Below are 115,229 nucleotides of genomic sequence, written 5' to 3'. Positions count from 1 at the left end.
CCAGGCTTACTTCTGCTGGTTTCCTTTTGAGATTCTTCTGTTTGGAAGTTGGTCTTGTCCAAGCAGAGGTTTCTGGTAATGACTAACCAGTTTTTTATTGCTATTTTACTTGGTCTTGGGGAAAGAATGTTTCACATTTTATTTGGCTGACCCTTTCAGAAATCATGGTTCCTTTGCTGCTCAAAACCCTGTGCTGATCTCATCTCCTTGTCTACCCCGCTCTCAGGGGAAGCACGTGTGCTGATCAGACCGAAAAGCAAAAGGAAGTAGCTGCCCCAAATACAACACAGGCACATTGGAAGTGTAGTGTCTTATTAATGAACTAATTTTTTACTGACTTGGAGGGTGGCTAGTCACCCACCTTCTCTGCTGCAGGAGAGGCCAAGCAAGGGGTAATGCCACCATCCCTGCCACAAGGCATGTGTTTCAAGCATAAGGGATTTTAAGAGGCACCATGGTGCAATATAGCCAGCCAGGACAGCACAGAGAAGGGAAAGTGTAAGAGCAGGTTTTTGTGCATTTGCATACCAAAGAACCAGCAGCAAGCAGCTGGGTGCAGCTACAGCACACCAGGAACCTGAGAACTACGGTTAAAGGGAACAAAAAGAAATGAATCTGTGGCTTATCCTCCTTTCCCATCCTGGCCCTTTGGTTGTGCAGGCTGAAAAGAGAGTAGCTCTAACCTCAAAACACAGATTAGCTTCCAAGGTTTCTGCTGGGGCACAGCCTGAACAATGACATTTAGAGCTGCTGTTCAAATTAAAGCAACTTCAGCTTGGCATGCTTGCTGTGAGTTCAGGGTGTTCCCCTCAAGAGCAGGAAGCAAGCCCTAAATTACAAATTCTCTGGAGAGGCTCCCAAAATGTGGGAATGGGAGGAAGGGCAGGAGCAATGGAAGGCAATTCTCCTTCACAGCATGGAGCAGGACCCCCAACAAAGTCAGCTCATTACAGCTGGTCCTCTGCAACAAGCAAACCCAAAGCACCAGCCCCAGCTGCAGCCAGGCTCTGGCATGGAAACCAGACAGGCCCAAGCAGCAAGCAAACAATGCTGAGAGAGCTGGGGAAGCCAACACTGATGCAGCGGCCACTCACTGCTGCGAGCCTCCCAATACCAAGCATGCTCAAGGCAATGAGCCTCCTTTGCCACAGCAAATATCCCGGGGATCCCTGGAAGACAGGGCACCCTCCCAATTGCACTGTGTATGTGCAGCTACAAGCCTGTTGGGTCTTCCTAACAAGAAGATGATTTCCTGAAGACCTGGAAGTGAACAGCATGTCATAAAGCAACCCGAGACACCACTGAAAAGGCAAAAATACCAGTCTGCATGCTTAGGGAATTACTTCCTCTTGTAAACTATAAAGAAAACATTTAAATATGTTTTTACATGAGATCTGACATTTTAATTGTTGGCTTTTAATTAATGTTGTGACACTGACAGCTTCAATGAGGACATTAATACTCTCTTCTACGCCTTCTTTCCTCTGAGGATTTACAGCAATGGATTAAACCTCATGAAACCTCTCTGTGAGGTAGGAAAGGGATCATTTAGCCTCCCCTGTTCTGCAGCCACTTTTTTGATTGAACACAGAGGTACTTAGCATTGCACATCAACTCTAGCAAGCAGATCAGAACAGAAATACTAATTAAGGTTTCAGGGAGCACTGAGGCAGGCAGAACAAACCATTAGTGTCAGGTCTGGGGTTAACATGTGGCTGCTTCACTCTGTTCACCCTGTACAAAGGCTGGGATTGCTGATCTCCGTGGAGGCAGTGCCTGACAGGTATACATGTGTGTGTATACACACACACAGACACAGACACACAGAGACACACACACTCAGAGACACACACACACACAGACGTGCGCACACACGTGCACACAGACGCGCGCGCACGCACACACATGCACGCACATAGACACACAGACACAGACACAGACACACCCCACACCCACACCCACACCCACCCCCACCCCCACACACCCCCCCCTCTCTCTCTGCTCCCATTGTGTGCCTTCCCATTCAATCCCTTCTGCTCTTCAAAAAAGTAAGGAGCTCACTGAGACCTCTTCCCAAGTTATCTAGCTGACTAGGACTGTAACCACCCATTCAGGAACGCAGTGACTATTTGGCTGGCACTGTGCTCCTTCACCAGCACAGCCGGTCCCACCTCTACTGTGCAGATTCAGCTGCCTGAAGTGTGTGCACACACTGTGTCCCAACAGCGCCAGGCAGCGCCTGCAGCCAAGCCAGGCAGCTGGGGAAGGCGGATGGCAGAGCCGGGCTGGGCAGGGGAAGGGATGCCCAGCCGGAGGGGCAGCACCCAGTCCTGCCCTGACCCGGAGCCAGCCATCAGTGCAGCCCCTGCAAAACAAGGCTTGGATCCACCTGCCAGCATAGCCTAGACAAAACTGATTTTTCACCTGCTAGTATGTGTTAACACTGGCAATGCTAAATAGTTAAACGTGTTCCCCGCTCAGACCCCTTTCACTCACCAAAGTGTGCTTTAGTGTTTAAAGACAAAGCTTTCAAGAGTGGTTGAGCTCTCCTCAGCTGTTCATTTCATAGTGCACAGACGTTTTGCTGACAGGTCTGTCAGGGCTGGCTGTGGTGCAGCGGCTGCCGGGTGCCACAGTGGCATGGATGCACCGTTCACCCCGGAGCAGCAGGACTCCATGCTGCCCTGCTCAGGGTGTCCTCAGGGCTGTGCGTACATGGGGTCTTTGGGAAATGGCACGGGAACAAGTCAGCAAAGCTGTAGTACATCTGGAAAAAGAAAACCACAAACCGCTCAGGAAAGTTTTGAATGCATCTTCATAAAGACACACACACTCACTTATCAGTGGGAAAGTAATAGAAAGTGACAGCATGGGAGTTTACAATAGCCCAGCAAGGCAGCATAGAGCCAGCCCTTCACATTGTACACAGGGCCATACTGAGACACTTTCCAAAATGTTCAATTTGGCAGCAACAAAAATGCCCCTGAGAAAGGCTGTGAGATCAGCCAGAAGGAACAATGAGCGAGGAGAAGTGGGACACCAGGTCAGCCACAGCTGCCTCATTCTGTGCAATCAACTCCACAGGCAGCAAAGTGCTCTGCTAGGGGAAAAACAAGCTGGCATGGCAGGCCCTGGGGTTCGGAGGTGAGCACTGTGCATCCCTCCCACTGAGACCCACTGCCAGGCGTTCAGATTGACAGACCCAAGGGGACGCAGCAGACCAGCTGCATGTGGCAGGAACAGCCAACTGGTGACAGGTGCCGAGAGACAAGTGCCCAGGCCCCATGTGCATGCCATGCCGGTGTGAGCGCTGGCCACCACTGGGACACTGTGTCACATGGTGCCATGGACATGCTGGCACAGGGACAGTACATAGAGGTGATAGCATGTTCAGGCAGGTGGTGGTTTCTCTCTCCAGCTGCCTGGCATGCCCAGGCCGTCTGCCTGTGCCCAGAGGGACCAGCCCAGGGACAGTGAAGGGGACCGCTGTAGCTGGGAGTGAAGAGTGTTAAGAAGGAACAGGCTGAAGCACAGCTGTGGCAAGCGGAGCAGGGGACTCATCATGGTGTGGCAAGGGAACCATGCCCCACAAGGAGCAGAACATTCAAAACTATTGAGTCATATTTTTCAGCTCTGTCACACAGTTAAACAGTGGAACTCAACACCACAGAAAATTATGAGTAACACCTGTGCAAGAAACCAGATTACCTCACGTCTGCCCTGTAGGATTTCTTTATTTGTTCACATTTCAAGAACCCGGAATAATGTGATCTTGAGAAAGATTGGCTCTGGCAGCAGTTACTGCACAGGGGGTAACTAGCCTACTAATTTCATGCAACTAGTCTAAGGTCAGAGGCCTTTGACTTCCATGCAGGTGGAAAACTGCTTTTCACCCTCGCATACAGCAGTGTCACAAAGTGTAATTTAGCTACAGGGTCGCAATCAAGGTTTGGTTGGGCTGTTGGCACTGTTTTGTTGTTCCAACTGAAATAAGACTTGATTTAGTCATAATACAAGAAGAAGAGAGCCAAGTGCTTCAGTGACAGGGGGCATGTACTCATACATCTTGAAGTGATGATACTTTTATTCAGTGGAGGGTAGTCTTGAATTAATCCCCAGAGGTGTCTGGGTTGAGGTTCCCAAACAGTCTGGAAAAGGGAGTCACAAGTCACAGGGTTGCTGATGACACTAAGCTATGCAGGTAGTAAAAATGAAAAATTATTGCAAAGCACTGCAAAAGGACATTGCAGTGCTGAAAAAGGTGAAAAAATGGCAGAGGACAGTCAATGCAGAAAAATGTGACATGATTCAGAAGCGAACAAACAGGACTAAGTTTACATACCAAATGACAGACCCCAAACCAGCCATTGCTAATCAGGAAAGAAGACTCAGAGTGGCAATTGCTAGTACTATCGAGTTGTCAAAAAAAGCAAATGGATTATTAAGACAAGCATATGAAACCAAATAGTTAACCTAGCTATACCAATAAATAAATCCATGAATACCTGCGTAGGGAACACCTTATGCAGCTTGAATTCCCCACTAGCATCTCAAAAGACAGAGCAGACCTGGGATAGGCACATGGATGGACAGATACTAGAAGGACTTGTGCATGGGAGCTGCTGAAACAGGATACGGCTCATTAGTCTGAGTAAAGGATGGCCCCAAGCAGGTGTGCAAGAGGTTACTAAAGCCACTGTGATGATGAGTAGGCAATGACTGCTCCCTGGATAAGAAATGGGGGCATCCACATGGGATGCAGAGTTCAGAAGTGCTTCTTCATCAAACATGCACTTAAGGGGAACGCTCTGCAGATGTTAACAGATCCTAAAAGTTTACAGATCAAAAAGTAGTTAGACAAATTAATGGAAGAAAGACCTACTCAGGGTGCTTTAAAGACAGAATCAGCTTCTCTAGCTTGGAAACTCCCTGTTCTTACAGCCTCTTCCAGGCACCCAGTGGTTTTGACTTTGTCAGAGACAAGGCTTGAGCTAGACAGACCCTTGGTCTGATCTGAGCAGGCTGGCTTTAGATTCTTATCCAAGTTGCAGCTTTTTCTTGCAAGCTGAGGTCTTCAAGTCATCTTCGCATCATGACTTCCTCTGCAGCCCTGATGGCCCTGACCCAATGGGCAGGAGATGCCTGTCCCTGCACTCCTGGGCTGTCTCTCCTCTCTCTACCCCACAGCCATGCTCGTGCTGCAATGCCAGACCCTCACCCAGTCCCATTTGTGCCTCTCCCATGTGGTATGGGTTCTCAGCATGACAGCCACTCTTTCAGCCTAGCAGGCCACAGGGGTGTCTGCAGCCCCAATCCCTCATGCCCCCCTCACCTGGATAACAGTACACATGGGGGCAATGCAATTTGCTGTACTTCTAAACTCAGCTAGAAATATGTCTAATTAAATGAATGCATTTGTGTTGTCCAGTGCATGGCTTCTTTAACAACTCCCATGTATATCTGCCTCCTGTGTGCATAATGCCCACGCCTGCCTGATGTCCCTTGGTACCTGCCTCCATGGTACCTCTGGTATTCATGGGGCTGGTCCTGACTTGCTCAGGGAGGTATTTGGCCTAGTCTCGGCCAGCCAGCCTTCTTGCAGAGTACACACAGCAAAAGTTTAATCTGGCTGACCACAGTCACTGCATTTTTAGACTTCTCTGGTCTTTTTTATTTCTGGAGGATATTTATGGATGCACAACTTGACCTGCCAAAGGACCAAATGTTCTCAGTTCTTAACCTCTGTGTATCTGTGGGGAATTCAGTACGGCAGGGCTATTTAGTTTTAAAAGGACTTTTATATAACTCTGACCTTTCCGTTCTGTTAATATTACCTTTAGCATACACACACAGCTGCCAGGCCAATAATGGGACACAGAAACACCTACTTTATTTTAAAACCTTTCTCAAATATTAGGGCAGTTCAGGAGTCAATTCTTTGTATTTGAATTTCAGATTATTAATAAAAGGTTATCTGTCTAGGCTCCTGGAAGGACAAAGGAGTAGTAACAGAGAGAAAAGGGAAATAAGTACAGAACATGGCAAACATAGAAGACACAAGCGTACCTGACCTACATCCCTGGCCTTTGCATACAAACTGGGTTCTGTAGCCAGAGGTGGATGCAGAAAGTACATGAAAGAAGGAGCACTTCTTGTCTCTTCCCCAAGCACTTTTTCCCTTTGGAAAAAAATTGTATTTTCTCCTCAACAGTGAATGTACAGAAAAAGATGGTTCTAATGGTATTTCTTTCATAGCTGGAAAAAAGACACCTTTCCTCCCTGGGAGCCAAATGGTCCATCTGAGGGCATCACAGTGAGCCACCTTGCTGTGTGGCTCAGTGGTAATGCCAAGGAGACGACCCTGTGGGCTACCAACATGACAGGGTGACTTTGTCCTCAGAGGACAGCCCTGCACTGCATAAGATGCCAGCTGTGGCAAGCCCTCCAGCAAGCTACACAGGGACTGAATGCAGACCTTGAAATGCCACTGTGCAATGTCCTAGCCAGCACTTTGCCTGGGATGCCTGCACCTCTGCGGCTTGTCAACCCACCAGAAGGACACCAGGCAGGCTGCAGCGTGCCTGGCAGTGCACTGCCTGGCAGGGGCTCAGGCAATGCCCACCCCAGTGCAGGGGACTGCCACTGAGCAGAGTGGCCCTGGCCTCAATACAGGTGGCTGCAACCTGCCTGTCAGTGCAGTCCTTGGGGTCATCAATGAGACTGAACCCTGGCATATCTAGACATGCACAGAGATCCCCATCTCCACTGAAAGTATCATCCAGGAAGACTGATGCCAGTCAGGAGTGAGAGCAGAGTGGCGTACTGAAGCACCTTGCTCTCCTCCACTGCTGTAGGGTGTTTTGAAAAGACCTGGTAAAGCAAGGCATTGGAGATGACTCAGATTCATCTGGAAAATGAACTGGAGGCACTACAGTTTTCCTCTCTGACCCCCAGGTTTCTACTCAGAAGGAAAAGATGTATTTGAAGCAGTAATGTGACTATTAGCAAAATAATCTTAGCATTGTATCCTTCACAGATATGTCCTCTAATGCAATTTGGCAGGAGCCTTTATGCAGTTCATTTATTTTATATTCTCAAATTCTCCTATTTTGTATTCAATGATTCTAATATGATGTTGGGGATATGGATGCACTGTATTTTAAGTATTGGTCTCTCTGAGTCCGTCCACCACTTGGCTAACACTGCCATAGCTCTCTGTGCCACATTAATGTTGAAGGTCAAGTACAACAATATTTCCTGGTTTAAGTGACTGTCACTTTCTCAGTTAAAATGCAGAGCAGTCCCTGGTGAATGCAATCAGGCTGTAATTGGAGGAGCTACTGTCTCCAAATATGACTTGGTCATTACATTTACATACTGTTGCTGTTAGCAAAATGAGCAGAGACCTTTATATGCAGAGAACCATCTCATCATCAAGCAGCACTAGCATTGCTCTGGATGGTTTACCTTACTGAGATGTTTCTCACACCCACTCATGATGGGCTCCGCTCATGTAATGCCCAGCACTTTCCAAACACTCATGAAAGTCAAGGCACAAGCACCCAATAGCACAGCATATTGCCAGAGCCCAAATTCGTCTCCACTGAACTCAGTGACCAGGGGCCAGGCTGTCTTATATGGTGCTATGACTGATACCTTCAAGTGCCATCACATATATAATTTCTTTTTTGTTTTCCTAAGCAGTGTTTCAGCCTCAGTTCTTCAGTACAGGTTAAGCAAATAGTTAACAAATATCATTTCCAGCCAGCTCAGCTGCTGATGTAACAATGCTCATCTCCCCAGGTAATACAGTTACAGATAGAGAAGAGATCACAGAAAAATCATAAATAGTGCAATACACTGAGGTAACAAGAAATTAAGAGCTGCAGATAAACTTTGGGGGGGGGGAAATCAGAACCATTTAGGAATTAAAATGTGTTGGGAAGACACAGAAGCGACATGACCTTTCCTCCACAGAGAAATTACTGTTAGCCTCTACGCTTTCCAGCACTATACAGATGTGGCACTCTTACAGATGTGGCACTCAACAGAGTCATACCTCAATCTGGAAACACACAGAGGTTTTTAAGGTGTTCCTGTGCTCCCTCATCATCTTCACCCCTGCTTTCCCATGTTCACTTCACCTGAGTTAAGGCTGAGGGAGGTGGCTTTATGAGAGCTCACAGACCCTTCCAGAGGCAGTTTCACTTAGGCCAGAACATTTTTATAAAGATGTTCAATTCAGCTGTGCTAAAAGTGAACTGACAACAGGCCAAGAAGGCAGCAGCAGAGCTCTTGATTTAACCACAGATCAAGTCTGTCTCTTTGCAACCATACGGAGTTACCTCTGGGCTCTGGGGGAGATGACAGCAAATACTGCACAGCACCAGGTCCCTGTTACAAAGAAGACACCAGCACATCAATGCCTGTGTGCGTAGCCAACAGAAACATTAACCTTTATTGTTAATGCTTACTACAAACCCCCAAGACAGTCTATTTTCCTGCTTCACAGGAGATTCGTCAGGTATTACTATGACTATTGTGATTAATTAAAAAGTGGTAATCTGAGCATGCACTCAAATAAATGGCAGGTGTTTCATTCAGCGTTGCTCTGCAGAGTCCCTTCTCATGCCAGGTGTGGCAGCAGGGACTCTCTGGAGCAGTATCTTCGCAAATGCTCTGGGAGATGTGGTCATGTCTTGCCATGGCCTGCAGCCTTGGGGACAGGGCAGAGGTGGCTTGAGGCTGTCTGGCAGCACCATCGGAGCTCGGCATGCCCTTCCTGTCTGAGCCACAGGGCAGGTGAGCTGCCGTGGGAAAGGTGGGAGCTGGAGGGGCACAGAGGAGGGCACTGGCACACCAGCTGCTGCTGCTGGAAGAGGTGGGGAGCAAAGAGTACTGCCAAAAACTACTACTGTCCCCAAAGTATCTGCCCTCGTGCCCACCCCTGCTGCTGCCTGGGCAGCAGTCTGTGGGCACTGGGAGGCAAAGCAGAGGCAAGGTTGGTGGCAGGGACATTTGGATCCCACTGCAGCAGTTGGTGCCCTTGACCTTTGCGAAGTCAATGCTGACAGGAGGGCATCAACCACTTGCAGGGCAAGACAAAGCAGCAAAGGGTCTAAACCCCAAATGCAGCCAGCACCAGAGCCCAGGGGTAGCACCGTGCTGTAGCAGGAAGTGAAGAGGCAGAAGGGTGCAGCAGTGCCTTCAGGTCAGCCCCTGCATGGTGCTGTGGCTGTCCTAAACTTGCCCCAGTGCTGTGGGTCTGTTCAGATGGCTTAAGGAGAAGGAGATGGGTTGTTCCCCACTTTCAAAGGAGAGCAGATCCACAGAATGATGACAAATCATGGACTTGAAAGATACAAATGAGGCAACTTTAGGATGAACTGTGTCAGGTATTTCCAACAGAGGCTGGTTTTGCTGTGATCATAAGCCCATCAGCCACAACACAAATGCTCTGCATCACACAGAAAAAGCGAGTAGTGCACAAGGGAATCTGCACGCAGCTCCCGTAACACACCTTCCACCTTAAAGAGGACTGTATTGGAGCAACACTGGAGCCTGGAAGCTGATGAAAGACCTGCTCTTGACTTAGCATCAGGACCCCCTATAAATACCATACTGTGTAACTTGACTGAGAGGTGGCAGGACGGTGGAGTTGGACGTTTGGCAGTTACAGCTCAGGTACCACGCCATGCCTGCTGGAAGTCTATGTCTCTCCACCAGCCTCTGGACTATGAGGCTGTGCTGCTGGGTATGTGGGGCCACATGCTGCGGGGGACAGCTGAAGGGACAGACAGGTTTTGCATAAGTGTTCTGCAGGAAACCTACCAGCACAGACAACGGTATTGCCACTGGGGCATTGCTTCTGTACTGTCTCTTGACGTAATGCAGCTTTGAGAATCTGATTATGCCCCAACACTGTGTCTGTGGGCTAATACAAGGCATGACAAGAGGAAAGAACAAAATAAGTGACAATTAAGCCAGTCACTAGAGCTGAGAACCTTTGGGAAGGAGGCTGGGTAAAACCCTTCTGAGGCTGGTGAACTTTATGGACACTCCCCATCACGGAGAACGCAGAAAGCATTTCAGAGCATTTCAGATTCAAGCTAAGCTGGTTTTAGGCAAAAGCTTTAGCAGTTTTTACAGAAAAAAGAAACAAAAAATCCCATAAGCCATGTTCAGTGTTCTCCCCCAGCCAAAAGCAAAACCTAACACATTACACACATTTTTAGTTCACCGAGAGATTGCTCTTGAATAAGGATTAAATATTTCCTTTTGTTAGAATTTTTTTAAAACCTTTTTACGTTCCCCTCATTTACTTTTGGGCACTTTTAAAAATCAAACATTTTTTTCACTTAGAAAAGCCCAAACATTTTTTTCAAGTTGTTTCTGATTTTTTTTTCTATTCCTTGGGGGAAGGGGAAGGAAAAAAAACATTATTTGCTAAATTCAATTGAATGTTCAGATAATTTGATCCCTCCCTCCTCTTACCCTTTTCTCCCCCCAAAAAAAGAAATTATTTTCACAGGTAAACTACTCCCTAAAACAAACCTACTTATCTGTAATCAAATTAGCTATCCAGATACTGGGTTGCAGAGCAGACTAAAAATATTGACTCATACACTCAGAAATACAACCCTCCAAAATGACGTTCTGGTTGAAAACTGTGCCTATGAATAGATCCTTGCCAGCTACCAAGACAGATAATAAGATTCATGAGAGAAGTTACACAAGACACGCATGCTTTAAAGCAGTGGGCTTCAAAATGGGGTGTGCACATGCATGGGGTGCAGGAAGAAAGTGTTTTTTGTATCATTAAAAAATAAAATGAAATTAAATGAAATATTTTTAAAACTAATGTTTATTTCACATCTGTCTTTTTTCTTTGGTGCATATTTTATAATGTGCATAATATATTAGCACAGTAGTACATTTATGTAATTTATAAATATACAGATATTGGGGGTGCATGGTCAAAAAATTTGTACTGATAGAGGTGTGTGATCAGAAATGTTTGGAGAACACTGCTGTAAAGAAACATGTCTCCTGGCACTATAACATGAGACAAAAACCCTTTTATTGTGGACAATGGCAAGCCTGTTTTTGCAGAAAATACTTCTAGGTTAGGGACTGCCACTAGCGATGCAGAGGGGACACCAGGAGCCCTTTCCATTGGCAGCCTCAGTAACCACAGCAAGGCAGAAGCTGCACTGAGGGAAAAACCCATCACACCCCAAGGACAAGCACCAGATCCCACTTTGGGAATCACCCTCAGAAGGCATTAAGTATTTGCACTGCTCTCAGCATACTCTGGATAAGGAAATGGTGCTTTTGAGACTGCTCAGAGAACACAGAGACCCCCTCCTTGGCTGCAGACAGAGCAGATGTAGGCAGCAGCTCCTTCCTCAGCCACCCCTCCAGGGGAAGGTGCCATCTGCCATAACCTGCCCCAAAGGGGAGAGGAGTTCTGAAATGCTATTTCCAAAGGAATCCTTGCTGAGATGTTTTAAATTATAAACTCTTGCTGTCCAGCTAACACCCTTAAAGCAAAGAAAGGCATTTTATTGAGATAAAAGCAGGTACATTTGAATGAAATACTTAACCAAAATAAAGACACAATGGCAAAATAAGAATCCTGGTTGGAGGCATGCACTGAAAGCAATAGATAAATTAAAGCCTCCACGAAGCCCCAGGGAAATGTCTGTGCTTGGATTTTCAGTGACTGAAAGAAAAGCCTCTCAGAAGAGTGAGACTTAAGCCACAAAGGCCCACTAATAACCCCGAACATGAAGGCCTGCATTTCCGCAGTGACAAGTTGATCTGCAGGTCTTGTCTGTTGGGTGCCCAATTTTAAGGAACCTTAATGGGATTTCAAAGGCCACGCATGCAGTATTGGCTAAGACTACTTGGTGTGTGGTCTAACAGGAGTAGCTGAAACTACTTCCAAAGCCCACTTTTAAGAGCAAAGGTGTGTACTTGGGTTCATATTCCACTGTACTGTTTTTCACCCACCAAAAAAGCAACCCTTCAGCAGATCAGTGGATATTGTGTGTGTGAAAATGAATGAGACTGAAGTGCTGAAAATAAAGCAGCCAGATGTAAACCACACAAGGAGGAAAGAGGTAACTGAGATTCCCTGCTGGCTGCTGCAGGAGAGCTGTTAGCATTCCTGTCTTTGTCAGAAAGGTGATTTCATGCAGAAGGAGGCACCTGAGTCAAGGTTACATTCCCTCAGCTTTGTGGCTCAGAAAATGGTATGATGTTCAGAGATTTATTTTTCTGAGAAACTGAAGAGACAGGGTGAAAATGTGGAGGAACAAGATCTGAAGACAGGGACACCTGGTCATCCAGTTCCTCTGGCAACAAACTAAAAGTAACGGGAGGAAGTATTGGGATCATGATCCTGCTTACGGACACAGTAAAAGAAAATCAAACTGAGGCCAGCCAAGAAGTATTGTCTACTGTGTGCACATGTGCCATTGTTGCTTCCAAAGCAATGGGTTCAAAGGAGATCTGTTTAGCGACTACCCAAGTTGCCTGTTGACATCCATACTTCACTCTTTCCTCTGAAATACATCCCTTCTCTGACACATCTTTTCCCTTTCAATGCTATTTCTTGGCAGACACAGCAGAAGCTTCTTTCAGAGCAAAGGAGGCTGCTTTCCACTTAGTTGCACTCAGATGCAATTACTTATACGGGCGGCTTAGTGCTCCAAGTATTAGAAGAATACAGAAGAGAGCGTGGTATTGGTGTAAGTGGCATCCCGTTGCTTCTGGACAGCACTGTGCATTACTGGCTGCTCTAACATCCTGTTGAGCAACAGGAACAGGAAGCAGAATAGTTCCAAATGTATTTGGAAAAAAAAGACTGCACACTGGGGAAGTCAGTTATTGCATGTCTTCTGTGCTTTACTCTGAGTGGCTCCAAATGGACTTCTATAGCTTTCTCTGTTAACCTACATTTTTCAGCTCAGGTGCAAGGTGTTAGTTATTTGCCCATGACCAATCTCTTTGAAAACAAAGAGCTGTAATTCAAATATTATACAGACAGGTAGCACTAACGCCTGGATGTTTGCAAAGGTCTGGCAAATCAGCCAGAATGTCAAGAGCTACATTTTTCTGTGTACTAAAAAATTAGCATAATTTTCTAGCTGCAGAGCTCCAAAAGATTTACTGTACAAATATTGAAGTCAAACATCCCAAGTATGGGAAGATTTCAAAATACATGTACCCTTTAATAATCTAAATCATCCAGATGGTAAAATACCAAAAGCCACCAACAGAAGTGTGGGTGACTCCTAGCATCTGTGGAAAAGAAAGAAAAGCACATTCCTAATATGTTTCCCTTGACTCACCAAGAAAAATGGACTAGTAAAAGTGTTTTCTGGACTTTGGAACTCTAATCAATAGCAAACTGACAGGCAAAGATACTACTGTCTCAGAATTAACTGTGCATTTGTGCCTTGGATGAAATGTGTCACATCTCTGTGAACAAAAAACTAAGCAACTTCAATCCTGCCGAGTCTCCACCCAAAGTTGCTTTCTTGCTTTTCTAAATTCTGCATACATTACCTTTGCTTTCTCCCTCCACTTGTTACAAAACTAGATTCCATCATCCGAACTTCCACCTTTAATCCTCTTCATCAGGAATGACTGCAAGAAACTGTTCTAACACTGCCCAGTCTTTGTCATTTAGTTTCTCTTAGATACTGCCATCTCCCTGACAGATGGCTTGTCTTTCAGCTCCAAAAGTAATGTATTCCTTCCTTCACAACAGGCAAAAATAATTTTCTGCCTGTTTTGTGAATTAAAGCACTACCTACAAATAATACTCAGAGACCATTCTTCTATCACAGCCACTTGCCTTCATTCTGTGTATTGCAGCACTGCAATTCTAGTCCAGGATGCGACGGCATCCATTTATTTTCAGCCATTTGCTTTCTGACTTCTTAACTACAGTGAGACTGTACACAGCTGTGTTTGCAGGAAGATGTAGAAGAGCACTAGCATCCTTAGTCTTCCTGGCTCCTTTCCATCAATAAAATCCTGCAACAGCCTCAAAATCCTCATGATTTATTCTGGGTTGCAGCAGCCACAAGAGAGCACAGCAAGGCATCAGCTAGCCCAAAGGCTTATCAGCTGTACTTTCTTGTACCTGTCCAGTCCATTTTTCATACTGTAGTAGCAATATTTGAGGATTGCAGTGTTTACAGTGGCTGAGCTAGGCCACAATCAGGTATCACAGTACTGCACTGTTCAGCTGTTGAACCAGGAAAACCAGTCTGAAACAGTTTCTTGGAAGAGATGTTAACCCAAACTGCTTCAAACATTACAACCAGCATAAAATAACCTTGCAAACAAGGTTATAAATTTGCTTAGAAGACCTGGACAACAGAAAAGTGTCAAATATTTACTGCTGAACGTAAACATATAATTAAAAATGAAGTAAGGTTTAAATCTATTCCACTTCAATAGGAATTTGGGTATGGCACACAACAGTTTGGAACAAAAGCTGGTTTGTTGTGAGGGTTTTTTATATTAAGGCAAATATAATATTCTGCATTAATATGATTAATTCTTTTAATAACCAAAGTGAAACGTACATCTATAACCACAAGAAATAACATAAAGGTTTCATTTCAATGGCAAAGTAAATTTAACAGATTTAATTGTCAGATTGTTTATGATTGCTTATGAGTTACTGGTCTAAACTCAGTTCTGCTACCCTAGGATAAATTAGTGGCATATTCAATGAGGTTTTTAGATTTGTTCCAGGTACTATTACTTCTGGTGTAAATGAGAGTTTGGCCTCTTTGCCTTGAAATGCACAGTTTTATGGAAGCCAAATGCAATCAGACAATGGGTGGCTTATGTGTTACATATTTTAATTAGTTTTGTGGTCATCATTTCCTAGTTGTATAACTATCAGACATGTGGGAAATGCATTAATGGTACCAGTCAGCCATTGAAAAGCAGGATTTAGCTAGCACTGAAAAGGTTTACAAGCTCATGAACAGGCATGGATTCTCAATCATCATCACAGTATATATCTAACAACAATACAGATGCAACTGGCACTTTATTCTTCATGAAGAGACTCCTTTGAATCAGAAGAACTTGTGAGACACCGAGTTCTTTTAAGAGAATCCGCAATTAGCTGTTCTTAGAGGAGCAAATGAAAAATAAAAGACCTGAATGACTACTTACAGTAACAGCTCTCACATATGTGTCATGGGCAGAAGGTAACTAACAGGTACTTGGACTTTTCCTACAGCTCCACTGAACTATTACCTTTACCATTCCTTTTCCGTCTTCTATGGACACCTTCGTACACTCTGCAAAAGGACTCAATATGTCATAGTGTTACAGATTTGCTAATGGTTAGAATTAATTAACTTTATTTGATTTTATAAAATAATTTTAATAGAAATATAGAGGAATAAGAAATGTATTTTAATGAAACTAGTAGTTGCACAACAGAAGTTGCTATGAAATCCTCTGTACAGCCCTGTACCAAAGCCAAGAACTGAGAGCAACCGAATGAAACAACTTGTAGTTACCTGCCAAGAAATCGTGAACTTTAATAAGTGATATAAAGAAATTGTATGGAATAAGGACAATAAGTTAAGTGTAAATATATTTACTCAAAGAATGTAGGTATAGTAATTAGGTCATGTAACCATAGTTTGAAAGAAATAATTAATGAAATAACTAATGAAAGAAGGAGTCTGTTTCTCTAACTTTCTCTAACAAGGGGCCTGTTTATAAGTTATCTAGAGGGAGCGACTAAAAGAAACAAGAAGAAACAGATGGTCGACAAGGACATAAATCAGCTCAGACCGATAAGAACACTGCAAACTTGCAAGACCATCACATACCAGGCAAAAGGTGAAAAGTACACCGTGAGGAAGACCTACGGCCTTCCTCCCAAAGACCCCTGCCCACAATTCTTGGAAGAATTTGCGCAGGCACGAAGGACTGATAAGCTGATTAACATATAAAGCGAGAGTATGTTAATGATTTTCGGGAAATACTATGTTTATGCATGAATACTTAATGAATATGTATGAATAAGTTCTATATGAGGTGTATGATTTTGAAGCTTGGTGTGCGTTGATCGTAAGAGGACTCATTCACGCACCCGGCCGTCAATAAAGAACTGTCTGCTTATCTACATAATATTGGTGTTGATGAGTTTTTCATTCCAATATTTTGGTAACAATAGAAGCTACACGAAAAACAATATGTGGCTCCAGATTTTGTGGCTAACAAGTCACCCCAAAGAGATTGTGATTTGTTAGTCTCCCTTATAGTGCCTGTACTTTCTGATCATTTTGTCCCAATCACCATTTTAATCTTTGTCATTTTTTAAAGAAAATGGTAAGCAGATTTATCCACAAGAGAGAAAACTTCTGTTTGGTTTTTTTATTCTAAGTAACACTGTATGAAAAAAATCTAGTCCAGGGCAATTGCAGAAAACCTTTTGCTGGGCAAGAATCTATCAAACATTTCAGTGGTCAGATCCCACTCTTAAAGAATAGATAACTTTGTTCACCACCTTTTTAATTAAAATCTTAATTACACAAAGAAAATTCAGAAATCTTCTAGCCACCTTTGAGTTTGCTCTTGTGTATTTTCCTTCTCCACTTAGTAATTACTTCTGAATATTACATCTACTCAAAGAAGGATAATGACAAGTCATATCATGTATTTTGTTGTGGCTCCAGGGACGTGTATCATCCATGTTGTGTGGTAATGCTGAGGTTCCTAGTTTGAAAGGACAGCTGACTCAGGCTAAGCAGATGAGGCAGCCAGGTAATGCTATCTACAGAACCATCAGGACAAGTGCGCTTTGGCTTGCAGCATGCTGGCAAAGTTTGGGCAGACGAAAATCACCTGGGTGATTGACATAGGACTGTTGGGTGCAGCTGCTATGATCCACTGCTGCCAAGGGCTCTTGCTGACCACTGTCCCCATGACCCACAACCAGTGCCTTGTCCAGGCTGCTTTTGAGTATCTCCAAGGAGACTCCACAGACTCCTCAGGAACCTGTTCCAGTGTTTGACCACCCCTACAGTAAGAAAGGTTTTCCTTATGTTTAAATGGAATTTGCTGTGTTTCAGTTTGTGCCTATTACCTCCCACTTCGTCACTGGGTACCAGCAAGAAGAGTTTGGCTCTTTGTTTACTCTGTCCCATCAGGTATCTGTATACACTGCTAAGATCCCACTGGAGCCTGAGGATGAACAACCTCAGCCCTCTCAGCCTCTCCTCTTCAGATTTCCTCATATAATCTATAATGGGCACCCTGGGGACATGGTTAACACAGAACATCAACTTCAGTATCATTTTATCTTTTGAGTATTTAAAGGATATCATAGAAAACTAACCTTAAATCATGTAAACTTAGAGGAACTCCTGTGTAGTAAGTAAAGGAATACTGGTGTCACTGAAAGAATAAACAGGTGAGATGATCTTATCGAGGTAATGCCTAGCTAGCATCCTTGGAGCTTTTTTTCCAGTGTCCATTTGCTGTTTCTGTCCACGATGCCATTACACATTCCTCTGTGATCTAATGCCAGTTCTGCCATTGTTAGTCACTCTTTTCCAAGCATTTGCTAACAGAAAGTCTGGAGCAATTACTGGCAAACTGAGTAAACAACTTTCCAATGCTCCTTCAGACAAACTATTTGCTTCCATTTACCTTGGCAGCACTTCCTTGCATTCTTCTTCCACTGTCATTCACAGTCTTCATGAGCTAATTCTGAACTTGGTGAAAACCTCACTTAGTTTGGTTTACGTAATTCCCAGCGAATCACCAAGCTCTGTGCAATGACCCGCACTGATGTGGTGGGTTGCTGCTTCAGGCTTAGGCCATCACTGAAATGCAGAACTGGAAGAGCCTTCCAGAATTGCCTGGTCAGCCCTTCTGCATGGGAAGCGGTTAACTCCCACGGACATCGGTCTGTCTGTGGCAAGGAACTGCCTTTGGGAGATCATGCAGTTTAACAATGCTCTCCTCTCCGCGATCCCCATCTTTTTAATCTGCAAATGCTTTTACATGGATTCGTTGACAATCCAGTTCAGTGTGGAGTCACACAGTTTTGACGACTGCGATGCCTCTCGCGGCCAGCGAGGCGGGCCACTGTCCCCTGTTCCCGGGGCTTCCTACGCGGCCGGGCGCTCCGCACCGCCCCGCGCGGCCACGCCCGCACCCCTCGGCCACCGCCTCAGTGCGCGCCGCCTGCCCGCCAATGGACTGTGCACACGCAGCGCAGCCGCGCGGAGCGCCCCGGCAGCCGCCTGGTGCGGGAGGGTACCGCCGCCGCGGGCCGTTGCCGCCGCGGGCCGTTGCCGCCGCCCGGCTGCGCCACAGAGGCGTTCGGCTCCTTCCGCCGCCTCACCCCCGCCAGGTCTCACCGTCCGCCGAGAGGTCCCTCGGGCCGCCAACCGCCAGGCACCCCGGGGCCGGAGGCCGGAGGCCGGGGACGGGGGGCCTCGGCGCCAGGGGCCGCCGCCGCGGTGCGTGTCGGGAAGCGTAGTTCCGGTGGCGGCCGCGGCCGCGAGCGCGGTCGGGGCAGGGGCGGAGGGAGACTACGACTTCCTGTGCGCCGAGCGCGCGCCCGCGCCGCCTTGGCCCGCGCCGCCCGTAGCTGCGGCCAGCGGCCCCGCCGGGCTCCGGGCTGCCAGCGCGCCCCTGCGGAGGAGGGCCCGGGAGGGCGCCGCTAGCGTCCCGCGGCCAGCGTCCCGCCGCCGGCCGGGAGCGGCCCCGCCGGGGCCCCACCATGGACCTCTTCGGGGACCTGCGGCGCATGAACAAGCGGCAGGTACCGGCCGGGCTGCTCCGGACCCGGGGCAGGGCCGGGCCGTGGAGGCCGCTCGGCGGTTCCAGGGGTCGGAGTCGGCGCAGGCTGGGGCGGGCCGGGGCCGTGCGGCCCAGCGGGGTGGCTGTCCGCGGCCGTTCCGCTAGTGCTGTCGACTGGAGGCCCGTGGGGCCGGGCCAGGGCCGGGCTCCTGTCTGGACCTGCCCTGCGCCCCGCGGCGGGGTCCCGGTCTTTGGCGGCAGCCACCGGGGCCGGGGGGGTGCGGCTGCCCGGGGGGGCGCTTCCAGGCCTTGGGCTTGCAGCTGAGAAACCGCATTTTCACGTTCCTGTCAGTACTCGGCTTCATTTTGGAGACACGGCATGTGGAAGCGCATGGGTGTGTTTGCACTGCCGGAGTTCCAGATGGGTGGCTTTGTTTTATCTTTACTGTGTGATTACGCAGGTACCTCCCTGGAAGGGTCAATGTGACAAATCAACCTTCTGACTTTTAGGCTGTGAAAGCTACGTGGTTTGTTTTTCTTTAGTAATCTCTCAATCATTTTACAAACCAGCAATTTCAGAGCAGATTTTGAAGCTTGACCAATGCTAAGTTAAGGGGGTCACATACCTGAAAATCCCAGCATGTGTATTTTCAAACTAGGACGATGGTCTGGGAATTTCTGGTTCCGTATTTTACATCAGCAAGCCGCATGGTAAGTGGGGACAGACAGGGTCGTTTTCTGCCGGTATCTTCATGTGTTACCAAGAAGAAAAAAAAAAAAAAAAGGGAAGTAGTGCGGAGAAAGTGTAACCACTGCTGTAATGCCTGTCAAAGCGGTAGAATTTGGGACAGGTGGAAAATCTTCTATTGAGTTGATTACGTAAGAAATTTCTGTCTGACAATAGCAGGGAATGATCCCTTGTCATCTCTCTTCTGCTCCCACAACTTTTCTTTTTAACAAAAATAACTGTTCACACTACAAAGGCAGCAATTACTGATTTTACAGTATTTCTTACGTGTGTTTTGAATACTTAAGAGCTTGGGTAGGAGTCAGGGATGTATGATCAAAATAGATTTGATCATTTGCCTTTTAGCTTCCTGTATTTTATAAGTCTTTGCTAGTGAGTTCACAAGCTCCTAGCACTAACAAATGGGAATGGGAATAATGCACAGGCAGAATAAGCCAAGATTGAGGTGCACAATGTTTTAAATCTTTATGCTGCAGTACAGTTGGATTGCCAATACAGCAATCTGTTCCATGAGGCTTCTTTTGGAATGTGATTTTAGTATAAAAGTCCACGTGCCTGTATTGTGATTCACTGGTGCTTATGGGTTGAAATTCTATATTGTGCTTCTAAATACAATACAGTAAATTCTAAAAAACTCTTTTTCTTGTTCCATATAGCTGTATTACCAAGTCTTAAATTTTGCTATGATAGTGTCTTCTGCCCTTATGATATGGAAAGGTCTGATCGTCATTACTGGAAGCGAAAGCCCTATTGTTGTGGTGCTCAGGTAAGTCAACGTAAAGGCTTTTTTGTCAAAGTCTGAATATTGTTTGTTCTTTGTCTCCTGCCCTTCCCTCTTGGATAGATTTAGAGTTTGAAATCTCACCTACTTAAAGAAGTATTCAAACAGTTATTTTTCTTCTAACTCTGTTTTTGGACACTTAGCAAAGGCTGCTTTTGTAATTGCAGTCTAGTTGTCATTGAAGTTTGCAGAAGTGGTAGGCATGTGAAACCTTTGAAAACCTAGGCTCGTTCACTTATTTAGTAGATAAACTAGTCAAGACTACATATATATATGTTGCTACCTAGGGATAGTAATCCCTGGGTAGGTGTTAGGATTCCAAAAAATTAATACTGTTTTAATAGAAATACATGTAATCCTATGAAGCTTCTGTTGTCTTCTGAAGAAAATGCATAAATGTGTTGCACTTCTTGAAGCCATTGAACACTTTATGGTCTATTTGTTAATTTATTTGGGTTTTTTTACCATGTGTATATTTATTTTAAAATTATATTACAGTAAAACTTTTGTGAGCTTGACATGGAGTTAAACGCATGTTCATGGAAGATTCAGCCTTACAGAAATTGAATGTGTGTCAGCAAAGAATGCAGTAAATAACAGTATTTTAATAGGAATTGCCTGTTCATGTTATTAGTTATGATACTAATAGTAAAGATACTATGTCTGGCTTTGAAAGAAGGCATGAATTTTCTCATCATTAATGGTAATCACTGATGTAAGCATAACTCTTGCTCATGTTGATTAAACTTTCCACATACTTTGTGTTGTACTGGAAAACATTTTTTGGCTTTTCACTAATAGATAGTTAACCAGAGTGGCTCATTTTGTTCCTTCTTCATAGCTACAATACTGTTACTTTCCAATGCAGCTTATCTCTTTCTTTCACTGAGGCAGTAAGGAGGTCTTCTACAGGTTGTCTCAGCCTGGGCCTTACTGAGGTTTGCGTTGTGTTAAACGCCTGTGTAGTGTTACTGAATTCGTGAAGCTACAGATTTCCGTTAAAACTGTGAGTTTATCTGCAAGAATGAAATGTTCTTTGTTTTCATGGTTCTTCTTTCATTTACCATAATGTTAATAAACACTCTTTTCTTTCTGTTTGTAGTGGCAGCATGGAACCAGCATTTCACAGGGGAGACCTGTTGTTCTTAACAAATTTCCATGATGACCCAATCAGAGCTGGTGAAATAGTTGTTTTTAAAGTTGAAGGCAGAGACATTCCAATAGTTCACAGAGTAATCAAAGTACATGAAAAGTAATGCAGCTTGGTGTTTTCCTTGTTTCTAAATAGTTTCCTTCACCATGTATTTCAATTACATTTTAATTTGGTAGTATTTTATGAAAAAGGCTAGTGAGGATATGCTGTGAGATAAAATCATCTCTAGGATGTGATCCACTTTTGTCCCCAGTTCAGTGAGGGACAGGAGTCAGGGTCTCACAGAAGTTGCTCAGGTTCAAAGTAGGTAGACCTATGCCAAAGAGGAGTCCAATAATGCAAACTGTACATGTTATTTTTGCAAAGTACTAGCAGTATGTATGGGAGTAGAGTCCACTTCTGTACTGACTGTTCCAGAATTGGGATTTTGGTTATGAAAAATAACTACTTCTAAAAGCAGATCTCTGAAAGAAGGTGAAGATTCAGAATCAGAGCTGTAGATGAAGTCTGACAAGTATGTGATCTTTGTTAATTGAAGTTTTCCAGAAACAAGATTTGACTCACAATGAGAGAAGATATTCTTACTCTTTTTGTGTCTGGTAGTCACAATACCAACAAAAATTCATGCTGAAAAGCAACAGGTAGATTACTTGGGTTTACTGTTATTGCATATGACTGATATGATAAACAGTTCCTTCTCAAACAAGAGAGAGGCAACAGTGAAAAGCTAACCTGGAGGTGGCAAGCATTGACATATTTTCTCCTCAGAAGTCCTGGCCGTGAACTGAAGGGGTTTTTTTTTTTCAGTAATACCTGTTCTTCAGTGGTTTTTTTGAAACAAATATGTATATCTAAGAATTACCTCTTTTTTTTTTTTTTTTTCCTCTAATACCTAATTTGTCTTCATAACAACTCCTTGTTTCTTGGTATCATTACTTCCAATTAGCAGCTTCTTGAGCAAAATCATTCTGAAGGCTGTAAACTTAATGACTTTATTTAAATGGGAGTGTTGAACTGCTTGCATTCATCAGCTGCACATAATGCCTAATGCTTGAAAGGGAGCAGAACACGGCAGGTTTTCTAATGGATGTTCAAAACACAGTGTAAGACATCTTGTTCATTTGAAACAGTAGGGAGAGGTTATGATTTGGGCGTGTTCAGGGTTTTAAAGCTCTGTTCCTACAAAAAGGACTGAGCCTCCTCAATGATCGGAAAAGGTCAGGACATCAGCTCTGGCTCCAAGGGAGCAGCCTAGCTCCCCAAGCTCTGCAAGCATTCTTCTGTGGTGGGGAGACTGCTGTCTACAGCAGTGTTTCTGTCACCTGGGTTTCTCCATGCAGTCCCCTAAAAACCCCACATAAAGTTTTGTCTGCATTATATTATTTGTGTGGGTTTTTTATTTGCCACAATAATAAAAACCAAACATAAGGGAACTTTTGCCTGGAACTCACTATGTTGTTTAACAATTAATGGTTAAGCTAAAACTGTATTGCAGTGTTAGTGACAAAATACTGAATTTGATGCAGATTTGCAGCTACTTTAGAGGGTCTTCAATATTTATTTCTATAAAAAGAAGGACAAAGCTTGATTTGGATGTAAATATCATTACTAAAAGTTAAAGAAGTATATAGAACTTAGAGGAAAATTGCCTAAAGCATGTAGTATTATACTGCTTTCCTTCCTAAGGGAAGATTATTTTTTTTAGGGTCATCTACCTCATCTGAAATTCATGATTTAAATTCAGTTAAATTCATTTTCTAATGTGTGGTGACTTCACAGGGTCTTACTCCACAATGCGGGGGCATGTGACCAAACAAAAAGAGGATAAGTAGAGCAGTATTCAGTATTTCAGAGTTAAATTTCTATTCTGTTGAAAATGCAGAGGGTAGAGTGGTGGGGTTTTTTTCCCCAGATAAGCACATACTGCTTTTGTTGAGGATGTTTAGTGCCTGCTTTGGATGGACAATGTCCCTTTCTTGTCCATTGTGTAATTGCTTGCATCAAATTACAATCTAGGAGGTTTTAAAAAACACTCATTGTTAAAATCTATTGACTCTGTCAGTAAAATCTGTAACGTTAATGATTTAATGGTGTCTGTTAAATAAGCAGGACAAGCAGGACTGGAAGCAAACATTGTTATCTAATCTTGTAGCACTTTTCATCTTCATTGTGCTTTGTAGATGTTAATTGAAGTTTTTAAATTAAGTGGTATTTAGTTTATCACCTCATTGCCTTCTAGAGAAAATGGGAACATCAAATTTCTGACTAAAGGTGATAACAATGAAGTTGATGATAGAGGCTTGTACAAAGAAGGACAGAATTGGTTAGAGAAGAAAGATGTTGTTGGAAGAGCAAGAGGGTAAGTGATGCAAAATATCTGTGTTCTTTGTAATTAAACAGAAAATGTATAACTTAAATCAGTTTGCTGTTGGTACAGGCTAGGTCTGGTGTGGTATTTTTTAAATTTCTTAAATATAGTGGTAATTAAAAGAACTTCACCTGGAAAAGTTGCTTTCTGTAGTCAGCTCTAATGTGGAGAGTGGAATTATTTTTTTTAAAAAATGGCACATTTAACATATAATTCACCAGTAAATACAGAAGTAACTAGAAATTACTAGAAAATTATTTCCACATTTCACAGGAACTTTATGCAGGGTTTGACTTTTGACTTTGTCCCCTTCCCCACTTGAAATGAAATCTGTTAAGATTTTCTCAAGTAAGTTGCTTAGATTTTTATCTGAGGAAGAAAAAAATAATCCCATTCAGATATACTTTAGTGACAGGCATAAGTGATTGGTTTATGTTAAAATATTTAAGATTGAGTAACATTGAAACATTTCCATGTAATATTTGAGGGTTAACTTTACATTAATCTGTTTTGTCAATTTTAGATTTTTGCCTTATGTTGGTATGGTAACTATAATAATGAATGACTATCCAAAATTTAAGGTATGTATACAGACATTTTAAATGCTTGACTTTAAAACTATAAAATAGCAAGTAAAGATAGTAAGCGTCTTGCAAATGAAAATACATGTTAATAAATTTGTTTCTGTGGTTTGTTAGCTAACATAAAGTGATTTGTGTTTTCTTGCTTATTTTAGCTGGTCTGTTATCCAGTAGAACTTAGCATTTGTAATAATTGGAAAACATTTAATTTATAGGAATTTCATAAGTATACAGTTTGTGATGCCTATTTATGATTAATATGATCAAGTTAAAATATTCCTGTAATTGTATAGGAACACAACTCTAATTGTGTACTCATCTAGAAGGTGTAATGTTGGAGAGAGCATACTTTGAACAATTTGTAATTTGAGAGCTGCTGTGAAGGGAAATTATAATCAGTCTTTATTTTCTTTTGCAGTATGCTCTTCTGGCAGTAATGGGAGCATATGTACTGCTGAAACGTGAATCCTAAAAAAAAAAAAAAAGAAAAAAAGTCATTTTTCCGAGAGAATAGTACGAAGTTAAATATACGGGAGGGAAAAAACGTAATATATTTCAGATGTTTTCATTTCTGTACACAGTTATAAAACCGAACAAGCTTTTGTCTGTCTAAATAAACTGCACAACTAATGACTGAAGCTTTTGGCTGTTACTTAATTGTGAAGTGTCATATTTTCTATTCTATCTTAGATCCATGCTGCTTTCAGTTAGCCTTTTGCTTGCATGGAAGATGCTGACTGTCACGTGCTAAAGCAGCTTATGGCACTCCTTGATATGCTGTGTTGTTTTTCTTAAGTGGTACTGCGTCTGAACCCACTCCCTCTCTCCTGTTTATATTTTTTTTCTTGATCATTTTTAATCTCTGTCAGCACCCTCTCTTTTCATGACCATACGAACTGGTTTTGTCAGTACTTCTAAGGACACAGCATATGGATTGGAACAGGTAGTGAGTTGTAAGAGTTTAGTCAGACTTCCATCTAAAGAATGTTGTCTAGATACGGCTGACAAAAATAGGCAAGAAAGGGTCTTCCATTCTGATTTAAGAATGAAGAAATGGAACTTGGGGCTTTTTCCCTGAATTTGTGTTTTGCCAGTTGACAGGGTCAATGGATAGCACACACACACCAATACAGAAAATAAGCTTGTTTCAATTAAATAAATTGTTTGTTTCAAATAAATACAGAAAATAAAGCAATATGCACATATCATACAATTACCCTATGATACCCTGATTCAAGCAGTAGACCAGATAAGTAAGGCGATGCACCTAATCATTACTACTCCAGGTTAGCTATGGTGATTAAGAAAGATTGATATTCCAGTTGTCCTAATACATCACCATCCTCCAGATGCGCAGGTGCTGGGGAGCACCTCTTACGGCAAGGATTTGGAGAGCCTCTCCCGGCAATGGGTAAGTGCTATGCAGGGTGTCCCCTCATAGCTGAGGTTTCCAAAGTTGCTGCAAGAGGGTCCAGCTTTTGTGCTATGGAATAAACAAGGTCACCTAATCGCAAATGTGGAAACATCTGGTTTCACTTGCCTCTCAGATCCCACCAAAGCCTGGCCAGGGCTCAGGGAGGACCTGAGGGAGTTTCCTTTATCTACTGCATTTTGACCACCTGGTTCCAAACAGGACCAAACAACTGGATCCACAGCCTCGGCCACCTGCCTCTAAGCAAGGAAAGTTGTGCTGTCTCTTCACTACTGATTATATTTTATCTAAGCTACATCTTTTGCTAAGGATCATACATAGTTCAATAACGATCATGTCCATTTTGCTAATGATGATATATATATATGTATTTGTAAATATATATAACGTTTGGCTGGTGGGTTCATCTAGAGGCCAGCTTTGGCTCAAGGCCTGTTGCTCAGGCCTCAGCACTTAGATTTGAAACTTGCACCTTTGTGGTCTAGGGACAAAAACCCCTGACGGCCTGATTTTTTGAGGCCTGATTTTTAGGGACTGTTCATGTTTCTAGAACTGAGGTTGTTAAATGTTCTGCCTTTGTGTTTCTAACTATAAAACAAACCTAGCAAAAAGATTTTATGGGGCTTTTATCAACATTTGTAAATTACTGAATGAATAGCACAGCAGTATACTTAAGTAATATTACCAATAAGGGTCAGACATAACTCATATTCTGGTTTTGAGAATGCATTGTTCTCTCCTATCATATGACATCTGAATGGTGTTAAACATAAAATTGATTTTTTCACTTGAAAATTTACTTGATAACTGTCTTACATGAAATTCTGGATTTTTCTCTTCTTGGATTCAAATGTCAGTGTTATACCTTCAACAAAACAGAACTTGTTTTCCTCACTTGCTTTGGGGTTTTGTAGCTTTGATAAGGAACAGCATGATGCTTTTTTCCTGTGGAGTTTTGTTTCTTCTTTAATCCCCCACCTCTACAAAAATATACTATTATACAATAATGGCACCTGTTCTGTTGTAACAACCAGTGCTGAAAGGCAGACAACTGCTGAATTTTCCCGAGTAATATTACTTCTTTTGTGTCCTGCTAAGCAGTCTTCATGACAAACTGCATTATAAAAATCAGTTATTTTGTGTCAAATTGTGTAGAAGTAAGTATAATAAATGGCATGTCAGAATAATTTAGGTATCTTTAATGCAGTCTCCCTGGAAGTGTTACTATCACTCTTCAGGAAAAAAAAACTTAATTTTTGGAGACAGTGTATGTGTAGTAAGAAATTTTTTTTATATACTACCTCTTTACCCCACCGCCCCCCTCCCATATTGCTGAAATCAGAATCATTTCTATCCACCTAACCCAATGCAATCACAGTCAGCTCTAACTTTGAAAGTGGGGTTTTGGACATAACCCAAACGACAAATTTGACACATTATTGTGGGAATTTATTCTTGTGCTGAGGAAACACGGATTAGTAAAAAAGATGCAAGGATAACATCTAAATATGTGGGTTCATGCTCAGAAAAAGAAACTGTATTTCTTGGGTATGATATCCTGTGTCTTGTTTGAATTTCTCTTGATAAATCTTAACCTGCAGGATTGACTTGCACAGTGGCGCGACGTGGTTGTCAGTGTTGCCATATCTACACTTTTAGTGGAATGCTGGATGACAGTGCGGGCCCAGTTTATCTTCCTGGCTTTAGCTGGATGCCTGAAGATCTGCTGACTGCATCCACCAAAGCCACTTTGGTCAGCACATACAATAACCTGTTCAATCATACAGGCAATCTGCTTTCTCTTTTGTGAGAAACAGTATTTCTTTTTTCTCAGCTAGTAGAACCAGATGCTGTAATGATAAATCTCATATAAATATGAAAACTTCTTGCTTGCATGGGAAGGGTATAAAGAAGATGGAGCTAGACTTCTCGGTGCCTGGTGACGAGGCAAGAAGCAAATTCATCTGAACATTAAAAATGTTTACTCTGCAGGTGGTTGGCTAAAAACTAAAACAGGCTAAAAAACATGGTGAAACCACTAAAACATGGTACAGCTATTCTTTTATGTGGGATAAAAGATTTTTATTTTGTTTCCAAATTTAGGAATCTCAGGGTCATTTCTAAAAATTCTCACAGTATTTCTGTTGATCACTTGAAGAAATCTGTGAAGAAATATGTTGTTTGCTGGCTGGTGGCTGCTTTGTTCATGCTGGTTTGGTTGGGCGTCTGTGAATGCTTAGAGATTACTCCTGACCAACTGGATTGGGTTGCTCTTGATTCTGTTCTTTACTTTCATTCCTGTAATTGTCTGAGCTACTTTTAACAAACTATTTTCATTTCTGATGATATTAGATAGTGCTGCTTATTCATTTCTGTAGAGTAGAAGTCAGAGGGGAAGGAGCGCCAAAAGTTTTGCCCAGAACCTAGATTTCTGGTATAAACCCTTTCTTTCTGTTAGATAACAGTACAGAATCTTTTAGTTCTTAAGCTGATAAGCAATGATAAATGAGGTTCTATGGTAAAATGCATCTCAGGAGGATGTTTTCTTTCTACTGTGAGTAAATTGCTCTCTGTGATGCTTGAATGATTTAATGTCTGCTAAATATTAATAGCATTTGCAGCAGAGAGAATGCAGTTTCCTCTTTGATCTCTTTTATAGTTGAATGTTACCAGCTTTTCCTGCTAGTCTTGCTGAGAACAAGTTTGAAGGTGTCTTTACATATTGCAGCTGAACTTACCAATAAGCTCCGGTTGCTGAGATCAGATGATTCTCCTGCTGCAGACAGCATGGTCATATATCTTTTTGTGTAAGCTTCTTGTTCAGTGGGGACAATGCAACTTCTAAACCTAGGAAGAACTTGGTAGTTCTCTGCTGGGTTTATGAGTTGAGCAGGCTCAGCAAAGCACATGGAAAGAAAAAAAAAAAAGAGCATGATAGAGGCAAAGGGGGAGGAACAGATTTAGCCTTTGGGAGCAGTGAGCTGTTAGATTTTTAGTGTTTAAAATCTAAGAAGGGTGTTCAGGTACTTGGATGCCTCCAGAGAAGGGCAAAGCTGGTGAAGGGCTGGAAGGCATTTGTTGCGAGGAGCAGCTGAGGACTCTGGGCTTGTCTGGTTTGGAGAGAGAGGGAGGCTGAGGGGCAACCTCGTTGCTCTCTGCAGCTTCCCAAGGAGGGGACGTGGAGAGGGAGGTGCTGAGCTCTTCTCCCTGGGATCCAGGGACAGGGTGCCTGGGAACGGCTCAAAGCTGCGCATGGGGAGGTTCAGACTGGACGTGAAGAAGCATTTCTTTACCAAGAGGGTGCTTGAACCCTGGGACAGGCTTCCTGGAGAGGTGGTCGATGCCCCACGCCTGTCAGCGTTTAAGAGGCATTTGGACAATGCCCTTGACAACATGCTATAACTTTTGGTCAGCCCTGGAGGGGCCAGGCAGTTGGGCTAGATGACCATTTAAGGTCCCTTCCAGCTGAACTTTGCTATTCTATTCTAATCCTATTCATCTGTTTGTCACCTCTAGAGTAACTTACAGCAAGGGCACAGACCAGCCCCAAATTAAATTTATGTATTTTGCTGCTCTTTGTGCTTCAAGCAGAATTTTACATACACTCTTCAGACTAAGGGACAGACTGTTTGTGCAGGTGTTTTGGCAGCTTATAGATGGGGCTGACTGATACGAAGAAGTGGGTTAAGGGCCTATGTATTTGATGCATCAAGGTGCTTTCCCTTTTCTACAGATACAACTTCTTTTTTCAGTTGCCCACTCTGCTTCTAATCTGCAGATTCCCTTTGAAGTCAGGACAGATCAAGATATAATTGGTGGATCTACTGACTTATTAACTGGAGGCAGAGTGCTCTGTTGATCCTTGAAGCTGTGGTAACTGGTTCACCTCAGCTCACGTGCTGCTTTGATATTAATACCCTCTGGGAAGGAGGGCTAGCTTGACTATTGGTGTGAAATACAGTGCATTTGTGACACTGGAGAAAAGAAAAGAGCATTTTAAAGCAAAATGCCTCCATACTAGTAATGGATGATTCTTTCTGTGGGGTTTTGGGGGTTTGTTTGTGAGTTTTTTTGAGGAAGATGAAGAAGCTACAGGCACAAGTACTATGTTTTTAACTGAGGAGTGGGGAGCAGGAGAAATTCAGACGTTGGTTTGAAGCCGTTTGTTTTTTCTTTCTAGGTAGCTGCATTTTCACAGCTCGGCTAAAACCTGCACCCAGAGCTGTGCAGGCTGCAGTGTGTATGGCTGGGGGCTGTGGGCATCATGGGATGCCCTAGGCTGGGGCCATGAAAGAGGGGTGGGCACTAGCGCAGACCCTTGGGGTGATGACTGGTCCCCGTGGCTATGAACAGTGTTGTGCTCGTGAGAAACGGCCAAGCGGGAGGTTGGGCTGTGTTTGGTCTCCTCCACTTCACTTCAGTGTTCAACGACGGGGTCGCGAAAGCTGAGGCTGTGAGGGGCAGCCCTGGCGCTGCTGGCTGTATGCCCAGCTGCTCCTCACAGCCCTTCTGGGAGGGCAGTGCTGGAGGCATCAGAGTCCTGGCTGCCAGTCATCCAGGCTGCACTGCTGCCTGTGTTGGTAGGGGTAAAATGGGAACATGGAGTAACTGGAGAGAGAACTCCAGCTGAAGCCTTGTTTAGCAAGTAATTTCTCTGTTTAATCAAGATGGTGAGCAGCAGTGATGAAAATGACATTTTGCTCTGCATGCATGGACATCTTGGGGGGCCAAAAGCAAACAAACTGTAAGCTGCCTACATGGCACAAATTCAGTATCTTTCTCTGCTACACAGCTTGGCTTAAATAAGTGTATTCCATCTCTTCTGTCATCATGTATGCCCCAGTGTACTGCTTTTGTATATAGAATCAACTCTGCTTCTCCAGCATTTCTGTGTGAACATGCTATCAGCAGAAACTATATATACTATATATATAATTACATATATATACACACATTATATGTAGTCTGTGTCCGTATGTTGGTATAAGGAAATCTGACATGGACATGACCATCACCTGAATTTTGAAGCTGTTTGAAATATGAACCACTTGTCTGCATTTGAGTTTTACAAATAAAGCAGCTGTGGACAAAGCTTCGCTTCTGTTGCAATGCAGTGCCAAGTGGCAATGACCACGTTTGCTAGAACTAGAACAAAAGGTAGATGTGAAACATCTGACTGCAGGAAGGCCTGGGGAGCAGGGTGCTGGTGCACCAGCCCTCTGAAAGCCCATGGGACCTGGGGGCTGCGTTTCTGCTGCGTGCTGGAGTGCAAGCAAGGAGGAGAGGCCTGGAGTTTTTGTTCTCTGGGAAGGATCACTGTGCATCTCTGCCCCAGGGATGCCTGAAGCCTTGGCTGTCCTTCCCAGCCAGCTCAGTGCTCCAGCAATCGCAGCACAGCCAGGGCTGTGTTGGGCACCTGGCTGTGTCGCAGGGGCTCGGGGCTGGCCTGGGCACCTCGCAGCTTCCAAGGGACAGTGGCTGTGGATGCCTCATCACTGGCTGTGCCCAAGGCCGGGTTGTATGGGGCTTGGAGCAACCTGGTCTAGTGGAAGGTGTCCTGGCCCACTGCAGGGAGTTGCACTGGATGACCTTTGAAGGTCCCTTCCAACCCAAATTGTTCCATGAATCCATGGCTCTCTGAAGACGACCTCTCCCACCCCTGCTGCTCCCTGCCTGGAGTTTGCACCCCCACCACTCTGTGCTCCCCAGGACCACAGTCACAGCAGCGTCGCTTGAAGCATTTTGTATTCTCCAGGAAGGCTCATCTGGGACTGCCTCTGTCCAGCCAGCAATAGTTCCTGAGAATTCAGAGACATAAATGCTTCCCATTTAAATTCTCAAAATATTGGACCCTTCCACCACAAAAATTACAAAACAAAAAAAATGTGTTGCCTAACGCAGCATACTAACATACACTAAATGCACAATAAACGATAGGTTAAGCTTTAACTGTTTAGGTCTAGGACTTCCTAAAATGCAGTGCAAACAGTATTAAATATCTTAAACTGTGCCTTATTAAATGTTTATTTTTTCATATTGTTCAGCCTCTGTAAAGTTGTGGAGCTCTTTTTCTGAAAAATGTCTTCAGTTCTTCAGGGAACTGTTACGGCAGAGAGTCAATTTTCAGGTTATTTGCAGAACGCCTGCCCCGACTACAGGTTTGGAGCGCTGCAGATCAGTCTGTTCAGCATCTTCAACATTTACAAAGTTTTCCTCAGTGATGGTGCCTTGTTATTACATTGCTGATAACGCTTAAACCATTGTTTGTTCTGTACATATATTATAGCTGTCTCTAATGTCAGGGTCACTACATTACAAAGAAAATGATGAAAGGCACACAGTTTTTCTTTTATCCCTTTTTATTTACATAAAATCTGCCTCGATAGAACAATCATAGCTGTCTAAAATGTAAAGGAAGCAAATTAAAGTGTTATTGTGGTAATTGCATTGAAAAAAACATTAATGTTTTCCTTACTGTTGCAGTGCAACAACAGTTCACTTTGCCACAGGATATATGAAAATTAGAAAGGTATTTTAAAATGAAGAGAACTGTTTCTTGATGTTCAAAAACAGATTTGTTACTGGATTTCATCTTCAAGAAAGAAAGACTGTCTCGAATGAGTGAGTCAGTCACAGCTGATAACTTGCATTTATTGCCCTTGAATTCTTTTCTGTTGGGGGGGGGTACAGTATGTTATTTCTGTACATTATCAAATTATTATTTTTCTGAAAACATTAATAAAACTAAGAACTAGAATAAATCCATATTACCTTTTTTATCCTTATGAACAGGTAAATAAAGAAATGCTAACAATGCACAAATGTATTCAAAGAGTGGGCTGGATCCACAGTGGGGCAGAGGAAGAGGTCATGAGGCCAAAGAGACAGGATGGGTCTTTGTGCCTATCCCTGCCTGTTCACACCTGCCTGCCCAGTGCCCACATAACGTCCTGAGCACAGACCAAGCGTCCATCAGCCTATGTGTGGTCTGAGTCCTGGGAGCCTTGATAGCCTCTGCTGTGCCCATGCTGACCTTAGTACCGCCAGCTCCCTGGCGGCGACTGGGACCCCTCCGTGTAGCGCAGCCCAGCTGCTGCCTTAGCAGAGGTTTTCCTGCATGAGCCTCCTCATCGAAGAGAGCACTGCTGACGGAGGCGCACAAGACCATGCATCAATCTGCCTGCTTTGTTTGCTCTTTGTTCCCAGGGAAGGGACAGGGTATGGGATGCTGTTGCTCATGCCCTCTGCCCTGCCTGGTGCATGCCGCACTTGTGGCTGCACTGCAAGTAAGGCTGGGCTCGGGTCCTGTGCACCCAGCATTGCAGGTGGCACGTCTCCACTCTGTTCTGGCTGGAGGTTTGTTGCAGCTGCTGTTTTCCCTGGTTTCTCATTGCTGTGTCGGTAGGGCTGTCAGCTACCACTGTGTTAGATTTACTGCTCTTGATACTTTCTGCATATACATACTGGAATGTTTCAGCACCTTTGCAGTGGTTTGGCTTAGTTTTAAGTAGATGTCTTGGTTTTATTTATTAGGGATAAGGTTGTGCTGCTTCAGTGCCACATTTGTGTTCCAGTCAGTTTTCCCTTTACTGAACTGTTTGCAGCCCATGCTCTAGCTGTGATCCCACAAGAGAGATGCCAGGGTACATAATGCACAAGTTCCTGCCATGTTGGCCCAAATGTGCTAGCACTTAGGGAAAGGCACGCAATACAAGAGCGACTGCCAGCCTGGGCCAAGCAAATCCCTGGAGCTGGAGGGGACATGAGCCATGCTGTGCGGATGATAATCCTGCCTATGAAGTCATCAAGCCCTCCAATTCCCAGTGATCATGGCATAATAAATATGTCAAGGAGCAGCTTCTTCCTTCACAGCTCAACCTGCTCCCAAGGTCCATTGGCCACAGCAAGCAGGGGACACCTGTGGGCAGGCAGTGAGGTCGGGACAGTACCAGATGGCCCCAGGGGTTTCACTGGGGGAGCTGTGGGCAAAGACCTGGTTCCATCACCCTCATCACAGGCCAAGGAGTGTGGCTGTACTACTGCCCATTAAAAAAGCAAATTACACGTTTTGTCCTGCTCAACAAAAGCCACCAAGGGCCTAAAGGGGGAGCAGGGGCAGTCCCAAGCCACAAGGGTATTTGTTGAAGAGATTCAGTTATTTCATAAAATTAACATAGCTACCCGGTTTCCGTAAGGCCATGAGTGAGAAGCATTGCTCAAGCACATATTCCACCACAATTAAGGCACTCTTCTCTCAGCAATGAAGCTGATGGCACTCAGCATCATGCACAGGACCAAGCGCACGCTGCAGGCACGGTCCCCCTCTGCAAACAGTGGCAGGCAGTCTGCGATAGCTAGTGATGACTGTCGCAGCGTCCTGGTGGCAGGCTGGGCCGATGCCCCTGCCTCTCCCTGCCTCAGCACATCCAGCCTCAAGACTCTGCATTGCGGTTTGGGTACAACCACTCCAGCACCACCTTTCCTTCAGCCTGCTGCGCACAATCTGCCACCATGGGATGTGGAAGAGTGGGTCAGTTCAGCGCAGCCCCCTGGACACATTAATTTTGATTGCACAACTGATTTCCAGTCATTCTGACAGAGGATGAGGAACGTCCTAAGAATGTCCTGAGAGACATTTTGATCCTAAAACCCACACAAGTATTTCACCAGGCAGAAGAAAGCCCCAGCTGTATCTCACAGATAAGTGAAGCAGAGTGTGTGATGGGTCCAGCACACATTACAGCAAAATACAGCAAAGTATTTTGGGGAAAGTGTTAAGTTGTACAGCTGAGGCTGCTGTGGAAAAATACAAGCTCACCTCTAACACTCCCTACAGACATGTTTTGGAGCCTGCTGAGGGCTCAGTATTTCAGGTCCATTATTGCAGGTGTCAGTTCTGTGTATGCATGACTCAAGACACACGTGCAAATTATGGGATTAAAGATCTTACTAGGGTCTGTTTCTTTTGAAAATGGTAAGAATAAACTTCCATGGGAAACACTCAATGAAGAGAGAAGGCTCTCACGATGGCTGTCAATCTGAGAGCAAAGGTAAAACTAAAAGAGACAAACAGGCCTGTAGGGTTGCTTTAATTTGGGGAAATTTTTTTTTCTTTTCTAGAAAAACAGAAAATCCCCAGACTGAGTTTTTGTTGGTGGTTTGCTTCAAATAACCCAGTTTTATTGTTTGGAGAAGTTAAACAGATTATTATGTTTGTCTTATGACAAAACCCTGAAAATGTGATTTTCCTGGCAAAAAAATCCTCCACCTAAAAACCTAATCTTAATTATAAAAAAAAATTTAAACTCAGATTTGATCAACTCTCTAAATCAGTATTTTTCTCTGTAACTTTAAGCATCAAAAGGGCAAACTGACTTAAACTTTCATTAAGTCCATAATACAAGGTAAAAAATGGGAGTGTATAAGGAACAATCTCAAATTAAAGCAGCTCAAGACAGTGTAAAATGAGACTTAGTGTGAAGGCATAGCCTTTAACACATGAAGTGTAGAAAAACATAGTATATACACAAAACATGAGAAGGGTTTATTTGTTTGCATTGCATTTGTGGTAAAAGAGACTTAGGACTAATGGGCAATGAGGAACTGAGTAAGAATTCATGGTTTGGCACCACTAGCCAAAGCTTACTAACAGCACAGGTGTTACATGCAGCTATATACAACTTACTGACCAGAATTTGACTTTATGTTGTTAATCCTCACTGAGCCCTATGTAAAGCAACAAAGGCAAAACCACTGGCAACAGCTGAAAGCAACAAAAGTACTGTGCTGAGCCTAGTACCAGGAAACAACCAACTTCCTAAGTTAATTTGTGCAAACATGGTAGTTCTGGGGAGACCTGAGCCATCAGGCTTCCCCTTGGCTCAGCGGGCTGGTTGAGTGGGGTCTGAGGGAACCATGTCGGTGGCTTATGGAGCGACCGACCAGGGCTGAAACAAGGGGTACCAGGAACCACGCTGTGCAGAGGGCATGCTGCGCTGGGCACCATGGTCCCAGGGGCCACAGCAGGGCTGGTGGCTGCAGCCCAGGGCTGAGGCCCCAGCGCCAAGGTGAGTCAGGTCCAGCACAACAGCCTGGGGAGGCCAGGACAGTCAGAGCACTTCCAGTACAGCTGCTGTAGCTTAGGAAAGCCAAATATTTTGCTTTGTATGTTGGGTCGGGGTTTTTTGCCTGAAAACACAGTTTCCTGAATTTTCAATTTCCTGTCCTGAATTGCAATGATATGGCTTTCTCACGGATGGCAATATGGTATTTGATCAGCTGCACTCAGCACAGAGCACACATTGGCTGTAGCTGTACTGCAGGCTGCACAGTGAAACTCATTGTTGAGGCATGGGAATACTATTGCAAATTAAACAAGAATGCATAATTAATAACCAAAACAAAAGAATGAATCACATTAATCAGTAAAAGAAGATGCAACAAACTAAGCCTAAACAAGGGAACAATGTAGCTCATACAGTAGGATACACAACTGACTACAAAAGACATTGTACTAGACACTTTGCCCAGTAATTATGTTAATTCACTTCCACAGTAGTTTCCACTGGGTATAGTTTGGTTCCATGTCATGCAGGGTTAGCTGAAGGATCTGGCAAGTTCCTTACAGTCAGCTCTGTTAACTGCATGTCCTACCTCCTGACACAGATCTCTAGACAGCAAAATCATCAGAGTCTATACTGTACTGATTCCACATGACTCCAGCCCTGCCTCTGTCGTTCTCCTCCAGGACACACAGCACACCGGGGCTTAATATCCCCTTACCACTCATCCACCTTGACTTCGGTGATGCTACTTACCTGCCCAAAGCTGAGAACATGTTCAAGTGTTCCGCTGCTTCCAGGCCTTTGCAGTTGTACATCTCCTTCGGTGACACATCCGCCCCTTCCTCGCGCTGCTCTTCAGGGCAGACACCCTGTCATCCGCTGTCACAGACTGGGCTGGTTCCAGGCACCTTCGGGTGCTGGGGAGGTTACAGGGTCTCTGTGCGAGGGAAGAAGAAAGTCCTGTACATGTGAGAGCCACATTACTGACGCCTGTGACAGTGAATTTGTGTGATGTCGGAAATTAACATAAACTCTCCGCACAAGATCTATTTCAAAGAGCTTCAAGTGATGTTGTCCTTTGAGTTTGGTCTTTTTACAGACATTCCTCCCACCGAAAAAACGCTGGAGCCTCCCCCCAACGCCATAAGCTCTCGTAAAAACGTTACAACCTGTTCGGTCCCTGCAGCCCGAGCCGCCAGCCGCCCCTTGCGTCCCGCAGGGAGATCGCCTCACTTTAGCCGAAACTTCTTTAAACAGCTCCAGGGGCAGCAGCGTGACCGGGCGGCGGCGGGCACCTCCGGCCCCGGCCCCGGCTCCCAGGGGCGCCCGCCGCCGCCTGGGCTGGGCACCGCTGGCAGCACCCGGCCCGGGCGCTCTGGGGCCCCTCGTGGCCGTCCCCGGGCACCGGCACCACCTGCGGCGGCAGGAGGCGAGGGGTGGCCCGGGTGCGGAGCGGAGCCTCTGGTTTCCCAGTGTAATGGCGGGAACGGCCCCGAGGGAGTGTCGGCCGGCCCCCGCCCAGGCTGGAAGCGGCCGCCGCGGGAACCGGCAGGCCCGGCCGCTGGCCCACGCACGCCCCTCGGGGCAGCACGCCGGGCGGGGCCGGGCGGCGCGAAGGGGGCCCCACACCGGCCGGCCGGGAGCAGCGCGGCCCCGGGTGAGCCTGCCCAGCGGATAGCAGCCCGGGGCTCGGCGACGGCGGCCGGGGGCGGTGAACCTGGCTAGGCCCAGCCCAGCGCGGCGGAGCGGAGCGGGGGGGGCTGAGCCCCGGGGCAGGCACACCCTGGGCTCCCCCTGCCGGGAGCCCGCCGGGGCGGGGAGGCAGCCAGGGCGGGCCGGGGCTGCCGGCAACGGCCCCCGCCCCCACAGGAGGTACGGGGGGCCGGGGGCGGCCGCAGCCCCGGCGCCGTGAGGAGGCGTCAGGCGTGGGAACTCCGCTCGCTCCCAGTCCTGGGTCCGTATAAATGGGGGGCGGCGGCAGCAGCGGCAGCGCTTCGCCCAGACGGAGCCAGAGCCAGCGGCAGCCTGCGGCGGCGGGGCGGCAGCACCGGCGGCAGCACCGGCGGCAGCACCGGCGGCAGCACCGGCGGCAGCACCGGCGGCAGCGGCACGATGGGCGGCGGCGGCCCGCGGCGGCCCGGAGTGCTGCCTCTGCTGGCGCTGGCGCTGCTGGCGGCGCAGGGCGGCGCGGCTCCCCTGCAGCCCGGCGGCTCCCCAGCGCTCCCCAAGATCTACCCCCGCGGCAGCCACTGGGCTGTGGGTAAGTCCGTCCCGCCCGGCAGTGCCCGACGGCGTGGAGCCAGCGCGGCTGCCGTACCGGAGCACAGCGCGCTGCCCCGGGCCGGCAGCTCCCGTGCGAGGGCGGGCCGGCCGCCACGGAGAGCCGAGCGCCGGTAGCGGACAGCACTGCCGCGGGGGCCGGCCAGGACGTCGCCGCGCCCTCGCCGCTGCGCCCCTGCGGCCGCTGCGTCTCCCGCCGCCGCCTTTCCGCAAAAGTGCGGGGGGCCAGACCCCAGCCCGAGGGCAGCGGCCCGGGACCCGCCGGCACCCAGGGGCGCAGCCAGCAATCGGCGGCATCCCGGGGCGCCCGGCCTGGGAGAGCGTTTGCCGGCGCTGCCGCTCCCCTGCCCGCAGCAGCCTCCTTCGCCGCCCGAGGCCACCTGCGATCTTCCTCCGATGACAGCAAAGCGCTGGTTACCAGAAGCGTGTTCCGCTTAGCCCCTAGAAGGGCACTGGAGCGCGGGCTTACGCTAGAGTTCCCGTGCCAAGGCAGGAGAAGTCCAAGTCCTACAGCTTCTCCATCCACTTCTCATTCCAGCAAATCTTGCCAGGTGCCTCCTCCCAGCTCCAGGCAAAATACTGGGTTATTCCTGCCCGTTCTCAGCAGCGTCTTCTCTGACAACATGGCATAAGAGACAGAGGAAATTAATTGTGTGTGACACTGTGACAACATCTCGTCCCAGTTGCCCTTCCCTTCCCTTCCCTTCCCATCCCTTCATACTACCAGTCAATAACAACTTCCAGCTGATGTTTGAACAGCCAAATCGATAGGTCTTTTGGTTAATTTCGTGCCACTGACATTGTTGTTACAGGACATTTAATGGGGAAAAAGAGTGCTGGAGATTTTCCTTATGTTTATGAAGAAGAAAACAAGACACCGTTTTCGGCATTACGTGAAAATATCAAGCAGCTGGAAGACTATCTGCAGTGGGAAGAAATCTCAAAATATTTGCTGCGGCTGCTGGAAGGGAACGAAAATAGAAGTGCTCACTTTTTGAAAGGAGGGCTTCCCTGGTATAACAGGAACACCTGGGAGACAGATGACAATAGCAGTTGGAAAGATGTAAGTAAGATAAAACCCATAAAACCCCACCATATATCCACATTTCGTTTTACAGTAGCATATCAGCTGCTTCTAACTTGTGGGTTGTCCAGAAAGCAGCAGAAATGCATCTCTGGCACTAGCCATTCAGTACAGTAAGACTCTACTTTTGATTACAGGTTGTCACTCACAGATTGTATTTTTTTATGAATTTATTTGCTACTGGTTATAATTCAGCAAGCATCGAGCAGATTTTAGTGTCTGTATTCCCTTCAAGTTCCTTGGTCCTTCCATTCTTTTCTTCTTTAGCACTTCATGCTCAGGTGACTGTGGCAACACCAAGTTCTGTACTAACCCAGCAAAACCAAGCTAGCGTGGAACACAGGAGTGACTAAGAGGGCAGGAAGAAGGCAAAGCCTTCTGTATATAAAGCCACATCGTATTGACTCTGTGGCTATTCTGGCTGTCATGTCTGGCTCGCGAGGCACTGCCAGTCAGTGAATAGAGTGGCTGGGTGGGAGAGTTTTTTGTTTTCCCAGCTTTGACTTTGCATCGTGCAAGTCTCTTCCCCCAGCTAATGGTGCTGGTCACTGCTGGGGTCATTTGTGGTCTTGCAGAATCGGGCTGTGGCTACTGATAAGCTGTAATACGTGCCTAGGAGCCACCTCTCCATCCCTCAAGTCGATGTACTTACTAGCACTATTTCACAAGATAACAAGACTTTGGAACAGATTCACCCCTGTTCTGGAAAATCCTGTAAAATGCACTTGGGAGGGTATCAGTAAGGCTTTACTGAAAGTCACCAGGGTCTAACTGACATAATGGAAATTGCAGAATTTGCTAGGAAACTCCTTTGTCAGGTACAGTAATACCATTATTACTCTGTGTGTGTGTGTATATATATATATATATGCACACTGCTGACATAGCTGCAGAATTCTTTTGGGTGACATTGAAACAGAATAAACAGATTCATGCACACACCTCCTAAAAACATTACTGGAAAGATTTTTTTTTTCCTTACGGTATTCTACTGTAATGTGTTGTAATTAATATTCCTGGGCTAACTTCAGCCCAGTCTCCTTCCTGAACTGGTGCGGGGATGTCAGTGAATACTTCAGGTTTTGACTTAATTCAAGTTAAAATGTACCTGTTAAATTAAGCCATGATTTAAGTATCTTACACCACTGGTATGAATGTTGTCCATAGGTTTCTTTCTGGCCATGGCTTTATGATGGTGATTAATACTATCTAAAAAGGAAACCATTTATCTCATCTTCAGCTCTGCCTTGTGCATCTTTGTAATCAAATTTGATAAAGAAATTCCATTATGCTATGTAAACGGGGAAATATTTTGGCTTCTAAAAGTATCTGGTATCTACTTTATCTAATGATTTACTAAATCATACTTTAAAAGGCTGGAAGTTGCCTCTGGTAAGGTGAATCACATCCACATGTGTGTACTTTTACCCTAAATTAATATCCACTTTTTTGTGGTCTGACATTGAACATATATGTGAAATAATGAGATTATTGCCTTAAATATACAGATTTCTCCAATGATTAGTAAAAAAAAAAATAACGATAATAGTTGTTTTTAAGAAAGGAGGCCTTTTTTATAAAGGTGGAATTGTGGTGTTGGTATGAAATTCAGTCATACATGTATACAGTGATACAAGAGTGCAAATGACCTTTGGATTTTGATTCCATGGATTTTTCTGGATGTGAGGGGTTCCATGTTGCACAAACCTTGATTAGACAACACCCTTGTTTAAGGTGCTGCTGCACCACAGCTAAGGAAGGTGTCCGTGTCCAGGAATGGTGAGTGTAGCTATCTGCCCTGGTGGAGGATGGCCAGGTAGAGTAAGCTGACAGCCATGGTGCAATGCATATGAGAAGTTTGTACTTGGTGTTAGATACTTTTCCAGACATACTGTGCTGGACTTTGAAATAGAACCTGATCCAAGGAGGAATGGGACACCATATTTACAGTGGGTTACTGTTCCTTGTGAAATGGCCCATTGGACTAAGGTATTGAAATGTGACCAACAAAAGGTAAAGCATGAACCCTACTGTCAGTGGATGGAATAGCTGTCCCAAGACCATGTCGCCGTCGAGGGGGCTATAATTAATTCTCATAGGCTGAGTGTGCACTTGCAGAGATGCTAACCATGGAGTCTGTGGCCGTGTGTGTGCAACCCTATGTTCCCATATACTGAACATAAGTGAAGGCAGGCTGTGTTTCAAACTTGAATTTTAAGATCAGAAATCCCCAAAGCTGAAGGCTGCAGAAGTAAATACAGATGCATACTTCGGGTAACTCATTTCAGGGTCTTGCTTATTGGCTCAAGTTAATTCTGTGCATTACTCCCCACTAGCGCTCATGCTGTGCTATACGTAATTGTTCCAGGAACTGGACTTAGGGTCATGCACTGAGTTGTTTTCTTCTGTTTTCAGTTAGTACCAGGCAATGGAAGACCTTGCCTGCTCTCTATTCTGTAAATAAATTACAGTTAAAGTAGTTAAAAATCAGAAGGGAAGTCTCTTCTGCAAGTTGGCCTAAGTGTAAAGTGGGGTGTGGGGGGTGGGTGGGAGGGGAAGCTTTAAATTGTTTCTGTGGCTTAGCTTTTCAACACTGGTGAGACACTATATAAATGAGAAGGCAGACAGAATGATTTGGGAGAATGTCTTTCCTCCTACTTGAGCAGTTGGGTCTTATGCTAAGACAGATGAGGTCTGTTTTGAAAAGATTATTAGGAATATGTTATGTGAATACACAGAGCAGATATATATTAGGCTTATTATCTTAGTGAATGACTTTTTTCAGCGCTGGTTTATGAATAACGTTTTTCTCTTTTTATTAGATGATGGACCATCTGCTTCAAGTTGGGAATATGAAAAAGAGCACTCCAAGCTGAAAGGTGGTCTCTAAACTAAATCATGAAGAAACAGAATACTTTCCCTAAGAGACTGCATTTCACAAGCACTTGATTGTATCAGATAATCAACAAGGTCTCTTTTCTGTAGACAAGATTTCCTTTGTGTAAAATACCTAAATATATGTATTCTTGTATGTTTCAGCAGTGACTAAACTCTACTTCACTTTCAAGATTGCATTTTCTCACTTGAATGGCTTTAATATATATAGATAGATAGATACAAAATTGTCATGGAAGGGTCTTCCAATCAATTACACGACTTACCTATCTAATCAGTTCATCTCATAGTTCAAAACTACATGACGTTTCAACAATTGCAATAAATAGTACTAATAAAAAGGCCGAGTTTATACTTTTATTCGAGTGAATACAATAGAAATCAGCTGTGCCACAGCTGGTAACAAAGGAAGAACAGAGTGATTCCTTTTCCACCGAAGCTCGCTGGCGGCGTGGGGAGCTGGCGGCCCGCCCGTGGCGGGGCCGTGCCCGCCGGGAGGGGCCGCCCTGGGGCTGCGGAGGCTCGGCCTCCCGGCATCGCCCCGCACGCCGCCCCTGCCAGCCGTCCGCGGCTCAGTGGCACAGCGTGGCTGTGTGAGACCGGAGAAAGATGCTGCCTCCGGGCGTGACACCGTTTGGGGCTGCGGCCGAGTGGTGCCCCTGGTCCCTGTCCCTCCCCAGCCGGCCGCGCCGTCGGAGGCCCCGGCGAGGAGGGGGAGCCTCTCCCCCAGGGCCAGCACCGGCAGCGCAGCGTGAGGGCGGCGGTGAACTGCTGTCCGAGCGCAGCAGGCCTGCGTGGCGGTGACGCTGCCCGACGCTGCTGAGGCCGCCCCTGCGGCACCGCGTCCGGTTCCCGGCGCCCCAGTACAAGAGGGACCTGGACGAGCTGGAGAGGGCCCAGCACTGGGCCGGAGGGGCGATCACGGGGCTGGAGCCCCTCAGCCAGGAGCGGCTGCGGCCGAGCGGGCTGAAGGGGAGCAGACTCGGGGGCCCTGCCGGTGTGCACGGGATACCCGAGGGGCGTACAGAGGGCCGGACCCTTCCCCGCCATACCCGGTGAGGGGGGCGGAGGCAGTGGGCATCCCAGAACTTCAGGGGACCCGTTCTCGCCGTGAAGGTGGCCGGGCACGGGCACAGGCACAGGCTGCCGGGGGCGCGGTACAGCCTCCGGCCTCGGAGCTGCTCAAACGGCGCTCGGGCACGGCCCCGGGCAGCCGCTCCCGGGCCGCCTGCAGGAGCCGGCGCTGAGCGGGGCGCCCCCAGGGCCCCCGACCCCGCCGTCGGGGGAAGGGCACGGAGACGGAACCGCCAGCTGCCCGGCTTCGCTCGGGCGGCCGGAGTCGCCTGCCTCCAGCAGGCGGCGCCCTCGCCACACGGATGGGCGCGCGGGGCGGGCCGGGGCGGTGCTCTGCGGGCTGCCCGGCCAGATCGGTCCCGTCTCGATGCCTCCGGTGTCGGGGCCGCCCCGACGCTGCGCCCATTTGTTGCGGTTCCCGGCGCGTCCCGCGCGGTGCCGGTGACCCCAGCCGCGGGGGGAGCGGGGCGTCCGGCTGCTTTCCAGGGGCAGCCACGGGCACGGCCGGTTCCAAACTCCATCGCGCGTGTCTTTGCGCGGCCGAGGCGGCAGCGCCTGGCGGGGGGCCGCTGCCCGGTGCGGCCCCGGTGCGTGACGAGTGTTCCCGCGGCCCCCCTCGCGGCGGGTGCCGTGCCGGCGCGCTCCCGGAGCGGCGAGGGGGGGAGGCGGCCACTTCCCCGCCCCGGCGCGCGCCGCGCAGCCCCGCGGGCCTCGGAACGGTGGCGGGCGCGACGGTGCCGAGGCCGCCGGGCTGCCTGCGCGCCTCAGCGCTGACACCCCGGCTCCCGGGGCAGCGCTCGGTCGTCTCGGCGGACATCCCGGCCTGTGCCGGCCAGAGGGAGCACCCAGCGTGTTCGGGTGCTGTCCCGGGCCTTTTAGAGCTTAAAAGTGCTTCCCCGTTTTAGGGGAACTTAAAAATGCTGCCTTTTTCCCTCTGTCCCTGTTGCCACTTGCCCAAAGGCGATGCAAAGTCTTGCCAGGGGTGCACGTAAGCATGGGGAAGTTTCCTGATGTGGGGTGCAGGTCTGTCCTCCCCCCACCTCCGAGGCCGCCGGCCCTCCTGGCAGGCAGGACCTGTGAGAAGGCTCCTCTGCAGCCTGGCTTCTGCTGCCAAGCGGTTTGATTTTGGCTCTGTGCGGGCCCGGATTGGGCCAGCAGTGCCTACACGCTTTGCCCAGACACCCAGAGGGAAAGCTGCTCAGAAAGACACGAGGTAGGAGGAATCCCTAGCAGAGCAGGAGAAGCAGGAGGCAGCCTGCTCTGGGGCAGTGGAGGGCAAACCCTTGAGACCCTAGCGACTACACACATTAAACAAAGTGGGCTGCAGCTTAGCTAGTGACATGTACCCTTGGGGATGCTAGGCCATCCCTGGAAAGCTTTGGTCACACGTTCCAACCAACCTTCCCCTGCCCAGCCTTGGCAGGGATAAAGGCAGAGTGGAGGAAGGAGTTGAGCAAAATAAGAGGGGCACCATAAGAACGTGCTTGGGAACCTGGCTTTAGTCTTCATGTGGCCAAGGTCACTGGAGTGAATATGTGTGTGTGTTATACACCCAAGAAATAAAAGAGAAGAAGCCTGGCACACAAGACAAAGCACTGTCTGAAGACTTAAGAGATCTTTGTACAGGCTCCAGGTGGGATGCTAAGCACAGGCACCTGCTGTTGTTAGCATCCTTGGCCTCCAGCTATGGAACTGAAAGAACAGGGGGGTCTCTTGCAGAGCTGGTGCCATAAGTGCCAGGCAGGCTTACGATACCCAAAGAGCCCTCAAATGGCACTAGAGTTATGAGGTAACTCAGTCATGCCATCCCTGTCTGAGCTTGGTTGAATCGTGTTTCTCTGTGCCTCAGTTTCTCTGCATGTAAAATGGGACTCCCCTGTCCCACAGATGCAGCATAAAATAAACTGGAAGGGTATTTTTTAGGATGTCGTGGGGAAGGGATGAGGAAGCAGCATGTTCATGACCAGTTCATGATAAACTGTGAAGCCATGAACAATAGCAGGTTTTCCTGCCATACAGGCTCTCCTGGTTTTGAGTCATGCTGCAGTCGGCGAGGCCTTTGAGCAAGAACAAGCTGCTGGTGAGCCAGTCTTCCTGAGGAGCCCTTGGTTTAAAAGCATTCCTTAAAACTAGCATCCCCCTTGCTGACATTCTGGATTCACCCAGAGGCCCGCCTTATACTCCCTGCCCCTGCCTCTTCACTGAGATGGAATCAAAGGAGAAAGATCTGACCTACCTGCACCGGTCAGCAGCTGGAACACCACCTATCCTCTTTATTTACTCCAACACTCTCTCCTGTATCAGCAGCCAAAGCTTCAGTTCTTACCTCTTCTTGCCTCCACCCAAATTTCTGCTGCCTCCATTTAATCTCTCTTCTGAATGTTTTGCCTAGCTGACTTTAACTGCATTTCTACACAGAACCAAACATTTCAGAGCTGATTTCACAGTTCTTAGTGGGGCAGAAATGTCATATGACAGAGGGATGACTGCCAAATGTCAGCCAGTTTTCACATCATGCATTGGCAGAACACAGAGATGCTCACAGAGAGGAGAGAAAATACTCATTCTACCAGAAAAACTGGTAATGTTATCAGAGCCACCAGTGTCCTGGTCAAACTAGCTTCTTGCTCTGCTCTCTTTTTGTTTGTTTCATTCCAACATTTTCTTCTGTGGTAGGATTTTTTAAATGGGTACTCTGTGATTGACAAACTGCTGAAGGAAGTTGATAAAGAAGTCCCAAGGTTTATAACCCATGGCATTGGTGACACAGGAAGATGCTTGACTGCATAGGAGAAAGAACCTGAGTGTCCAGCCCAAAAACACTGTAGCTGAAGGGAAGCCCCTTGAATTAATGCCTGTTGGAGTTGGACTTCATTATATGTCCCAACAGACTGAACTGATGAAAGGTGTAGCCAGGAGCTTTGAACAGGTAAGTGAGATTTTTCAACAGTAAGTAACTAAATGTTCTTACTTGAAACCCCTGTCAGGTGCAGCTGAGGCAGACAGAAAGAAGATCCTTCAACTCTCCATCTCACCTGCAGACATTGGCATGTCCTCAGCAGAGGAGGAGGACAGAATTGCCCTCAACCCCAACAGCTCGTAACAGATATTTAAATTGTGACTGAGCTCTGTGTGTTTCCCTCTCACAGGGGCTGTGATCCAAGGTGGCTGAGGAGCAAACATGATGGCCAGCCTGCTGCTCCGCGGGGATGACAGCTTCTCCTGACCCCATCCAGCAGGGATTGAGGACCAGGCCTGGACAAAGCACCAGTCTCGCTCCACTGGAAAGCAACTGAGCTAAACTTCACGTCAAAACTCTCCTTGTCTTATGTAGGTCAGGTATCTTTGCTAGTTTTCTTGAATACTGACAAGATTCTGACCAGGGGTGGGAAGGAAGAAAGGTATGTTCAACCCAGTGAGACACAAATGGGGAAGGAAGGGAGAGAGGAAGGAGCTTCTTGGCTTCTGACATCAGCTGCCCTCCCCAAGGCCCCTTTGACAATGTGAGAGTCCAGTACACATCTTGTCTTGCCTCCTGTTCCTGGTGAGGTTCGTGCCTCCTCAGTAGTTATTTGCCCCATGCTGAGAAGGGAGGTGCAGTACTCCCAGAAGCAGGGATCTGTGCCATGGTAGGCTAGCAAGGATTCCTCGCCATGGAGCAATCCCTCCAAGGAGTCTTTCAGGGCAGCCCTTGCCAACTGCCTCATATCCAGGACACTGAGTGAAAACCAATTTTTGGGGGGAAAACTCTTAAGAAGTATTTACAGCTTCACCCGCCAAAGCCTACACACTTCCATGAGTTACTACGACCGCTGACAGACCCTGTCCTATGAGTCCACCTCTCCCTCCAAAAGGTGGTGTGCTGTGGTTTGCGAAAGAACATTCACTGTCTGCAACCGTCTCATTGCAAAGGAGTAAATTTCATAGTCTTTTCACCGGCAGTCTTTTATCAGTATTCTTCTTCCTTAGAACTTCAGATGTTGCAAAGTAGTCAAATATAGGCACTAAATCTGCTATCTTGGTAATACAGTTTAAGCAAAAGAAGAAATAGATCACTCAGAAAAGGCCAGGCTAATAGCCTTAGCAAAGTTAGAGTAAAGAAGTGGTTAAGGATCTAGATGATTTAATCCAGTTTTAAGAAAAGGTTTTACAGTGAGCAATTAGATGCTGTTTAAGGAATTAATCACTAATGGGTCATTAACTCTGACTGCTATTGTACACTTAACAAGCTGAGGCAGGATTATTAGACTCGGCACCCAATTAAGAAGGAGAAGATATTTACAACAAAATGAACAAATGGGCTTTTAAAATGGAATGGGACAATTTGAAAGAAAGTGTAGGAACACAGGAAACTAGACAGGGTACAGGAAAGATACAAGTTTGCATGTGCCTCTGTCCCTTTATTTGTTTAGGCACAGACAGGTAAATATTTTTCACTTATGTTTAGCTGCTTAAAATACTTATTTTTAGCAATAAACTCATAGCTTTCCTTGAAAGATAAAACTGCACACAGTTCATTCATTACAGGGTTCACATGTACAGTGTATAACAAAAGACCCGCTTTAATGTGTCAGTAAAAGAACAAACACACAAACACCATAGCCTGGCATAACCTTTCTTTTTTTGCTTGCAGGTGTTGGATCAGGTGCTTAATAGAAGTGAAAAGGTTTCTTCAGCTGCTGTTTCTGCTGTCCTGTCACTGTGTTTCTATCTACTGTTAGTTTTTAACCAACTAACTTCGATCTCAAGTAACCAGGCATCAGTGCTAGTTACAGTGCTGATCAGAACCCCGGGGTGGTGGTGGTGGTGGTGGTGGTGTCATCTTTCCAATGGCTTTGCAGGATACAGAAGAGCTGGAGAGGGCAGTAGTGCCAAAATGTGGAAAAGCATCACTGGAATCTTGGGGAATTGCCTGTTAATCACGAGCAGTAAGGACAGGTAAAAGCTGTTGGGCAACAGTCAGATGTACTCACAGACAGGAGGGTTTTCAGCACCAGAGCCACAGTTGGACTGCAGCCAACAAAGGTAAGTGGAGTTGTTCCTGCCCCCAGGGAGGAAGAGTGTGCACAGCCTGTGCCATCGTTTGTTAGTGTGCGTGCACTACTGATGCCGGCTAGGGTGTGCAGGCACTTCTCAAGCACACCAAAAAACATCCTTCCGTTGTGGCCACTGCCTGGCAAACTCTGCATCCTTGGTAATGCAAACAAAGCTCACCTGTGAAAGGACCACTGGAGTAAGGCCTGAAAACTGAAGTGGGTACTGCTTCTGCTCTCCTCCCCTCACCCCAGCAGCTGACTCAGGTCTCCTTACCAGAAGTTAGCAAAATATCTCCTTGGTCCTGACAGCAACAGCACTTTCTTTTCTTGACAGCATGGTACTTTCTTTGATGAGGCAGCGCTGAGCTGTGGGCTGGGGAGACTGGGCACCACCACGGATACACAAACACTGACAGGTCCAGAGCCCAGCAGGAAGGTCCTGCCCACATAGGGCCACATTGCCTTGGAACTTGGCAGGGACCACTTGCTGGGCCTCCCTAGCAACCCCGGGACCAACACAGCTCAGGGAAGGCCTGGGGCCCTGGTGCAGCATGCACTCCGGTCTGGAGAGGTGGGTTGGATCCGCAGGGAGGCCAGGGAGAGAGGAAAAGGCATTGCAAAATAGAGGGATTCCCATTATCATCTGTAAAAGCAGCTCTCCAGACAATAGATGGGGGCTGCTGTGGAGAAGGCTGTGAAGGGATGTTTAGAAACTGCTGTCTAAGGTTAAAAAGCTCTCTGAAGTGAAGCTGAACAAAGCTGACATACTTGTTTCTGACAGGACTCTTAAAAGATACGCACAGATTGTGAAAATATAATTAGACGCCAGCCTTTGTCTGGCCACAACGAGTGGGAAATGGTGAAAGGAGAGGTCTCCCAGTCTGCATTGAATCATCCCAGGACACAATGAGGGCACTTGTGCATCCTTCTCTCTTCCCTAATGAGAAACGTTAATTGCCACAACCTCCAGAGTGTGTAGAGCACCCCGTGCCCAGTGGAGGAGAAGGGGTGTTTCGTTACAGCTTCTCAGCCCCATTACAGGCAGTAACAGAGATAATGGAAAATAAAGATGCTGCAGTTTTAGTTTCAGCAGCTTGGCAGTGGGCGCTGGGTGGGTGGGAGAATAAGCATGGCCCTGCGCTGTGCCAACCTCGGGGGCTGCACTGGGCAGGATGCACCCAGCAGGTTCCCACTGGTGGCTCCAGCCACCCAGCCAGGCAGCCAGCACCCAGTCAGCTACTGCCTGTCTCCCCCTGTGGGCGGCTGGGCTGCGGGGGCATGGGGCCTGGCAGCACCCATGAGTCCCCTTCCCCGAAGAGGCAGCAAGGGCCAGGGGACTGGCGCCAACCCCAGCCTGCTGGGGCGGGGGTGGACAAAGCCCACCAAAACGCAGGGTTGCCCCAGTAGGGCAGCTGTGGGAGTGTTGCACCCGGCCCGTGGGCTACCAGAGCCCTGGCCCCTCCTTGTCGAGCAGGCAGCCAGAGCCGGGTGCGCTCCCCGCCATGGGTCTGCAGGCCCCAGCACTCACAGCCAGTGGGGCAGGGTCCTGCTGCCACAGCAGGAGGGAGGAGGGCCCACCGCCTGGCCTGTCCCACACCTCTGTGCGTCACAGGCAGCGGAGGGTCTGGCCCAAGCAGCCTGTTCAGGTGCAGAAACACAATGTGCAGCCCTCATGCAGGTCATGCCATTTAATGGTGCAAAAGCAGAAAACCGTCCCTTGGTAACGCAGGCCTCGGTTCCCAGCCACCTTACTTACACAGCTCTTCACCCTACTGCAGCTTTTATTGCAACTAAAGCGTCCAGCCAAGGACGGAGAGCAAAAGAGACTTTTTTTTTTTTCCTAAGCTATGATCAGGCCCCTAATTCTGCAGGGCATGTGGAAAAGGGAAGTAAAAGGACCACAAAATACAAAGCAAGTCAAGGTGTGGGGGAAAGGCTGGCGCAAAGGACAGCCCTCCCTTGCCTGGCTGTCTGGAGGAGCCAGAACGGGTCAGGGGCATCCCTTGGCTGTCCCAGGACTGGTCTCCCCCGTGGGCTTGTCCCAGGCGCTGAAGAGGGAGTTCAGATTGTCTGCCAGGGTTTGCCGATGGACTGGATGTGCTCCTTGGCCTTCAGCCGTAAGGCCGCAATGCTGGTGTTGCGCGGGTCTGCCTCGTCCAAGGGGAACTTGTCCACAAAGGTGGCCCCACACTGGTAAGGTGGCGGTGGCCCCATTGCCCCCAGAGGCTGCAGCGCATGGGTCACGGCCGGAGAGTTCAGGAAGGGCGGTGGTGTGTAGCTGCCGGGCAGGCTCTGTGGTGAGGCCACAAAGCCGGGCAGGGTCTGCAGGGCCGTGCTGCTGGCCACAGGTGGGCTGAGCCACGTCTCAAGGGGCAGGTTGCTGCTGAGAGGACCCATGGGTGTTGCCTGGGGGGAGCGGTTGAAGGAGAGAATAGGCGAGTCCTGCAGCTTCATGGAGGTCACCTCCAGTTTCTCCTGCCGCCTCCACTTGGCCCGTCTGTTCTGAAACCACACCTGCAAGCACAGCCACATCAGCCAGGCCACAGGGCTGTCCCTGCCGAGGCAGAGGCTCTTCCCAGGGTGAGCAGCACGCAACGGAGCGAGGGAAACGCAAAGGAGCTGCAGGCGCCACCGTGCTGAGCTAGGGCAGCAGGAGGTCCGGCCGCGCTCCCCCACGGCCCGGCAGCCCTGCGCTTGGCAGGGAGCTGCGTTGCGGGAAAGCAGCCCGGCAACAGCCCCGCGCCAGAGCCAGCTCGGCTGCCCACAAGCCACCTGCTGGCCTACCGCTAGCTGCTGCCCCGCTGCACCGCGGCTTCAGCTGCCCAGGCCGGGCCGCAGCAGGCAAAGGGCAGCGGCGGGCTGGGCGGAGGCCCGACCCCGCGGCCGCCGAACGGAAAACGACCCCGGGCTCACCCTGTCCCGCCAGCGCCGCGAAGGACAGCGCCATCTCCAGAAGCGGCCGGCGGCGCTGGTGCCGGGCCGGGTACTGGGCCCGCGGGCCGGCGCTGCTCCGACCGCCAGGGCTGCGGGTCCACGCCGGGCCGGGGGCTCCCGGCGCCGGAAACGCTGGGCCGCGTCGAGCCCTGTCCAGCCCTGCCCTGCCGTGCCGCGCCGTGCCGGGCTGTGCGGGGCTTCCCGGCGCGGGGCTATGCCGGAGGCCGGCGGGGCGGAGGCGGGCGTTACCTGAACGCGGACCTCGGGGAGGTTGACCTTCATGGCGAGCTCCTCGCGGCTGTACACGTCGGGGTAATGGGACTTCTCGAAGGCGCGCTCCAGCTCGTGGAGCTGGTACGTGGTGAAGGTGGTGCGGTTCCGTCGGTGCTTCTTCTTGGGCTGCTCCTCGTCCGACGGCTTCCCTTCACCGCTGCTGCCAGCGGGCAGCTCGGGGCTCGCACTGCCTGGGCAGTACGGCTCTGCGAGGGAAAGACGGGCGGGTCACGGGGAGAGCGATCTCCCCGCCTGGCCCGCCGAGGGAGCGGAGGAGAGGGCGCCCGCCCACCCCCCGGCGCCTCTCGCCCGCCGCACTCACCTTGGAAGCGCTCGGCGCGGCCCTGGGGCTCGATCGGCGGCGGCTCGACGGGCATCTTGGGGAGGCAGTGCCGGGGACCCCGCCTGTCCGCCTCCTTGGCGCTGCCGGCGCTGCCGTCGGGGGGGAAGGGGCCCAGCAGGCCGTCCTCCTTGGTGAACCCCAGGATGGCCTCGATGCTGTGCAGCCTCGACGGGTTCCCCCCGGGGCTCCGCGCCGCCTGCGCGGACAGCGAGAAGGCGCCCTCGGCCATGGCGAGCGGGGCGCCGGGCGGGTGCATGGGGCGGCCGGCCCGGGGCCCCGGCGCGGCGTTGCGGTCCTAGTCCGGCCCCGGGGCGGCGCGGGCAGCTCTGGCACGGCACCGCCCGGCGGGCTGGCCTCCTTGGGGCGGGGGAGGAGTGCCGGGGGGCGGTGGGCGACGGGGAAGGCGAGGCCCCCGCGCCGCTCCGGCACGGCGGGGGAGGCAAGGCATCCCCAGGGCCCCGCCGCCAGCGCCCGCCACCGCCCCCCCTCCCCGCGCCGGCCGCCCCGCCCCGCCCCGCCGGCCCCGGCCCCGGCCCCAGACGGCGCCGGGCGATGCCATCCGGGGCCCTCGAGGCGGGGCGGGCCGGCCCCCGCTGCTGCCGGGGGCTGGCCCAGGCCGGGCGCCCCGCCGAGTCCCGCAATTGGAGCCCCGGGGCCGGGGCCAGGGCCAGGCCGAGCGCCGTCGGAAACCGCCGTGGGGCCGGCGGCCGCAGGGGAGCGGGCCGGCCCGGCGGGGGCCGCGGGCCGGGCCGCGCCGGACGGGCCCGGGAGCGGGGGCTCCGCGGAGGGGGAGGGGACCTGGCCGGCAAGCCAACGGGTGTCCGGGGCAGTGCCCGGGGCCGTGCTGCAGGCTCTCCGCGCCTCCCCGAACCGCCTTCCCTCGGCAGCCCCAGCCGTCGGCCGGCCCTGGCGTTCTTCAGGTGCCGGGTGTCACAGGTGATCTTTCCAGAGGTGACAGCCAGGAGGGTGCCGCGGTGCCGCGCGGTGTCACGTGCGGAGGGTGAAGAGCAGCGGGGGTAACAGCGCCGGGGCCGTGGTCCCCGGCCGGGCCAGGTGCCCTGCGTCTGGCTGCCCTCGGGGCCGGTCCTGCGGCCCGGGGGGCGGCCGGGCTCTGCAGAGCTCTGCGGGAGGGGCTCTGCCTCTCGACCCTCGCAAGTCCGGGGAAGGTGCTGGACATGGTTTCTGAAGGAAATTGCCCAAGGTGTTGCTATAGGACAGGCCCCGGGAGAAGCGCTGGCCCCAGGACACGATCCTCTACAGGGCAAGCGGGGCTGGGCGGCCAGAGGCAGGGCCAGGCTCCGGGGGGGAGCTGCGGGATGCTGCGGGAGGGCAGGCAGCTCCCACCTTGCTGGGGCTTGGCTTGGTGGAGGGCACGAGCTGGCCAGGCAACGGCATTGTGTCCTCTGCCTTCAACTTACTCCTTCCTGCACCAGTATTTTTCCAGCTTTTCTCTTTCTGTCACTTTGTCCCTTTTTATGCTAGCACTTGCCAGTTCCTCTCAGGCACCAGCCGTCCTTCGCCCCAGCTGCCATGGTGGCACAGCAACATCCAGAGCGGTTTTCAGCCTGCACTAAGCTTTGAAGATGCTTCCGTGTCAAGCCTGTGGAGTCTGTATGTGAATGAAAAACAGCACTGCTGCTGCTTCTTCCAGATATATTAGCTACTCTAATAAAAGGTATGACCTCACCCTCAACAAATCTTCATTTTTGCTACCCCCCCACACCCCAAGAGGAGATATTTTGTGTAGACTTTTCCAGAGGAATCGCTTCAAAACGAAGATTGGCAGCGCTTGCCCTTGCCAGTGCCTGCGCCTTTATAAAGTTTATGGCCTGATGTCCCAAAGTTAATCCCCTGTAGAAGCGCTCAGTTTTTCCTAGCTCCAGGTGAGGTTTGCTTTCACTGACTGCTTTCGGGCAGGGGGCAGGGGAGCGGGTTGGGGCCTAAAGAACTCAGCCATCCATTGGCAAAGGGGGAAGAGGCCGACAGGAGAGACAAGAAGAGGTTAGTGTGGCTTTTGTGCTCAATATGAAAAGCAAGTCAATACCATTGTAGGGGCATTGGAGGGTACTCAAAGCAATCAGCCAGGGGCCATTGTGTTCCTTTAATCTACATGTGTATTTCCCAAGAACTCTATTAGTGAAGATGAATGAACTGTGCAATGTCCCTAATTTCTTCTAATTTGGAGCTGGGGTTTTACAGGACTCACAACCAGCACAAAACATGCCTGTCCCTCCAGAAGCCCTGGGCAAACTTGGGAATCGTTTCTGCTTGTTGTGGCCAAAAAAATGATAGCAAGGTGAGACACAAGAGCAACAACCCTTTAGCCAGGCTCTGGTCTGGCAGTTGTGCTGTAAAGGACATTGGGTCCTGGCACAGATGCTGCTTTTAGGGCACCTGTCAAAATTTTCAAATGCAGGGACAAGACTCAGATTTTTTGCTGTTATAATCACAATACAAATGTACAGCAAAAAAACTTCCAGCCCTAAAGACAGGTACATAACCCACAAAGTACATGAGGCACACCTTCCTCCCAAATAGAGAATAACCCTCTTTCCTCGGCGGTAGATTATTACAGTTGTATTTGCTGTACAGAACTGCATCTACCACTATAGCACCCTTCTTGCAGGGGAATGGAGTTGTACAGAGAGGAAGCGACTTCCTTGGTCCCAATCTGCAAAAATCTGAAACAAGCCTACGATCCTGTCGTGGAACAGAGAGCAGCTCTGACTCTTCTGGCTCCAGATATCTCTTTTTCTCTCTTCCCATGTTTCAGGCACAGACTGTGATGCCCTGACACACACATGAGGCATCGTGCTGCTTTGGGGAGGGGAGGGAAGGCTTAACGGTTCCTCTGATAATTGAGAGACTAACACAGAGGGTTTAGGATGGCAAAGAAAGGTAACTGTCTGAACATTTCCCTTTGAGTCTAACATACTGGCTGTTGGCTAAATCCCTCGCTGCCACAGAGACCCTGGGATGTGTGTCATACTAGTATGAAGTCTCAAAAATTGATAGTGTGGTATATCACAGCTTCACAAAGACCGTTTACCTTTGGAAATTTGCAGGGGCACTCAGGATCAATATTCAGTATCTGATGAAAAAAGTGGGATTTCTTACCTGCCTTTCAAAAAGCTACCCCCTCTTCCAGCACCTTTTTTAGGTTTTTTGCAATGTATTATTAGAACAATCACTGCTGAACTTGCATTTGGAAGGCAGCAAAAATTCTCAAGATTGACAATCTCTAAAGTGCAGCTGCGTGCTATAACCCCCTTCCTGTGCATGCCCAGTGAAGACTACATGGAATAGTTTTGATCCTGTTTGTGCTGTTGAGACATACGTATGGGATGTGGCTTTACACAATGAAATCAGCAGCATAAAATGCCACAGATTCTTGCTTCCTTTCCTCCTATCTTTTCTTTATGTCAAGCTGAAATAATTCCTGCCTTGCAGAGCAGACATTTGAAGCTGAAGTCACTCTGCAGGTGGGACATTGCTCTTCAGAGCAGTGATGTGCAGCAGGGAGTGCCTCCCAGAAAGATAAACAGGACTTTCAAGGTCAGACGGCAAATCGAAGGGGTCGGGGGGTGTGGGGGGGGTGGGGGTCGGGGGTGGGGGAGTGCGTCAAGGGGAAGGGGGAGTACTCACTCAAGGGAAACAAGGGGAAGAGGGAGTACTCACTCAGCAGGAACCTGTACCATACTGCAGTTTGCATGCTCTGTATCATCCAGCAGACGTTGTTAAAACCGGGAAAAACTGGCTTTGCTTTTTTTTTCCTCCCAAGAAGTTCTTAAGCATGCAGTTTAAGAACTCTGAAAGCTTCATGTATGAGGAAGCTGCTGCTGTACCTTGACAGTCACCTCGTGCTTTTTTTCTGGTGAGATTTTTCTTTATCCACCCCTTGGAGAGCAGTTGTGTTTTCTCCATCACTTACAGGGTGCTCTGTGGCATGCAGGAATCACAGAGAAAGCACTGAGCAGTCCCCGGTGCAGTGCAGTGCCTGAGCCACCGTGGAGCTGGGGTGCTGTGAGTGTGGGACCAGCTGTGGGTGCTCTGGGAGCAGGGCGGCATGGGCCTGGTGCGTGGGCTCTATAGGCTCACCGCGCTCAGCCATTCCCCCTGAGGGAGGGAGTGGAGATTCATGCTATAAGGCTATATTAATGCAATCCTTCTTTACTTGTTTTCCAATTAGCTTAATTGAATTCAGATTGCTTAAAAGTGGGCACTAGAGACATTTATCTTGATGGGATGATGGCCTTGAGCTCCAGCGATCCTATTAACTGTAAGAACCCAAATCCCAGGTAGGGTCTGTGCAGCAGTAGCTCCCATGTGACCTAATGCCTTAATCTGCTCCTCTTCCGTGGAGCGCGCACACACATGCACACAGAGGCACACACACACATGTACAGGCACATACACATACGTGCACACATGTGCATATATGTACATGTGCATTTGTGCACACCTGCACGCAAGTGCATCCCCACGCACAGAGCCCAGCACACATGCACACACATGCAAGTGTCTGCCCCTTAAGGTTTCAGCGGCCTTAGGCAGAAGGCTGTTTAGTGCAAGACACTGGAGAAACACTTTCCTCTCTCTTAAGAGTTGGACTAGAGTCAGTGCACTGCCTGCCAGCCTGGCCCGCTCTGCTCCAGACTTCCCCATGGTCTGTCCCCTGGGCTAAGCATCTAGAGAACTGCATCTCTGGTGACATGTGGCTCCACCACCTCCTATCAGCGTGCCTCCCCAGGCCTGCAGCTGCAGTCTGAGGACAGGGACAGGCAGGGCTGCAGGGCTGCACCTTGCTGGTGCTGGCAGGGAGCAGGGCAGCCACCTCCAGTGGGGTGAGAATCAGACTCCTGCTGAGGGCAGCTGTGCCCTGGCAATCACAGCACCCTGTGCAGGGGGCTCTTAGGGGCGTTTGGGGCAACAGTTCTGCCCCCCCCCCCAGCACGGGGCCAGGACCCACTTTGCCCCATCACTCCTGTGCACAGCCTGATGATAGCCACAAGGCGGATGCAAGCCCTAGCCGCAGCATGCCAAGGAAACTGTATGCAAGCTCAGGGCAGAAACCAGCTCCTCGTGCAAAGTAGCCCAGCTCTGCCACTCCAGACCGAGAGCTTTTAAGTCTCTGGCTCTAAAAATGGTGCCTAGGGCAGCCTGCTCCCCTCCCAGCAGCAGACCAGCATGGCTGTGGCCAGTGCCAGGGCTGGGGAGCATCCCACACTGTGGATGGGGAGGGCCCCTGTCCTGCACCAGCTTGCAGCCACCTCCCAGCCCTGCTCACCTCTGCCAGCTCTGACATGTTTTTGGAATCTCATTAATTGCTTGTTTGGTGATTCTGACTGTACTTTCTTCTCTGACCCTTTAAACCATGAAAATGCTGATCCTATATGTGCTGATGAATTTAATTAGCTCCTTTAAACCACCAGATGCTTTCAATAAGATTTTCAGGATGTCCCAGGCACATTTTAATTCAAAGGTCAAAAGCCTGAGGCTTGTTTACTTTTGTGTTTTATAGGTAAGACAATGCAGTCTGTAAAGTAACAGAACAGTACAGAGACACCTACAAATATTTATACAAATACAGAGGGAAACTGATTGATTCCCACAAGTCAAAGGCCGGTTGAACTGAGCTGGCAACTATTTTAACTACTTTATATAAAGACCACCTAAAAGAGCCCACTTGTCTTTCTACACAGATAATGAAATTCTCTGTTGACATGAGAGAAGGATCCCAAGAGACAGAAATAGGATCAGAAGTCTCTTGGTTTTAGGCAGTGTTTGAGTCAGTGTTAGTATTTGCTAGCTCTGATGCTTGATGAATGTGCTGAAGATAGGTCTTCTCTAAAGAAATGACCTATTACAACGGGAGAGTGGCTGACATCCTTTTCTGAGTGGAGGAGGGCATCCTCTGGGAAAAACAAGGAAGGTAAACTTGACAACTTGTATGATTCTTAAGCAAGAAAGAAGTAAGCGAGAAGAAAAGGCCTGTTTTCTTGGGACTACAACAGGGAAAATATTTGATAATTTTTCAAATGACTCTATGCTGCTTATATTTGAATAGTGATTGCTGAAGGAGCCTTCCTAAGATGTTCTCTTGCATCCAAGAGCGGTCCCACAGAGGACAGGAACAACAGCTGCCACCTCGGCCTGTCCCTGAGCCGGTAGCTCCCACATCGCTGCCAGGAGCGGTGAGGCTGCCACAGTACCCAGGCAGTGGGGCAGGGCTCAGCCCCATGCTGCCCCAGAGAGGTGCGAGGGAGGACCAAGGCAGGTGGCTGGGCACACCGGCAGCTCCGGGAGGCCAAGCAGGGCTGTGGCAGGGAGGCAGGTCCAAGGCCAAGCTGGGAAGTCGGGATTTGGCCCAGTGATCACCAGGCAGGTCCCAGGTCCAGCTGGCAAGCCTGTTTGCAGGGACTGTGTTGCAGCCAGGCACAGATGTGGCTGTGGCCAAGCTGATGACAAACACCAGGTACAGCATGGTTTGGGCAGGGGCTGGAGGTGCAGTCCTGAGCTTAACTGGAGGCCCAGGGCCATGGACCTTGCGGACAGCCAGTTCTCCGGACTGCCCAGCATCTCTCAAAGCACTGCAACTTGCTGGGGTTTGGCAGCCGCCGCTGCTCTGTGGGGCTGGATGACGTGGGCCAACCCCAGCAAAGCAGGCTCAGTACAAAGCAGCCATCACAGCTGGAATGTGTTGCAATTTTATCTTTAGCACTTCACAGACCAGTATGGGAGGCCAGGATTAAGGAAAGAAGAGAGAGAGAAAAGAGGGGAGGGGAGGGAAGGTAAAAGGCAGAAAAGAAGAAAGGGAGAGACAAAAGTGAAAAGACAGAGGGAGAAAGGAAGGAAGGGAAAGAGAGAAAGAAGAGACAAACCATACTTTGTGCATTTATTAATTTTAAATGAATGTTTTTACTTGATTGGGTGGAGACAGAGGAGAGGGGAGGGGAGAGAGAGAAAGAGAGACTTATAAACCTGTAGGAAGGTGCTACATATATTCATTCACAAATTTCATTCACAGGCTAGCTCTTGGACAGCTTACAGAGTCCTTAATTTTATACAATATCCAAGCCCCTCGGGAGCAGCATTGCATACACTGTCCATGTACAAGGGCCGTACAACTTTTGTATGGGTTGTCATGCATGATAACTGCCAGGGCTATGCAAGTGCAGAGACAGGCTGGTGCTCCCACCTGCCTTAACCACCATGGGGCTGTGGGCCATAACTTCTGCCAGCCCCCGTGGCCTGCCCCAGGCTGCATGGGCCCAGCTGGCAGCCCCAACAGCACTGCAGGCTGCAGCACAGAGCCGTCCCTCCTCTAGCCGCCAGCTGCTAACCGGCATCAGCTCTGCTTCTGGAGGAGCTGGAGGCAGTCGTGCCAGCACCTGCTTGGGTTCTCCCCAGAAAAAAACTGCACAGCAGCAAAGATAATCTTGCTTGGTCCTGAATCTAAAGCCGTTGAATCAGATCCTGCCTGTCCCACAGACTCAGATTTAGCACTAATGAAAGCCATGCTTTTTCTCAGCGTTTAGTTGACCTACCCTGGCATAATCCTTCAGGTGGCCCAGATTTCTGTTTAGCCTTGTATAGAGATAACTCCTAGCTTGTTTTAGCCTATACAAGTTATTTGCTGGTACCGCAGGCCCCAGCATTTGGCACACATAGCAGCCAGGCAGAGGGACACTGCTGCCACTTCATGTTTGACCTGCATTTGAAGACCACGAGGCTGTGAACTTAGAGCAGCCTGGAAAAGTCTGCATTGTGGACTGACCAGGTATTGCTGATAGCTACCCAGCCTTGGTTCCCTACAAGTCCCCACTAGTTCTGTATATGCTGACATTTTTGTCCCAAGCTGTAAAGTCATACACTTCGCTTTTAGCTTCTTGCTATATTTAGTACAGAGATGGTCAAAGCCTTGTTTTTTAAGTTTTTGCAGAAAACATCAACATTTGAGTACTGGGTTTGTTTCATATTTTTTGAAACAGACATTTTTTTATTAGAAATATATGTGTTTATTTCTGAAAGGGTTATTAAATGAGTGGTTACCTATATGTTATATATAAGAAGCACAATTTTGCTAAAAAATACACATTTGATAGCATCTTGATGGCTCTGAAAACATGGGAAAAGGCACAATTTCCCCCCAATATTAGCTTTTCTAATTCCGTTTTTTTCCATGGGGAAAAATGTTATGTTAAAAAATTAGGATCTGTTCTAACTTCACACTAAGCAGTCACAGCATGTACATTTTGACATCCCCCCTCGGGGTTTAAGTTTCTCTTTCTCACTTTTCTATATTTACATTTAATGCTATAGAGCTAAATGCATTCCTCTGCCTGCCTGCATTCTGCAGCCCATGTGAGACAAGACTGAATTTACAGCCCTTGGATAGTGGTGTCTCTTCTACATCACAGAACATTTCTGCTCAGCTGCCTGTTTTATTTCGGTGAAGGTGGCTTGTGCCTTTTCTTTGATTGCATCCATGTCCATATTCTGGATGTTCTGCAGCTGTCCCAGGATAGAGTCCTTGTCCTCTTCCTCCACCTGATCTTCTGCCACCATCTTCTGAAGGTCTTCTGGCAAACCCACATCGTCTCCAGCCATCTGTATTTGATTCTCATCCAGTTCACTCTGATACAAGAAGCAGAAAATAGATACAGTACATGAGAGTATGTCTGCTATCCCAGGGTCTATGATGAGTCTTGCTTTTGTTTGTTTGTTTGTTTGTTTGTTTGTTTGTTTGTTTGTTTGTTTGTTTGTTTGTTTGTTTGTTTTAGGGAGAACTGAAACATATGCAGGGTTTTTTCAGAGTTTTTAGATGCCACTTAGGAATTCAGGCACTCAGTCGGCCCCCATACAAGTGCTAGAATTTTTCAGAAAAACGCCAATTATATTTCTTTGAAGGGTTTCAGTAGTGTCAAAACCAAAGTCCTCAGTGTCATTTGGCATTTTAGAAGCTTCTGCCACATGTGTTAATTGTGGTAACATGCTGATGCTGCAGGAAATCCACCACAAGTTACTTGTATCCACCAAAGACCTGCTGCAATCTACTGCCTAGGCTATCAGCTGTTGTGCGATTTGGTTGGTGAAGCCATAGCTTTAGAAAAACTATGTGGCTACCCTTCCCCTGTTCATTTGTGGTGGGCATTTTTAGGTATCAGCACTAAACTGACACCTTCTTGAAGAAAGATGCATTAAACTTAGTAAAGAATTACTGGAAAGAAGGTCCCCATCTTCCCTGAACCATGTCTAAACTATATCTAAGTCTTTGGTTGGCATCTTGGAATTGTGACGAAGAACAGGGGCTGCCTGACACATAATCAGAGCAGTGCTGGTAAGTGGGGTAATGGGAGGACTTGGACAACAAAAGAGAGGATAGAAGGTTGGGTGTGAGTCTGAGAGAGCAAAAGGAGACAGGAGAAGGAGCTGGTTAAGCAATTAAAAGGGCTGAGATGCCATAAGTGCTACACACACTTGCTTCCTGCCTGCCCACTGAAACGGTGGGGCTGTGTCTATGTTTCAAACAATGGTGATTTTGTTCACATTTTACGGTGGATTGTGATAGATCCAGAGCTCAGAAGAACAGGGTATTTTGACACAGTTCACACATCAAAGATAAGCATTAATGCCTCGTTACATCTCCAAAATGAAGCATGACAGCAGCAAGGGCCTGATATGAATAAGCAGCAGCGCTGTCAGCAGGAGGTGTTTTTGAGAGTGAGAGCGGTCTTGGGTTTGCATGAATGAATGAATGCAACAATGAATGGAAGGACAGATATGAGCAATGTCTGCATCGTCTCAGGCCTTAGCAAGGACAGGCAGACTGGGATGCCTGACAGCAGAGCCACTATTTACTGTTACATATATTTGGAAAATGATGTTTACAATAACTGTACTTCCCTTGAACCTGATTCTTCCCCATACCTCTTAGGCAAATATGGAGAGTGTATCATGATTGTTACTACCATGTGGCTAAAATGGGTGAGGACATTTCTTGACCTGTTTGGGTAAGAGTTGCTGCTACCAGATCTGTGGAAGCTAGAAACAATATCCCAATTGGCAGAAGTGTTCTTTATTGGTTGTGTGGCAGGAAAGAAATGTGTTAAACTTTTAATCAGCGAGTGCTGGATGTCAGAGGAGCTAACCCTTTTGAAATTCTCCCAAGTAGCAGTAGAGGATGATACGTGAACAATTGTTTGATGCCTTCTTGCACCAAAGCCCACTGTCCTACTAAAGTCTGAGATGTGATGCACAACACAGCCTGGGGATTCAGAGTGTTCTCTGACCAAAGAAGAATGTATTCAGATGTAGTCTAAAGCAGTACAATTCTGCCAAAGTCACCTGCCTCTAATCACTTGGCATTTATGCTGTCCTTGAACAGACCTAGTATGAGCTTCTGCAGGGTAGGGTCGCTCAACAACAAGCAAAGCAACACATAAGAAATGTATGGCCTTTTCTCCTTCTTCCAAAATTTGACAGATATGATTCCATTACTTTGGTTTGAAATGGAGATATAGGATTAAGTTTCTGATTTTACCTGTTGTTTTGTTTGTTTGTTTTTAAAAAAGTCTGGTGGAATTGGGTTAAAGCTTGTTTTCTCTCAAGGAGAGACCCGAAGATTTTTCCCACAGGATGCTGTTAAAGTCAGGCTAATGCTGCAAGTGTCCAACTACACAGTGAGCCTGCAGCCCCAAGCACTCACTTCTGAAAGTTGGGATCAGAAATGTGGTGCTGGAAATGCACCACATTGTTGTCAAACAGCAGCGTGCAGTCTAAGCATGAGCAGGGTGTGCAGATCCCTGCTGTCCCAGCATACACACGCGTAGGGACTGTCATCTGGCCAGATACACTACCCTGCATCAGAATACACTCAGCTTGAACCACAGAGAGCACCTAAAACAGGCAGACCTCATGGACAGGACAGCTGGGGCCATGGGCTCTACAAACCTATACAGAAAGCCCCTCTGGACCCTGGCAAGCAAGCACTGGACTGGATGGCCTCTCTCCGGATGACTTTTAATCTCCATAGTCTCCAGGTCTCTGCAAGTGCTTAGACACCCTTTTAGCATCTCTGAGAACACAGAAGCAACATCTATTCTAGTAAATTAAATATGCCTGGCAGTGGTCTCTTGCCCCAAGGCCAGCTGGCCTGGAACAACCCACCGTGATGCTATTGAACTCTCTTGCCCTATCAGACAGGGTGGTCCCATCTAACTGCCTATTGGGAATGCCAGTCCTAACTCCCAAACTGGCTCTGGGAACTGCTTGGGAGAGTGCCCAGGCCAGAACTGGGTCAGACACTAGTCTGACAACTCAACAGCACAGGCAATAGAGCCTTAGTGCCTGGTGATCCTGGGTTTGCATCTGACGTAGTCGGGCTCAGGTCCATTTTGTTACAGGTGCAACACAGAGTTCTTTATACATACATGGTACAGAGGTGTACAGAAAACAGACAGTCTTAACACCTGTTTATACGAAGTCTGATTGTAAACAAAAGAGATCAAAGCTCACAGACAGAATAATCCACAGGGGAGCCACACTTTTCCAGCATCGCTGTGTGGTGTACTGCTTTCCCTAGGTCTAACTTACCCTGTCATAAAGTTTAGCTCTGCCTATGTGCAGAGATCCTTAGGCAGGCAGACCTGGTCCTGTGATTCATCAGGTCTGGACTGCACCAATTACATACAAAACCAGAGTTCATCTTGCCTTGTCCTGCAAGTGGGCTTTTTGATAAGCAATGCAGCAGGGCTGCAGGTACCTTGCAAGTAGGGACAAGGAGACATGGGTTGGAACCACCAGCCTTGTCGTCCCCCCATAAGCACCCCCTTGCACCATCCTCACACAGGGATCACAGTCTGGAGTGCGAGGGTCGGGGGTGGGGGAGGCTATTCAACATCCCAGCTGTCGGGCCCTTGTGGACGCCAGCGTGTTGTTGCCCAAGCTGACGTCATTGAGAGCCCCCTTACCCCTGGGGCCTAGAAACCCCACTTCAGCTCATGACTGGCCCCCAGCCCTGCCCTAAGCTAGGTCACAGCTGTGCCCATGCCACAGTGGTCCCCTGCTGAGCCTGGCCTCTTAACTGCTTCTCCAGGAGAGACCATGCCTTTTTTCCTGGACAGCCACTGGGCACTTGCTGGACCCTGCTGCCAGCCCCAGCTCTTCCCGCTGCATTCGGAGCCTGTGGGACCATGCCAGTGGGCAGGGGCACTGCTTGTGTTGGGGTCCCCTGGCTCCCTGGCCTTAACCTTCCTGGGGAGCAAAATCCTGATCCCACTGCTCTGACAACCACACTGTGGCTCCATTTTTCTCACAGGAGATCCACAGCTGTTTCACTCTGGCCCATTAAGAAAACATTCAGATCAGCAAAATAATTCTTCAAGCTTAGCAAATACTTGTTTTCAGATACTTGTCTAAAGCCTGTATGCACTGAAGAGCTTCTCCTGAAACAAGTTTCTCTTTCTGCCTGGCTGGTGCATCCCCTGGGGCACAGCTAGAGCTTATGTAATGGCTGCATACAAGTAAAAAATCCCTTAATTCTAGAACAGCGCTATTCATTAAATCAAGTCTTAACAATATTCCCATCAGAGCACAATAGAGCAAGAGCTGTTTGAGATTACATGACTGCATGTCCCTTTCATGGTGAGAAGCTTTCCTTTTCAATGTCTTTAGCAGCGCTTGTTGAGAAGACACCTGATTGCAGCTGAATACTCTTTCCCTCTAAATATCAGTGAACAAAAAAACATCCTGCTGTTCAGTAGCAGAGAATCTTGTAGAGCGGTGCCCACAGAAGTGCTTTGATGAGGGGAGGGGATCCACCTGCTTGGGGCAGATGACATAGTCCCTTCCTGAGGTGCTTTTCATGCATCATATATTCACATAGCACAACACAACCCCCAGCACGTGGACAGAAGAACAGCATTTGTGTGACAACACTCTGACAGAGAGCAGTGGCATTTGAGGTGACATGGTGGATATATGTGCAGACCAGCAATGTGAAGGGCACGGTGGGGCCCATGGGGAGAGGTTGCTGTGCTGCAGACAAGGTCTTTGGACAGGCTGGATGTGCCTCTGGTCAGATGTGCCTCTCCTGCATCACAGGCAATAGCACCTCAAGCCTCTTTGTTTAAACCTTGCAGAAGTTAATTGGTTACTGTATCCCAGTTCAGGAAAAAGGCAGTAAGTGAATAAAAGGGTTTTGTGTGGGTTTTATTTTTATCAATATATTTATTTATCTGTATATCTCATTTAAAAAAATGTTTTGTATGGAGGTAATGCATTGGATACTCCAAAGATTAAAAAGTTGCCCACAGATCAAATGTCTCATGGCTAAAAACATCTTTCTGGTGACAAACCTAAGTTGACAATTCTGTTAATAGGATTAGGTTCATTAAGGGACTGCTTTCTCTTATAAATCTGGCCCAGATAGCATGGAGCTTTAGATTTTGCACTGAAAACAGGGCCCTGCTTGGTCCTGAATGTCATGCTTTTATTTACAATATGTGCTAGTGATTGATACTGGTGATTTTCAGGGTTTCTGTCCCATACTACAGGCTACCTGAAATTACTTTCATTTTTCAAAATAATTAATGCATTATCACAGGTCTGAGAGCATTTTTCTGCCATGATGTTGCATCATGGAGTTGAATTTTTTTCAGGGACATATAGCATGCATGTAATAATTTCATTTTCTTCCAGATATATGTTTTCGTAAGGGATGACGAAAAGAAAGCAGACCTTCAACCAAGAAATGCTGAATAGGTAGACACAAGTGCAGAAAAGCATATCCTGCAAAATTTACTTGCAACTGCCACAAATCAGCAAAGCTAAGTACATGCTTAATATCTTCTTTGCCAGCTTAGAGCTCCTGCCCTACCTTGGAGGCAAGCCTTCTACTCTTATTACTGAAATTTGGCCCCAAAGAGCACCTAATGTGTACCAAAGCCAAGATACTGCTGGAGATGGGGCAGATCACCATTGCCTGCCCCTGGGTGCTATGAGGTGGCAGCATGTTCATGGGGGGTCAGCCAAAGGTAGCTGTGGAGACCTGAACACCACCTCAGAACTGAAATAAACACTGCAGAAGGGAGACTTTCAAAATCACAGCAAGACACCCAGCTCCACTGACTTTTAGTTGAGAGCCAGGCTCATAAGCATCCTGAAGCCTTTGAAATTAGCCCTTCTTGGGATTTAAAGCTGGGGCCTCTCAGAACATGGTAAGGCCATGGGGAAGTGTTCAGTAGCTGGCTTGGCATATGCCTCCAAAAGGAAAACAAAGCCTAATGATATTTTACTACTCAACTGCTAATTAAAATGCTGGTGTTTAGAGATTTAGGCTTACAATCCAATCAACCATTTAAAATCTTGTACTTTTTTTTTTTTTCATTATTAATCTTTCTGTAATTAAACTCGCCCTCAGGATATGTTTTGCTCTTTCTTGTCACTATGCTGAGCACTCACAGCCCAGAACAAACGGTATATTGCAGCTGATGAACACAGAAGAGCATAGCGGATAATCTGCCATTGCTCTTTCTGCCCCTATATATGACGCCAGTCATGCAATAATGTATATACATGTTTCTCCAGGCCTACCCCTTTCTCTTCCAGGTGGATATTCTGTCTGGAGGGAATCTGAAGATGAGGTGCATTTCTCTAGCCTTTTTGATGCCAGGCTATAGGTATGAGAGAGTGCCAACAATCCCCTAATGCATCTGCTGTGGTAACAAATATCAGCTTTACACAGGTGGAGCAGATCCCGTGCTTATACCAGGCCCTGTTGGTTGTGTGGGCCTTATGCCGTAAGCAGGCAGCACAACACACAGCCTGTCTGGTTCACAGGAGACTGCAATGTTGAGCCAAAAGAGCTCAGCACCGTTGATTCCTCCCAGGCCAGCAGGTTGCCTTGCAGATGACCTGTGCGGTTGGCAGGAGGTACGCAGGTTTGGTAACACCTGGAGATGTTCAGCTGCTCAGTGCAGACCTGTGTTTCTATAGAGAGGCCTGCAGCTGGAATAGCAACGCCTCTAGGAGTGAAAAAGGGATCAAGGTTCAGGTACAGGCAAGCGTGTGACCTCGATAACCATCTGCGAAAGACTGAGAGGCTAATAACACTTCCATGTAAAGGGATCATTTGAATGAGAAGCTATAGGTGCAGCAATATGCCTTCACTCCTGAAGATGATGAACTGTACCTTCAGATGATTTTAAAAGTCAAACATCCTTATAGAGAGTCTGTTGATCTGAAATGAGTTGTTAAATAGAACTGTATTCACTTCAAATTTGCTTACAAAAGCTCTGTTCAACACCGACACATTGGCAGGGCAAATAGAGAGGCAGCTTAACTGAGCTTTCTTCACATCATTTTTTCCCTTGCTTTTTTCGGCCCCAGTACCTGTCTCAAAACATTGTGCCATAGATTTTTAAGACAGCGCTTCCCTTTCTTGGAAAGTCAGTTAGCAAGGTTTTGGTTGCAAAACCCATGTTTTCAAAGTTAGAGAAAAATAAATTTTTCATCCCCGATTATGAATGAGGTGAGTCCTGCCCGACTGGGAAAACACAGATGATATAATTGTATCTAAGTCACAAGGTCGATTCACTTTTAAGCCAAACTGTAATTTGTCCTTAGGGTTCAATCGAGTAACTGTTTTAAGAGCGGTGCAATTTTATGAACATGACACTAGAGGGCCTATGACGGCTCAGGGCTAAAAACGGCATCAAACTGATGCTGCAGAAAAAATGCATGATTTACAGTTCGTGTTTCCATCATGTAATCACTTTCTGATCCTAGACGACCTTGTCAATTTATAGTTGCTTGACTGCTGGGTCCTCTCCTTCCAGCATTTCTGATGTTTCAGTGGGCAAGTCTTTAAACACTTCAGTGACTGTTGCAAATGTTGTAGTGTTTAGTTGTGCTTGGCGCAGAAAATGCATAAACATTCAATCCTATTACTTGCAGGTTCTAAGACAGGCTTTAAATTCCTTAGTCACATTTGCCTTTGCTCCCAATTCATGCCAGGTGATGGACCCTAAAGGGCTAGCTGGCTCAGACTGTGTTAGGGACTGTCCGGTAGCTTAGCAATGGGGTAATGGCACTCGAGCACCAGAAAGCATGCCCCAGCACTGACTCATTTAGGAGTGCAGATTTAGCACGAGATCCACAGAGCACTGAGGAAACTACAAAACCCCTCTCACTGGCAAACGGTAGACTTCCTTGGAATGTGTCCTCCATGAGGAACCCTTCGCATCTGGCTCCTCTGTCAGGATAGCAGGATTGTACTAACCACTCGCCAAAAGCACCACCAGTAGCCACTGACAGGAGGAGGGAAAAGCTTAACCATTAGGCCCACTGCTCACAGACTTCTGTCCCTGCAGATCTGAAGGTAGATGAAAGTGATTGACTGAGCCCTCTGTTAAGGTAGTAATTTACTCTGAGGAGAAGGAAAAATGGCAGCTGGTGGAGCCATCTGAAAAAGTTCAGCACTGTGGGAGAAGGCAGCGGAGATGATATATAGAGAGGTGGCTATAAAGTAAAAGATCAGTCCTTGGAGACAGTGGGAATATGTGGTGGGTTTAAATAATCTGCTGGGAAAGCCCGGCTGACTGGCAGGCTCTTGAATCTGGTATCTGTGGGCAAGAGTCCAGAGGGCTAGACCAGGAGACCCGATACATGTCATTTTCCGAACAAGGCTTGCGTATTTGAGTGGTGCCAACACACTGCTTGAATGGCCTTCAGGGCTCTCTTGTAATGAACATCACAGAAGCATTTTTCATAGTGAAACTTTCATTGGCCTTAAGTTATCCCAGGCTTTCTGCTTCGATTCCAGAGTTGCATTGGGCTGTTCGTCTCAGTCTCAAAACTCCACCTCAACCAACATAATATATTTCAGTTCATCTAAAATGCAAATTAGGTACAAGAAGATGGGGTAGGTCACCTCACTGTGAAGGAAATACTTTTGAACTGAATGCCATTGACCTAAGTTTCACTGAAACGCAGGCAGACTTCAGTGAGGCACGTTTGGACAGCAAACACCAAGCCACAAAAACCAGACCGCTAAGAACCCTTGGCTGACATTCCCACTCCTTTTCTCAAATTCTTTCAGATCAAGGACAAGAAAGGATGCAAAATATCTCTGGTGTCTTTAATACTTTTGGCCAGGTTAAATCCTTCCCACTCAGTTCAGAAAGGCAAGCACAAATCATTTGTGCGAGGGAGGCTAGTATTGCTAGCCAGGTGTGGTAGAAACATTACACACAAAACCCTGTTTCTGTGCAAAAACATCTGTGTGACATTTTAGCACATCAGAATTTTGATAACATCAAAAGATCCAACAATTTTAAAATCATAATTCCTTTTCTGTCTTTACAGTCACTACTGGAAATTTTTGTTTCCAGAAAAGCACACCTTTTTATGAAGCGGTGGGGTTTTTTTTAACGGACTTGTTATAAACTTCTCATTAAACATATTCTGAATAACTTCCCAAAGAAATCCAAGAGAAAAGGCGGCTGCTTCTGAACCCTGCCAACTAGTACAAGAAAAAGCAACGTCTGCGAAGCTCTCCCTCAGCGCCGGCTGCCCCGCCGTGGGCTCCGGCCGCGGGCCGGCTTCGCAGCGCAGCTGCCTTCCGGCGGCGCGGCCCGCGCAGCACGGGCAGCAGGAGGGCTTCGGCCGCGCGGCGGCGGCGGGCGCCGGCTGGGCAGGGCGGGGGCGGCCGGCGGGCGCCGGGCCTACCCGGACCGGCGGCCTTGCGCTCCCCGGCCCACAGCGCCCGGCGCGGGACAGCCCGGGCGGGTGCCCTCAGCCCCGCGCAGTGCTCGTGCTTTCTCGGAGCTGAACCCCGGAGGCTCTGCAGCGGCTGGGAGGGCCTTTCCCTCGGCTTCTCCCCGGGCTGGGCCCTAACCAGGTAGGTGCCCGCAGGCCTCGGGCCGATTCCTGGCTCCTGTTGTTCCCTCATCTCTGTGACGGAACCCTGAGCCGTATGAATGAAGTACCCTGAGGCATTATGAATTTGTTAGCTGCATGTGTTTTGAATGTGTTGAACTCCCTGTCGATAGTTAATTTCATTACTGCTGCTTAATTAATATAGACTAAAAAAGGGGCAGGGATAGTTCTGGAAGCATGAGCCATATACTGCCTTGACTCCAGCGTCTTTGTACAGTAACTTTTCTCTAAAAGAATTTGTGAGTATTTTAATCACACTGATACAGTAATCAGGCTTCTGTCTGCCTGGGCTGGCACCCGCAGGGGCATGGAGGCTCTTAATTTCCTTGAAATCCCTTGGAGCCCAGAACCTGAATACCTTTGTGGTTCTGTGCCGCAGAGCAGGAGCCTGGGGCTTCAGTTAAACATATCTCGGTTCATTCTATTTGGAAGCTGGTGATACAAAACGGGCCACCAAAACATGAGGAAGTCCATATCTGCATGTGACCAATGAACCAGCAAGCCCCAAGCTCTGCTGACTGCAGGAGATGGAATGAGAAACACAGAGAGAGCACAGATCACATGGTCATAACACTGTCTGCAGAGGGAAAAGCAAGCAGAGGACTCCAGAAAAGAGCCATTATTGCCAGGGCATTTGCTCAAATTTTAGATTTGCAGCAAGTCACTGAAGTCATATTTGACATAACTGTATGTGAAGGGTATCTTAAATGAAGCTGGGAAAACAAACCTCATTAGAAATCTTTTATAAGCAATGAAGGAGTGACCAGGCTAAGTGCAGTTTAATAGCATATAAACTACCGCCATTCTAAGATTTGGAGAGAACTCACGTGATCTTTTAATGATCTGTGAATAAAGTCCCTATGTAAACCTGTCCAAAGTCCAAAGACTTTCCAGAAATTTCCAGAATTTTTTCACTACTTGTATAGAGGCTCAAGTTCAGGGATGGAAGCAACCCAGGTTTTAGCAGAGGGAAGGCTCTCATTGGTATCATAAGCTATGGGAACACACGTTCTACTTCTGTGTGTCAGAGTGGAAAGCAACAGCTCTTAAGCTTTCCCCCTTTCCCAGTAAATCTACCAAGTCAGCAACAGCAACTGGAGATCCTGCATCATGATGCTAACTGCAGAGTAACACAGCATATTAGGCTAAACCAAAGAAACGTGAGAGACCAGAACATGAAGTCAATAAATATTATGCACATACATAATAGAATAATCCAGTAAGTCCAAGAAACAGATCCTGCTCTCAGAAGGATCTGAACCATATTACACAGTCTCTGGACCTATGTAGGTCTCTGGGATCTATGTGCAACTCTGCCTAAGACTGAGTTCAGATTCAAGTTCAGGTTTGTGAGCACAAAATCAAAGATCAGGTTGTTCTGCTAATTCTAGCTACAGCATTGGAAGAACCAGTGTCTTGGGAGTGGAATACATGTCACCTGATTTCAGCTGTCTGGTCTAAGGTAGCAACCTCACCTCCCTCTGCAAGAGGCACGAGCCACTGGAAGGTGACCCAACTCTGCCTTAAATGCTTATGTGAAAGTTTGGATAGATGAGGCTAGAAGTGCTGGTCTCTTTCCATTGATGACAGTGTCCCTAAATGACTTGCTTGGGTTAAATACTACAGTTTTTCTAAAAACTAAATTAGCTAAATTTACACAAGATGGATTCTTTACTTTCCTCCATTTTAATTAATCAGAAAAGCACTGGAAGGTACCGATCAGAAAACAAATGGTAATGACTCAGAGCTGGCAGGTGAGTGCTAGTGATATAAACAAGGTCCCAAATTGCTAAGAATCACCAAATACTTCCTTGTGGAACATAAACAAAATCTTAAAAAATGCTAACATCTTTACTGTAGGTGGTGGTGGTCGTGGTGGTGGCAGTAGTAGTAGTTCAGAGCAGATGCATGATCCAAACCCCTACAGAGACTACTCTGTCCCATATTACCTCTCTCCTGCCCATGGAAGAAGTTTACAAAATGACAACTTTTCCAAGCACAGAACCCTGAGTTACTTTCTCTGGGCTGCATCTAACACTGCAACCCACTCTGGACAAAACTGGAAAGCCCAAGTGGTCTGCACCCACATACCACAACCAAGTGCTGGAAAGTCACAGACAGACACAAAGCCTTTCAATTCCGTGGCCCAGAGCAGAGTCTCTAATTTCAGGGAGCCTTTAAATGCACAGTGGTAAAGGCCCTGGTACTAATTTGCACAAACAAGTCTTCAGTCACTTCTTCAGAATGAATGGAAAATAATATTCAATACTTAATGGACTTTCATTCACACCCTACAACAGTTTGTTTTCTTTTAACAAGTCTTTGGGGAAGGAAATTGTCCAACATTTTTGGTTGGTTGGTTGTTTTTTGAAAACTAGAACTAATTGTTTTCACCCTTATGAACAGTCATCCCTTCAAAGCATGCTAACAGGTTCAAAAGGCTGGCCTGTCTGGTACAAAAGTCTTACTTCTCTTTTCCCCATCATATCATTCTTGCCCGTATATCTGCTAGCTATCTTTAGTAGTTTTCCTTCATTTCCCTTACAGAAGTCAACTACTGATTTGTTGTTCCCTATGTGTCTCTTGGAGCCTTTTTTTGAAAATGTATTCACATTTCCCATCTTTTGAGGTTAAACAACAGACTACATGCCTTGGTAAGTTTGGCAATTCGTAATTTGAAATCTTTTAGAATTCTTGGGTAAATACCCATTGGCTCTGGTGTGCCCTTCACCGTTCAATAACCTCCTCTGATAACACTGAGCTGAGAAAATTCCTCTGATTCACCCCCATAAAAGAGACTGTCATAGGGAAACCTATCTAGGGACATTCATAGTGACCCTGCAGTTAAAATGAGTGCCAAGTATTCACTTAACGTTTTCTGCTGTGGGCTTATCTTCCTTGATTCTTTTGCAGAATCCTTCTCTGGCTTTCACTCCCTTAGCTCACCTCAATTTCAGCCCACAGTTCTACAAGAGATACCAGCTTTCTTCATTACAGAACCATCATCTTCTTGTGACAGGATATTGTCTCCAGAATATTCACGTTTCTAATCTTTTTTTTGAAGTTTTATTTATTTAAATTTTTTTAAGAAGGCAAGATCTGTGGATGTTTATTACAAGCTTAGTGCTGAATCCTGTACTTTGATAAACCTTTGAGTTCTACAGTTAAATCCCTGAAAAACTGGAAGATGATCAGAAAATAAACAGAGGAGCAAGTCTTCCTTCTAAACCAGGAAAACACTTTTAAATACAGAAGAGAGCTATCCTTGTTTGTATCCACGTGTTTTTATGTCAGGAAAATACTATCAACCTAAATGCTAACTATGCTTTCTGTCATCATCCAGCAACTATTGCAGCTGCTGCCTGCTTTTAACAAACCTCCATATTTCTCTGTTGCTTGAAGTTTCTGTTTATATTTTGGTTTTCCTGGGAACATCTGACAGCTAGTGTCAAGAGCACTGAAGAAAAAAAATGGACAGTTTGCTTGTGCTTCTTGGAAGAAGATAGTAAAAATGAGCCTTCAGAAGTTTAGCAAAACTCAAGCATACAGCTTGTAGAGGAGTTTTCAGGGACTTCACGTATTTGCTTATAGTTTTTTTTTAAACTCTTGCATGTTGCTAAGTTAAGAACCTATACTAACTGTGAAACCTGATCAGATCAGATGACTCAACTTGCCTAGTCATCTGTTTCAGATCTGACAGTATAGAGAGGGATTATAAGAATCTTTCCACTAGATTCATCTACTGAGCAGAGAAAAAAGGGTCTAAAAGAAGCAGTCACTACGGGAAACCATAGCTCCTGCCTCCTCCATTTCTGTACTGAGCTGCAGTGGAGCTCCCACTAATGAAGGTGATTTGCCATTTTCAGAACTCTGCACTGGAAGTCAGTTTGTCTTAAAATTGGCCACTGCACCAGATGACATGGTGAACTACAGGCTTACCTTAGGGAGTCTGTACTTTTCTCTCAGATGAACCCTCAGACAGGCTCGCTCTGCTTTTTTGTGTGCAAATGCTGCATCTCTTTCCATCCTGGAAATCAGAAAAAACATTTCTTCAAGATGCTAACAAAATACAGCCTTTTACATGGAACCAGTTGCTTGGCTGCAAAAAGCTACATGCAGGTATTGTTCCCAGAGTGCTGTAACTTGTCCAAAGGCACAAAAAGGAACAGTATCAATAAAGTGATGCTAAGGAGCCAGGCCTCCTGTACCCTAAGCTTTTCTCAGAACAGTTCCCTTGAGTCCTGTGAAGAACTAAGGATAAGCCAATTCTACCTGTCTGGACTTCGTGCCTGTACTAGCTGTGGTTGCTCATTATAACAATGAACAATTCTAATAAGCAGAACAAAGTTACACTTCATGCTTTGCTTATTCCATCAGAGCACGTATAGTGATGGGGCTGCCTGCCAATGCTCCTGTTCTATGAATGTGACATTCTCATAGGATAACAACACACACAATGGCAGAACGGTCTTCCTGGGTCAGACCAAAAATTTACCTACCCTAGAGTCCAATAGCCAACAGTAGACAATTGTGGACACTTACAGAAGAAAATCAAGAGCATAAGCACCCTGTATCAAAACTGCCCACCTTCCAAAAATCAGTAGTGTAGGGTACTAGAGCTGGAAATCGGCTCTACAGCACTGTCCTTCACAGCCCTGGATGGCTTCTGTCACCTATGAATTTTCCTGGTCTTTTCCTTCAGAAAATCCTATGGCAATGAATTCCACAGCTTCCCTGCATGGAAAAGTACTTCTTTTGTTTGTGATTTTATAAAAAGCTTTCATTAGATTTAAGAACTCTTCAGCACACTTTTTGGTTAGATTACTTATATATTTATTTGCAAAATGTGTCTCCTCAAAGATTTTTGGTAACATGTGGTAACATTCACCTTCCCCCCCCCCCGCACCCCCCCACCCTTCAGTTTTTTTCCCCAGAAGCATTGTCATGGAAATTCTACAGCAACATTGATTTTCTTCTGTATTTTGTCACATAAAAGCTACATGCAAGGTGAAATGTTATTTTTTCTTTGCTTCCACAAATCACAAATGAGTTTCTGGGTTTCTCTCTCTCATATGCACATTAACTGGAAGCCATCTTAAACTTCTTTCAGCCAGCCATTGATGGGAAGCTTGGAAAGAGATTTTTTTAGCCTTTCTGGAATATTTCCCCTCTCTTTCTCCACCTTCCTCTTCTGTTGCTCACTCCTCCAGTCAAGCAATTAGCAGCCATAGTCAGTACTGGGATATGCTTCCACAGGGCAGCATGCACAGCATGACTACACATCCCTTTAGGTGTCCTGTGGGGCTGAGGGTCAGGAGGGGATTTTCTGCTCAGGTGAATTTGAGCTTTTCAGTTGTCCTGGCATCATGGGAAGACATGGCAAAACTCACTCAGCCCATCTCCCACCATTGCCTGGGCCCTAGTGTCTGGCCTAATCTTAACACCTTTTTGTTCTGGAGGATCTAATTATTCCCCGGAACATGAAGCTTTGTGGGAACAGGGAACAGATGTGGGAGTAGTTACGTGGCAGTCAAGAGCCTGTGATATACAGCACAAACTGGTGGTCCCCTCTTGCTTAAACTCTTGCAATGCTGGAAGCAAATTCTACGCAAGCGTGCTGGAGACTGCCAGTGCAGGTCACTTGTTTGTTCCTGCGTATTACACATTTTCCTGAGAAACAGTGATCTGTGCATTTTTGTGTGTTTTATCACCAAAAAACCCCCACCCAAACCTGAGGAGAACCCAAGGCCTGAATGGTCATGCAAAGGCCAAACCCTGCCCGAGTGTGACTCCACCGAGGCACTTCTCTGATCTCCACTCTTGTACAGCTGAAAACTGGGTAAAATCCAGTGCCCTGAAAACAGACATTCTGCCCATGACAGAGGTTTCTGACACACATTTACAGCAATGCACCAGTGTGCACTGTCCTGAGCTAATTTTTGCTCTCTGAAAGTACATCAGATACTCCTATTATTGTTCCAAACGGTACTTTCCTGAGCATTCCTGCACCCATTCCTCAGTACAGTTCAGCATGTAATGAACTCATGCCACACTGGAAAACATTGTAAAAATAATTATTTTTCCAAGCATTTTCCCTATTCTCAGGAATCCCGTTTTGCTTCTCAGTCTCAATAAAGCATCCTCCTGCTGGCAGGTGGTTATTTATCTTTTAAATATCCCTTGACAAACTGCAGAGCAAAACATTCTGTATTTTATTCCAAATGAAATGATACCTGTTCAAGGTTTTATGATATAAATGGCTGCTGCTAAATACAGACCTGGATACCTCAAATTCCGTCAGTGATTAACCTTTCACCTATAATCATCTTACACGAAGGATTTACACAACCATTATGTAATTGACCATTAGAGGAACAGATGCATTTGAGATTTAGAAGTCAATCGTTTTATTTATAATTATGCATGATTTGAACTCCTACATGTTAAGTCCTTTATTTTGCTTCTGTTTTGATATTTAAACACAGCAAGTGGTAAAGATCAAAATTACAGAAAAAATAAAAGTGAGATTTAATCAGCTGAAAAGTTCTGCTTTATTTAATAGATTTTAGAAAAAGTAACTGAAAATGAAACTACAAAATATAACCATCTTAAAACTTTTCTCTAGATGAAAAACATCCATTTAACATAGCACTCATTACTTTTTCATTTTTGCCGTAATAAACTTGCACAAAGAAAAGATTATGTATTGAAAGTGTACTCCAGATGGAGTTCTAGGAGAACAAATCATAATACATTTTAGAATTAACCCCTGCATTACAAACAGCTTTATACCCATGGAAAAAACTTACAGATAAAGTAACATCAACTAGGAATGAGTTCAGCATGTCAAGGTGTGGAGATCACAGGAAAGTGTAAGAGAGAGTTGTAGGATGGGTTGGAGGGGGAGGATAATATTTTATCATTTCCAGTTGGTGAACTTTTTATTTTGGAAAGCCTCTCTAGCAAAGATTAGTCTGCTTTAGAAAAAACGGGAGAGCTGGATGTTTGGCTTTTTCTTGGGATGTTTTTATCTGCACAAAGTTACCAAGAATCAGCCCCATACTGATAATAAGGGAACAGGTACTCACTTCTCCTCAACCATTTGCTTTTGATATTCCTCATACTCCTCCCTGGTCATTCCTGCGGCTGCTGCTGGATCAGAAGGAGTGCTTTCTTCTTTGCTTTCTTCCCCTCCACCTCCAAGTCCCAAATTCTTTACCTGGTTGCTCAACATACTTTTCATTAAAAAGGCCATCTTCTTAAGAAAAAAGGAGCTATAAGCAAACAACTACAAGGAAGTCAAACCAAACCAAAAATGTTTTCAAAACCAACAATTGTAAGCAAGAGAGTTTCTACAGCTACATCAGCTCTTCAAGGGCACAATGCTAGTGAAATGTGAATGCCAAAATCAGTTTGTCAGCCATAATCTGGATTAAAGAGTGACTCCTTAATATCTAGAGGCAGATGGTTCAGATTACTCCAAAAAAATCATTAGATGCAGCTACCTACTTTTTATATTAATACCTTAAGCTAATTGTAGACATACACAAAAAATCAATTATAGTATGCGAAGGCATTTTGACTTCTTCAGTCTTGAAACTCTCACTTCCACAGAGATGAAAACATTCCCTGGAACACAACAGACCTGCATTAAAAACCTGGTTGACTAAATGGCCACAATAAAATTGTAAAATTGAGGCTACTGAGCAGAAAACCCTTTTAGATTTACACAATTAAATGAGATTTGAAAACTGGAATTCTTAATTAAGCAAAAAACCCAATCCTTTTTATCCATTAACATTTTATCGCATTGGACAGAAAGTACATTGAATGATTTTTCTTCATCCACTTTTCATGTGGTTGGTTTGTCTCACAGATGAATAGGTCATTACTGCTAGCATTACTATTTTTTTCAAGAAAGTAATCACGAAAAAAGCAAATCACATCTTGCTATTTTGCATTCCTTAGGGTTTGTTTAAACTCTTCCCCAGGTTCTCTCCATCTAGATCACCCTTTGGTGCTGCAGAGAACACCTAGTGCTTTTAATCTTGTTAGTAGAGAAATGAATCTGACTGATTCTGTATGCTATAATGCAGCCTTGGTATCTGTTGTGTTTGGGTTGCTTGTGTAGGTCCTTATCCTTCAAACTTTTATTCACATCATTAACCTCACTGGGTCTATTCAGGTGAAGATTTGCGGGATCTGCCACCTAGATCATAGACTATTTTGGGAAAGAAAATCTGCTACATCTTAAAAGTTCATGAATTTGGGTTGTGAGCATTTATCCTACTATGACTGGCTGCTCATGCCTTAATGAAACGTTCTGTAATTATGATTATCTAAATGCTTCTCCCAGCACTCATAATTTCACTGAGAGATGGGAGGATTCTCCTTTGCCTAATGCCTTAATCTGTATTAGAGCCTTTCTAATTAAAGCAGACCTGTTACTATTAAAAAAGAAACAAACAAAAACCCCAAAACCCAGGACGTTCTGTAATCCTGGATTATTAGTGATTATACAGGAAACTATTTTTGAAACAGAGTATCACTCAGCAGCACAAATTCCAAATCACAACAAAACTACTTTGATACACTACAGATACCTAGAAAGCATTTTCCTTAAATAAAACTTTATTTTTACCATCACTGTGCACTTTCAGAACTAGGCATAAATTGCAAGAATTTGTGGGAAGAATCAGCTTCTTACCTTTGACCATCTCTGACCTTGATTACCCAAACTGTACTGCGCTTGTCCAAATGGCTAACAAAACTGAGAACACAGGCATTAGACAGCTAATCCCAATTTAAGCAGAGAATGCTAAACTTGAGCATGTATTAAGTCTGAAGTTGAATGCATAAAATCAAGTGAAGTTTGTGATCTGGAAAATGTAAACCCCACAACCCCAGCATTAAGTTTATACACAAGGTATCACTGCTCCTGCTTCAGAGTTACTTCAGAATGGACCTGGCAAAGTTACTCTGACTTTGTTACACCCAAAGACTTCCCTGGTTCAGTTCGCTGCCTTGCTGAGGCATCCCACAGGCAGTCCTGCTGCATTTTGAAGGCTGTGTTTGTTCAAGAGCTCACATCTAGCTAGCTAGTGCTGTGGGCCCACTGCAGGACAGCTGTAGGTGTGCAGGCACGCCAGCTCCAGCAGAGCGTGGCATCGCCATTACTACTTCCCTTATTCTTGTGTAACTCTATCACCTGGTAAGTGCTGTCCGACCCTGCCCAATGGTACTTCTCTGTTATTTTCCCAACCTGAAGACAATATGGACAAGCAGGGATGGTTCTGACCTGCAACCCTTTTTGCCTTCTGCTAAAACCAAAACCTTGCTCACTTTGCTGGTATTTGAGAGTCCTGTAAACAGGCCTAACCTAACATCTCTTTCAGGAGGAGGGTCAGTCTTTGGATGAAGCACTGACAGCTGAGCAGTAGTGGCAACCCCACGACCCAGAACAAGGCCAGAAGAGCACAGAAGAGCACCTCTGTTACACAGCCAACTTTAAAAGGAAGAAATGAAAGCAAAGGGTTAAATTCTAGAAAATTATTGGTGTTTTAAATACTGCTCTGAGAGCAAGCCCTGGAAAAAAAAAAAGGTCCTTAGCTCCTGAACTACAGCCTGACTTATGTAAGTGACTTGCCCCACACTGCTCAGAGCACAGTGCATCTCAAGAGTGGGAGACAGAAGATCCAAAGTGAGGGGAAGAAGGCACTTGGTCAGTTCAGGCATCTCTAGAAACAGATGGTGGCTAGAGAAAGAGGGCATCACAACACTGCATAAAAGTTTTGGTCTTGCTCACCTTTGCACCTACTGTTTACAGCACAAAGCTAACAACAGAAACTGGCAACACAGACAGCAGCAGCTGGAAGATTATCTTCTCAATCTGCTTCAGCTCCACAGCCAAGCTGTATCTTAACACAGGCATGTGGCACAAAAGGGGCCAAGAAACACTGCATGAACCATGTACAGATCACAAAGAGGTTTTCAGCAGCTTGGAAAAGCCATTGAACAGGTTAAACTAACATATTGCCACCGTTTACATGCTGATTCTAAAGCACAGATGAGTCCAGTAACAGTACGGGACACATCACAGAAAAGCATGCTATGACACAAGTTTAAGAGCAGATAAATCTAACTTTTGATGGTTAGTATTTCCTCTAAATAAATGTGTTTTGACAGCTACTTGATGAAATGCTAGAATGTTGTCCTGCGACATCACTACTCAGTGCCAAATGCCTCGAGTCCACTTGCAGCAGCTGGCTCATCTTTATGTAAAATTCTCCTGACCGGAACAGGGAGCACCACTGGGCACTTCACAAATACAACATGCAGCACTGATTTTTCCAGTATTATGTTTCAGTCTTCTCTAAGAGTACAGGGAGTGTATCTGTAAACTTTGTGCTGTTTGTCTTTACTGAGGAGAAGCTTTGCTAACTTTGGGCACAAGTCTTGGCTGTAGAGACTTTGATCCCTACAGAAGTGTTAACACCACCTTCTGCCTAGAAGAGATGCTTTCACAGAATTGACTGGGAAGGCAAGAAAGCTGAAAACTGGCTTGAGAAGGGATTGCTGAAAACCTGAGAGATCTTGCCTACCAGGTCTTGAGAGGTCTTATGAACGTTCCTAATAGCAAAAGGCTTTTCAATGTTAGATTTGAAATTCAAGACAGCAAAAAGCACTTGAAAAGTTACTGGCCCTATTGGCACTGGAAACTGATGAGAAACACATACACAAAAAAAAGCCTAGTGACTGAACTTCTGAAGACATCACATAGCTTGCTAGTGAATTGCTCATTTCGTTGTGGGTTTAGATATTTAACACAAATCTGTGTACAGAAATAATGAATAAACACTGATAAGGAACTAATTGCTTACAGATTACCTAAAGCATCAAGTTTTAAACCTTGGGTATCAACAGGGACCAGTACCTCCAGAATAATTCCCATTCCTGGCAGGTGCTTTACCTGTTGCCTTGAAGTCAGTAACCACTTACTGCTTTTTGCTGATCACAGGCTTAATGACAACATACAGACAGCTGCTGAACAAATACTCATGTTGTCGCTTCCTTTGCTTTAAATCAGCCTCCTTTCCCTCTAGCTTAAGTGAAATAAAAATTAAAGGCTCAGTTTCTGTTTTATCTGATGGACATGGGTACTATGAAAAGAGTCTGCATTCCATACCTGAAGAATGCAGGCATCTCCAACACCAGAATAGAATTCAGACTCTCGTAACAGGCAAATCACACAGAGCAAAACCTAAAAGCCTCATAGGGAGGCCAGCACAAAAATGTTACAGGCAGGCAAGCATCCAGCTCCCAGCCTTCTCTACAGGACTGTGTTCCCAAAACACAAGTCACACCAGACAACTCCAACCACATTGATTCAGAAGTATCTAAGTGTTCTTTGAGAGGACCAAGACTCTCCCGCAACTGCTTCACCCTTCTAGAAGAGGATGTCACCTTTTATCTAAGTCAGAACATTAGATCACTTGCACAGAAAGAGAGAAGCAAGTATTTTAGGGCTTTCTCAGCTTGAACAGATTCAATTAAAGACTCCTCTCCTCCTCTATTAGAGAAACTGCTCCTGGCTGGGGGAAAGTGATGATCAATGAGGGAATTTGTAATCTTCCTGTGGGAGGTTACCACAGACACACACTGGATAGAACACACAAAACAAAACAACCACAAGGAGACAGACTGACTTGTTTTGGGTAGGCACACTGTATTCCAACAAACAGGAGCAGAGCACCCAGGTGACAGCAGAGCAGTTTGGGGAATCTGAAGAACAAACTTCAGAGATACAAGCAGTCTTCAATTCACAAAAATGAGGTACTCTGTATTCTCAAAGCAGCCAGCAAGCAACTCAATTTGCTGTTAAGACACAGAAGGAAATGTACTACTTTACATTTTGACCCAAGTGTCTACTACTGAAGGCAAGTCCAATATGCAACACAAGCTTTTCAGCAAATCTTTTAGGTTAGATTCAGTCTTGCATTAGACTGCAATGCAGAGGATATAATCCCTTCACACAGAATGAACCCAGGCTGGATTCAGCATACCTTTGTAACCATCAGCAGTCATGTCTCTTCAATACAGGTGCAGCCTCAGCCTCTGAATGCCATCAGCTCTCCAGTATCAGGTAGGATTGAACCCAGATCTCAAAGCGTTCAAACTTTCTGAACAACACAGGGTAAAGAATGCTTCAAATACACTTGCTTGGATTTCATGGACATGTACCAAATTAAAAGAAAAAAACTTACTAAAAATATGCATCTTTATTCAGATAAGGTTATCTCTGAACTCCCAAGTGTCAATTTACATTAGTCAGAAACAAACATGAAAATGTCAGCTGTTTGAATTTAAAAAAACCCACCACCACCAACAGTAGACAGTCTGGTATTACAGTAATTCATGCATTGATAAATGTCAGCTTTTCTTGAAACAAGGAGTTAGTTAATTCACAAACCATAATGTAAGTTTTACTTCTGAAAGATTCAGCTATGACCATGTATTTAATACACCCTGATGAGTACAATGAGATTCTCTTGTCACTGCCAAATATTTGCTACTTGTCATCCACACTTCAAATAAAATTACTGGACTTGTTCTCCCCTGTATTATCAAACTGGATTCCAATGCGTCTTCTCCTCCTAGTCCTGAAATCTTAGTTCATAAGAATCAAACACAGTCAGTGTTGAAACTTCTAGTAGCCAGCCGTAACAGGAGGCTACACTGACTGACACATTCTTAAAAGTCCAAATTTGTTGCTATCACTTCCAAAACAGACAGGACAAAATTTAAGCTGGGCAATTGGGAGCTTTCCTTTGATCCAGTGAATGACGAAGCAATATGAAAGTTCCAAGGAGAGATGACTGTGAAATGAAGCATGAAGCAAAGTTACCACTTTTGGGATATTACACTTTAGACCTTCTGCTCCATAATACAAAAGTTTCCTAGTTGCACGTGGGAGGTATGTCAGATCTATCAGCAGCATAACACACAAGCTGAGCCTCACACCGAAGATACAATTGCAGGTTCAAGTTTTCCCCTAGACACCATCCCCAGCCTTCTAACAAAACAGACAAAAATACGGGCTGCTACAGCTTTAAAACAAAATTATGGTTGGATAAATTCACAGTAACAAAAAATACAGGCTTCCTCCAGCTGACACATTAGACCTGTTCCTCATTACGTCAGATATATGCACCGACTTACTAAAATACAATTGTTAGCCTTTCTGTATAAAGGGTCTCACAAAACCTGCTGTGAGAGAGTTCTGTTTAGGTGTTGCACTGACACAGGAAGGCTTGCAATTGAAAGGAACAACAGTGTACATTTTCAGAACAATTTAAGAAAATATATTCAGTTTAGTATAGAAGAGTCAGAGTTGTAATAGCTTTGACTCAAGGCACCTGTAAATATTTGCTGGTGTTGAAAGAACTGAATGGATAAATTCCTACTCCTGTTATTCTGGCTTATCTGAAAAGTTTGTGGGTCCCCCCCATCCCCCCTCCTTTTACTCTATTTATCCAGCAAGATTAGCTTGAGGCAGTAGTTTCTCCAATTAGTACAGCAAAATCTTCTCCAATTTAGAAATGAATCTATACCAATTACAGTATACTACATACTGTACAGCTGTAAATAGGTGGTGCAGGTAGTATAATTTTATTGCCATAGCACAGACATGCACTTTTTGGAGACAGTATTTTAAGTAACAAAATATATTGCATAGATTTATCTTTTCTCCAAACTGACAGGCACAAGACTGAAGTGTTCTTCATTACAGTGAATTTGGCAGTATGTGTTACACTCCAAGGGAGTAGACTGTAGGAATACAGTAGCAGTATGCTAGATTCCAGATAATTTTTGCAGATTCAGACAAACAATAATTAGAAGTGAAATATCTTGATGCATTTGTGTATTTCATAGAATTAAAAAAGCCAACCAAACAAATCAAAACCCCCCTATTCTAACTCTACACACACTCCATTCAAGGACAAAGTTACCACAGATGTATAAACAAGGCAAAATTAATTAATTTCACATTCCTAATTTGGGCTCTCTGCTTTCTTTCTTTCCTGAAGCAAACGTTCACCTGATAAACAGTACCAAAAGCACATGTTCAGTCTTATGCTTTTGATATTAAAGCAGGAATTGACACACAATATTGGTTCTACAGTAGCTTTCAGATTAACAAACACGTCTGAAGCAACAGCTTGTGAAGAAGTAGGTTAACACTCAATCAATACCTGTAGTTTAGAATACTTGCCATGTCAAGATGTAAATCAAAGCATCTGTATTTGACACATGAAAGACAAGACAGCTTTATAAAAGTAAAGACATATTAATACACTAAATACATCATTAATAAAATCAGAATTGAAGAGGTACGAAGCAATGATATCTTTGCTCAGAAAGTTCCACAGATATCCACAGAAAATTACAGACAGACTTGAAGCTAGAAGAAAGAAATCAGTTCCACAATATACTTGAACTATTTTATCATGTTTTCTCTCACTGCCCAAAACCAAAACCCAAAATAAGGAGATAAGCCTTTGTTTGCTGGTTCTGTCTAGTTTGTTTTCTATGTCAGGTATCAGCAGTCAGACTGTTAAAGGCCTGTCTTTGTGTCCACACTTTTAAAAGTATCTATATTTAACAAAGAGTTATGATTAACCGATTCTTACTAAATCCAAGGTAAACAAATGAAATGTTTGTAACAGGTTCTGACCCCCATCCCAAAAAAAACCCAAAACAACCAGTTATTGAGAGAGGGTTTTTTGCTGATGTTTTTGTTTTGTTTTCTTTTTGGTTTGGTTTGTTTTTTTTAAAGGTGGTGGTTCGCTTTTTTTTGAGGGTGGGGTGGTGTTTGTTTGCTTGTTTGGTTTTTTTTAAACTGGTATGTCACAACACTTAGAGGCAAGCTTTCTGCATAGATCATCACCTGCAATTCTCATAATTAATTACCACCAAATCTGGGTGTTTCAATTCCTTCCCCTGAAATCATAACAAAAGAGGAATATGGCATCTGCCTCCCAGTATTTATGAGAAAGTTAGCTGAAAACACAGACTTAGATAGGATCCACAGTCTTCCCCTATCTCGTGTTTGCTCCACTGCTCCCCAGTCTGTTTTTAACTTTGAATGAACAAACAAAATGAGTTCTCATTTAAACTAACAAAATTCAATAATTTACAATATTGAAATATATCAAACACTAAAATTTCCCTCATTTACAAAAGCGTATAATTTTCTGTGCATACATACTGCTGTTATGTACACACAAAAGGAACAGGTCATCAAAAGAATTTTTTGGCTGCTGCTTCCTGTTGACTTCTGAAAGAAAAAGCAGAAGAGAGTTCCTTAAGTACCTATACTATAAAACTAGCTGACTGATTTAAATAAATAAATATTTCCTTTATTTGGGAATTAAAAATATTCCATCCTTTGTCAACATACACTTAGGGAAATCAAATATAAGTCACATCACAAAAACAGGACATAACTTTTTCTATTTACAAAGACACTGGCAGCATCACTGTAGTTCCAATTTTGCAACAGACACAGAAGGAAACAAATCATTCTGGAAAGAAGCCAGAAAATGTGAAAGAAAAGAAAAGAAAAAAGTACAAACTGATTTTTAATTTTCTACAGCTTCTCAGTATCCAATTAGCCTAAAAAAAGAAACATGCAATGAAGCAGTGAAAGAATTTACTTGACATGGGATTGCCTTTTCCTTCTGGCATGGAATATACTTAATTCTCTTTATGGAGATATAGATATAGATAGATAGATAGATAGATAGATAGTGTGAATCGAGCACACAGACACTAATGCGGCAAGGGCATCAAAAAGAACTGGAGGACCAGTTCCTCACTTGTCTTAGAAGCCATCTTTCCAGTTGATGGCATAACATGACATACATAAGAAATGCACTCTCTCCACTCCGTAGAGAAGCAGACACACAATAGAAGTTGGTGCAATCAGCAGCACTGGCCTTATACTGATACCAATTATCCTTCCATAGATGTAGCAAACCACATTTTCTCTTTGAAGGGCAATGCAGCTATTTTTGTCCCTACTCCTTATCCTGATAGTGTGTGTAAGAATCAGGAGGGAAGATGACCAAGTAAGTCTTTACTCTAAACAGGGTTTCCTTTCCATCAGCACAAATTTAATTTTAATACTACAACCATTGCAAGAAGGAGGAAGAGAGCAAACATCCCAATTAGTTTTAGTTTAGGAAGAAAAAAAAAAAGTCCATACACTATCAGTATCATATGTAGGAAAGGGATGAAAGGATATGTATCGCAAAAAAAGTTCCCTAAGGAATGAGGGGATAAATAGGTTGTAGATACACACAGCAAAAAAAAAATAATTAAAAAAAAATAAAATCACATCAGATTTTGTTAGAATTATTAATAAACTTCAGGAAGTCCAGCACAGGACCACAAAGATACTGGTCCAGAGCTGAAGAACATGCCTCAAAGAGAAGAAAAGCGAGGGAACCGGGTGAGCTTGTTCATCCTGGACAGAAGGCAGCTTCAAGTGGTCTAACAGCAGTTTTCTAATACCCACAAGATGCTACTGAGGAGACAAGGACCATTTCTTTACGGATACAACAGTCAAACTGAAACCAGACAGGTTCACTCTAGATAAACCATGGGGATGGGGGGAGAATAAAAACTTCACTATGGTAATTTAACATTTCCGATGGGGTCCATAACTGGTACAATTTCCATTCTTGGGAGGTTTATAAGACCTGACCAGTCTGAACACTAAGTGACCCAGTCTGAATTCAGTGCTGACCCAGCTTCTAGGAAGGGGTTGAACTACAGACCTCCCACGATCTCTTCCAATCTAAATGTTTTAAAGATTAATGTAACATATCATCGTAATTGCATTTCCAGTCAGAAGTTTTAAAAAACATTTGCCCTGTTGTCTTTAAACAAAAACATACTCACCTATACATGATATAACCAATGAATAACACTGTTTGCACTGCTACAAATATGAGGAAGTGCACTGTAGATAAGCACGATGGAAAAGGTGGCAAGTCTGGACACCTCAATTTCTCACTAGATGGCTAAAAACCAGGAAAAACAGTATTTGAGAAAAGAGCAAACAAGACATGCATGCCATCAAAAGACTTAAATGTAAGAAATGAAACAAAAGGCCTTTGCAACGTGATTGAAAAATTGGAACACAAGCAGAAAACAAGACAGAAATGACACTACTCTGAAAAATCAAACCTACTCCTGGTCTCATTTTCCCCTTTTCCCCTTTATATTTCTCAGATAAACTGACCAATGTTAATTTGAGGTTACAGGGGAAAGAACAAATCATTAGTAAATTAACCCAGAAATCAAGAACCTTCTATGGGACCACAAGCTAATTCAGCTTAATTGCTACTCAGGCTAGACTAAGGTGCACCTGAACATGAATGCAGTCACCTGTCACACTTGGAGATCTTAAGCAGAATCTGCAAGAGCTTCCCCTGATTAAAGTTCTCCCTTCTGTGCAAAAGCAACATAGAATCTCCTCTGCACAGAGCTGTCAAAGTAGGGGGCCAAACACAAAAAAGAGCATGCAGAAAACCTAATTGCTTGACCTTGTTTCCACAGGAAATTAGACTAAAAGTCATGCTCTTTGTGCAAAACTTCTCATCAAGACACAGATCATGCAGGTAGGTCAAGGCAGTGCAGTTTTAGCGCAGCAGCTTAATGAAGGATTAATTGCTCTGTAAATTGCATGCTGGCTCATCTTAGCTTTTCACTAACAGCCAAATAAGGAAGCATTACAGTCACGCTTTACACTACCAGCACATAAATTACCATATTTCGTTGTACTAAATGCTCAATGTCCCTCTTCACTACATGGAGGTGTTCTTTGATGTCATTGAAGTGCTGAGTTGTTTCATAGACTCCTGCAGCTGAGCCAGGATGTTGAGCTCCACTGATCAACTTCAGAGTATCAGCCATGGAATTTCTGAAACAAACCACAAAACATCTTTCAGCACAGAACAGCTTTTCTACAAACAGCAATTATTCTGGACACCTTTTAGTCCTTTAAAATTAGTTTGAAATGCATAGTTGCCCCAAAAAGCAGAAGACATTTTTTCTAGCTTCGAAGAACACCTTCAAGAAGTAATTCCTTAAGCCATTATTTTTTAAAAATAATTAATTCTGCACACAGTTTCCATTTGTATAGTGCACCACCTCCCGAAGTCATGCTGAAAACAGGATCTGGCAAATATTCTATTGCTAGACATCTGCTTTGCCTGACTGATGAAGTCTAAGACAAGTAGTTTTATCTGAGGCTCTTGCCAAGGCTTTAGGATAAGCAGAGTTTAATGCAATCTTTGAAGAAAACCAAAAGCTGTTTGAAAAATAAATAAATAAAAGCAGTCATGTAAGAAATAAAAATAAGGAAGAGGCTTTAGGGATAAGAAAAGATTTAGATACATCCTTGTTTCATGATTATCATTTATATGAGAAACTCATTTCTGAATATGCACTGTCATAATACTCAATATTGTGTTCATGTGAATTAATTTTGCTTCTACAGCAAATCAAATTAAATCCATAAAAAGTTGAGGCTCCATAACTAATTTTGTTTGAGGTAAACTGGTCAATGAGAGAAAAAAACCACCCTTAATCTCTAATCAATGTTTATATAATTTTCCCCTACAGTGATGTTTCTTTTCAGTAGCAAAGAGGATTATTCTACAGCTAAAATACTTATCATATGAATGTTAAACTCTCCATTATTAACAGACTAAATAAAAATGTATTTGGATTTCTTTTTAATTTACTTAAAACTTTATATTTTGTTCAGATGAGAGCTTACTTCAATGCCTTCAAGGTGCAGTCCTAACCCTCTGTACAGTGGTCAGCAATTTACCATAGAATGGTAACTCTCCAGAAGTAAAAATTGCAAGCATAGGTATACTGTATTAGTACTACAGCAACTTTTGCTCCATTATAAGAACTAGGCAGCTTGTTTAAATCACTTGAAGCAGTCACATAACTAAGTCAAAGCCACACACTAAATTCATCTACACAATTATATCAAGTTGGAGATACACCACTTTAAAAATAAGGCTTTTAGTAATTATGGCCCCTACTAAATGCTGGATTAACAATATACTTTTCTTCACACTAAAGACTACCATTTTTTCTTAAAAATATCACTTTAATCACACAAATCAACTTAATATACTAGACTAACAGGATTCTGCACACTTCCCACATAACCAAAAAAATATTTTCTTTTCACCTTCAGTAACAAAAAGATCAAAGAATTCACCCTTTCCTGTCAAACCTACTTCCAAGCACACATTAGATCAATCACTTTCCACTGTTACAAGTTTGGGTATTCTGGATAATATACTGCACTCTAGGCCAGATGGAGTTACCCATGGACTTCTGCAAAACTCTCAATGTTTACCTCAATAAGCTCAGTTTTAATATTGCAAAGTTATCAAAAGAAGTTACCAAAACCCAGCTGCTTGCTTCTGTAAGCCACTTCAAACAAAACTAATCAAAGCAGCTCTCTCACCTCTCATTCTACATTTCTGGTTTGGAACACAAAATGAATGCAAAAAACCCCTCCTCTGTATCTGACTTAAATTAGCATATAAATTACCCAGAAATTATTTATTAATATTTACCTGTACGTGGAATTAGTGTTACAATAACTTATTTTAGAAGTAGGTTTTTGACCAGAAGGTTTTTTTTCTTAAAAGACCCATGCAACCACCATCATGACCACTGCCTAATAAATGCTGACACCAATTCTGCCTGTCCACATCCATCATATTGTTTATCTTGCCCTGCTATTTTCTGTGCTAGAACATGTGTGACACTCATTTTGTTCCTCTCCCTCCTAATACCACCACCCTATGCAATTAACAGAAATCTGCACACCCACCTTCCCCCAGACTGATCCACTGTTTGTTAAAAGCAAAATAACTTCTTAAATAGACGTGGTCTATATCAAATTTAATTTAAATTTATAATTTCCACAAACAATACCATGCTGATAGCTTCTACTCTATTTTCATGCAAGATTCTTCTATAATCAGATGATTAAGAAATCCACAAATCTTGACAAGAAAATTACTTAGTAAGTCCTTTTCCTCCAAGATGACCAGCAATGCAACAGCAGGCTGTTTGTTTTTATCTATAAATAAAACATTTATTTAATCTAAGAAAAGTATTAAGATGATGTTACGCAAACTCATACCTAGTAAGTCACTAAAAGGACAGACTGCCAATGCTAACAAGAAAATCTAATTTGCTTGCAAGGCATAAAGATTTGTCAAGAATATTAACATTAAAAGCTTTCATGGAAGAACAAGTGCAAAAATGGAAGCACTCTAATCTTCATTCTACAAAAAACCTGACCTACTTAGATAAATCACTCAGAGCTGCCCAGGAAAAAAACAACTGTAGTAATTGTTTTTCTCTTTTTTTTAAGCCCAAGGTAAGGAATGTTTTAACTACTATAAATGAAGAGTTAAACCAACTTAAAGCCATTCCTGCTAAAGAAAGCAATTGTAGAACATCTTAGAAGCAGTACACAGGCACCTCTACCAAACACAGGAATTTTCTCAAGTACATTTTAGCAGTATAGTACCTAGAAGATAAGATTTTCACTTCATTTGGTAACATAGTTTGAAAAGCTACAGCATACCTCTCCATCAATTTTAAAAACTGCATCTTAAAAAGCACCATTATTAATCACTTGGGAACTTGCAAGCGTCCCTGCAGATACAGGATTTCCTGAGGAAGTTCGCTGGCAGAAACTCCTCTGACAAAAGAACCAATCAACACACTCAAATTTTCTCTAACCTACAAGAAATGGGGATAAGATTACTAAAACAGTCTACACAATACACTGGGACGTGAAAAACACATTTGTGTGTTTACTACACAATCTAAGTGTAAGTTACAGTAATATAGTATTAGTGTCCTTTTTTTTTTTTCTTTTCCCCTTAAGTGCTGTATGACAGTCTGTCTTAGCACCTAACAAACCACAGAATTTTTAGTCAAGTTGGGTTTCCAGTATCTACAGGGATGGAGACTGCAAAACCTCTCTGGGCAACCAACCTATTCCAGTGTTCCGTCACTCTCACAAGTTTCTCAGGTCTACACAGAATTTCCTGTATTTGAGTTTGTGCCTGTTGCTTTTCATTCTGTCATTGGGTACCAGTGAGAAGAGTCTGCCTGTTTCTATCACCCTCACCACATCCAAGGTCATGTATTTATACCCACTGATGAGATACCCCCAAGCCTTTTCTCCAGGCTATACAATCCTAGCTCCCTCAGCCTCTCCTTATACAACAAATGCCCTTCAATCATTTTCATGATCCTTCACTTGACTCCTTCCAGTATGTCCATGTCCCTTCTGTACCGGGGTGCCCAGGACTGGGCACAGAACTCCGGATGTGGTGTCACCAGTGCTGCATAGAGAGGAAGAATCATCCCCCTCGACCCACCGGCAATACTCAGCCTAGGATGCTGCTGGTTGTCTTTCCTGTACAAGTGCATTGCTGCCCAACATCCAACTTCTTGTCCACCAGGATTCTCAAGTTCTTTTCTGCAAAACTGCTTTCCAGCTGATCAGTCCCCTGACTGTACTGATGGGCTAAGTTACTCCTTCACTGGTGCAGGACTGTGGAAATTGCACTTTTTGCCCCTTTATTATTCAAAGTTCAGGCCAAGAAAGGACATTAAATATTTTCCATATCTGACCCTTGTTTCAGCTGCCATCAAGAAGCAACACTCTCTCAAGGCCTAGCCCTACTCCTACTGATAGAAAAAGGTTAATCTACAAGGGAAAAAGAAGAAAAAAAGAAAGAAAAAAAAAAAAAGAGGACTCTCCAATGCTTATACACACTGGAATTCTGAGAGACTCGACATAAAACTATACATACTTTTTGTGATACACAAATCACTAACACTTAAGAGACCCCTATGGAGCAATAATCAATATATGAGCTTTAGGCAGTCACAATAGAATAAGGGAAAAAACTCAAAGACAAAATATATGTGTATATTGAAGAAAGAACTACTTTAACGCCCCCCCAAAACATGTAATTAGAGGAATAAGCAATAAATCTCAACAATTCTTATTAAATGCATATACAATTTAATTTGTACAGAACTACTTCTCACAATTACTTACATGCCTTTACAGGTTTTTTACATTAAGCAAAACTTCAAATATATCTCATATAATATTGTCCAAGTATAATATTATAGACTAATAATATTATATAATAATAAAAAATAAAATCAGGATATCAGGAGTAGATTGAGTATATCAACAAGATACTCCAATACACTTTTTTTTTTTCTGGTTCACTAGCTCTAAGTTGAAGGCATTTATGCTCATTGTGTTATCAATACTTCAAAATCAGAGCAACAACCTTTCATGAGGTAGCAGGTTATCACATTAGCAGAAATCGATTTTTTTTAGAGGGACTGGACTTACTTGTTCAACTAGAATCTCACAATAAAAAATAAATAATAATTAAAAAAGGCAAATTAGGGGGCTTAGCCACCCTAGGGACATGAACTTAATTATATTATTTGAGTTCATTTAGTTATAGAAATTAAATGTATGCAGAAATTTATCACTACAGAACTGACAGAAATTTCAATTTCACAGAGAAGTTTGTCAGTATTCTCCTACTGAAATAATAAATAGGATTTAAAAGGTGGAAAATAACATAAAATGCAAAACACAGCCTTAATAATTAGGAAGTATTTACCTCATTTCATTTACTTGTCTAATGACCTCTTCTTGAGTTTTCACAACTGTCTCAATCTCTTGCTGCGAAACCTGGAGGGGGAAAAGGGTGGGTGAGAAAAAGATCAGCATATCTCAGAAAAAGCAAATTAATCATGCTGTTGAAATCAGGCTGAGCTGTCAATCACAGTGGTTTTGGGGTTTGGTTTTTTTGTTTGTTTGTTGTTGTTCTTCTAATTTACCTGGCCTTGTTGACCTGGAAAACCAGCTCCTCTTTTAGCAATCTCATCTGTGACTGCAGAGACGTATCTCCTCTGCTCATCCAGAATCATGTCCAATTGCCTATTAAGCTGTTTGATTTCAAGATGAATTCGATTCTGCCCCTCAAAGATTTGTCTCAGCTCACGATCACTTACAGTTTCAAAAAGATCATCTGCTGTTAAGGAAAAAGTACAGGTAGTTCTTAACATACATGCATTCCTCTTAAGTTGCACTGTATCATTTTTCTTGCACCCTTCAAGTTACCACACGGATTACTTTTTTTCTGATAATTTCATGTATTTGATGTTTATTTATCACCATTGCCACGGCAAAGGATACCCAAATGGGATCACAACAAATGAACAGAGATAACCACACATTCAAACCCAGACTCCATCTCAGAGTTCCTATTTTAATACAGTGGCAATGTGCAGAATAATGGAAACAAGATGCTGTTATTACTAGGAGGCATAATTTTTTGCATAAGCTAGCACTGCATTACCAACTACCCTTCAGAGGAGATTTGCAGATATTAAGTAACAGCTACTTTTAGAAAAAGTAAGGTGTAAAATGTAGCTTGAAATAGACAAGTGACTGCACATTTTGAGCAAGTTCCTCCACAGCTTCAACATCCAGAAAGAAAGGCCAAAAGACTATGTGGCAAAAAGATTGTTCTTTCTTCTCAATGGAAGGCTGGACAATATTCCAAAAGCACAGATGAAGATAAAATGGTGTAGGACCCTTGGAACAGTCACAACTTACCACTGTGCAAAAAAAATGACAACCTGAAATTTCAGGTCCAGATGCCCACAGTACATTCCTGATATGTATGCATTCAAATACAGCCAATTCAATCCACAAAAGCAAGATACAGACTGGCTTCCATTACATTTTCAGATCAGTAGATTTTTTTTGCCTAGCTCTAAAATATAAATAAACCTATCCAAGCAAACAAACAAAACCCCCACCATGTTCCATAGGAGAACAAAGTCAAAGCACTTTAGCTAAACACTCAAAAAAAGTGGGCAAGAGTCATTATTGCAATCTTCCTAAATTAAGTATCATTTGAAAACAGTGTAAAAAAATGTTCCAGTGTGAAATATCTTTAAACCAGTATTTGCTGAGAGCTGCAAGTGGAAAGGGCAATTCTGCCTTACCCAGCCAACATTAAATTTCTTATCAATAGCTTAAAATGTAAAAATAACAGCCACAGTTTTTAAGAATATCAAGCTTGAAATTTCATTACTAGCCAACATGAATAAACACTGTATTCCAGCTAATGCTGTGGTCCTGAAATTGACAGAACTCACTATATATCCAGTATTAGGCAAACATTAAGATTTTCCAAGGAAGGACATTTCAGCATATCCACTAGCCCACCTTTAATAACCATCCATAAAACAAGATGGAAAAAACCATTTTGCTATGAATGTGCAGAAACAGACCAAAAAGATGACCTTTCAAATAAATTTTCAAATAACCAAAGAGGCTGTGCTTCCTTAATCATCACTTTACAGCCAGGGATGCATGACCTTCTCTCTCTTCCACTGTTCCATACAGATTCTCATCGTTCCCATCATGTTTCTGTGGTTTGTTTTGTTCTCAATCCAGGCATGACAAAAGGGACTTTGTATTTCAGAAAACACTTTGCAAACGAAAGACCAAAGATTCTTAAATAAAGTAAGTAAGATCAGCAGGTGCTTAGTAAGATCAGAGTATCAGGCCCTAGCTCTGAATATCCCAGAAAGTAAACATTTTTCTTGTCAACTGAAAAATTGCTCAAATAACTTGCCTGGCTGCCCTTGCACATCAGGATGTTCCTTTTGAAACTCTTCTTTCTTTTTATCCAGTTCTTGTTGAAAGTGTTCAAACTCTTCTTGATACTTCTCTTTATCTTTTTGAGGAATTTCTGCATCTGGTGTTGACTTTAAAACATTATCAAGGGGTGGGGGAGAGATTTTTTCACGTTCTCCACCACTCCTACGTAACTTATTCTCCAGCAAGGCTGTTCAGATTTCAGATTTGAAACACAATTAGTGGAGCACATTAATATATTAAGTTGAAGTGAGAAACCAGACATTCCTAGGGAGACCCACAGCTTTTTCCCCTGATACATTTGTACTTTCTGCGATTAAAAAGAAACTAAGTTTTACAAGGATAGATCCTGTTTAGCAGTACAGAACTGTTCTAGAGGTATGCAAAATTGAAAGCAAGAACATTATTTGTCTGCTTTCAAAGTGTATTTTTTAGTTTGTTTTCTCTGCATGTTTTGATTAAATACCAGGATTTTTGTTGATTCAGTGTTGCTTCAAGAATTCTTGTCTTGCAAATGTCTATTACAATATTACCGAAACATTACAGCATTAGTCTCATTTTTCTAAAACAGATGACAGCACAACTAGATGCAAAAATCCCTGAAACAGGGAAGCCAAATACAACTTCCAAGAAAATATTGTTATATGGTGCTATATACAAAACACATATAATAACACTGTATTATGCACAAAAATGCTTACTACTGCCTTCCCGGGCTCAGTCAACTGGAAGGTCAGAAAAGACAGGACATCATGATCATCTGTATTCAACAAACAGAACAAAAAGCCCCACTGTTAATTGCTACTGCTAAACATTACAAATTCCCAAGTCAACCCTGCACTTCCAAGGATCTTCAGGCAACAACATCCTCCCAAAGTCCTCCCAAAAGTTTATCTAGTGGAGAATGAGACTACACAGTCTCTTTGTCGGGACACATTGAAAGTCCTTCTACTCCAGCTAGGAAAAGGCCTACGCATATCAGTAATTTGGGAATAGGAGAGGATTAAGTACATCATCGTGGTAAAAAGCTGGTATAACGGATTAACACTAGCAGTAAAAAACCCACCTCTCTCATCAGCCCTGCAAGTTCCCACATAATTTGTCACAATTTTTAACATTTGCTACCTGCAAGGCCCCCTGTTGCTGCAGATATTCCAAAATATCCTTGTGACGGCAATACTATATCTTGCACTTCTGCACAAAATTCATAGTCTTCTTTATCCGGAGTAAACCCGTTGTTAATTAATACCTAAAAGGATAAACACTTACAATGTTTACTACATAAATCTGTGTTACTTGCTTTGTCAGATTACAGTAATGCTCATAACTACAACTTTTCAGGTAACTCGGCATCTGATACTAGAAACCAGAACTTACTTCTTTTCTGAAAAGACACATTTATACAAAGAAAATGCATAAGCTTTCTACTTTAAAAAGGAAAAAAAGGCCTGATTCAACGTTCAGCACCTAGGAGGACACACTGCACAGAATTGAGACATATAAAAATGTATTCATTTCAGTTAAAAGAAGCAGCAAGGCAAATTAGTGCATGGGAAGGAACATATGGGGAAAGGGATACTATCAGGAGAGGTGAACGTAAGCCAAGGGATGGCACAGCACTGCCTGAGAGTGCCAATGGGAACATTTATGCTGTTAACTATCTTATTAAAAAAAAAAAAAAAAGGCATCAATTTAAGGGAACACTGAGGGTTTAGGACCACATCTGAGATGCTCATACACCAGCACACTCAATATGAGACAAATGGGACAAACTGGAAGTCCTGGTCTGTTCCCTGAGCTACAATGTCATTGGTATTAGTAAGACTTGGGAGAATGAGTCCCACAGCTGGAGCGCTGGGATGGAGGGCACAGGCTGTTCAGGATGCACAGGCAGGGCAAGCAAGGTGGAAAAGCTGCACATGTACATAACTGACAGGTTTGACTGTACAGCCCTTACAGTTAAGAGATGATGTGGTTGAGAGCCTCTGGGTGAGGATTAGAGAGATGGAGAACAGCAGATGTCATTGCGGGCATCCACTACTCATCACCTAGCCAGGATGTTAGCACTGATGTTAGCACTATAGGCAATTAGGAGAAATCCCTGGATCAGCAGTCCTTGTCTTTATGGGAGATTTCAACTTTCCAGACATCAACTCGGAATACCATGGTGCTGTGACAAGCACGTCTAGGAAATTCCTGAAGATGAAGATAATTTCTTGTCACATGTACTCAGTGAGGCAACTAGGAAAGGCACCCTCCTACACTTGTTATTTGTGAACACAGGATGACTCATGGGAGGTGTGATGGTAGATCGCTGTCTTAGCCACAGCAATTACTAAATGGTAGATTTTAAAATTTTTGTTGGAATGAGAAAAAACATCACCAGAGTTGCTAACCTGGATTTCAAGAGAGCAAAGTTTAAGCTACCCAGGAAGCAGTTAGCAGAGAAACTGCTTTTGAGGGCTTAGGGGTCCATGACTGTTGGTCAGTTTTTAAGAGCCACTTTTTTTTTTTTTCTTTTCCTCTTCTTTTAAGAACCTCGCTTGCACAGCAGCAGGCAATCCCATTGTGTCAGAAGTCAAGCAAGCAGGGCTTGGCTGAACACAGAATCCTCTTGGAACTCAAGAGGAAAAAGAAATTGTATGATCTCTGGAAGCAAGTTCATACTTCACAGGCAGATTACAGAGTCGTGGTTTGCACATGCAGGGAGAAGACACAAAAGGCAAAAGCTCAACAAGGGTTGAAACTGGCTGGTCAACACAACTGTCAAACAACAAGAAAGGCTTTTTGAAGTACGTTAATAGTAAGAGGAGGTTCAAGGAAAACATTAGACCAACACTTGTTGAAGATAGTCACCTGACAAACAGGGATGAACAAGAGACAGAAGCATTCAACTCTTTTTGCCTTAGTCTGTACCAATATAGACCTTGGACTGCCTGGTCTTCCAAGTCAGAGGACCACGGCTGCAGGAGCAGTGACCTTTCCATTTGTGGACATTAAAATTGTAAGGGACGAGATGTACCCGCTGAATGTTCCTAAGTGCACAGGGCCAGATGGTATTCATCACAGAGTGTGGAAGGAGCTAGTGGATGTTGCAGCAGGACCCTTCTCAACCATCTAGCAAAGGTCTTAGGAGTCTGGGGAGGTCCCCACTGACTGGAAGCTAGCAAACATTATTCCAATTTACAAGAAGGGCATGAGGGAAGACCCAGGAAACTACACGCTTGTTAGATTAACCTCAGTGACTGGAAAAATATGGAGAAGATCATACTGAGTGCTACTGAAAAGCATCTAAAGAACAATGCAATCACCAGGCACAGTGAACACGGGCTCATGAAGTGAAAGTCCTGCTTAACTACTTTGATATCCTACAGGAAAGCCATCCACCCAGTGGGTGAAGGGAAGGTGGTGGAGGTAGTTCTTTTGGATTTCAGTAAGGCTTTTGATACTATCGCTCACAGTATCCTTCTGGACATGCTGTCCAGCTGTGAGATAGCAGGTTCATGGTGCACTGGGTGAAGAACTGGCTGGATGGCAGGGCTCAAAGGCTTGACCTGAACTGGAGTACATCTGGCTGGTGACTAGTCACCAGCTGCGTTCCTCAGGGCTCAATTCTAGAGGCAGTGCTGTTCAGCATTTTTATCAGTGATCTGGATGCAGGAGTTGAATTACCATTAGCAAGTCTTCTGATAATACTAAACTGGGAGGTGCTGTTGACTCAAGGGACAAGAGGCCCTGCAGAGGGATCTAGACAGACTGGAGCACTGGGCATCATCAATGGCATGAAACTGAATAAGAAACACTGGATCCTGCACCTGGGACAGAGTAATGCCAGAGTGGAGAGCAGTCCTACAGAAAGGGACCTGGGGGTGCTGGATGATGGCAGGCTCAATATGATCCAGCAATGAGGGCAAACTGCATTTTAGGGTGCACCAAACACAGCAGAACCAGCGGCTCAAGAGGGGTGATTCTGTAGCTGTATTTATCGTCAGTATGGCCTCACCTTGAGCAGTGTGCACAGTTCTGGGCTTCACAATTTTAAAAGAATGTTCAGGTACTCACATGCCTCCAAAGAAGGGCAAAGCTGGTGAAGGGCTGGAAGGCATGTCCTGTGAGGAGAGGCTGAGGACTCTGGGCTTATCTAGTTTGGAGAGAGGGAGGCTGAGGGGCAACCTCGTTGCTCTCTGCAGCTTCCCAAGGAGGGGACGTGGAGAGGCAGGTGCTGAGCTCTTCTCCCTGGGATCCAGGGACAGGGCGCCTGGGAACGGCTCAAAGCTGCGCATGGGGAGGTTCAGACTGGATGTGAGGAAGCATTTCTTTACCAAGAGAGTGCTCAAACCCTGGGACAGGCTTCCTGGAGAGGTGGTCAATGCCCCACGCCTGTCAGCGTTTAAGAGGCATTTGGACAATGCCCTTGACAATGTGCTTTAACTTTTGGTCAGCCCTGGAGGGGCCAGGAAGTTGGGCTAGATGACCATTCTAAGTCCCTTCCAAACAGAATTCATCTATTCTATAACTGATCATGGCGTAGTAACATCAACTGTGTTTCAAGAAATCCCTGCCTTGGGGATCATTAAAGCCCAGTCTATCAAAAGTATGCATCCCAGTAAAGGCAACACAGATTTTTGGTATGATCTAGAAGACTCATCCCTTATTGTTCTTAGGCTGACTCTAAGCTTAGGGAGTTTCTCTCCTTCTCTATGGATGCATTTACTGAACTGCTAATGTTAGCAGTTTGGGCCAGAGGAGCTCCTAGATAAGAAAGGACCAGGCACATTCAAAAAGAAAGCAGCCTTGGAGTCTGAAATTTTATTTTCATTGAAGAGTAACAGATGGCCTTTATCATTACAACACAGTGCAAGGTCTACCCTCTTTTAGGTGCATTCATGTTTACTTTTAGAAAAAGTTCTACTACAAAATGACAGCTGTGTGACTTACGGCTAATACCTATCGGCACCTTTTCTGAAGAAATCAGAAGCCAAGAAACACACGCTTTATAGCCATCGCAACCAACACCACATCAATGTTTTTCTTTCCTTATCTAGAAGGAATTCATAGTCATGTGAACAGTATTCAAGAACTCTTGAATGCTCCCTTGTACCAATGGGTTTCTATGTTCTTTAAAGTCCTGTTATTTCTGGAAGGTGGGAAGCCTCAAGTAGCAAATCTAAATCTACTGTCAAAGAGTGAGCCTCAGATTTTAGTCACATTTCAAGAACCTCTTACAATCAGCTATGAAGCCCTCTGCAGCTCTCGGATCAGCTTGAGAAATACCGTTCAAGTTAAGGAGCTGCTCAACCACTTGGAAGCTGAGGAACAGATGCTGGTTTTGGGACACCTCTACAGGCAAATAAAAGCAACAGCAGGGTGTGAGCAGATATGAGTATGTCAGCAAGATGACACCTAAGTAACATCAGAAAAAACCAGTAATACCTGCTAAGTCAGCTCAGGAAATTAGATGCACTAAGGTAGCTAAAAGAACTCATCTAGGATTTGAACATACTGTACCTCCTTCGAACTTCTGCTACCAAGCTCAACATTTTTAAGAATATTAGAATTAACACACAGGGTCTTTGTGTTTTCATAACAATCTCACACTTAACCTGAAAGATATGAGCAATTATGTTATTTCAGAGTACTTACAGTTAACGTTTTTTGGTAGTATGTTATCTTTACTCGAACAGGATAGGGCTTGTTACGAAAGTCCCTCTGACAGGATGCCAATGCTTGCGTGGAACCATCACTATGCAAGAAGACAACTTGCATAAAAATATATCTTATGATTTATCAGCTAAGACAAAAAAGCATCAGTGTATCACTAAGCAACATCACGATAGTTTTTCAATATGCAGGTTTTTCAGAAACTGTCCCACAACTGCACTGATCTTTTTTGAAGCCTGGGGTCAACAGGACTAGATGTTCTACACAGGACAAATTATAGATAGAATGCAGTAATGGGGAATATTGTCGTCCCTGTGAACTGAGATGGAAATAAGCTATAGTCCAGGCTGTACCAACTAAGCTAAACACCTCTCTTCTCAGAGAATCCAAAAAGGTGGCAAGTGTGCTGCTGACAATAAACAAACAGAAATCAAATAATTTCAGTAACGGGCAATTAGCTTTCAGCTAGTCACTTCCGTCAGTTATTAGCTGGGTGTGGAAAATATCCTTAAGCAATGAAGAGGTAAAAAGTCTGTACCTCCATTTATGAGTTCACCCACCCCAAAGGACACAGGCCATTTAAATATCCATCAGTTGCCAGTTTCTGTGCTGTTACTAACAAAACAGTGTTTTAGCAAACAGAAAAATTCAAATGTAAAGGAAACAACAAAGTTTCATATGAAAGAAACCTTTATAAAGTTTCTCAAAGAATTTCATGCAAAACTTCATCACTGAAAAGCAACCATTTATCATTACCACTGAAAATAAACTTACTTCTGATGGTCATACAGAAGTTTTCCATTGTTGCCTACAACGATCACTGCAGGATTATTTTTCTAAAAAAAAAAACAGCAAACAAATACAATAGTTTAATTTGAAGTGAAACTTAAATAACATCACTGATAGACTTTCTGTGATGAAACACTTAAAGTCATTACAAGTAAAGTACAGATGTTTTTATTCTTTCTATACTTCAGGATTACATAAGCAAAATGACTGAGTCACAGTGTCACACTGTGTGTTTTGCAAGGGACTGCTATATTCTTTGAATAGTTAGGGGTGAAAAAACTCATACGAATTAAGTTCCTGTATATGCTAACAATTACAGTAATTTGACAAATACAGAAATGCAAAAGCCACAGACAGTAGAAATTCTTATGTAGTGAAGATACAGATCTTGAAACTAATAGGCGACTTAAACATCCAACTTTGGCAACATAACACTGGGAAAACCATCCAAACAGACACTATGTTGACAACCTGCTGACCTTGCCACAGTCATGACAAAAACCTCAGGAACTATCTGTCAGAGACTAAACAAAGTCTGTTGAACACATCCCCAGTTATTTAAATTGCTACAGGATGAGGACAAGCTAACATAGGGCAGAACAGATTTGCAGTGCTATCCCAGTGGCTTCCAGGAGTTTATTCATAAACTCCGTTTCTAAAAGAGCACAGGATTTCAACAGTTAACCTCCCTTCCCCCTTCAATGTTTCAATTCATCCCTCAAGCGTAGTGGTTTTGGCTGGGATAGAGTGAAATTTCTTCCTAGTAGATTTTAAGGGACTACGTTTTGGCTTTATGATGTAAACAGTCTTGATAACACAGCCACATTTCAGCTACTGCTTACACAGCCCTCAAGGCCTTTTCTGCTTCTCACAGTTCCCCACCAGTAAGCAGGCTTGGGGGCATAAGCTCTGAGGGGCCACAGCCAGGACAGCTGACCCAAACTGGCCAAAGGGATAACCTGGAGCATATGGCATCATGCTCAGCCATAAAAGCTGGGGAAGATGGAGGAAGCAGGGGACACAGAATTACGGCATTTGTCTTTGTAAGTCATCATTATGCATGATGGAGTCCTGCTCTTCCTGGAGATAGCCGAACACCTGCCTGATGATGGAAAACAGTGAATTCTTTGTTTCACTTTGCTGGAGCACACCGCTTTACCTGTTAAGCCATGTTTATCTCAACCCACAAGTTTTCCTCACTTTTACCCTTCCAGTTTTCTCCCCCATCCCATGAGAGGGGGAGTGAGCAAGCAGCTGTGTGGTGCTCAGCTGTCTACGAGGGTTAAAATACAACATAAAAGGAATATACCGTCCTGCTAGACAGATTGTTAGCTCTTAAGAAAAAAGCCTCAAGACTTCCAAGACTTCAAGAAATAATGTCCTTCCCAGTTCACAGCAGTGAGGCAGGTGGTCCTTTGTCTTCACAGAAAACCACAACCACCAAATGATCTCTTTCTTTTCCTTTATCACATAGATCGCAACCACTGAACAAAACACTGGTATGCAGAAATATATCAGTGTTTCTACTTCTCAAGCAATGGAGTCTGGTTACCTTCATTATTACATCATTAGTATTACCTATTCAGTACCACTGGAATACTTCAGTCTAATCATCTTACCATTTATTTCAGTTTAACAACAGTAATACTGAATTAGTACAGAGCATATCTGCATATAGTGTTAGTACATATAGTATAGTATTCAATCCTGGTGGTCAACAGGCAGACCAATTTCCACTGGGGATCATGTCTAGACGCAAGCACATACAAGAACTTGAAAGACAGTAGAGAATCCAAAGCAGGGAATAACTTCTACTTTTTTTGCCTCCAAAGGTCACAGGAAAGATGTGCTGTAAACTCTTGTGATACTTAGTGCGGTTTGTACAATTTCAGGTGTTCACAGCTATGAAAGTTTATTTATTTTTTGAAGAAGCTCTTGTCACTACTTCTACAGAGAAATAAAAAAAGTCAACTCTAGTATAATCTACAGTCTTAGAAGGAAGAGAAAAAAAGGCTTTGGAGTTTTTAATCAGCTTCATAAGCAGGGTGCTTTGAGTTGGCAGTACTAGATGAAGTCTAGTTCTGGATGCTAGCATCCTAAGCTGAGGACCAGTTACAGCACCAAACATCTTCCAGCAAACACACTGAAACAGCAACAAGAATTACTCCATACTGGCACCGAAGAAAGTTAACAGGTTGTCATTAAAATGAGTCTTACAAACTCCAGTATTTAAGACACGTCAGACCAGAGGACTTTTATTTTGACTGGAAGTGACATATCATCACTTTCTGAAAAAGGGTTTCACACCACACCAACTAAACTTGTCACAATCAAGAGCCCCAGTGCTATCAAAGTTCTGGTGAACAGTGTTGTCCACGAGTTTTTGGTAGAAGGCATCCTCTGCCAGTTAAACTTTGCAAGTGCCCATATGTATGCCAGAAGTCAGAAAAAAAAAAAAGATTAAAAAGTTCTTCATTACTTGAACAATACTCTAATTCTACGTCTTGTCCTTGAAGATCAGAAACAATTGTCACCTTCAGCCTTCCAACTTTGATATATGAAGAAGTCTGCTGTATATCAAAAGCCATCTGTAGGAATAAAGCTTGTACACCTACAAAAATACATCTAAAAGGAAGCTGAAGTAGTGCAGGAAGTACAAAAAAAAAGCAAAGCAAACCTGTATTGTTAAAGTTTGCCAGGATCATTCTGGACTGGAAAACTGGAAATTCAAAACAGCAACTGCCACCCCCATCTGCTACAGAATTTTTGCTGCTGAACTACTCAAAGCAGATCTGCTCCAGGAAAAGGAGCATCTCTGAAGACAAACACAGAAATTTGTGTTCCACAGTGTCATATTTTTGTACAATATGCCTCTTCAAAACCACACATCTTCAGATATATCAACATTTCAAATTGCGTATGGACATTCTGAATTTCAGCTTTTATGTATGTCTTTAATTTAACACACAAACCAATTAGTTATGTGTTATGCTTCAAGTTTCAAGCTTAAAAAAAAAGGAAAGAAAAAAGAAAAGAGTGTGAAAAAGTCTAGTAGAAATTCTGCAAGACAAACCTGACTATTTTAAATTATCCCTTCAAAGTGAAAAGGGGGAAGGAGGAAAATTACGTCTTCTCCTGCTCCGACCCCATTCCCTCCCCCCCCCCCCCCCCCCGAGGTTATATGTACAAAACAGGCAGGAAATTAATTTATAACCTTTACTCCCAACTAACCTTTCCATCATTGTCAAAGGAATCAAAGAAAATTCCAACACCATTCCATTTATCAGCTGCCCCGAAAACAGGACCTTCCAAGCCTTGCTCTTCTGTAAACCAGATTGCCTATTACAGAAAGCAAGTAAGAGCTGTAAGTCAAGAATAACTTTTTAAAGCATGCCGAATTTTTTTCTTTTTGTTAGCTCAAATTTTTAATACCAATCCATCAGCTCCAATGCGGCCTCTTCCTGTAACTCGAAAGGTCACTTTGACTTCCCAATATTCAAATATTGACTTGTTTTTTGTCCACGCTGACCCTCTTTGGCTTTTCAAAGATGTCGTTACACGAATCTGATCTGTACTTGGTATAGCATCTAGAAAGGAAAGAAACCAACAATGAATATATGAAAGAGAAAGTATTGCAAGTGCTTAACTAGCCAATTAACAAATCTTCAAAACTCAAATTTTCTGGTCTCCTCAATTAGCAAACAGTTTTCAAAATAAACTTTTCAGTGAATTACTCAACTGCTTGGGGGGGGGGGGGGGGAGGGGACGGGACCCAAATCCCCACACCTTTACTTTCAATAACTTCCTTACTACTGCTTAATCACCTTCGATTTGGGACCACAACATAAAACTTAAGGAGAATGCTGGTCCTGCTGTTAGGATACATATTAATTAAAAAAACAAACACAACAAAAAAACCTCAGGCTTAGCTTTCTGCTGTATCCCACATACTGTTTCACAAGTGACAAATTTTTGTTCTGCTTTTTAAAGACAGAGGTTCTGATTCTCTAATTAAAAGAATAATTAGTCACACATTTAGATAAATTAATTAACTTAGGTTAATCACATCTACTTTTGTGATTATCTGATTAAAAAAGCAGGAAAAATCTGTCTATAGACAGTTTCCTCCACATTGCTTGTGGCATAATGTCAAATAAGGTCAAAAGTCGGCACTCGTGAATTAACCAATATAAACTGAAGTCCACCAAACAATAAAACCACGGCATAAGTTACTTCAGAGAAACTGTGCTGCGGCGGAACCCAGTGCACGGGTCAGCACCGATACGTCTTAAAAAGCGGGTGGCCTGAGGGATGACCCGGTGCCTCCCGAGCCAGGCCAGGCCCGCACGGCGCCCACGGACGACGCAGTCGCGTCTGCCACGTCGCGCTGCGCGAGCACCACGCGTTGCTGTGCCGCGGGGACCGGCAGCCGGCCCCGGGCGCACCGCAGCGGCGAACCCCCTCCCTCCCGGCCCGGCGCCACACCGCCGCCGCCACGACGGCCGCACGGGAGGCGCCGGGGGGGGGTCGGGGGCGTCGCACAGCCACCGCGGTACGTGCCCCGCGGCGCGCCGCCGGGCTGGGCCCGCTCGCCCTGACCCTCCTCCCGCAAGACGCCCGCCGGAACCCCTGGCGCCTGCCCCCGCCGCCGCCGCGTCCCTCGGCTCCCGGCCAGGGCGGCTCCTTCCCGCACCTTCCCTTCAGGCCACGAGGGCTGCGCACCCGCCGCCGCGGCGCGGCACTTACTGCCCATATGCACCCAGAACGGCACCGTCCCGTCCGCCTGCACCAGGTGCGGCCCCTTGAAGCTGTACTTGTACTCGAAGCGGCGGTGTGGCACAGGGGCCGCCGGGCGCTCCGCTGCCAGCCCGAGGGCAAGCAGGGTAGCGGCGAGGAGGGTCGCAGCCAGGCCACCCCGCTGCGCGCACACCGCCATCTTGGCCCGTGCCGCGGGACGCCGGGCACAGCCAACAGGGCGCCACACGATTGGCCGCGCGCGGAGGCGGGGCAAGGGGCGGGCCAGGCTGCCTCCCTCCGGCGCGCCGGGGGGGCCCGCCCTGCAGGCGGCGGGGTCCGGGAGCCCGAGAGGTGGTGCGCGTGAGGGAGCCTGGCCGGTAGCAGTGGCGAGCAGCCACGGAGGCGTGCGCGCTGCCGGGGGAGAGCTGCCCGTCCCCTCGGGCGTTCACGCGGGGGCCGCGGCTGCAGGAAGCCGGCTCGGCCGACGGCGCGCCTCTCCGCCGGCAGCCGGGGCGCCGCGGAGCCCTCGCGGCCGTGCGGCCTGTCGTACCTCGGCCTCTCGCACGGCTGCGTGACACCCACCGTCTCCAGAGTGCCGGGGGCAGGGGGATGGCCTGCGGTCCCCATCGGCGCGGCCGCCTCCCTCGGCAGGGACCCGCTGCGCGGGCTCTGTCCGTCGGGAAGCCTGCAGCAGCACCGATGCTGTTCCTCGCAGCGCAGGGGACCAGCCTTCCTCCGCGGAAGGGAGCAGAGCGAACCTTGGGTGCCGCCCGCGCGGGCAGAGCCGGGGGGGCGGCCGGCAGCCACAGGGGCGGGGGCGCGGGCGCGGCCCGGCGCAGGCCGTCCTCACAGCGCCGCAGGCCGCGGCTAGGCCGCGCAGCCCGCACCGCCACCTTATCCCGTTCCGGCCGCCTCACGCTAGAGAACAGTTAGCAGGAGAGCGGGTTTTTTCTGTTTCTTTCCCGCCTTGTGTTTTGTGCTACCTTTTTTCATGCCCATTTATTTCTGACATCCCTTCCCTTACCAATCTGCCAGTATGAGCAATTTAAGAGTAAGTAGTTTCAGAGCCTGCTAAAGAGGGGGAGGATCCTGGGAGCTGCTGAGGATACATTAAGTTCTTTTTTTTAAGATTGCACACATCTACTCCGGCATCGATGAAAGTAAAACCTTTACATGTTCACTGGGAGAGGCACAGTCTTTTGGTTACAGAAAAAATTAAATGTACTGTTCGGATGAGACATGCAAGCAAAATATTTTTGAGATAAATTTTAGAAGAACTTCTGTAAGTATCGACTATTCTTGCTAAGTTAATACTTGTTAACACAGGGGAAGAAGTAGTTGATGTTTTGTATAGTGTCTTCTACCCAGCTATATTCTAAAATACCTCCAAATAACTGGAGAATATATTTTGGGTTTTTAGACTACATCTGTGGGCGATGTCAAGGGAATTGGGAGCCTCTTCATGGCAGCTAACTAGACACAGAAAACACAACTGTTTTGCTGTTCTTCAAAACTCCAGAAAGTAATTTTTCAAGTAAAATTCTAGAATGCTGGAGTAATACAGTGTGCTGCAGTTACTTCAGGAGGATAAAATGCGTCAGAATCCAAACAGAACAGCGTGAAGCCCTGTCCTGTCCACTTCATACATTTGGCAGTAATCTTGGAACTTAGCGTGCCAATAAAATAATTTAACCACACTGAAAGAGACGAGAAAACCAAAAGCACTAGCCTTGAAACAAATCTCTCTCTTACCCACACACAGATATAAGCAGGTCTAAAATTCTGCCACTTAGAGGCACTAGCATAGAAGCAATGAATGATTTAAATAGAACAGATGCTGTACTGCGTAACTTTATGATTTTATATTAAATTGTCTCAATAGGTAAAGTAGAACATCCTGTGGCCACTTTTGCTTACGTTGCTCTTGCTGTCAACTCTTCTTTCATTTGATGATTGTGCCCCTTTATTTTATGTAATACTTCATAGTTGTTTCATAATTGTCACAGAGCATGGAGTACTTAACAGCAGTCTGTAATCAAGTAACATGATTTCCCAGGTCACGATACGGTTATTGCTTGATTACCATACTTCCAAAAAGGAAAATTCCACTTTGTTTGTATAGTCACTTTGTACTGAATGGCTATTCTATGCTGCAATAACTACCTCAGCTACTCGTTTCCCTCAGCTGAAGAAGAAAATGAAGTAATCAAACTGTATGCCCATGTATATGCGCACACACAAACTTGCATATGTATAAATAGGTATTTTAAACATACATTGGCTAAGTGGCAGAAAGTCTAGGGATATCAAACTTCAAAATACTGGAATTTAAAAGATGGCAAATGACCAATTTTCTGCATCTTTTCCCTTTGTGGCCCTTGCACTTACACTGTCAAACTCTTATCCCTCTTGGTGCGCAGGAAGTTTGACCCACGCACCATGCAGCCCCCTCAGCAGCGCAAACTGCATGAAAAATCTTCATTAAAGCCCACATTGTTTGCAGTGCCTACTGTTAGGATCACTGTGGTCTCACTGAGGTAACTTCTATCTCAGAAAAGATTCTCTCTGCCAGAGATGTCTCTCGGCAGGCTAACTCTACGAGTATATACTGCAGTTTGTGCAATGTTCTGTTAATGTGGACCTAATTGTCATCAAGTCTGCTATTGCATTCACAGTTTTTCTATAGAATGAACAATACAACACACAGTTCATACCAGCACAAAGATTCTTACCAATGCATGTAAGCCATCATCTTCAACAGCGTAAACTATATAAACTTGCCAAAAGAGGTTTTTGCAGGCTAAAATTGCACATATGTGGGAAGGTGGGCCAGTATAACCGTTTGCTGAGGACACGACATGTGTTGCAGTTCTGGAGTGTGGTCATAACTTAAGATTGGTAGCAAGTAGCTTGTCTGTAGTTACACAGTAGATTAATCTCACCTCACTTTTTAGACAGCTACATCTGCTTGTTTTCATATTCTTTCTTTTCTGAACTATTCTGTTAACTTTTGCCACAGGAAACTGAAAAGTTTTTCCATCACAACACAGAGCTGAAACTATTGCTATGTATCTTCTTATTTACCTTTTGTTAGGATCCTGAAATGGAATATGCCACAGACTACGGCATTCATTGTGAAACTATTACTTATTTTTCTTGTTCCAAGGTAGAGATCAAAAGGATATAAAACAAAGAAATAAATAAGGGATAAAGATTAAATAGCTCAAGAGCAGCTGGAGACAAATCTCAAGTGTTAGGGATCTCCAGAATTGTTTTCAAACTGATTATCTTCATTCCATGTGACAATGTCAGTCTAATGGTACAAAAAAGTCAGTTTCTTAGAAGAGGTCTCTTATTCAGATGCCTTCATTTCCCCCATTGGTTTTGCTATGAGAGAAACTAATCACAGCTTGCTGCAACCTAGCAGCTTAGCATTCTTTTAGATGGTAAAATATTCTCCCTTTCTACTCCTCCTACCTACACAAAGGAAGAATAGAGGACACATCACTGGAGTGAGAGATAAAGATAATTGTCTGTTTCCTTCATTCCCAAGGGAATCTATGTCAGGCCTCTCTCTGGCCACCAGACACCATGATCTCCATTTCTCTCTGTCTTTTCAGCACGCTTCTAATTGTTTTTTTTGTCTGATTTCTTATGGTATTGATGAGGTTCCCACAATGACTATGAAGATCAGGCCCATGTTTCCAAATTGACCCTTCTCCAAAGTGTGCCCTTTGGAAAAAGGAAGCTCTTCTTGTTCCCAGTGTTCTAGGAGGCTGGAAGGGAGAGGGCAGACAGTTGTACATCAGTAATCCTGTTTTCCATCCCTGCAATTCCCTGTATCTTGAAAGTAGAGACTGAAGTAAGGGAAGGGTGGATATCTGGGGTCAATGTCTGAAAATGCTTTCTATGTTCTTACAAAAATCAAAACTCTTGGAAAAAATACGCAAAATGCTTGGAAAGCCACCTCCCACCCTAGATGTCATAGGGCTCACCAGTCCTGATAATAAAGTGTTTCTCTCAGTGAAGTTGAAATGTATGAAGTCTAGTACTTTACTGGAGGGAGAAAGGGTGTATGCTTATTTGTGTATGTCTGCTCACATGAGAACCTAGGTGGCTTTCAGGAATCTGGATGGCATCCAAAGATTTTATCATGGTTACTAGGCTGTATTAGCAATTGTGCATGGAGGACTTTTAAAACCTCATTTGAAAATGTAAACTCACTCCTTTAAGTCTTCTTTCCAAGCATGGAAAGCTGCCTTACAATCCACTGTGACACAGGAAAACATCCAGAGATTCCCAAATTATAGAAACTAGCAGTTGAGACAGGGAACTGTTCCTTCAAGTTATTTTGACTACATGACCTCACTATAGGAAACAAAAAACATTTCCTGTTTGTAAGAACTTTCTTGAGTTCTGTCCTGAAAATTACATTTGAAGTCAAATACAGTAATGGGGAAATGATGGTTCAGCAAAGAGAGAGCAGAAAATGGCTTATTGGCCTGAATTAGCAGGGACTGACATTTTTCTCTGTCCAAGATAGTATTTGCCACCATGAGTACAGTTACCAATGGATAGATGCTACGTAGAAAAGTATAATCATATTTGCTGGAAGTTTTAGCAGAAACACCAAAGATGCGAGTATGTTCTTGCTTAGCGCTTGCTGATCTCTCATGCATCTAGAATGCATCTTTGTAAGATAACTTCCTTGGGCAGGGACCCATTGGCAGGATGATGAATTCTGTATAACCATAACAAATTAAATACCTTAACTGTCTCATATCCTACCAAGCAATAAATGATATATTGCTTTTCAGTCATTATTCATAGAAAAATCATATTTTCCAGAGGTCTCAGCAGGGAAGTCAGAGACCCTGTGGGTATGCAGTACCTACAAATCTATCCTTCAGCCTCCAATGCTGTGAGCATTTGGACCCGTTAACCGAGACCACATTGAAAGATGAGAGAGGAAAGAAAAGGGAGAAAACAAATGAGGCCACAGTGAAGTCTTTCTAAACAGTAGGGTGGGGGAACCATTGCATATCATGCTGACAAACTGCTGAAGTATCTTGTGTTGAGCTTAGGAATTCTAGGCAGAAACGAGGTGACTGTATCTGTAACTAAAGTGTAAGATACAAATATGTCTTATACCAAGAGAAATCTGCAGTACAGCTGGTAGACTGTACTTACTTGTCTAGTCTCTTCCCACCTTAATGATTAGTCTGTGCATTTTACGTGTATCCATGAAAGCAAGCATTTGTACACAGACCCAAGTTATTTTGTTTCACAGTAGATAGGGACATGCTGAAACAGACTGTGGTTTTTGCATTGGCTGTGCTTAAACTTTTGTGTAGTGAATGAAACGCTGCGTGGAAAGAAACTGACTAGCTAGGAGAAACCTCTAACTGCTAAACCAGACATTAGGCTCCTGGTGAAAATGCTACATCAGTAATGATATAGATGTTGACATCTCCAGAACACAGAACCCAGGGATTCTATCACTACCCAAAAAGGTCAGAAGCACGAACTTTTGGAGGACCTGAGGAAGACAGCAGCTTGTTCCAGGGCTAATGTTTTTGCCAACCTCAAGCTGCCTTTATCCTCCTTTTCTGTGACATCTGTATGGGAAAATGGATCTGCAAGGGCCCAAGCATGCTGCAGCTCAGCAGAGAGGCAGTATATATGTCAGATGGAAAAGAACCATTAAATCATATTGTTCCAGTGAGCTTTGTGAAACCGTGGCATTCCACTGACTTATGACACAGAATGCTGTTCCCTGGAGAAGGAAGCCCTGCACAAGGAAAGGTATTTCCACAAGGCGATTGTGGTGAACAGCTGACCAGGCACGTTTGCCCACTTACACAGCATGAAGGGGAACCACAGAGATAGGCACAGATAGGCAGCACATACTGTGTTTGTCCGAAGGGCGCATTTCTGTTACCATCAGATGGTGATTAAGGATCCATTCCTGCTAGGGTCTTGCCTGCAGGATTTCCTGGGCAGGCTGCAAGCTTGACACAGACCACTGTAAAGGCAGCAAAGTGAACAGTATTGCGTCCTCAGAGCAGGTTGAGATCCAGAGCACACTGAGAGGTGAGTGATAAAGTACTGACACATCCGTAGACTATTTATTTTCAGAAATATGATAGTGCCCTGCATGTAAGGTAGTAAAGAGAGCAATTACAGATTTAGGTGACAGTATAAAAGCAATACAAAATTTACCTTGTGCTATGTCAATAAAAGATGGAGCACAAGTGAGCAACTTGTAAGTGCTGCTTTTGAATGGCTCAGTGTTGGTCTGTCAAGACAGATGTATGCCCTAAACTGTGTCTGTAACACTGGAGTGCCTCCCCTGGGAAAGTCACCCTCAGAGCACCTCTGCAAACAAGATGGTGTGGTTAAGTCCAGCTTGGACTGATGCAGAGGTGCCGAGGGCTGGGCCACCTGCGCACAGTGAGGAGTGGTTTTTGGCTCTACCAAGGAGTTTCTTCAGCCTGGCCTATGTTCTCCAGTTGGGATACACGGAGGTTTTATTTTTTTCTGAGACCATGTGATAGCATTTTAGCCTTAGCACAACATTATAAAGCTGTTCTCGCAAGCAAAAGACACAGTCTACTTTAAGTAATGTGAAACTGGAAAAAATGGAGAGGAAAACCACTGGGCATCCTAGAAAGCATCACCTTTTCTCACAATTTCCATTTATCAAAGCAGTGAAGGAAAGTTGTATTCTCAGAAATTGTAAGCAATATTCTGACAAACCAACGTGATTTCATCTCTACTCCAAGAAATCTGGAAGTAATAGAGTAATTTTTCTTTTTGGCTGAAGAGTTTCTTAAAATGTACCTCAATTTCCAAAGAGACAATTAATATTTTGACCCCTGTTATTGTTTTCTTAATTTCCCTGTTCCAGCCTTGAGGATTCTTTCTTGTTCCTCCTCCTAGTCCAGAAATCTGTCTGTGAAGTGTATTACTTAATTTCAATTACAATGTTAATTGCAGAAGACAAGTGGTTACTGAATCTTGCACCATAATTAGTCAACCTGATATTTACTTACTACATTGTTCATACTGGATTAAGCTGTAGCTGGACAAGGAGGGTAAGGAAAGTGAGTGACAGGAGCATTATCATGGCACACTGCCTCCCATTGGGAAAGTTCATCTTCCTTCTGAAAGAGACGCCTTCAGGGATCATGTAATTTGAATTCCCTGTGAATTTAGTGTCATCTTAGCTTGACCAGCTCTGGAAGAACATATTAACCTCCTCTTGTGATTTTCAGAAAACCATTCTAATTTAGCAAGTAATTAAGGGTCACATGTAGGATAAAGAGCTAGATAAGCTTGGATTATGCACAGGAAGCTTTGTTTCCAAGGCAACCCTAGCGGAGGGGGTGTTAATGTTGAGGTCAGTCAGTTAATGAACTGGGAATGGTTACTGGCTGCAAAACGTATTAGAACCAAAACGAAACTAACAATTGCATTACCATTTAATGATTTGATGATGGAAAACAAGTGCCTACAAAGCTAGTTATCACTGAAAATACTGGAGACAAAGATTACAGGCAGTGGGACCATTCTGCTAAGTGAGGTCAGGAGAAGTCCAAAACAATGACGCTTGACAAATCTCTTTTTTTAAAAAAAGCTAAAATTACTTTAGTCATCATTCATGGATTTCACAGCTTCTCAGTGTGAAGCTGTCAATGTTTACGTAAACTGCCATTGCTAACACATGCTGGACACTCATTTATTCCTGAGGTTAGTCCTGGCAGAGGTTACTACCTGTGTGAAGCTGTCAGAACAGAATCAGCCTGATGGATTTAGCACACTGAAAAGCAGGACACTAGGCTTCCAGGAGCTCAGGATGAAATGCACCCTCTCTCAGGGCTGTAGGTTCTGTGAACTAATCTCATGGAAGATTTGACAGGGCAAACACAAACATCATGGACATGGCTAAGTGTCCAAGCAGTTCACACATAGCAAACATAAGCTGATTTACTAAAACGTTAGTATTTTTAAAATGGAATCTTTTTTTTTTCCCCCTACAAATCTCATAACCTTGATTTTGATGCTTTGCAAACAGCATGTAGGTGCAGTCTTCATCCACTCTTGCTGATAATCAGCAGGCTTTGACAAATAAAGGGTTTGCTCCCATAAATCCATGATGGCATACAGCTGGCACCAGGAAGAATTTCTTGGCTTTTCTTCCTGCTCTGTTTAAAGACTCCCAGATGCGCACCTCCAAACCGGGGGTCTACAATAACAAGTTTCAGAGTTAATCAAGTGAGGTGTATTTCTCATCGACTTATCCAGAAGTCATACCTGAATTTGCAGGGACTTGAGTGTATTTCTTAAGATGTCTAACCACCTGTAAGCCTGTGCAGCTTGCAGCATTGGATATGAAATTTTAATTTGTTTTCAATACTTAACGACTAATCTGTCTCTGAAGATAGCTAAGCTGAGGGAGCAATGGCCCTGTGTACAAACATGGCAATAGACTTAGGGCAAGCAAAATGTTTCCCACTGAAGGTAATTGGAGTATTTCAAAACAGGATTTCTGTGGGGGGAAAAAAAAGGTTGTGTTACCAAAATTGAGTATTTTTTAAGGTAATTTATTTCAGCTGTAGTTTGGATGATAGGAAGAACATTCTGACTTATTTCACTAGATGGCAAAACATCCTTTTTTTATCTCAGCACTGTAACATTTTGAAATAGGGTTTCATTTCATGAGTTTCATTTTGGTATAATACCCTCTATATGCATAAGATTCTAATGTAATTTATTAACCAAAAGATCATTACAGAAATTGCGTATTTTGAACCTTATGAAAACAAATAAATGTTTTTCTTTTTAATTCCATAGAAATTTTCAGTTTCTGTTTAATCTAAAACTAATCCCCCTAATTTCAGAAATTCCTTTTCACACTAGCTTTTATTCCTATTAAAATGTACAAAATTTCCAGTGGAAGAGGCTTTTTAACAAACAAAGAAGTTAACATTTTCTGTTAATATGCAGAATACAGCATAAATACAGAATACAGAATAAATTATCTCCATCAAGGCAAAAAGGCTTCTTTTTAAACACAGAGATGTTTGCTAGTTCAAAGCAGAAACCCATTTCTTGTAGGTGACATCTGAAGCACTGTTTTGTTGTTGTTGTTTTTTTTTTTTTGGTGGTTTTGTAATCAAGTCCGTATTTTTCCTTGAGAAGCTTAAGCTGTTCCACTTGTTTCAGGAGTGTTTCCAACTCTGATTTGTCGAATAGGTCCGTATTTCCCAAATATATCATACATTTCCTCCGTTGTGATTTTATACGGCAGGTTCCGAATATAAAGGATCCGATTGACCTCTGGGGGCAGCCCGATGTTAGCTCGCTTGGCCGCTTGCATCGCCATGGCGCCGATCGGAGGGGGGGGTGGGT

The 115,229-nt window shown here is 45.0% G+C and overlaps 5 protein-coding genes and 1 long non-coding RNA gene across 12 annotated transcripts; 3 read left to right on the top strand and 3 right to left on the bottom strand.

Annotated features, from left to right (window-relative positions):
* The first annotated feature begins 18,262 nt into the window (after positions 1-18,262).
* Positions 18,263-25,076, top strand: SEC11C (SEC11 homolog C, signal peptidase complex subunit). Of its 3 annotated transcripts, none has more exons than XM_080371411.1 (6): positions 18,263-18,524; positions 20,212-20,321; positions 21,439-21,588; positions 23,729-23,848; positions 24,381-24,438; positions 24,857-25,076. In XM_080371411.1, the coding sequence occupies exons 2-6, from the start codon at positions 20,239-20,241 to the stop codon at positions 24,908-24,910; spliced, it is 465 nt and encodes a 154-aa protein (XP_080227537.1). In that variant the 5' UTR covers positions 18,263-18,524; positions 20,212-20,238; the 3' UTR covers positions 24,911-25,076. The 3 variants fall into 3 exon arrangements, with proteins under 3 accessions (XP_080227537.1, XP_080227536.1, XP_080227535.1); XM_080371410.1 differs by lacking the exon at positions 18,263-18,524 and adding an exon at positions 18,631-18,829; XM_080371409.1 differs by lacking the exon at positions 18,263-18,524 and adding an exon at positions 19,270-19,518.
* A 12,207-nt stretch (positions 25,077-37,283) lies between these two features.
* GRP (gastrin releasing peptide) lies at positions 37,284-42,407 on the top strand. The gene is made up of 3 exons (XM_080371413.1): positions 37,284-38,194; positions 39,027-39,277; positions 42,121-42,407. Exons 1-3 carry the CDS (start codon positions 38,047-38,049, stop codon positions 42,172-42,174), a joined length of 453 nt encoding a protein of 150 aa, XP_080227539.1. The 5' UTR covers positions 37,284-38,046; the 3' UTR covers positions 42,175-42,407.
* Positions 42,408-49,976: 7,569 nt separating this feature from the next.
* On the bottom strand, positions 49,977-52,691 carry RAX (retina and anterior neural fold homeobox). The gene is made up of 3 exons (XM_080371407.1): positions 51,833-52,691; positions 51,487-51,716; positions 49,977-50,817 (listed from the first exon to the last, which is right to left on the bottom strand). The coding sequence occupies exons 1-3, from the start codon at positions 52,107-52,109 to the stop codon at positions 50,365-50,367; spliced, it is 960 nt and encodes a 319-aa protein (XP_080227533.1). The 5' UTR covers positions 52,110-52,691; the 3' UTR covers positions 49,977-50,364.
* Positions 52,692-58,734: 6,043 nt separating this feature from the next.
* On the bottom strand, positions 58,735-79,190 carry CPLX4 (complexin 4). The gene is made up of 3 exons (XM_080371412.1): positions 76,882-79,190; positions 73,733-73,820; positions 58,735-60,490 (listed from the first exon to the last, which is right to left on the bottom strand). Exons 1-3 carry the CDS (start codon positions 77,046-77,048, stop codon positions 60,263-60,265), a joined length of 483 nt encoding a protein of 160 aa, XP_080227538.1. The 5' UTR covers positions 77,049-79,190; the 3' UTR covers positions 58,735-60,262.
* On the top strand, positions 60,498-81,438 carry LOC308056293. Of its 2 annotated transcripts, XR_013924769.1 has the most exons (3): positions 60,498-69,755; positions 72,341-72,447; positions 79,189-81,438. It is a non-coding gene; the product is annotated as an uncharacterized lncRNA (long non-coding RNA). The 2 variants fall into 2 exon arrangements; XR_013924768.1 differs by lacking the exon at positions 72,341-72,447.
* A 614-nt stretch (positions 81,439-82,052) lies between these two features.
* On the bottom strand, positions 82,053-106,063 carry LMAN1 (lectin, mannose binding 1). 4 transcript variants are annotated; one of them, XM_080371406.1, is made up of 14 exons: positions 105,825-106,061; positions 104,511-104,665; positions 104,310-104,417; positions 101,064-101,125; positions 100,272-100,371; positions 95,754-95,877; positions 95,330-95,388; positions 94,606-94,738; positions 92,795-92,988; positions 92,575-92,645; positions 87,629-87,782; positions 86,759-86,880; positions 85,062-85,130; positions 82,548-82,668 (listed from the first exon to the last, which is right to left on the bottom strand). In XM_080371406.1, the coding sequence occupies exons 1-13, from the start codon at positions 106,012-106,014 to the stop codon at positions 85,094-85,096; spliced, it is 1,509 nt and encodes a 502-aa protein (XP_080227532.1). In that variant the 5' UTR covers positions 106,015-106,061; the 3' UTR covers positions 82,548-82,668; positions 85,062-85,093. The 4 variants fall into 4 exon arrangements, with proteins under 4 accessions (XP_080227529.1, XP_080227530.1, XP_080227532.1 ...); XM_080371403.1 differs by lacking the exon at positions 85,062-85,130 and having other exon boundaries at positions 82,053-82,668; positions 105,825-106,063; XM_080371404.1 differs by lacking the exon at positions 85,062-85,130 and having other exon boundaries at positions 82,053-82,668; positions 92,795-92,985; positions 105,825-106,063.
* Positions 106,064-115,229: the final 9,166 nt, after the last annotated feature.

Source organism: Falco punctatus (assembly GCF_963210335.1).
Source record: "Falco punctatus genome assembly, chromosome: Z".
Lineage (NCBI taxonomy): Eukaryota > Metazoa > Chordata > Aves > Falconiformes > Falconidae > Falco > Falco punctatus.
The sequence above is the reverse complement of the archived record's forward strand: the minus strand, read 5'-3'. Positions and strand labels throughout refer to the sequence as shown.

Excerpts from the sequence above, each read along its gene's own strand:
- SEC11C (XM_080371409.1), top strand. The coding sequence starts at position 19,471 with ATGGTCTGGGAATTTCTGGTTCCGTATTTTACATCAGCAAGCCGCATG. Across the intron at positions 23,849-24,380 it reads GTTGTTGGAAGAGCAAGAGG|ATTTTTGCCTTATGTTGGTA; the intron begins GTAAGTGATGCA and ends TGTCAATTTTAG. Across the intron at positions 24,439-24,856 it reads ATGACTATCCAAAATTTAAG|TATGCTCTTCTGGCAGTAAT; the intron begins GTATGTATACAG and ends TTTCTTTTGCAG.
- GRP (XM_080371413.1), top strand. The coding sequence starts at position 38,047 with ATGGGCGGCGGCGGCCCGCGGCGGCCCGGAGTGCTGCCTCTGCTGGCG. Across the intron at positions 38,195-39,026 it reads CGGCAGCCACTGGGCTGTGG|GACATTTAATGGGGAAAAAG; the intron begins GTAAGTCCGTCC and ends TTGTTGTTACAG. Across the intron at positions 39,278-42,120 it reads ACAATAGCAGTTGGAAAGAT|ATGATGGACCATCTGCTTCA; the intron begins GTAAGTAAGATA and ends TCTTTTTATTAG.
- RAX (XM_080371407.1), bottom strand. The coding sequence starts at position 52,109 with ATGCACCCGCCCGGCGCCCCGCTCGCCATGGCCGAGGGCGCCTTCTCG. Across the intron at positions 51,717-51,832 it reads CCGCGCCGAGCGCTTCCAAG|AGCCGTACTGCCCAGGCAGT; the intron begins GTGAGTGCGGCG and ends TTTCCCTCGCAG. Across the intron at positions 50,818-51,486 it reads TCCCCGAGGTCCGCGTTCAG|GTGTGGTTTCAGAACAGACG; the intron begins GTAACGCCCGCC and ends CTGTGCTTGCAG.
- CPLX4 (XM_080371412.1), bottom strand. The coding sequence starts at position 77,048 with ATGGCCTTTTTAATGAAAAGTATGTTGAGCAACCAGGTAAAGAATTTG. Across the intron at positions 73,821-76,881 it reads AAGCAAATGGTTGAGGAGAA|GATGGAAAGAGATGCAGCAT; the intron begins GTGAGTACCTGT and ends TCTGATTTCCAG. Across the intron at positions 60,491-73,732 it reads AAAAGTACAGACTCCCTAAG|AGTGAACTGGATGAGAATCA; the intron begins GTAAGCCTGTAG and ends TTCTTGTATCAG.
- LMAN1 (XM_080371403.1), bottom strand. The coding sequence starts at position 106,014 with ATGGCGGTGTGCGCGCAGCGGGGTGGCCTGGCTGCGACCCTCCTCGCC. Across the intron at positions 104,666-105,824 it reads GTTCTGGGTGCATATGGGCA|ATGCTATACCAAGTACAGAT; the intron begins GTAAGTGCCGCG and ends TTTCCTTTCTAG. Across the intron at positions 92,646-92,794 it reads TTCCAGGTCAACAAGGCCAG|GTTTCGCAGCAAGAGATTGA; the intron begins GTAAATTAGAAG and ends TTCCCCCTCCAG.